Genomic DNA, 107,004 nt, shown 5'->3' on the forward strand with positions numbered 1-107,004 from the left:
GTACTTTGAATTCGGATTATGAAAAAGGCACTACTATTTGTTCTTGCATTAATATCTACTTATTATTATTTACTTATTTATAAATTTATTCACTAATTAATTTATTTATTTATTTGTTCATTCATTTTTTTTTCGGGGGGGGGGGTGCTTCTATGCGTGCTTGGCAGGCAAACTGGTTTTTGTACATCACTGCCTCCCAACCATGCCAACTGATCGATCCTAGATCCGCCCCAGTGGTCAATCCTGTCCGCCCACACTGGCCAATCATAGATCCACCCTCACTGATCGATCCTAGATCCGTCCCCACTGGTCAATCTTATCCGCCCACACTGGCCAATCATAGATCCATCCTCACTGATCGATCCTAGATCCGTCCCCACTGGTCAATCTTATCCGCCCACACTGGCCAATCATAGATCCATCTTCACTGATCGATCCTAGATCCGTCCCCACTGGTCAATCTTATCCGCCCACACTGGCCAATCATAGATCCATCCTCACTGATCGATCCTAGATCCGTCCCCACTGGTCAATCTTATCCGCCCACACTGGCCAATCATAGATCCATCCTCACTGATCGATCCTAGATCCGTCCCCACTGGTCAATCTTATCCGCCCACACTGGCCAATCATAGATCCACCCTCACTGATCGATCCTAGATCCGTCCCCACTGGTCAATCATATCCGTCCATACTAGCCAATCATAGATCCACCCTCACTGATCAATCCTAGTCCCACCCTCACTGGCCAATGTTAGATCCACCCCACTTCTCAATCCTTGTCACGCCCCCACTGGCCAATCCTAGTCCCACCCCACTGGTCAAGCGTTCATGTAGATCCATCCCGCTGGTCAATCCTAGTCCCACCTCCACTAGCCAATCCTAGATCCACCACCACTGGTCAATACTAGTTCTGCCCCCACTGGTCAATCCTAATCCTGCCCCACTTGCCATTCCTACATCCACTCTTATTGGTCAATCCTAGTCCCGCCCCCACTGGCCTATCCTAAATCCGCTCCACTGGTCAATCCTAGCCTCGCCCCACAGGCAAATTCTAGATCCACCCTTACTGGTCAATCCATGTCCCACTAGTTATGCCCTCACTGGTCAATCCTAGTCCCGCACCCACTGACCTATCCTAGATCCACCCACTGGCCAATCCTAGTCCCGCCCCCACTGGTCAAGCCTAGATCCACCCCACTGGTCAATCCTAGATCCACGCCACTGGTCAATCCTTATCCCGCCCCCACTGGTCAATCCTAGATCAATCCCTGTCGCCAAACATACAATATGGTAAAAAAAATCTCCTAGAGTTAACTTCAGTCTCGAGATCTGCGCCATACTCTGTTAAGAGGCGTTAACCCTGGCATGCAGTCAGCACGTCGAAATCATAATTGGCACACATTCCATGAGTGTAAATGTTTATATGTACATTATCTCATTGTCTTATTATATTTCATATATTGTATAACATGTAATAAAACTAATACAACAATAATTTGGCCCTGGTGTCAGTCAATAGTAATGTGTATCATTTAGTATACATTCTTACACTTCTGAAATTGAAATCATCCTTGTCAATGGTTTTCAATTACTTTCCCTAAAATCAGTTCGCAAGTCATAATAGCTGAATTTCAAAGAAAGTATATTATCTCGGAATTCCAATGGCTCATTTCCATTCAAAATCTATTTGAAAATATTTGTTTGTTATTGTCAGTCATCACATAATGGGACGACAAACCAAGGATGAAGAGTTTTGAACAGAAGAGTTACTCATGTTTAATGTAATTTTTCTCTTCAGTGTTTCATCCTTGATTTGTCGCCCCACGATCTGATTGTCATCACTTTGACTTTCTCATAATCGAATGAGTGAATAGCTCTTTGGCATGGTTGGTTGGAAAGACGTGTTCCTTAAAACAGGTTCATTAATGAGTAATAGAGGCCATATCTCAAAGTCTATTGTGTACATAATACCGCAGGATGGTCTTAGGGAAACATAGCTGATTTTCGAATGAAATGTTGATTGTGATTTAAGGCCTAATTATCTTCAACGGAAAATGAAAAAGTAAATTTGTGTCAAATTATACTGCAACGTTCCACACATTCGAATGTCACCATCACACCATGCATGGTAAATACAAAAAATCTTAAAATATCTGACCTTTTTTCATAAGCAGCTGCTGCAAGAAATATTTCAAACAAGCTGACTGACAGTTTCCGCCATGTGAACAACCCCAAACTTTTGACTTTTGCTAGTGCTGCTGAAATCGAGATAATGCATTCACGTTCCATTTTAAATATTGAAATTACTTGAAAATGGATTTTATCTGATCCTTGCTACACCTCTCCGATTTATTAAGGAAATTGCACTTATTATACATCTTAACCAGAAATAAATCGTTCCTTCGTCACTCCAGCAGAAACGGGGCAGAATTTCATTTACGGGATCTACTTATTTCAAGGAAGTAACGTAATTTGCCTTTAATTTCATTAAAATTGTTAAGGTTGTGTTCCATAATAAAAATCTTCACTACGATCTGTACTGACGTAAAAAAAACTTTCAATCATGAAAACTATTAGTCCGTAAAATTAATACGTAATAAAATTTCGATTATACCGGGAATATTGTCACTATAAAGCATGACAAGCCAGTAACTGAACCAAAATGGCATATCTGAAAGACCTAATATTATTAAGTTATCTTTAGTAGTTGTTTGAATCAAAGAAGAATAATAGGTATTTTGTAGAAAGTATAGGGTACGGGAGTTGATAAATATATCAGTTTATAAAATTAGAACTTTGGAAGTCATATAACATTATAATAATAATGATAAGTAGTAATTTTGCATTGTCTTTTATTTTGCGGTGATAAAAGCTCTAAAGATCCGAGGATTCCAGGGCTGCAATTTCTTTCCCTTTTTGTTTCAAACTTTGTGCTTAAAGATTTTGCTTAATATATCATTTCAGTCTTGTTTTCTGCAATCAAATTGCCAGTGCATAAATGCATTATATATTTTTTCTTGTCATAATGTTTATCTGTAATTAATTTTATTTAATATAAGTCCTGTACTTTGCATGGACCTATCCATGGAGGATTATCTATTGTTACTGGGGGTGCTGTGACAATGCTCAGCACCCCAGTAACAATAGAATAATCATCCGTGGATAGGTCCATGGTACTTTGTCCTAAAAAAAAACAAGTAACCTGGACTTATTTTCTTTGTACTTTTCTTCGTTTTCATATTTGATAAAGATGATATACAAAAGAAAATGGTGGCAGCAGTTTTTATCTTTGAACATGCACTTGAATCCTCTTCGCATATGTCAAACACACTCTTGCATGCAACATACTGGTACAACCCTATGAGTGGATCTTACACAGTGAGCACTATGGATAGCTGTTACGGAAACGAAGGCAAGGGAAGGGGGCCTCTCGCTTACCCCTAACCAAAACTTTTCTAGAGACCTGGATGATATTTTTAGCTACTTTCTGTGCCATGCCTCCTCCACATTTGCTACTGAATCGCTTTCGTTGAATTCAAGTCTTGGAAAGAGGGGTATGGAGAGGGTACACGATTGTAACCGCCGTGTAATCGTCGTATATCCGGTAAAAGGTCCTTACTGCCCTTGATAATGCTTGACCTTTAAGAACTTTTTGCAGGTGGCACACAAATTGCGAATCTATTCTAAACCAAAATATCTACATTGTCTTACCTCTACAAAATGAGTAATGAAACATTACTCATTTGTAGACATCAGCCATAAGTATATTCAAACAAATTGTAGATGTTTTTTTTATTCGATAGATGCCCAGTATTCTCATTTATCATCAAGACAAGTTTGATTTTGGTTCAGAACTGATTCTCGACAAAAAAGGGTAGAGGAAGATGATTTCTTACTCATAGTTTGGCATGCAGTAGTGGAGGTGCCGTGGCCGAGTGATCTAATGCGTTGACTGAGGATCGGGGGTTCGATTCCCGGCACGGCACTTATGCCCCTCAGCAAGGCATTTTTTCCACTTGTTTAAAAAAAAGTAGTAGAACTTTTGCATCGTAACATTTATTTTTCATGTTTATATGGCATAATCCGCTCTTCTTTAATTTGGCCCGAGTTGTCTGCCACACTCTGGACAACAAAAAAAGTTTATGTTGGAGTATAAACATGATTAACTTTGGTGTAACAAAATATATCTTCATATTGTTATATTAAGATTTTTGAACGATGCAATGCTTTAATTGAACCTTATTGATTGACATAATGATTATTCTAGCCAGATGCGTTGACTTGCTTACTATCCTCTTCGAGCTGTGGATCTTCTAACATCGGGTGTCGTGAGCTTAAGGAATGATGGGTTGTTGTTACTTTTAGTTACTTGACACTTATCTCGATGTGACAGCTTGCGTATGACGCTAGGAGGGACCCAGACTATGAAATCCTCCGTGGTTAAACTTTCACTGTTTAATCGATTCCGCGGTCACATTGAGAAGAACAATTTTTCCGTATATGTATCTGATTTAATCGACTTTGATTTGATCTGTTTTCTTGTGCATTTATAAAGTTTGTATAATGCATTTTTTCATAACATAACAAACATAATATTTTGATAACTGATTATGGCATGAATCTTAGATATAAGTATACTAAAATGTCATTCCAAATCAATCTTATCTACTACAATTTTTTTTATAACATTCACAATTTGCACGAGGATTGTCATCATGATTGATTTTAGTCACGGTTTTTTTCTTGTTCTCTTGTAGATTCTAAGCACCAAATTTAACCATGGATACATCAACACAGATGGATGAACAACCTTATATATTTTTAGTAAAAAAATATTAATAATGTGAGATACACGTAATTGTCTGGTTACAATATCATGATCATTGGTGGCCTACTGGGACTTGCAATTAAGACAAAACCACGTTTCATTTTGCATTATGATTCGAAAGGGTAAACACAAGAATCTTCAGAAGTCACTCTCTTTTCGAGAAGAATATGACATTACGAATATTTCATAATATGCTTTCTCGTCATCATTAAGCACTTAAAGAGTGTGCATTCGTTATATTCACCTCAAAGAACAATATTATTAATGAATGACTATGGTTATTCCTTTTCTAAGCTTATAAATATAATACCGCATGCATCCGAATAATAATTATGTGCGTCTTTCATCTGTATCAACTGGATGTGTATATCACTATGTGGGTCTACTCTAATCACTTTCATGCTACCTTTTTATTCATTTTTTTTTGGGGGGAGGGGTTCTATTCAGCAATCTGTTCTCATTATTTAATAAGATTTTTTTCTTAGTATGTATCAATTAAACGTATTTAACCAAGACAGAAAATAAATATGGTACATCTGGTGGTTGTCTATCTTCTGTGTAATCTGTTAATCGATTTTGATATATTAAACCTACCCTTGCCCGAGCAATCTGAGAAATGATTTGTTTTGCAATACACATGCATTCTTCTCTATGGAGTCGAGGCTTACATTCCGTTCCGATGGTTTGAAATCCCGCACATTATTTTTTACGGTTCAAATTTTTATTATCTATGTTATTAACTTTGTAAACTGTTGAATTTATTGCATCTGGTATATCTTAAATTTGTATTTGTATTTGCCATTGCTCTTGGATTAATAAATGACATTAATGTTGTTTTTTCTTCATTTTTCTGAAATGTCTTTTGTCTAGCATACAAGTCTCTATACGTTATGTATTTATTACACATATATGTTCAATATCCTATAATTTGTTGACTGATTCATAGTTTGAACCCTCATCGAAAATATTCGGCGAAAAAACAACCCTCTTACGGTAAGACAAATTATGATTGAGGGATGAATCATCAGTAATTTTTTTTAATTCTGGACTTTCTTTTGTGTTCCTTGTCTCCACCCTATCTCCACCCCTTTTTCGAAGGAAGTGTACATGGAAGGGGAAATGGGAGGGGTGGGTATTTAGGGGTATAGGCGGGTCATATGAAGTTCAAATCGCAGAGCAGCCAGCAGCCATAAACGCGATGGTAATGGATATGAAGTATGATTAGAAATTAATTAGGGCGCACAATCGAAAAAGGCCTTCAATTATATTTATTTTATTACCAAGACATCACATGTATAATGCTAATTGGACCGCCAAGGATTCATTAATCATCGGGACTATTGCTACAATGGCATATATTAATCAAATACGTGTAACAAAACGTACAATTACACTGTTCTATCAATCGCTAAGTTTTTTATTTGTCATGGTCTCTTGACGAATACAAACGTCAGATTCCCCACACTTGAATTTTATGACTTTAAATTTGACATTGAAAATAATAAATAAGATTTAGAAAAAACAGTCTACAGGTAGGCCCATATAGTGAAAAGCAGAGACCAGGAGCACTTAAGTTTGGCACCGAACCTTATATGGCTCTCACTCAAATAGTTGCAAAATATTCCCTTGCTTTGTACTATTGTGTGTAAAGATACAATATTAACAAATATTATTCAACACTTTGTTCGATACAAATTTGTATATCTCTTTGTGTATTTGTTTCTAGTAAGTGCAGGCATGTACCAGTGCCATGTTGCAACGCAAACAAAGACATTTTGAACCGTCAAAGCAGGTTGGTTGCATCGTGGATGTATTCAGGAATTCGACAAAGTTGGAAAGTTTCCACAATCTAAATCTTCATAACCTCCCACAAATACTGCTCTATGACTAGTACTTTTGCCAAAGTCTGACAATGTATTCTACATTCTATATAGCTTTTATGACAGGAGTGACGCCATGGGGAAAAGACAGGGACAACCTCCCTTTATAGTCTGTCAAGTAAGAAAAGGAAAGGAGAACTATATAGGAAGAAGAAGAAAAATAAGAAAAAAAGAGTAGTGAAAAGAGATAATTTGGTAATGTAAACCCTTAGAAGTATACGTCGCTTTTTGATCCTTTCTTTAAGGTTCCAACTTGCCATCCGTTTGTCATGTGCACTTATTTCGAAGTAAATAGATTTTGAAAATAAATAAATTGAACATATTTTCAAGAAAAAGCAATATGAAAGCAAGATCGAATATGAGGTAATGCTATTCATGCTAAAGGAAAAAAAATAAATCAAGCTTGATCATTACCCAGTTCATAAAATCAATTAGCCGATGATTAGCGTAATTTATTTGGCATACACACTATTGTTTACTATCTCCTATTCTATTGATACTCCTAATGGTCAATACTATAGAATTGTGATATTTGCGTAGGCGTATGCTAAAGTCTGAATGAAATTGATATATGGTATTCTTAGACAGAGAAAACTATCAGGATTGTATTTTATCATTCATTTATTAATTACGCTATTCAGCTATCTATGTATTCATATGTTTATAAATTTTCTCTTTTATTAATTGATTCACATTCGTCTAATTAAAATATCAAAATATATACTCTGACACAGAAATGACTACCATGGCTTCCTTTGTTGCTATATCGTTACTACCAATAGGCATACATATTTTGTGTTTTTCTTCTTCATCATCTTTATTATTATTCTCAATATTGCTGTTCTTCTTAATACTCAGCATAATCAACTCAATAATTACAACATTTGAAATCATTTCTAAAGTACGTGTGAAGTACATATGCCTATTTATAAGTCTTCACTTCGGGCCTTTCGGGATGAAGTCCCCTACGGTTAAAGGGGAAATTCACCCTGACAAAAAAGTTTATGTAAAAATAGCAGAATACATAATGGAAAATATTGGCGAAAGTTTGAGGGAAATCCATCGATGAATACAAATATTATTAGAATTAAATTATCTGATTTGTGACGTCATAAGCGAGCAGCTTTCCTACATATCGTACGGTAAAAAAAATCAATGAAATGTCATTTTCTCAGAAAATTGAAAATGTTTTTTTTTATTGTACCTTCAGTATATCAATACACAAATTTATTTCACACCCGCTCCTAAAAAGAAAATTAAACATACGTCATCGCGAACCATTGAAAATAAAATTTATTAACAAATAATTATAAATATATGTATTCTATATTGCATAACATGGGCAGCTGCTCGTTTGTGACGTCACAAATGAAACACTTGAAATTATAATATAACTTTCTTATTTTTTAATGGATTTCCCTCAAAGCTTTGCCAATATTTTTTTCCTGCTATTTTTACAACAAAGTTTTCGTCAGGGTGAATTTTCCTTTTAAGAAAAACAATGATTGTGACAAAGTGCACATGAAAGGAGTAGGTGGCAGGGGCGTCGATCCATTTTTTCAGATTGGGGGGGGGCGAAATCATTAACGTTCCAAAGGCGCTCGATCGTACAAAACACCCACCCACACACACACATACATATATATATATATATTATATATACACACACACACACACACATATATATGTATATATATATGTATATATCTATATATATGTATGACTCATGAGACACAGACACGTATCTCACTACACAGATAGTACGAGTGCCGAGAGTGAGCTCAAATTTCTTTATATTCTGAGCTGAAAACTTGATATTCTAAGCATTTTTGGTACCAATGATTAAGATTTGTATCTAAAAGAGAATAGATGCGAGCGCGAAGCGCGAGCTGAAAATTTTGATATTTCGATCTGAAAAAATGACAGTTTACTGGACGTTTTTGATAAAGAACAAGCTATATATCCAAGAAAAAGATGATTGCAAATTGAAGCAGTTCTTTTGAGGCTTAGAACTGAAAATGGGACATTTACATTCACCAATTTAATCATGAAAAGTATGGGTTTTTGCTACAGAAATGATGCGAGCGCGAAGCGCGAGCTGAAAATTTTTATATTCCAATCTGAAAAGCGGACATTTTGAGCACGATTTTAAATAAAGAACGAGTTGTGTATCTCAATCTCGCTTGCTGAACATTACAATCTTGTTTTTTTTTAATGCATATCCGGAATTATTGGTGGGGCGATCGCCCCCCCTACCCCCCCCCCCAGGATCGACGCCTCTGCTAGGTGGTAACATTATACAGGCAAGTGGTCGTGTATATTAAAGGCCAAGTGCACCTCAGATAAAAAGTTGATTTGAATAGAGAAAAATCAAACTAGCATAACGCAGAAAATTTCATCAAAATCGGATGTAAAATAAGAATTGTTATTTTATTATTTATTTTTCACAAAACAGTGATATGCTCAATTCAATGATAAGCAAATGAGACAGTCGATGATGTCCCTCACTCACTATTCTTGTTTTTTTATTGTCTGAATTATACCATATTTCATTTTTAACAGATTTGGCAGTAAGCATGGTATGGACCAACTTGTTTGAACCATATAGTATTAAACAATGCTAATTCCACATATTCAGGGAGGGGTTAATCATTGTTTCACTTAATAGGCAATGAGAATATTAGAATATTTCATTTAATGAAATACAAAATAAATAGTGAGTGGATGACGTCATCAGTCTCCTCAGTTGCATACCGATCAGGATGTGCATATAACTGTTTTGTGAAATTAAGCGAAACATTAAAATGTCATAATTTTCCTATTCTACATCCGATTTTGAAGGAATTTTCAGGGTTATGTTCGTTGGATTTTTCTCTTTTTATTCAAATTAAACTTGTTGGGGTGGACTTAATTTAATATTGCATTTATGTAACGTATTCATGGCGTTGGTAATGTCCGATTGTCCGTCAGCATTGTGTATGGTCTAAAATTCAGTCTCCTGACGTAAATTTGACGAAAGTAAACTTTACTTGCGCACCACCAAGCACCCACACACCCTCCTATAGTATATGAATATGCAAATCCGGTATCAGAATAAAGTATGGATCTGACGAAATATATGATTTCACCTTTTCAGGGGGTATTTGTGGATAATCCACAAAGTTGCGCAACCACACTCGTTCTAATTGAGTAATCTCTCGATCTAGTGTCTCTCACCCACACATGCTTAACATACACACACTCATACACCAGCCCCTCACGCACAAACGACCTATGATCGGTTTCCATCGAACGGAACAGTATTGATACCTCCTGAATATGAAAGGTATATGCACCAAATGGGCACCCACACTCACCCCACTACACACGCACACCCTCAAACACAAACGCATCCACCCTCATCAACCAACACAGATATCACACACCCACACTCTTCCGGGAACCTTTTGACATTAAAATTCGCTCTCAATAAACTGTCAAGTGTCTAATAATTTAGTAATTCGTACATGTAACAAAATCTTATGCACAAACGTTTGCCACGCCGCTCCACACCCACAAATTCCCCCCTCCCATGATTGAATCTCATAAATCTTCTCTTATAGCCTGGCTGATCAGTTGGCCTTGGGGGAGGTGGGCTACTTACCCAATCACATACTTCAGGATTGGTTGAGCTATAGCAGTCAACCCTCTGTAATAATGTATCTATCATTAGCTGGGTCTGCTCTAAGTCCAAGCTAGGACCTCTCTTTGAATCCTGTTGTCTTTGTAGGAGACGGGTCACGCGATCAAAAGGTCCATTGCGCCCATGAATCTGAGCGTCAGAGGTCTGTATCATGGCTGACAGAACAACGATCAAGGATAATATCCAAAGACTTGGTCCCGACCAGATGACCAGACTCCTAAACGACCCCATTGGCTTTGACTAAGGTCGGTCGAACTACCAATGTCGACGTCACCTGAACACGGCTACGAATGATTCAGAAATCTTGTTATCCACAAAATATGATAGCCACTTTATATCAAGTACTTGTTAAGATGATGTAGTCAACGCAGACCTGTAGTTTTCAGTAGGTATATAGGCCTACAGGGGCCTGACGAAGGATCGCCGTTTAGTCAAATGTGCGTCAACTGTCAAAAATCAAAACGGAATGATCTTAAGAGGGTTTTCCGTATTTCAAACTTTAATGAACTACAAGTAGTTTAATCAGCAACTTGTTACAATAATCGGATGTAATTCCAGTGACTCGGGGCAAAGAACCGTCGCAACAAAGAATGGTTATTTCACTGCAGGAAAGGAAGTCATCATCTAAACGTTAACTGATCCCACAAACTAGACTGTCATATGGCTGTGCTGGTTCGTCTGGATAAAACGCTCTATCGTTCCTCAGTCCAAGAGTCTTCATCTGTCGTAGACCAAGTCACTTCAACCAAATGCGTCATTTCCCACCCTGTGCAGTGGGAGACGTAGTGAACCACGTGGATTTGAATATACGAGTCTTCCTGGTCTCTACACGTACGCAGCTGCAACTAACATATTGTACGCGCGTCAGTTCGAGCGATGGCTCTAGTGTCGATATGATACATATATCTCCATAGGCGGTGGAAGCGGGGGGGGGGGGGACGTGTCCCCCCCTAAATTTTAGGTGGGGGGACGACCCCCCCCCCTAAATTTTTTGTTGATAACCTTTTTTTTTTTTTTTTGCTTGTCAATTTTTTTTTCCTGCGCCCCCCTAAGATTTTTGGTTGATAACCTTTTCTTTTTTTTTTGCTTGTCAAAAAAATTTTGTGGTCCCCCCCTAAAATTTTTGGCTTCCGCCGCCAATGTATATCTCCATGTTCCAGGATGGAAGACATAGACAGGAGGAGCACCACAGCAGGGGCGGATCCAGAATTTCATGGGGAAAGGGGGGGGGGCAATTTTAAATAATGAGAGTGGATTTTTTGTTTTGCTTCTGTATCTCTATCCCGCAATTTCCTTTCTCAAGTATCTGTCTTTTCCTCTCTTAAGTTCCTTCCTTTTCCCTCTCCATATCCCTTCTTAGCCTACACTTTATCTCCTTCCGCACTTCCTTTCTCTCTCCCTTCCTCTTCTCCTTTTTGTGTGGGTGCGGGGGAAACCGGGGGAAGGTTATTTAAAAATAACCATAAATACATAACCATTATGATTTAGTAAGTTTTCAGCCAATTTTGACAGGATATTTCCTTGTACATTTACTATTTTCACAAACAGCAAACTTGATCTCATGTGCTTCATAAATGACAAAGGAAATGAAAAGTGAAGAAGCTTCAGCTGTTCAGGGAGAGGATATGTACTTTAATTCATAAAAGCATCCATCTTTTCAAGTTGCATATTGGTTAAATAAAAAAAGGTGATACATGAGAGATAGGAATATAAGATCAAAGATGGCAAATAATAATTGTCCATCATGGACTATAACTTTTGCAAAATCTGCATTGAGGAATAGAAAAAGAATGAAAAACGATCAATTACTGGCAAGTTGCTGGCTAATTGTCTGAAATGGGGCATTTGGATCGGTTGTATGAATACTTTGTTATAGAATCAGAGCTATAGCATTGGCTATCAATAACAGATTGAACAAAACATATGCCACATGCAGCCAAAAAAAACCAGAACTTACTATGAATGGAGATAGGTGGAGATTGAATCCAATCTAATTCTAAGTCCTAAAACGTACCTTTCATACTTAAAGCTCTGCAAAAAAAGGAGCCAATTAGGGTATAATATATCTTAGAGTTGGCTTTCATCTTTCTTGTCATCCAATTATTATAAGTTATCTTACATTGAGATTCATTACACTCCTTTCAACAGATTTTATGGTTGGGTGAAGTGAATGAATTGGGGGAAGGGAAACAGGGGGTTGATAATGATTACATGACACTTTCTTTTTTTAAAAACCTTTTCATGATCATGCACAGCAATTTTTCTGAGAGGATGTGGTTGGGAGTAGGTATATTTAAGGAAGGAAAAATACAGTGTTCACAAGTTCTCACTTTACTTGGGAGCTTAGTGTACAATTGCAATACACAGCAATAGAAAAATATCTTTATAGTATCCCAAGGTTGCCTCCTTGCCCCCATCCCTTCTGTGTTCAGCCATAAATTTGCTGAAAATACCTTTACTGATACCTCCTGCAGTTTATTCATCAATACAACATACTAATGAAATGAATTATGATCTATGCAATAAATCAGCATTTTAGTTGCAGTATAAAATGCATTCATCATGGGGGAAAGTTTTCTGTATTGAAAAAAAATCCACAGCATTTTATATAAACACCAAGTGTGATTACTGTTATATACAAGAATAATACAAATTTACATTTCATATTGGGGGTGAGTTACATTCACATTTGCTTAAGTACAAACAAACTTTCCTTGGGAATCATGACGTAGGTTTTATCATAGTATTGATGTACAAGGATAAGAAAAATCAAAGAATTTCTTCACTGTCCAAAAACAATGAAAATTCAGACTGAACCAAATATTGTTACAAAATCTATATAAAATGGTTACAGTCATATCATAGTTTTCAATTCAAGGTTTACATTAACAACTTTACGGTTCTATTGTAAATTGCTGAGAGAGATGAATCTTAATTTTTATATCTTAAAGAAAACTTTGCTAAAATGAAGGTTGAGAAAACAGTAAAGCATTGCGGTTGCAGAACACCTACTATTCAATGTGTTTCATTTAAAAGAATTAAAAAGAGTGGATGGGTACCATCCAGTACAAGAGGTAACATTAGATAATTCATATTTGTAAAAGTATAAAAGAGCATATGAAGCTGTCTAATTTAAAATATGAACCATGAACTACTAAAATAATATACATGGTTTTATAATTATCAGTGATACGTTTGCAAAATGTGGGAATCCGGAAAACCATTCATGCCCCCTTGATAAAAAGATGCCTAGATAATAATTGAACAAACGATGTGCCGAGAGATGACTTGACAGCATCTGGCAAACTCCTCAGCTATCCGAATGAACGATTCTATGTATTTGCAGGCTTGTTAGTCTGCAAAGTGAAAGAAAAAAGGCTGAATAGACTAGAGTAATATTACACTTTTACACACACAAACATTAGTCATCACATTAGTCACCTCATTATCCATATCATCATTATCTAGTTATTTGTATGTGCTTTGTATTTTGTATGCCCTTGCATAAGAATGCTCATGAGAGTGGGTCTTCATTTTTGTCTTCTCAACTCTTCTTTTTGATTTCCTACTTGAGTTGGTGATGGATGGCTGCACTCTTAACGGTCAATTATTGATTTCTCATAATATGTCCAAACATACTTACTACTGCATTGTCGTCTCTCACATGAGACGCCTCTGTCATTTCGCGGATATGCCATGTCATAGGAATCGCTGGTTCCTTTGCCATACTCTATGCACAAAAAGTAATAAGGAGCACAACCGATCCCTGCATAAAAAGAGGAAAAAAATGCCAAAGGTTTTTAGATATATATACACAAGGTGGTGGTCGCCTGATTTCGTGATCAATAAAAGATGCAATATGATCTTTCAACCCCTACATGACCTGCAAACTTATCATCCTCAAGAACACACATGTGGTATTACCCAAAGCTCATTTGTACTGAGTATGAACACAATTGATGCAGATATAAAGAAACGAGGGCAAGTTGAACAAGATCTTGAAAAAAGGATGGACATGACCTCATATCATTTGGTTTTTTAACCCCTCGATGACTTTTGACCCCATCATCCTCATGAACACACATGCTGTATTACCCTCGGACCATTTGTACCAAGTGTGAACACAATTGATGCAGAAATAAAGAAGTGAGACAGTTTGAATAAAAACCTGACCTTTTGACCCCTAGATGGCTTTTGATCCCACATTCCTCAACAGCACACATGGGGTATCACCCAAGGATCATTTTAAAAAAGTGTGATCAAAATTGATAAAGATATAAAGAAATGAGAGCAAGTTGAACAAAAACTTCAAAAAAGGATGAACATGAACTCATATCATTTGATCTTATGATTCCTAGATGGTATTTGACCCCCTTATTCCCATGGGGTCACATGTGCTACTACCCAAGGATCATATTTACCAAGTATGAACACAATTGATGCAAAGATAAAGCAATGAGAGGAAGTTGAATAAAAACTTTAACATTTTTTATCAGACCAAAGGACTATGGACTAACAGGAATAGTGATTACAAGGTCTCTACCGAACTTCATTCAGGTGAGACAATAAGGTAAATTCACACCTTGGACACCTTGGGTCAAGACACCTTATGTCGTCCCCAAAATTGTCAATGCAAGTACAGACTAGATTGTACTTCATAGACAAAAAAAATATACAGTTTCAACCTCTATAGCTCTTGCTCGTATCATGGTACATCTCTATATTTTCATTTTTGACAATCTCCAAGAACATGTTTTTTTCAAATTCAAAGCTTGTAACAGCATATAACAGGAAGGGGACCTCAGGCATCTATCTCCCATAAACAACAGCATTTGTGAAAATATATGGTGAGAGAATGCTGCGAAAATTGAGAGATTATTAGTTGTGAAACTAGATTAAATCTAAGTTCCCCTTATTAGGGAACCTTGATTTAAAGGGCCCCTCAGTGAAAACCAAATTAAGGTTGATTCCAATTGATGCACAGCTATACAGTGCCGTCATCAGCTTTTTTTAAGAGGGGGGGGGGTGCTTTATAAGGAAAAAGAAAAAATACCCGATCTACCAGGGGCCGATCCAGCATTAGGTGGTAGTCCTAACAAGACTGAAGTTTTAAAAGTACATCTTAATTATATTCTTACAACCAAGATCAGTTAAAACCTATAAATTATGTGTGCCAAATGCGAGCTCAAAGTTATGGATATATTAAAACCTAGAAATCAAACATTCTAAGCAATTTTTTCTAATCATGAACAAGATGCAGTTTTAAGTTAACCAAATTTGTTGATATATGGACCAGAAAAGGGACCATTTTAGAACTATTTGCAGTGACTGATTAAGATACGTATATTAAATCAATCAAATAATGCGAGCATGAAGCGCGAGCTAAAATTTGCTGATAATCAGACCTGAAAGCTTGAAACTCTTAGGCACTTTATGTAAATGTGAACAAGATAGGTATTTTTTTTTCATTGATGCAAGTGCAAAGCGCGAGCTGACAATTTTTGCTATTCCAACCTAAAAATTGGACACTTTAAGCACTTTTGTGATAAATAATACAGTAAACAAGCTCAAAGCATGAGCTGAATTCTTTTTGTCAATTTATACTCAAAACTGGTCATTCGCACTTTTTGTAATCTTGAACATGATGGACATGTTATTAAATAATTCATGCAAGCACTAAGCCCAAGCTGAAAAACCTTGATATTCAGACCTGAAAAACTGACAAGTTTAAGCATCATCATGTTTTTAAAGAACAAGATATGTATCTCAGTAATGAGCGCGATGCACGAGCTGAAATTTTGGGAGATTCAGACCTTCAAAAGGGACACTTTTTTCATCCTGAAATGAATGGGTATCTTCCTAAATTAATAATGCGAGCGTGATGAGCGAGCTGAAAATTTTTAATATTACCCATGTGAAAAATGGACAGTCTAAGTATGTTTTCAAATACAGAGTAGTATCTCATTTAACAATTAATGCAAGTCGGAAGACGAGCTGAAATTTTGTCATTTACTGACCCAAAGCGAACACGATAAGCACTGTTTCATGTGTAGGAACACGATGAAGAGGATAAATCAATATAAATGATACGAGCGCGAAGCGCAAGCTGAAAACTTTTTGGGAGTTATACGCCAAAATGTGACATTCTAAGAAACTTTTTAAATCATATTTGTATCGCTTTTGCAAAGCGATGAAAACATTTTATATAGATCTACTCACCTAAAAGGGGACATCTCGCTAATCAAATAATACAAGCGCGTAGCACGAGCAGTAAACTTAAGCACTTTTTAAATCAGGATGCCTTACTTGTTGAAACAAAGTTATCAAACTTAATTGATTCACGAGCAGTATAATTTGTGCATGTTGACTTGCAAATAATATCCTACAAGCCCCTTGCTTTAATATCTTCTTAAAGGGGAATCCAGCCTTGGCTATAAAATGTTATGTTGGGAAGGAGAAAAATAAATTAAACAGAATGGTGAAAGTTTGAAAGAAATCGGACAAGCAATAAGAAAGTTATAGCTGCATGCTTTAAAATTGAGATCACTAATAGTATGTAGATTTCAAATTGGCAACTGGGTAAGTAAATTATGACAAGGGGCAAGGACAACTTTCCCATAGGCCATGTACTTTATTATCAGGGATTTGTGGTTTTTAAGTACCCATTCCCCTGGGGCAGTAATCTAAATATAACCAAGGTAGTATATTGTTTAATGTCCTCATGAAAGAAAATTATAATTTGAAATAAAACTTTTTGGAAAAATGACATTTTAGCCATAATATGTATTGGAGTACATGGAAGAGTAGTCCTTGCCTTACATCACTATGACATCCCATATGCGGCCAATTTGAAGTCTCCATGAGTATAGTGATTACCAATATTTACAACTTTTTTAAATGCATAACTTTCTTGTTGTTTGTCTACATAATGGTTAGTTTCGGTCATTATCGCTCATTTGGTTTACGTAGCAGACGATGCTAGCCTGCTAGTATATAGCATACTTACTCAGACCCTATTGCAAATCAAAATCAATTCCGGGCTCGATATTTGCTTCCTCAAACTGTAGCTATATTATAAATATTAGTAGGCAAAGCTTTATAGTACAAGAACATTGTTACTTTCAACATTGAATGCGTTAATTAATTTTCTTTGGACTGTATTAATTGTTTCAAATAAAAAGGGTCTAGGAACAGAAACTACCATACGTTAGTCACGTGACGTTGTACACAGAAATATGCCATGTTCTGCCTGCTCGATCTCAAAGTTTGGGAGAAAAATGAGATGTAACCATTGCACCAGTCATAAAGTATTATACATCAAACTGTAGGTAATCTATTTAGCATTGAGATGACAATCAATCTCGACCTTTCTGACCCTTCTAAGGGATATTCCAGGGGGAAATCAAAGGTGCTGGTGTCTCGAAAATATGGGTGGTTTTCGACCGTTTGTCATAACAAGATTTGTGAACATGGACACTTTCAAATCAACAGCGAGACGTAAATAGTGACTTAATTGTAATAATATTTACATTAAATTAATGGAATTTGATAAAATTTTCACACTATTATCAATCTGGTGTGAGATTATTAATAGTTATAAAGATATATTCTGATTTCTGCAATATTACGTTCATGAAAACAGCTGTTCCCTGTGTTGAAGCTGTGTGTGTGGACTTTCGGACACTCAAATGCACGCGACTAACCATTATGATATTGTTCAAACTTTCACCTATCAACTTGTCTGATTTTTCTTTTTCTTATAAAAACAAGTTTTTATTTGGGTTGCATTCCCCTTTAAGCAGATTATCATCTCCCTCAAGGCAATGCGATCACAAAGTGGGAGCTTAATTTTTATTAATATAATGACCTGATTTTTCTCAGATTATTCCCCTCCCCTTGTTTCATTCACTTTTTCTTCCTCTTCCTATTTTTCTTCCTGTTTTCTTTCCTCCCTTTTATATTATTTTTTATCTTTCCCCTTTTTTTCTTATTTTTGAACTGCCAATAGGAGGACATGTTTTAGTTAATGCATTGTTGAGTTAATGTAGGCTAGTGCTAGAGGTGCGCTATTACGGCGCTAGGTATGAGCTTTGACGCACTGTGACTATAACTGCTCATATAATCTAAGGTAGATATGAATAATAAAACTAATTCTAATGACAGGTCGCCCCTGTAAAAACAACTACCACTACTCCCCCTCCCCTCCCCACAACTTGGCAATGATCCCCAAGCCCCCAACCCCTCCCCCCCCAAAAAAAAGGGGGGGTAGGACGGGGGAGTGCTTTTGCACCCACCGCACCCCCTCCCCCCGGTGACGGCCATGGCTACAGTACTGAATACGACTCATATGTTGTCATGTTAAGTATCCAAATATAGTTCACAGATTTCGAAATAATCCTCCATTAATCAGTCAGCATCACTACCAGTTTCCAATAGACAATGGTATAAAATTTTGTATGTAACAATTGTTTGAAATTTATCTTTCAAATGTACCTTCTCTTATCACAAGAACAAATTCAAATCAAAGTTAAGGTTTATTCAAACCAATCAATCAAACTGTATGTTACAATATTTTAGACATCTTTTATCGATATATTACATTAGAAGACAACATCTTTTATCGATAGTCTTTGCTAGCTTTCCCTGATTCCTTCAAAATAAAATTGTATCAAAATTCTTTAGAGAAAATGTTTATAAAAACTACCAATTCTCTGCAAAAGAAATTATGTTAGAATGACAATAACAAAAGAAAATTGAAAGAGAATGCAACAAAATATATCATACTAGACATATCCATTCTGAATGAAATTCCGCTGATAGTGGTAGACCTTCCAGGTGCAATGCGGGTCTTTGCCTGTTTGGGTGTTAGAACGTTGCCTGTATATCCAAACTTATCATGAGTAGAATCAGAATCTTCACGGCTGCCAAAGACTGCCATGTGCCACAAACCAGGACCAGAAGGCACTCCAGAATTCGCTGTGAATCCCATGGTGGCGTCCATGGTCACTTTCACCTCTCCAGTCGTCTGTGGGTAGTTCATGCTAGTTCCCAATGATTCCCATTCCACTCGAGGGCGTTCAGCAGCCTGTCCAGCACCTTGTCCACGGCCTGCGCAAAATTTAAGAAAAAGAGTTTTATCGCAAACAAATAGAACATTCATGCTTCATAGCTGAAGACAAATGCATTCTGGGTACGCAATGTATTTCAATGCATTATTACAATAATAATAGTTTATGTGGAGCTTCATACTTAATGTTTCTAAGCATGTAACATTGTAATTAGCATGAAATGAAAGCTCAAACTGGGATTTGAACCAACAGAAGCTGTTGTAGAGATGGACACCTGATTGTAGATGGACTTAAAAATGGACCTGCAAAATAATCTTACTTGGAACTTGAAGAATCATATACAAATACTTTCAGTTTGTTTTCTCATACCATAAATAATGCCCCAAACATTCTGTTTTCACGGAAGGGTGAAATATAAGCCCTTTATGCAGGCTGCTGAAAATTATACCCTTTTCCTTGACCACTGTTTTTTTTTACTTGCTTTTGTGTACGAGCATGGTGTCCCTCTTGCAATGACAGTACCCTCATCCCAAGATTTGAGCCAAGATTAGGATTATAAAGCCAAACTCATCAGTCAAAAAAGAGTTTGAACGATGAAAATGACAAATTTTATCATCAATATAATAGGTGCTTTTTAAATGATTCAAAAGGATAGAAACAAGTGAATTCCAGGACATTTACTAGACTAAAATTGACATAACCTGAATCTATTCAAGTAAGCAAAACAGTGAAAAAAAATCATTACATAAGGATATTAAATGACAATCTCTGGATTTTCAGAATTTGACAACAGACAGTCTCTGTCAAAATCTGCCATTCAGATCAGGCTATTGACTTACCAGTATCTCTAGATGGGGTACTACCTTGGTCTCCCATGCATGTCAAAGCTGTACATGATGTGAGAGATTTACTATTTGGTCTACCCTTCAAGGTGAAGCCAGGTCCTGTTTTAGAGAGCTTCACACACAAGTATTTTACGTTTTGACAGCCATCATTCAGATCAAGAGTGTAGGGAATCCTGTTGAATCTCACCGGGGTTCGCCTGTCAAAATTCTGTTGCCTTTCCGCTCCAAGATTTAGATTAGCGGGAGAAATTTTTGCCTTCTTTCCATTTTTCTTGGAACTGCCCCAAGCTTGAACAGCCCATCCTGGTTGTCCGGTGACTTCGGTAGAGGTTCCCCTGTCATTAACCACATTCAAGTTGAGGAGCATGTCATTGTTTCTACCGGACTGCACAGCCGAGTTCACCTCCCGAGTTATTCCTATATTATTGACCACGAACATCTTCTCGGACGAGGCTGTTTGATTTGAAGGAAGTGGGGAAGGGTGAAGGGAAGGAAGGGGTGTGGGATGGACAATACCACGAGAGGGTGTTGAGGTTGAGAGCAAATCAGCAGTCATGTTAACACCTAATTGATAGAAACATAAATTAATTTAGGATTTTGATTAATGAAATAAACCCTGGTAAAATTCCAGCAGCACCAGGGTATATTTTTATAGAAGGGGCATGACGACCATAGGGCATGGCCCTAGGAATCGGGGGTGCTGTGTGCATTATTCTCCATAGGCAACACCCCAAGGTATTCTGGAAGATGTGTAAAAATGTAACGAAAATGACCTTAAGTTTTGTTCTGAAACCTTTTTTTCTTTTCAAATTTCTCGGAACCAATTTGATCGCAGTTTTGTAGTGAAACCCTTTTTTTGTGGGGGGGGGGGGGGGCTTTTCAAATTTACATCAGCAACTCCAGTAAAAAAAAATTGTTCCCAGGACTCTGTCATATGGTGAGAATTTTTAGTTTTTTTGGTTTTTAGATAAAAAATTAGAATATTGTACAGTTATTCTAACTTTATTCTTTTCTTTTCTCCTTTCAAGTTTTGTTTTTCTTTTCTGTTTTTTATCAATCGCCCTAGTGTCACCCCTGACTGAAGTTAGGATTCATAAAGGTTCCACTAATGGAATTCTATATGCAAGCAATATAGTTAGTGTCCCATAATGTTCATCTCACCGAATACACCACAATCCAGGGGCCAAAAGGGGACAGAATGAGTCATTTTAAAGTGGGTGCAATAGTATATAAATAACAATTATTATCAATAATAATATAACTAGTAGTATTACCAAAGGTGATTATAGCCCCACCCTATCACAACAGTCATGTGGTAGGAAATGGCAATATATCACTCTTCCATATTACAATGGCAATAAAGTTTCTGGCACTATTGAATAATGAACCCTGCGTAGGTCTTCACTCAAAAACCAATGTTGTCTCATGAGAATTTGAACAAAAAGAAATGACAAATTAGTTTGCTCTGGAAGATATTTTACATTGTCGTTCGATCCTTCCATTCATTTGATTTTTATTGGTCGACTCTACTTGATTTGAATATAGGTAAATTATTGTGTGATCCAAAGTTGGCCGGGGCAAAGAAGCCCTGAGATTAAATCAGTGCACTACTAGACTTCTTCGATTTCTGTTCGATTCATTTTGTGTCTTCTTCTAGTTTCACTTATGTCCCCTTTGGTTTGATGATTGATTGATTTGAGCTACAACTTAGGACTTACGTTATGTCCTACTCCGAACTTATAATTTTCTCAACCTTACACATGTAAATATGTCAAATAGTTTTTGTTGTTTTTTTAATTCAAACTTATGTGCCCATAGTACTCTAATTGTACTAGTTGTCAGTATTGAATGTAGTCCTTAGACAATACATGTTAGCATGTATCCATTTATTCTGAAGAGTTATACAGTAATATATAAAGGGTGCCACAACCCATTAGCAGCTATTTTATGGTCCCCTTGTACCAAAGATATTATTTTCTTGTTAGTATATATCAAACATATACTGGTGTGTTAGCTTGGTTGGTAGAACATCTGTCTCACAACCGGGAGGTCGGGAGTTCAAACCTCGGCCGCGTCAGACAAAAAGACGTAAAAACATGGGAGTTGCTGCTTCCCTGTTTGGTGTTCAACATTAAAGGGATAGAGCCGTGTCGATCTGGCGCTGCACAGTGGCTGCCGGGCCCACGATCAATTGGGCAAAATGAATTTTCGGAATATTTTCATTCTCAGATTATATGGATTTCCATTTTTTTCATCAATAACATTATCTTTGTATATTGGTTTCAACTTAAATATCATCTAATTTGATCATAATTGCATGAGTCCACATCAATACACATGCATGAATAAAGTTTGAAATGCAGTGTCAAGTTTCTTTTTCACCTACTTAATGTCACAATATAAAGCAAGGAAATCATATAGAATACAATGTTTTGATAAAAAGATTATTTGAAGAATATTTGTCCTGCTTGTTGAGAGTTTCAACAGATCTGACTCCTTATCCACATTTCATGCTTGTACATATGAATCTCTAGGTTCAAACTAAAAAATCTCTACTGCATTGAACCAAGTAGTTCATTTCATAATGGGACTTTCTTGATCAGTTTTGACAAGACATATTATCTTCTTAAAGCTTGAAAATAAGCTCCATGAAATGAGTTTGTATTCGCTGGCTTATTAAGTTTTTTTTTTTTAATTGGGCGGTCACATAGTATCATCAAATGATAATTGTCTTACCTTCACATTGGAGTTTGAGGCAGCCCATAAGGAAATCAGGGTCGTTGTCTCTCACTTGCAGTTCAAAATCTGGGTGTGGATTGTCCTTATGCAGCTTGACACATAAGAACTTCACTTGCTTACATGTCACATCAGGTCTCATATCAATTGTATGTTCAAGGTTCTGAAATGAAATGTGAGTTCACATCATGAGAAATGATTTCATTATATTTCTTTCCTTCTCCATTCACCATGTGTATAATAGCAAACCAAACTGAACCCAAAATCTTAACTGGCCTACTTTTTGTATTTGGAATCATGAATTCCTATAACAAGTGATCATATTCGTTTGAAGTTTAAATATAGATCCATGTACATGTATAACATGGATCAGTCTTGTTGAATGGGAAGATGGAAAATTTTGTATATCTGATGTGATTTATTTGGAGATTAAACATTTTTTCTGTAAGATAACAATATGCATAATAGAGGTACCAAATAAATGAAGCCAAGAATGACTTACATATGTATACGCACATGAAAAATTATATCTTTTAACTGGGGGTATTTTTCCTACATACTTAATGCAGAACTATGCTTTGTATTTAATGAGGTAGCAAATAATGGACAAAGGCTTTTTGCAACTTATGAGGGTTATTTTGGACAGTTCATTCATTGTTCTCCCTAGGAGATGTCCAAGGAGGTTATCATAACTTCAGATGTTACGATCTATGCTTTTGTCTTTATCATATGCTACCTACAAAACAGAAATATATGCAGACACGATATATATATCGTGTTGCATGAGTCTCTAATGAATAAAATACAAAATCATGAGAATCTTTATTTGGCGGGATTCATGTCTGTGTGGGTACAGATAGTAAGGCACACCAGTAGCCCAAGTGTGGTGACACTGATGAGCTGGCCTAGCCTAACTCGTGCTATAAAATCAAGAGCAATATCCAGAGCCGCTGCCAACCTGAACAGGAACATTTCAGTATTTTTAAAACTGAAAATCAGTATTTTGGTGGAGAAAATCACTGTTTTCAAAGAAATACCATAGGACAAGACATAAAGCTGAAACTTTAGATATCAGAATTCTGCATGGAACTATCAGTATTCTTCTCATTTTACAGTACTAAATACGGAAAATCTATTCTACTTGGCAGCTCTGAGTATCGGATACTTGGAGCCGTTTCAAAGAGAACATGATTCTGGTGACTTCTCATTTGATAAGTCACTCCCACAGAAACATTGACTTTGAAACCTGCCCTGAATGCAGCTATAACCATCCAACCCCTTGCACTTTCAATAGCACACAGACAAGAATGGACCAAGTACCACTCTTGTACACCAATCTATTACAAAATGTTTGGAAGTACCGTAAACGAAAATTCGCCAATCCTTGAACTGTCGGTACCCTTGGTAACCACAGTATCCCGTACAAAGTCGCTACTCAGGATCTGAGTGGAGTGAGATAGTTTCCTTCCATTTGCTCTATTGGTATTTGAAGCCCAGGCCTCCATTCTCCAGAGATCAGTACCCTGTAACAATGGGTGAAAATCATAAAAATGTTAAAATTGCATTGTCAAAATAGATTGGTAAACTAGATGGATTCTCAACTGCACACTCAAAATCTAAGCCTCCGCCACTGCCAGATTTTAACTATATTGCTTAATTCATTCTGATATTGTGAAACCATCAAATTAATCTGATCATGTTGTTAACCTCATAGTCATTAAAGAGAATCACTTCTTATAGATTCCATATAATTCTTATTCATTGAAAATCATAAGAAGACTTTTATGGATTCAACATAATCTCTCATCTTCAACTGTATTATGATATACATAAACTAAGGAAATCATTGTCACCATTTTTGCATATGTGATTTTAAACTTAAGCTTGGCAGGTCTACAGCATTCTATTTCTGACATTAGTATCAGGGTATAATTCACTTTTGGATGATAAAACTTATTTGTACTTAACATTCAGTATGTAGGGTAAGGAACGTTAAGAAACAGCAAAGAAATAAACCAGTTAATTTCCTTTACTAGTTTGCTAATCTCCAAGAATAGGAAGCCCACAACATCTTTGATATGTTAGTATTGTCAATATGCTTGCATACATAAACACAATTTGAAATCATGCAGTCTTTCAGACTGTTCTTGAGTTATCAAAAAATGCATATGTTTGAATATGAATGACCTTTGTGACCTAGCTTCGACCTTTGATCTCTGTTCCCCCAAATCTATATCAGATCATTGTCACTCCAGTAAGCAAACATCTTCCATTTTTAAAGTTGTTAACTCAAATACTCAATGAGCTATCTCAAGTACAAGGCATTTTGAGATATATAATGCCCTTTTTTAACTTGAACCCCTGACCTGCGAAATGTATCAGATCACCCCCACACCAATATGCATACATGACTCAAGTTTAAAGTAAATATGTAAATATGGTTCTTGAGTTATCATGAGAAGGCATTTAAGGTATGTAATGACCTCTATGACCTTCTGCCTTTGACCTCCTACCCCCAGACCTAATCCAGTCAATTGCACTCCCATATACATGATCCAAATGTGAAGTCAATCCATCAAAGGGTTCTTAAGTTATCATGGAAAGAAATGGGATGGACAGAAGGACAACCCACCAACATAATGCCTCCGGCAATACCAGGGGGGGGGGTCGACATGATAAATCCCTGAAAAACGATTTGTTACTTAATTTAATATGTCAAAACTCAGAAGTAAACTTGGCCTTCTAAGAGTTTGTTATTTTTCTCAGATCTATTTCTTATATCACATTACCCATATCCATGTGGTCCACTAACTGTTTAATATTGCCAATTAGAAACTTGGTATTCTGTCTTCTTCAAATTTTATGTAATTAACTAAAGGATCTAATCATCAATCTATGCATTCATTATGTTGGCAACTTCATCTAATGACCATTTGATTTATCATTAATTCTGTTGATTAATTTCAATTTAACTTTGAGATGATTCTAAAATGATTGTAAAAGAGGAGTTAAGCTCATGCCAATTGTCAATTCTCTGTTTGTCTGCATCACTCTTTTCCTTTAAAGAGAAAAATCAACTTACCGTAATGCTCATAGTCCTCGGCCGATCGAATCTGACCTCGACATTAAATCGTACATCATTATCATCTTGTGCTACTACCTGAGGGTTAGATGAGGTTGGGGTGACCTTCATCACATAAACTGATTTTGCTGATAAAGCAAACAAAATGTAATAATTTGTAGTTACATTCTGCAATGATTTATAAACACAATGATTTAAACACATACATAAAATCCACCTCAAAAGATATCATAAATTTATAATGAAATATCGAACAAATTTTGTAATAAGTAATAGCATTTAGAAAGTTCACTTAATTTCCTATAACAGTTTCATATGAGCACATTGCAAATGCACATTGCAAATGAGGGAATCGATGACATCACAGACTCACCATCTCTTTTGTATCTTATTATATGAACTCAATTTTGTCCTTCATGATTATTATTCTAAACATGTTTACTCTTTGAACATGTGGACATACTATAGTTGTAGCAAATGGTTTCTATCAAAGGTTTTTTTTTATTTGTGCCTGAAAAAATATTCTTATTGGTTATTCCAGTCCATGTTGATTTCTCTGTTTTCTGTTTCAATTCTATTTGTAATTCTCACTGGTACCTTCTTTTTTCTTTTACATTTCTTAAGAGTTTGATTTACACGTTATTTTTCTTTACCTTTCTGTAAATTTGTAAATATTTAATGAAATGAATGAAAATGAATACAGAAATCAATGGTCAATTATCTATGCGTGACAAGATGTTCTAGAGTGTCATTTAAGGATACATCAGTTTCAATGCTGGGTGTTAAGAATAGGTATCTGGAGAAGTCCCATCAACATAATAAACTTACTTATTCTACAAGTCTGCCGTTTACATGATATCCTTGTCTGTCCATTACCATGCGGGCCTGATATGCTGAAGGACGGGTTGGGACTCCTGGCCTGGCCAAACTCAAAACATAAGTACAGCTTTCCTTCACATCCAGCATCAGAGATATTCACACTACAGAGTAAAGGCAATCATACAATTTTAGCATAAAATGCATGAGAAAAATGATGTAAATATCTCAAATTTTTGCATTTTTCTTTATATGTTGTTCTAAATCTAATACTCATTCATGTAAGATGTCAATGCAACCCTCACTTTCTACCAGAATTAAGTTTTGTCTCAGATAAATTGCACTCGTCTGAATTTCTTGAATGGCTGCCATTCATAGAAAACATGAAACAACTTGAACAGAAGTAGCAAAAATGGCAAACGACATCTGAGATGTAAAAGCAGAGCTGCCAAGTTGTATTTTGCATTTTCAGTATTCTTATCCCCCAAAATCAGTATTTTGACAAAAAAATCTGTATTTTTACCGTGTGAGATAAATATTTTGTATTTTTCCCAAAAAAAGTGTATTTCATAATAAAATGCTTGGCGCACTCGCCCATCACGGCGCTCAAGCTGCATGCAAGCTAAAACGTGCACTGCTCTTGCAGATGAAAAAAACAAAACATTGAAACTTGTTTATATCTCACCCTGGTTTTTACAAAATGATTGAAAAAAAACAAGTTACCTGAAATTACATTGATCTAATAACCATATTTGTGTACGTTTTATGAAATAGAGACATATAGAGATGATTTTTTTTTTTTTTTTTTTTTTAATACAAAAAACGTATTTTTAAAAGAAAAAACGTACTGCCGGATTTTGGTTGCAAAAATGTACTAAATACGGAAAAATCGTACTACTTGGCAGCTCTGTAAAAGGGACTTCATTTGTACAGTACATCATACTTTTTTTATTTCCATATTAACCTGTTTATTCTATGAACTGATGTGCATAAACAGTTATATTTGCATTTATGTGCTATTCTTGTTTCTATTTGAATATGTCACCATGTTTGATATTTGTCTATGTTGCAAAGGGCCCCCTTCTATTAAATATTTGTAATAAATAATCATATAGAAAAATAAATGGGTGCACAGGGCCTGAATTCTCAATAAGCCCACAATGGGCATAAAAGAGTAGACACTATCCACGAGAATCATCCTGAAAAAAAGCAACATAAACAGAAATTGCATAAATAATTGTGATTTTCATACAAGCACTATTCGTTCTTTATTGGGATTTTGGTTCAGGTTTGAGATGTGGGGTTATAGGGATTGCAGTTTGAATTTGGACTTTTTTATCAAGGTAGTGCATAAGATTTCCTTTCATGGGTCTTGTTACATTATGTCCCACAGTCAGAGCAAATTATATACCTTTTTGCATATTAGACTATATGATTTAAGGTGTTTTTCAATTTTTTTTGCATTCCGGACCTACCCCTGAAAAAATGCCCCTTTCCCATGTTTTATTTTCTTGCAACTGTCCAAGTAATGTCCCTGAATTTTAATAAATCAAAACTTATGAAAAAAATTATTTTATCGAATTATTATTCTTTTGGTGATAGATCCTAGTTCAAGGAAGCGTAAAGAGAAACCTGGTCTTATAATATGGAAAATATTCTAAGAAGCAAAGAAGCAGCATCGTGTAGTGGTTCTGATCCTCACATTTTAATCAAAGGGTCGTGGGATTTTGGTTATACGTCTACATTTTCGAATAAAGTAAAGCAGACCTAGCTAGATGAATTACAGTGCTAATTCTTACCGAGGATTGCTTATTTGGAATGTATTTCCCCTTCTCTGTTGAATGGTCCTTGATCTGTCTGCACTACTGAGGATCTGCTCGGTTTCATCTTGTCGATCTGTCTGGCCCTCAGAATCAGGACTTGCGAAAACTCCCATCCTCCACAGATTTGAACCTTCGAATGTAGGCCCTGGTTCAAAGTTCATGTTGACGGTAGCTTCCGCAGAGTCAAAAAAATTACTTCCACGACTCCTCACTGGTGCCCATGACAGGCCAGTGATATCAACTGATGTAGATCCATGGCTTCCACTACTACCACCAGTATGGCTACCACCGCTACCACTGCTACCACCACTACTACCACTTGTAGCAGAACCCCCTGGATCTACCCTAGGTCCTGTATTTGATTGAATGTGTAGGACAAGTCATTAACTATATACCGATTGTTATTTGTTTAAAATTTCTGGCCTTTTTCAAAATAATCCTCATTTACAAGAAAGTCATAGTCAATGAATAACTTACTTTTTAATAGATCCAACTTCTGAAGGTTTCCATGGCAAAGAAGAAGATGTGTGCAGGTTTCACCGTACACCTTTTCAGGACCAACAATAGCCCACAAAAGATACATGGTGTACCATGAAACCCACTTCACATTTTGATAGATCCGTTTATTCTGAAATAACTTGGCAAATGTTATAACCTGCAAAAAATCACTTTCACAGAGAAGTTACAAGTAAATAGGCTTCTTTTGGTAATCCTATTCAGCTATCTTTTGTGGACAGAATTTTTTTGTCAGTCCCATTGGTCAGGTATATTTTGTGAACACAAAGATTCTTGTCAGTCGCAATGCATTACACTTTGTTCAATCCACAAATTATACATTATTAACCCCTCCTGCGATAACAGTTTAGATACTGTTATTCAAATAGATGCAAAATGATGACCTATTTTTTCATATAAAAAAGTGTTTGGTATCGCAAAATTGTAAAATAGCCTTAAAAACATACACTCATCAGAGGAAAATCACATGAATGACTAGTACGCTAGAGCGAAACAATATATAATAGAATTCTTTTGCTCTAACATTCTAGTCATTCATGCGATATTACTCAGATGAGTGCATGTCCAAAACCTTCAGTATGTTCGTTTTTAAGGCTACTATACAAAGTTATTTTGCTGTCAAATATAAATTAAAAAGATGATTATATGTGGTCCATATATTTTCTGATTCTCAACAAGAAGATTCTAAGAAAATGTGGGGGGTGGGGGAATTTGAGTACAATACTGTCTCACCATAATGGCCAGTTTCTATCGAAGGAGTATAACAAGCCCCCTAAAATATCTTTTTAAATCCAGGGAGGGACTCACTTAATCCTTCCTTCTTAAAAAAAAATTAAATGTACAGATTATCCAGGGAACGGTTGAACTTACCATCACATTGCTGTTCCATACAGCCTGGATCTGGCCGACTCATGGAAAAATCCATGCTGGGAGTCTCTGATTTATCAAACTCTATACACAAATAGCGGTAACCTCTCGTGCATCCATCAGGGAAATTGAAAGAACCGGAGAGCTCAATGATGTTTTGATTGCTTCCTCTTGGAGGCTGGAGGGTTCGGCCACGCCCAGAGTAATCGAGGATGTCTCGGACTTCACCATTCCTGTGGATGCATCATGAGAGTCAGAACTTTCAGATCATTTCCAACAAAGATGCCCCTTTTCAAGTTTGTTGAACTTTCTTATCAAACACTTATAACAAAACACAACATTTTATATTCACTTACTACATGTTAATGAATACTCTGGTGCCATCTAAATTATGAATGGAACAGTGTTGCTGATCAACAGTTTTCATTAACAATGAAAGCTTCTTAATGAGTGACAGTCAAGCTGCCTGAAATGTAGCAACTTCTTATAATATTTACCCTTTACACACTTCTTCTTCACCATGGAAACCTTCAACAGTTACATTTACCCATTGATGTTGATACTCTTCAACCCATTCACTGCTCCTTCATCGCATCTCTTCTGGTTTACAATCATCTTTAGGACTTCAGCTATCTCACCATGATAGAATGGTCCTCTCTTTCTTATCTATCTTTTTCTCACCTTTCATTTTCATCTCTCTTTAACATAATTTGCACCACCGATGAAACCTTCAAAGATCATTCAGAACTCAGAAGATAAAACAGAATTTCATGTTCATATATTAAGTTTAAATAGCTTTCCACTATTGATATTACACCATGAGCCATTCAGATTGTCACGTTGCAACTTCTGCTCATATGTCTATACCATTTTTAGGTATCAGATTTATATTTTTTCAATCTGGAAATGTTTCCCAAAATGATTAAAAAATAAAAAGTCAATGCTAGTGCTATTGATGTTTTCAAGTCAACATTCAGTCACAAAAAAAACAAGCAATAACTGAAAACTCAAGAAATTCATCATATCACAAATATGTTTTCTGGGTACCGGTATAGTTGTACAACGCAGAACAACTAAGTTGCAATAAACCATTACCTTCGTCCAGATCCGTCAGGACGCTCACTACCAAAGACTCCAACCCTCCACAGATTATTGCCATGGATTAAGTCTGTATCAGGATGAGGGGTTACGTCTACTGTGGCAGTGACCCGGTTACGATTCCTTCTGAAACCAGGGGCGATTTGAGACCACCTAGCAACAGTTCCAGATTCCTCTTCATGTCCTATGGGCATATAGGGGCACAAGGGAAATCATAATGATAGCAATAATCATGATAGTAATGATGGAATGATGGTGACCTTCCTTATCCTATAGCTTGTACATGTTCTTGATTATACAAAATTATACATACCATGAGGAATATTTTGTATCCTCTCCCATTATTAACTCCCCCCCCCCCCTCCTGAACATAGATGAAGATTTGGTCAATTGTTGATGAAAACCTATTGTTCTCCCTGGGTTTCTCACTATTGTTGACTCCCCCTTTGCAAAGTTATTAGATAGATAATAATAAAATAATAATAATGAAGATGGTGATGGATATGAAGATGATAATGATGATAATGATAATACAAATAATAAAAACAATAAAAAGATGAATAGTAATAATGATATCAGTAATAGAAATCATCCAAGTTTTAAATCTGGTCTACACCCAAAATATGGGTGAATTCATTATCTTGCCCTTAATTTTCACCATCTATATCCTTATTGGCTTACCCCCCCCCCCCTCTCTTTCAATTCTACTCTCCTCCACCTGTTTCAGTGTTCTCCTTGGTTGCACTCTTTCCCTGACCATCCACCTGAAAATCAAAATTTCTTCTAAAAAAAAGATGAATATAGCTAATGAACATATGTAATAGAAAAAATAATAATAACCGCAATACTACTAATAATAAATAAGGATAATGATAAGAAGACTACTAAACCACCACTACTACTACATGACTACTACTACTACTACTACTACTATACTACTACTACTACATGACTACTACTACTACTACTACTGCTGCTACTACTACTACTACTACCACTACTACTACTGCTGCTACTACTACTACTACTACTACTACTACTACTACTACTACTACTACTACTACTACTACTACTACTACTACTACTACTACTACTACTACTACTACTACTACTACTACTACTACTACTACTACTACTACTACTACTACTACTACTACTACTACTATTACTACTACCACTTCTATTAATATTACTATTAATACGACTAGTAGTAGTCTTAGTACTATTACTTCTACTGCTACCTTCATAATAATATTAATACAAATAATGATCTAAAGTTCATTTTTCAATTGCTTGCCAGTACCCAAATCATGAGGTATATGTATTGATATGACAAAAGTGTAAATTCAATAAGTGGCATCTAGATATTGTCAGGGTTGATTGACCACTCCGAAGTGACATCTTGGAGTGGTATTCTGGAGAGCATTTCATGAAATAAAAAGGGAGTGATTTTCATTATTGTTTATAAACTCCTGCAAATCCTTGGCTGAGGGGAAATAAGTCATCAGTGAAAGTGAAAATCACTGACAAAACTTTCTCATGAAATACTCTTTCCCCTGACAAGTTCTTTAAGCAGCGCGTGGCTGCATGCATGAGAACGGCACCGAAAGAAACACACATTGAGTGTAACATCGACACAGAGATGAATGGATTCCCTATGTGAATCGCAAGGAAGCTTTGACCATCCACCAAATGTGAGAGAAAGAAAACGTCTCATAGAACTACACCAATGGGTGATGCATTTATTTTATTTCATTTTATTTGTCTTCTTTACCCAGGGTAGCCTGTTCAGTGGTTTAGACAATTAATGTTGTCAACCAGGGCCCTGCACAATACATATATACATAAAACAATGTGTTGTCAGACTGTAGAGCAATATGCTGTTTTTTAGCCATTTTCTCTCCCTTGTTTTATAGCCCTATTAAAAAACGGCTAGAAAACAGTGAATTTCATGTAAACCATGGTTTGAAACTGTGGTTTATGCATGCTTCATGCAGCACTAACTAACCCACTTTTTTCATAATGAGTGCACTGTTTGGGCTGGTAAACTTACAGAACAGCTGGTTCATAATGTTGTGCAATATTTAATTGTTTGTTATTGGATGCTTTCTTAATACGCACTGAATAGAAATTGCATGAAACAATATTGTTTCAAACCATAGATTCAAAACCACCTTTGTGAGGCCTGAGAATGAGTTGCGCTTTGATACATCACTTTCAATTAACTAAGATGGCTAATGATTTGAAAATTTGCAATTAAATCACATGACTTAAGATTAATTTCATACCTAGCCTAATCCTAAAGCTAGATCTAGAGGAGACCCCAGTTGAGATCTAATGTGAAAGTTCTCCACAGAGTACTTTCTCTTTACTAAACAGTCAATTTTAATCAAATTGTAGACTCCATAGAAGAAGAAGAAAAAAAGAATGCCTCAACAGAATTTCAAATTTCATCCAATTGGCCTATAGTATACAAATATAGGGACAAAGTTCGGAGAAATTATAGTGCGGAAAATTTCCACCAAATTTTGAAAAATGCCACTATTATCACAGGCACAATTTTACTGATTTAACATGGAAAATTACATATTTTGCCAAAACAACTCATCCAACAGTGTAAAAACAAATTTGAAAAAATGGCAGTGCTTGCTGTTATCAGTTTACTAAGTGTCATTATATCATGATTATTTCTTTGTTCAAATGCATATACAATTTCTGACGTTTGTGTATGATTTGTCATAGATACAGGCAGGAAGGTATGGTAGGCATTTGTACACAGGAATTCATTTTGCTCATGGGCAACATATTTTGATAAGAGGACAATTTTGAATGTGAGGACCATACAATGTAATGTAAAAAAATGCACTAAACTCAAAGTTTGGTTGTTTAACTTTTCTTTTAATTACTGTATACAAAGTAATCAACATACATGACAAATTTCCAAAAAAGCAAAATACAACTATTAAGAAAACATAGTAGCAATACAAAACATATCTAATTTAATATAAATAAAACAGATCGGAAAAAATAATTATTTCTTCTTTCTGTCTTATAGAGGTCAAATCATCAGGAACCACAAACAATCAGTTTAAAGACTGCTTCAAAATTTTAACTACAATCAAGATGGTAGTTTAGAATGGTAAAAATAGTTTTAATGTTGATCTGGCCAAATCATTGGAACCATTTTTCTGGCAGCAATTGGAGGTCTTTTGAAGTTTGTTGCTGTACATTTCCTTAAAATGTAACAAGAAAGTTTGAATATTGTTTGAATGACTTCAAAAATTCAGATTCCAAATATTAAGAATGCAGTCACAGCTTATGGGCCTATATTTTTAATCTAGAATGAAACCTTAATTCTTCAATTTTCATTAACAAGCTTCAAGAAAGTAATCAACTTCAAATACAACTCAAAATTTGTGAATATTGTGAAAAATGAAATTAGATTGCATAACTACTATCTTACCTGGGTCTGTAGTGTCACAGTTCATACTCGGCATTTCTTGGCACATGCTGCCTGATTCCATGTTAAATGGCATAGAAGGTCTATCCCCTTTATCAAATTCAAGGCACAGGTACTCATAGCCACGAACACAGCCCAATCTTCTACTCAAGGGAGTACCAATATCCCCAGATAGAGTCATTGGACGACTAGGTACCATAGATGTCCTCATGGCTCGGTCATCAAGGATGTTTCGTATTTGGCCTTTTCTATAATGCAAATCAAACAAAATCCATCGATAGATAAGAATAAAAAGTGAAACGCATTTCACAGTCTCGCCTGCAATACGAGATTCAATACTGCAGCAGTGCTGACTTTGAAAACAACAAGGTGAATTTTTTTCAAGATGGGAGAAGCACTCATGAATTTTATAATAAAATATTAAGTTCATTGACTTTTAACATTGACTGAGAAACTTGTTATTCTTTTTATATTATAAGTTATATAAACTGAAAATTTCATGTAATTTGATGAAGAACTATTATAATAATGAAAAAAATATTAATATATTAAAGTTAATTGATTTGAAAGACCATAATGCAGTAATCTGAAAATATTTCTGATATCTCTTTTCATAATATTCAAGTTTAACATTACACAGATTTCATGTTCAACATTATCTTGAAAATTAGAAAATACTTTTCTAAAAATGATTGACCCAAAATGACCTTTGACTTTCACCTAGTGACCTTAAGGTCTTTCCGCAGTTATGTTTGTGCGCATCATGATCTGCGCATATTTTACACTCTGCGCGCTGACGTCACGATGGATGAACAGGGGATTAATCAGCTGTAGGAATTAGCTAATTTTCTCCTTATCTGCACTAACTGCAGATCTGATGTGTTATCTTATGAAGCTAATAAACTGGAATTATTCCATGGACCATTTAAAAAAAATTCCTCTACAATTTCAAAATACTCTCTTACTCTGTAGTGCTGCGAAGTATGACGACTATGACCCCCAGTTTGAATGAATGGTAGAGTGGTTTGGAATTTTTCCTCACATACATACAAAGCTTTTGGCGCTTTTTGGGATGTTTTAAAAAGCACATTTGCTCTAATAAAAGTGCTGATAGTTTGAAAACAAGCGCATGAACCCATATTTTTTAAGGTTTGCCGCTCTTAGGTATACCTTCCTCTACAACTTTGCAAAGTTTGGTGAAAATGACATGGGTTTTGAATAAAGTGCATAATTTTTTGTACTTCTCAAGTTTGTTATTGTAATTTCACATTTTTGAGGTTGAGTTTTTGTTATCTTTCACGCAGTTTCTAAGAACTGAGAGTGCCCTTAAACTTAAAAAAAAAGAGCAAACACTTAATAGCAATATAAATAGATTATCCATCTTAAGGATATAATTATTAATTATACTGCAACATTTGACAAAATTTTCATGGATTTTGACTGAGTAATAGCTTTAAACTCATCGTTGTGATCTTGAGAGGTCTAAAAATGCCAAATTCTTTTGAATGCTCAATTCTTAAGAACATCCATTTGGGTGAATTTTTAAGCTCTACACCCAGAAGGAAAAACCAGTTCCACCGGACCAGTTAGACCAGTAGAATTTTAACTGGTAACTCTGGAAATTGGAACATCGGTTTACTGGTCTAACTGGTCATACTGGTCCAGTTAAAATTTTACTGGTCCAGTTAAAAGTTAAACTGGTCTTGAATTGCTGGAATTTTATACTGGTCTTGTGTTTCTGGTGGTTGATACTGGTCTCACTGGTCTTCATACTGGTATCCAATTCAAGCTGGTCTTTACTGGTATTTTTTACTGGTCCTCGAAATGGTCGAACTGGTCCTCGTACTGGTGTTACTGGATCAATTAATTACATGCATTTGGTTTGTTATATACCATAGTCAGTGAAATGTGATGGAAAAGATGGTTAGTAAATTAATCTTTCTGCTGTTATTTTAAATGTGATGTATGAAATTACAAATTTTCAATGTGAATTAGTTCACACACTTATTTGGAAAGTTTTCAAACAACAATGAGTGCCATTGCAAGGATATTCCATTCTAAATCCTGATTTTTCTTTTTAAAATAGGGAATATGCAAATGAGGTAAACCACGTGATCAGCATCATCAGAATTACTGGTATTACTGGTCTTGACCAGTTCAATTTCAAACAATGAAGTACTTTAGACCAGTTGACAATATCAGAGGAATATATCTTGCTTTGCTTTTAATCATAATCAAAGGAAATAATTATTTTAATGATAATGTTAATACTTGACAATTATGATAATATTAATAATACTAATTACAATATCAATAACAATGATAACAGTTATAAGAATGATAACAACAATGATCATAATCATAATAATAATAATTATTATAATTATAAGAAGAATGATGATAACAATGATAACGATAATAACTTTCTCTGAATTGCAAGATTCATTTTCAATAATTCGTCAAATGATCTGACTTGAAATAAAGTCATTATTTATTGGACCAGAAACACCAGTTTGATGAAAAACAATTTAACTGGTATTACTAATTGCTTCAACTGGAATGCAATTGTTGGAACTGGTCTCCAGTTGATTTTTACTGGTCCAGTTAAAAATCAACTGGCCCAGTAAAAATATACTGGAAACCAGTAAAATTCTACTGGAAACCAGTAAAAAAATTTACTGGTCTTACTGGTTTTTCCTTCTGGGCAGCATAAAATCAAGCACATGGACCCATGTTAATTTTTCCATATTTGGAATATTCAGGTGCTTAAGTATCTATGCGCAAAGTATGATGAAAATGACATGGATTTTCAATGTTTGGGAGCTAGACTTCGGAACCAACTTGCAATAATTTGGACACTAATAATTTGAAAACGAGCAAATGGGCCCCATATTTTTTATCTTTTAACGTCTTCAGAATATATTCCTCTACAAATCTAGTGAGTATGATGGAAATGACATGGATTTTGAATTTGGGGGCAGAATTAAGGAACCATTCGTATTTTAGACATTTTGGACGGTACAAAACTTTTGCACGTTTTAGGCGCATTTTGGGCTGTTCCAAGCCAACTCGCAATACTACAGACACTGATAGTTTAAAAACGAGCACATGGACCCCATATGTGTTCAGAATATTCCTCTACAAATCCGGAGAGTATGAGGAAAATTACATGGATTTTAAAATTTTTGGGAGCAGAACAACGGAACCATTTGTATTTTAGACATTTTGGACGGTATTATCAGACTTTTGCCCATTTTCGGCCCATTTTTTTTGTGAAAATGACATGGACTTCATTTTATGTACATGTGGAACGCCTATCTATTTTTTTCAATTAACCATTATTATGTAAGTTTGATGCAATAAAATATCATCTCGAAACTTTAAATCATATTTCTTGATACTACAACATGGTCAAAGTTCATTGACCCTAGATGTTCTTTGCCCTTGGTCATGTGTTCAAGAACTCATGCAAGTTTATCTGTGATACTTTATTACCCTTATGTTTAAGTCTAATGAAATTGGTCCTTACACATTGGTTAAGATTTCAAAGTTGATTGCACATAATCAAATTTGACCCTAAATGACACTTGACCTTGATTATGTGATCTGAAACAATGGAAAATGAATAATGATACTTGTTTTCCGTCACATCCAAAATCAATGAAATAGATCCATATTCTCATATAAGCTATGGTGACATTTCAAAAACTTTTAAAGCAGGCAAGAAATAGGCAGTTTCTTTATCTTATTCAATGGGCCTATTAAAGGAAATGGTTTACCTATAATAGTATGAAATCTGGAGAAAACTTATTAAATTATAAGAAAATATAGGCTTCCATTTCAGTGAAAGATTTGTGAGCAAGCAAAACCATACTCAGAAAATTCCAAAAAGGGGTATTATCAGGGGATATGGGGTAACACTCTTTACTTTTAATGATTGCCCCATGCCAATCAAATTAGGCTAGAGTGAGTAAATCTTTCATCCAGTGTGAACACTTTTGGCGGAGGAATATTCAGACTGATAAATGAAAATCACTATCAAGTAGAAAGGGAAGCCTAGCCCATAGAAAGGAATGTAAGCAACTATAAAATAAAAAAATACATTTAAGACCCTATTTTCAAACTTCAAATGGGATTTTCACATCTGCATGTGTATGGTAATATTATATAACGTAAACTGTCATCATGAACTGACCTGCTTCCTGTGCCTTCTCTATTTGAACTTCCAAAAGCTCCCACCCTCCACAGGTCACTTCCAGTGATCCTTGAAGTAGTGTCATGAGGATGTATCTCCAGCGAAGCACCTATTGTGTCACTTCCAAGCCCCTGTAAATTGGCGCCCATCCGCTGCCATCTGGCTGTATCACCAGCATTCCCAGTGTTACCAGAATTACCAGTGTTACTGGTATGGCCAGTATTACCGGTGTTACCAGTATGACCGGTGTTACCGGTATTAGGCCTCCTTGAAGTATCTGGGGAATTATTAAGAATCAAAGGGAACATCATATATATCTCACCTGATTTTATAATTTACTACTTGAATTTATCTACGTATTATGCTGGTTTGTTTGGAACAACTTAGCCAACCAATAAACTTTACATAAGTTATAAGGTATATGGCTCAGAAACATGGAATGTGGAGACAATAGAAGGTAACTTAAGGAGAACAGAAAGGCCGGGCCATGATACCAAAATATGTGTAGTGTCAAAATATTTGATAGAGAACACAAGTGAGATCATAATGCAAGAAACTGTTGTGGAAGAAAGTGGATTCGGGTGGATGTTCAGAGATGATGATGAATCTGTGACAAGAACATGGCCTCTGGAACTGAATCGCAAAAAAAAACGTTAAAATTAAGACAAGACCAAATATTACATCTGCACCTTATACATGCAAACACTGAAAAATTAAGAAAAAATATATGTTTCCTTTAAGCATTTTCAATCCATTCTTTTTGACAGCAGGAAGATGAATAATAATGACAAGGCATAAGCGATGTTGTGTCTCGATAGCCCACTTGTGAAAATAACCAGAAATATCGCAATTTGCGACAGCATGTAACGTACCGATTTGTATCAAAAGTTCATTGTGAAATTACTGGGATTATGGGATAGAATAAAGAGAGTCTGGCACATAAAATTTAACTTTGACCTGAAAATGACCTTTTGACCTTACCATGTGACCTCAGACTACAGCATACATGCAGGTCTCCTAAGTACCTCTACTGCAACCCAAGTTTGGGTGAAAAGTGATTTATGGTGGGAGAGTAATATGTCATAAAAGAGTCTTGCACATAAACTTTGTTGACCTGAAAATGACCTTTGACCTTACCATGTGACCTGCATGTGAATGCACCATAACATGCAGGTCCCTACATCTTCAATCCAGGTTTGGTTGAAAAGTGATTTATTGTTGCAAAGTTATGAGACGGATGGACGGTGGACGGATGACATTTGGATCCCTTATTCTCGCCTTCACCTTTGGTGGGCGAGAAAAATTCTGGGTGTTACGTACACATTACATCATGCATTAACTAGTGTGTTACTGATTATACAAAGATTTCCTCCACTCTCCTGTCAGAAACAAGAACTAAATCTTACCTCCAACAGGTTGGCATTCCATTTGTCGGCACATGACATTGGAATTCATGGAAAATGTCATGGTTGGATTATCTCCACGCGCAAATTCTAAGCAGAGGTACTCATAGCCTGGTCTGCAACCCACATGTTCAGCCAAAGGCAGCCCAACATCTCCACTCAATGTCATCTCCTGACTTGCTCGCATGGAAATACGCTGTGATTCTGAATCCAGGATATTTGGTATTTCGCTTCTCCTAAAAATATTTATTGAAGAGAAATAAAAAGGAAATACAAGATTTGCTGCAGATTTTTCCTTTGATCCTTCAGCCTGCCAGTAAAAATATACCGAGTCTTCAAATAAGGGGCAAAATTATTTACTTACTACATATCAGCACCAAATGACTTTGCAGAAAAATGATTGATTTAAACTGTAAGCATACAAAAAACATTCCTTTCAGGCAATATGCATTATTATATATATATATATATATATATATATATATTATATATATGTATATATATATATAAATATATATTAACAGAATGCCTAGCTATTACCCTTTAATATAAAGAAGGGGCAAAAACAGTGTGGAAAATGTTGTTAAAAATTCCTTTACATTAAATTCTTCATCAGTCAATTTGTACTTATGGAATGAAAGAATCATATAAATACTACCTTTTGTGAATGAAATGGTATTTGGAGAAAATCCCCCCAAAATGCTATTGTAAAATTCAAGATAAGCTGCCCTACGTCCAACCTCAGGATGCTTGGTCCCCAAGAGTTAATATGTATTTTCAATGTTTTATAATGCAAAAAAATGAATTATTCATGATGTTAAAAAACTTTATAGTGACAAAAGTCAAAATTTGTTCACAGTAGTTTGGGAAACAATAAATAATTATGAAGCGCAGTGATTTAAGCTTGCCTTGAACCGCTGCCGTCAGGAGATGCACTTCCAAAAGCAGACACCTTCCACAGTCGATTCCCAGTAATTGTTTTTGTCGAATCACCAGGGGTTACCATCAAATTAACCCTTATGGGAACAGCCCTTTCACCTGGTGCACTTTCTACACCGTAGCTAGCGCGTAAACTTCTGTAGTTGGCGACATTAACCGAAACAGCTGTAGTACCATAGAAAAGAAAAGAAAAGCATTCATTAATTCCTGTTGAGATAAACAAAACCTTAACAACCGATGTAGCGCCTACCAGAAAGACCTCATTTTTGTTTGGCTTACATTATTACGGACTTTGTCTCTGGAATGTTGATGTACAGTACTATGCTTCATATTACATACTTTATCTGATTTGGGGGAATCATTATGATGATCATAAATATGTGAATGCAGTAATCATATTGAAAGTGTCTACACAAAACATGAAGCAGTCGGTGGTATAGTTGAATTAATTCCTTTCATGCAGAAATTAAGATATACTGTACTGTATGTTGATACTGAAGAGTAAACTTGGCTAATACTGTTCACATTTTCATAAAATGTGTAGATTTCAGTGAAAACACTCCATCTGCATCGCATTTGCATCCTGCATATTACTGCTTATATGCAACACATTATTTTAGAGCTTAGACTGGTGTTAAAAGTGTGAGAAAATGTCAGTAAGTAAATATCACATCATTGGTACAAAATGACTGTGGTTAAAGCACAAGGGGTTTAAACATGCCAATGGGAAAATGACAAATGTGGAAATCTGACAGATGAAGATGTCACAAGTAATAAAAAAAAAACAGTGAAAAAATGGGGGGGGGGGGAGAAGCTGGGAAAGAAAAAGAAACCATGACAATATAAGTTTCATTAAAAATAGTTCAAAATATCACACCATGCAGATTGTTGTGATTAGTCAACTTTGTAGAGATAATACGGCAAACCATATAACCTTCAATAATAATATTCTGCGAACACAAGGTTTACTAGTTAATGTGTAAGGTGGACTGTAACTATATGTTCAATATGAAAACTCCAAGCAAGTCAGCTAAAACTTCACACCTCAAAATGACTACATAAAAAAAAAGACTTAAACACATGTGTATTATACAGCATATTCTCCCAAATAATTTGATATCATTTTTAATGAATGTTTACGCTATGATAATCAAGAGGTATTCTTTGTTGCGATATAAATAAAATTTGATTTGTGTCAGAGTAAGATGTGACTGCAATGAATAAATACAGATGTACATTATTATCCTACACATGTTGCAGTAAATGCATTAGGAACCTTGTTGAATAAAAATCTTTAGTATCAAATCAACGTTAATGTGAATTTAATTGAAAAGGTATTCTGCAATAAATACTGCAACTCATATAGCATTATGGACATCTAGATTATTCATTGCAGTAACACCTTACTTTTTCACAAATCAATTTAACATAAAAACATACATCCCGATAAAAATATACCACATAGAAATGGTATCAAATCATTTCGCAGAAGATACTTTTGTTGGACATATACATGATAACAATTCTGTGTTAATAAAATGTTTCTTTTTTCATTACATTCATGATTTTCATGGTGCAAAGTTTTTTCTGACTTGCTCCGTATAGGAGATTGTGTGACAGAACACATTGTCCTAAAATTTGCCACTGTTGTTATTCTGTGGAGACAGGGTATAAGCAGGGTTCATTAATGCTCATAGGACAAAATGTGTCACCTTATTTTTAGCGTTTCAACTTTGTAGAAACATGATATGGTAATTTTTCCCTCAAATTTGATCCTGCTAATTCTGTGAATGCAAGGCTTAATAAATAATTTGATTAATAAGCCACGTTGTAAATTATGCATATGTTCAGTATGTGAACTATGAAGAGATGATATGGTCAACCATATGAACTGAAACTAGACAATGGTAATTATATGAATATGGGATAAACGTATAGCTCAATATCTGAGACATAGTGTTAATATACACATCACAAAATCAATTTCTACACTACGGTAATACTGTGAATACAATGGGAGCTTACACAAACTTCAATAAATCCAACGATGGTAAATATGTGTCACTATGTACTTTGTATGTAGACTACCCCAGCAACAAGGTGATTTGAATTGACAGAGAAAGGTAAAAAAGGATAATGCTTAAAATTTCAAACAGATCTGATGTAAAATAAGAAATCATTAAATTCTAGTTTTGCTTATATTTATTAAATAAAACATTGTATAGCATGAGATGAATGATTAGGCGATAAGGAGCGCAACAGGTGGTGTTAAAGCGCCATGTGCCCCCCCCCCCCATTTTTTGAGGTCATTCTTCTTCCTTTTTAAAAATTGCTTGTCCAACATTTTTTTACAGGCAAGCGGCTCCAAGAGGACTTTTTAAAGTTTTTTCTTCTTGCTTAATTTTTCAGAGATGACCTCCTTTCCACACAACTTGAGATACCATCCAGACCTGCTTTTCTACTCACTATTAGATTACCATATTTTTTACAAGTTTCTCATTCATAAAGATTTCTCACTTATTCAAGTCATCTCGTTGTTTGGGTGGAGTTCATCTTAAACTTAGTGCAAATCATATTCAAAACTCTACCTGTACCAACAAATAATTTCCACACATGAAACACGGTGAACACACAGCAATAAAGTGATGCTTCAATGAGGACTCATTCTCTAAATAATTAATTCATTAACAACATCTAGGAAATCTACAATTATTTTTGGAAGGGTGGGGTTATAAGATACCAATGGTCTTTACTTATCTTGATTTACAATTGTATTCAGTCTTTTTTAAGACTTACATATTATACAAGAAGCCAATATTACTGCCCACTTTCAGCAGCTGAAGCTTAATTCTAAGGGTTGTTGCAACTTATTATCAATCAACCAAAAGAAATCATTTGCAAACTTGCAAATGATTTATGATCAATTCTTACTTTTCCAAAGTAAGAGTTGTTTGTTGCAAGAAGCAGACCTGCAATTTATAACTTATGATTGATATCAAAGACCTTGAATGAAACCTGCCATCATTGATAAAAAAGTTCACAACTGTGCAGGTGACACAACAAATTGTACGATCATTACAGATTGCAGTGCTTTTTATTTATTCTATTATAAGTTTACCACTCACTATTTCATGCATTCGAGTGCATTCCATTATATCTGAACACTTGCAGAAAACTATAGAAAAAATTAGTTTGTAGTGTACCAACCGCTGGATCTACCCTGAAGACATGTAGCTCTTTGGCAGGAAACAACTGCACCTCCACCAGGTAAAGGAAAATTGAAATTTGGATCAGGAGAATCCCCCTTGGCAAATTCAACACAGAGAAACCCTATGTCATTACATCCAACTCTCCACAATTCAAATTGCATCGGGATTTCAAATTCAAGTGGCGCTACAGCATGCATTGGAGCATTGGCATCACGAAGAGGCAAGACCTGCCGACGGTACCCAACTTTCGGTCCCTTCCCTGTTTGCAACGAGTTGCCAAAGATACCCAATCTCCAAAGGTTGACACCATGGATGAAATCAGTTGTTGGGGAAGGGGTAATCCATGCCCTGAGATTTATATCACTCGACATAGCATCTCGATATGTTACTGGCTGCATGTTCCATCGAAAGTTTGTAAGCCTTGCCGTCTTGAGGTGACTGTTCTGATTGCTGACAGGGCGAGGTCCTCTATCGGGACCCTGGTTAGAGGTGGAAGTGGGATTCGGATTCGGATGTGGTCTTGGTCTTGGAGCTCTAGTTGGTCTTGGATCTGAATCTGATATGAATAAAAAATAGCATCTTTTGATTACAGGGAGGCTAGCTACATGACTTCGCAAGCAGCCATGTTTGAGGACATGACAATGTGAACCTATGCATTAGACCATAAAAACAATAATCGATCATGGTTTAATGCCCAGTTTTTTTATCGTTTTTCCTCCAAAATGGCTGTTTGTACTATATATATTCACCATTTATCATACTATACATCACATCTCCAGGAAGCATCTGCTTTCAAGTATAACAATCTGTCCATTATTGTATTTAACTAAATCAAGAAATAAATTTGTAAACCAGTCTTTTGAACTGAAAACAACAATTGGGGACAGACAGATAATGGACCATCAGGTATATAAAACTATGTTCAACCGCCCCCTCCAGAATTTGTCTGAATGGGCAATAAAAAAACAAAAGTAGGTCTGTTAATACCTGCATGCATGTTCAAATAAATCGACACTTTGTCAAGTTACAATTCAATTATGAAAAGTTGGCAATGAAAAGCAGTAAACAGTCTATATTATCTCATAATGTTCAATCTTTCATCTACTGGTATCTAAATCTTTGATACAAACTACAGGAATCATCTATTTTTGTAAAGAACAATCTTCTGATTCTATATCATTTCAAGATAGAAATAAATCAAATGTTTCTTTTACTCACTTTTACAGCGATATAGATGACAATTAATAAAGTGGTTATTGGTCATCGGTAGATTAAAGTTTGGGCGTGGTCTATCTCCTTTTGTGAACTCAATACAAATGTACCGTGTATCCCCACATCCAATTCCTTCCATGTTAAAGTCTGTGTTTAAATCAAATCTCAAGGGTAAAGAAACAGTTAGTTCTCTGCTTGTCTCATATTCATTGAGGATCTGCCGGACGTATTGGTGTCTAACACCACGACCATCCCGTTGGCCACTCGAGAACAACCCGACCCTCCACAACCCTGACCCATGGATGTAGTCAGTCCCAGCCTCAGGCATTACAATGAGCTGAATACGGACACTTTGGGCTGCTCTCCGAGATCCTAAATCCAAAATTGGAGTCAGCATCCACTGCATACTAGAGAAACGAGCCGATGGGAGACCTTCAATATTGCCACTCGTGTCTGTATTGGAACGAGGAGAAATGGAGCAAATGGGGCCGGTCGGCTCAACAAAGTAATGCAGACCATAGTCGATAGAGAAAGCACTATAGCTATAAAGTTTCGTGCAACTCACCAAAGTTCATGCTTCAGGTAAAGTAGTGTATCCGAAGTCCTTTGTACAATTCGATGATTAAAATCGTGCTCCACTTCAAAAGTTTCAACATACGAGTGCTTCATGCGTAATCTAATGCTACATCCTGTGTGTATTCAGCAAATGTTGATGCTAACAACAATAAGCATAACAGTGGAATTTAATATTTTCATTAATACAAAACTTGTTGCAAAAATAATTAGTAAAATGATAAATCTACAGGACTGTTTTTTTCAGGAGGCCAACAAGCTCAAGAAATTGATACACTACAAAACCACAAATTTCATGAATTGCCAAACAGCTGCAAATCTTACAACACACAAAAATATTGACACATTTGGTAAATAATTCTTATACCCCAACAGCAAAGCTTAGCTATTTAGAACAGGCTATATGGTCAATTCCATGTGATATTTACCTCTACATGTGCTAAGGTTGTAAAAGGTCAGTTTCAAACATTTATAAAGTTAGTTAGAATTTCACTTTTTAAACAAGCACAGAGAATAAATTCTATCTTGTATTATTTTCCTATCAAATAAAGAAAAATAGTCATTCATTTTCTGTGACATTCCAATATTTTCCATAAAATAATTCAATTGTATTGCCATCTGATTAAATAATCCTAAGATGCCTTTACAGAACCAAGTCTGACATGATAAATTTTCATATTTAAAGCTACAAAAAGTGAAATTCAAGCCATTATTTTCAAACTTATCAACAGGTTTTTACATGGACAAATTTACGTACAAGATACATCTTGGCCTTAGAGCATTGAGAAGCACAGTTTAGCACACAATGTGTACAATATTATCCCTGCTCTTAAAAGTCTAGTCATTTTAACTTTTCACTTGGAAAAAATTGCAACAGAAATGCATTGTGGTGAAAAAAAAAATTGTTGCAATTTGCTTCAAGTTGGCCAAATTTTGGGCTAAAATGACTGCCAGCGTAAGGCTAAAAATGCTGGGGAATGGTTTATTTCCTGATCATGAATTTAACAACTCACGAAAATGTGGGGGCCCCATCATTCGCAAAAAATATGTACATGAAAAATAACCTCTTACACATACATATGTCTCTCACAGAGACGAACACAACTAGTTATTGGAATTATTGCATGCTTTAATTCAGGGAATCATCAGGGACGTTGGTCATAAAAAAACACTTTAATATTCAGTGATACACTAGAGTTTGTCTCGGGCATGCATCAATGCAGGCCAACAACTCTCTCATACACTTAACATGCAATACTACAGACAAGAACGTGTAAAAAAGGGTTACTAATCTAAGCATCTAAGCTAGATTTACAACATGCCTAGTTATTCAAGGAAGCATTTTGACATGCTGATATGCAAACGGTAAAATATAAAGACAATAAAAGGCATTTCTTCTCCCTAATTATCATTCATACAAATAGGAAAATGACAATAAATTTACAAAGATCGTTAATTATTGATGATTAACTTCCATGCCAAAATGGGAATGATTGTCAGCCCAAGGGGACTAGCTGACATCATGTTTAAAGAAAACTTTATCACTTTTCAGAAGTCATTTCAGGGCAATTGTAAAACAGAATGTTGTTGTTAATTCATTTTGTGTGTGGGGTGTGGGGTTTTTTTTTGCGTTCATTCAGCACAAAGAATATTTGCAAAGACAATCTTAACAAATGTTCTTTTTAGGATAATATCTTAAAGCAGAGTTTGTTTGGCTTCTAGAGCTAAGATTATTCTGCCTAAATCACTCCTAATGCTTCATGTTTCTATAGCATTATAAGCATATTTAGATTTTTTCCATCCTAACTTTATGTAAATCAATTCAGTTTATTGAAGAAAAGGTCTGAAATGTTTAATCAACATTTTGGAAACATAAGAGTTAATAACCATGCATACCATGTTTTTGGTGAAAACATTTTGAGAATGAATTCATAAATGTTGTAAGCATTGTTTTAATTGCATTGAAAATAACATGTAAAATTGATACTGACTATGCTCTGAATGTATTATGTCAAAACTTATCACAACAGATCTAGCCAGAAAAATATACCCTTTTACTGCTTAGTATATTACATTCATATAATCATTCCCCCTCAATTTTTTTTTTCTTCATATTTTCTAAATAATTGCAGTTTGTAGTTGCATTGTGTATTTCATACTACTAGTAATACATTAATTCAAACTTCACACTATTTTGTCAAAAGCACTTATTTCCACCATGAATGGATTTATCTTCATGAGTATAATGGAAATATCATTGAGCAATCTGATATCAAGACATTATTATTACATTTGAAAAAAGGCCTAATAACTTGATATTGATTTTGATATCATTTTTTAAAATGTACTATCTAGGATCAAAATTAAATAAAAGAAAATTACTGGTACAGTTTGTGAAAAACAATGAACCGAATACATTTAATCAGAATGATATTCAGTCCTTAATGAGTGATGTAAAAGAATTGTTACCATGGCAATTGAACAGATTGCACTGTCTAATGCGCTCATCTGTGGCTAGGAGACTGAACGGTGGCTGTGCACTTGGGTTCTTTCTCACCTCAACACAAAGATATGGGCGTTGCCTAGAGTCACTGCATAGATAGCGATTAAGTGATTCAAAAGGCGTTGATCCAACCAGTTCAAGCTCTCTATCCCGACTGTAAATACAATGAGAATTGATAAGATATATACATGTATTTCATATTTTCAATAAAGTGCCTACAAGATAAAGACAGACTCTTCACTATTAAAGCATTCAAAATATTGCTTAAAAGGGAAGTTCACCCTGACAATAATTTGGTGGTAATAAAAGCAGAAGAATGAGAAAAGTATCGGTGAAGCTTTGATGAAAATCCATCAAAGATTAAGAGAATTATACATTCATAAAATCTATATTCTATATATTTACATTTATTTTCAATTTGTGATAGTACATGCAAGCAGCTACCCAATATAAATTCCATAAATTGATTTTTTTTCATGAAACATATTATAGAATGGGGTATAAAATAATCATCAAAAAGCATTTCAATACCAACTACAATATGAGTTTCAATAAACTGTTCAGGGCATTTTCACCACAGATGGACACAGAGGCAAAAAAATTGATATTCATGTCAAATGCTTTATGTTTTTTAATAAAACAAGACCTGAAGTTTCTGAGACAACATTTTTTCCGACTCTGGCAGCCATTTTTTTATTTCAAAATGGCTGCCAAAGTATGGATACAAATTAGTGTTGAAAATAGTATATTGATACATATTTTGTTTTGACAGATTTTTAAAGAACAGGTTTGATCATGATGTTTTCGCCTTTGATTTAGCTTGCTATTATAACACTTTTTAAAATCCCACAGAAAGAAACACCAGTAATTCATTCATCTGATAAAAAAACATTGATGAAGTATGTGATATGGTATGTAATGTCAGTTACCGAAAACATGAACTTTTTTTTCTCATTTCCTGGAAAAGAGGATATATTATATGAAACTTGGTAGATTTCCTCTCTAGGTAACACCCCTCCCTTCTACACCAAAATTAAAGATTACCAATTAACAATGAAGCAATAGGGTACCATTAAATATATGTAATGTCAGTTACCAAGTGGAAAATGTAATGTCAGTTACCGAGATGTAATGTCAGTTACCATGATAAAACGTTGGTTACCAATATTGAAATGCAAATATGTGGTCAATTTTATGGTGAAGAAATATTGTATACTGTACTTGTTATCTAACCCTAAGAAGACTGGGGGGGGGGGGCTGATTCAGCCCCCCTCCCCTCGACATTTTTCGCGATAAATCCACTGCTCGAATGTTTTTGACCGCGTCGCTAGCTGACTTTTTACCTTCAAGTCTCGAGCAACTTTTGAGACCAAAATTGTGACCCCCGGGTACACGGTTCCGAAATTACGCAACATTTTGTAAGTGCATGCAGACCCAAAATTACTAAAAAACATGAATTTGTGTACAAATCCAATGCAAATAGTGTTTTCAGCCAAAATTCATAAAATGTATCATTATTTTTCCTTTTACTTTTAAAATCAATTAATTTTATCTTGTATAGGGCCAAAATAAAGTCCCTGACAATATCCATTGAAAAAACAATAAAAAACAAAGTCCAAAAAACAAAGAAATACATAAGAAATTTAAAAATCAATAGAATACATAAGAAAATAAATGTGATGTTGAAATTTTTGAAAAATAAATTTGATCAGATGCCTATCTAGAGTATGTGAAACAAAAATTAGCATTTTAGGGTCATTATTTTATTAATTAGATCAAACTTATGATTTTATGCATAAATTAGCATAATTAATCAGCAATGAGATTTTCTGCACAATTTGATTTTATAGTTTTGTAGATAATGCCATGGGTAAAGCGCGTGCCAATTTTCGTTGCGATCGCGCGATCGACGGCCGAGATCATAAAGGGGGGCTGAATCAGTTGCACTCCCATCGTGCAAAAAAAAATACTATGAAATTGTTTTGTACATGCACTTTACCAAGTACCTAATTGTTTGTATCAGACAATTTTTTGTTTGGTTTTCGGGGGGGGGGGGGGGGTAGGTGGTACTTTTCCCAACCTATTGCCTAAATCTGCAACATTTTTTAAGCTTAACATTGTGATGAAGGGGATTTCCAGGGTCCCTTTTTTAGTTTCTAGGATTCTTTTGAGCATTGCCTCGCTAAAAGTAAATTCCTGGATTTTATACCTGTTAGTAGTGTGGATGTGTGATACAATTTTGTTTTTGGTTTATAAGTATAGATGAAAAGTGAAATTTGACAGTTCTGATCAATGTTGCATGGATCTACTAAAACTGTGGTGTTTTTTCTAATTTACAAATAGTTCAGTTTCAGTTTAGAAGCTGGAGTTTATTTTTTGTTGACAGCTTATAAAAGAAATTAGCAAAGAAAATGATTAAACAAATTATGAAGAGAATTGAAATCCGACAGATATGAACAAGCATTGCTTGCACTGACCAGAATAGAAATCACTAAAACTACATGGCTGCATGAGATTCGGGGGAGGGGTACATGTAGCCTAGGGGTGGAGACCCTTATTAATTTTGCCTTTTTTGAGGGGAGGGGGAGGTTGGAGAAGGAAAAGGTTTAAAAAGTCAATATAAAACTGATGAATATATTATGGGTGTATAGTCAGAAAAATCCATGTAGTACAGTCAATGCAATATTAAATTACTATAGGAAAACATGTAGCTGCTATGACCCACCCCCCCCCCCCCCCCCGGGTAAGTAAAACATACATTTCTTATCTTTTGATTATTAAAAATGTGAAGTATTATGAAACTCTTATGATTTTAAAAAGCCTTACATATAAGTACCAAGAAAATTATGCCTCTGAAAATCATATAGCACTGGGTAATGTTAATGTGTATTGTCAGTTACCGACAAGTAATGATAAAAATGTTCAAATCAAAGAAAGGAATTAAGAAAAAGAAAAAGTTTTTTCATTGAAATGTTCCTAAAAACTCGGGTATACTTCCACATCAAGCTCACTTTCATGTGAAGCCCTGCACAGAAGATACAATGCAATGATTCCACACATTTGACTTCCATGTGTTATCTCAATGGCAAATTAAGTGTAATGTCAGTTACCGTAATGTCAGTTACCAGCATGGTTGTGGAAAAATTATCATAGTCCCCAAAAGACAAAAACGAATTGTTTAATATTTTGACATATCTTAACCTAGTAACGGAGGTATATTTACATATTCAAATTATTTCTCTATCTACTCAGGGACATGAGATATTTCAATTTTAATGAACACCCTGAAATTGCATGTCCTTTTGCGTAATGTCAGTTACCGACACATTTTTGCTTGCTGATGCGTAAAAAAATGTGGTTACATAGGAAAACTTAGTATCAGAGTATACAGCAAGGTTCACTTTATTAACTCTATCAAAAGCAAGCTCCCATCATTTGTTGTTTTAGAGATACACACAATGGAAGGTGTGAAAACATTGTGCCGTGTAATGTCAGTTACTGTGAAAATGCCCTTCAGCGGAAAACGTACACTAAACAAGTAGATTTGTTCTGGGTGTGTCTCGCTTGCATTACACAATTCAATATAGCAGCAGTTCTGACTATGAAGAAAAGGCAATAGCCATACTGTGTCTCGCCCACCAGTGACTACATAAGACAAAGGTTTCCCCCAAAGTTCAATACACAAGGTAAACTTCAAACGACCTTGACATATACCTATTATCTCTAATGTCAGCATAATACACAAGCCATCCAAGTTCATCTGCAACCCAAGTTCAGATGAAATGTGAGAGTTGCAAAATTATCTGTCAAATGAGAGCCTTACAAGTATTCTTTAAAATTTGACCTGAAACGACCTTTGACTTCACCATGTGACCTCCAAAGGCACCATAACTAACACGAATACATCCCAAGAACAAGCACCAAAGATTGTTTGCAATTGCAACATGTGCAGAGTTATGTCATATATGTCTCTTCTAACATAAGAGATCAGTCTTAATTGCAGGTAACTTTAACACATGAACTCAGATAATAATAACATTATCATGTTAAGCAGGGCCCACTGATATATAGAACAGTTTTCAGAACTGAATTGGCTTCCCTGGGTAAAATATGACCTTATTATTATCATTAGATGACCTTTGACCGCTGAGCCGCCATTCTTTCTCTCATGAGCTGCTGAAGAGGCCTGAACATGTTGCTTTGGCAGATGAGGGGGGGGGGGGGCTAGCCCAGAAGATGCATCCAATTTTCTCATAAAGATCTGATAAGGTAAGATCTTTCTGATTTAAATCAATAATTACATGTGTCTACCCACTATGCTATACCAGCAAGGAATAAATCCTAAAGAGGCATGTCAGAAAATTAAAGGAAGGAAGGCGCTAATAAGAAACAGAAACAGGGGCCCCACCCTTCCATGCAGAGGAGGCAAACCTTGCCTGAGGAGATGACTTTTAGGTAGATGGATATATAGGAGTTGGCAGAATGACAAAGAGTGGCCCATAAAATGTTATCTAGCGAGATGCCCTGAAACAGAGCCCATGATGTATTAACCCAGTACCATTAGACTTTAAGTTTATCACCCAAAATGAGCATGTTTGAGCCCGTAGCATGGATCATTTTGACAATCCACCAGGAGATAGAGTCGCGCAAATCGCATTGAAAGTTCGCATGTGATGAAAGGAGCTGCTCAGACTTGCTGTGGTTTTCAGTTTAATCCAAATAACACATGAGCTAGGGCACACATAGTGCACCAGACTTTTCTCCTTGATTGAGGAAAAGTTGGATAAGGGACCCAAAATTTTGACTGAGCCCAAAGATGCTTTCATTCTTCGTAATATAGAGATATGTGGAGATATAGCAGACACTGCACCTCTCCCATCTGATGTGCTTGGGCGTGGTGCACAGGGTGTAAAGGAAAATCTGCCTCTGGCACAAAGCAACAACGAAAAGGTAAACTGTCTTGACAGTCACATGATGGAATGTCGAATGGAATGTCAGCTCCCACATGGAGACTTAAATGCTTTCGGGAGGAGCGACCACTCGAAGGGGAGGCAACTCCCCCAGGAGAGAAAGTCCTAGAGGAAATTGTCCTGCCCCTGGATGTAAGTGGGACAATGTCACCGGAGCAGCACCACCTCCATAGCTCAGCGGAATGTAAGTTCAGGTCGTATGGGCATGGAATTGGCACACGAGGGTGCATGAATAATGTGTATACTTTATTTGCATGGGTAACAAGATAAATCAGGGAACTAGCATAACAGTAATAGGTAATCTAATTATTGACATAAATGATCACTGCATGTTCATACCAAATCACAGTCAAGTTCAGTGTTGGAAAAGCTGCGCTTATGGTCTTGCTTTAATTACTATGCAGGCGAGACAAGAACTGACATTAATGACAACACTGACATTACTAAAGAACTGTATCTTCAGTTTTGAATGAATTACACAAAGGATCATTGGAAATTACTCACTAGCTTGTCGTACCCATAACACGTCCATCAAGTATGTTTTCAACATATCCATATTTCGTCGGGTTTCTATTCTCAGGTGGATCCGAGGCGTATACACCCATTTCCCAAAGATTTCTTCCAGAGATTGTTTCGTGACCGGTATCTGGGATCAGTCTCATCCTCACTTTTAATGCAGAGCTGTCATCCAAATACTCCCAGGTCACCGATGTTGCCTGAAATATGGCCGACCTTTGAGATTGTGCAGCTATATTTTTGATGAATTAGAGGGGGGGGGGGGCAGTGGGATAGTAGGTTGTGGAAGAACAGAAATCATTTCAGTTAACAAGGTACCGTAAGTCTATTTTGTATTTTTCCCTGTGAGGAATTAAATCAGTAAGTTAGCCACGGGAAATAAAAAATTACAGCTTTCTAAACTCCAACATTCACTTCAAGATCAACTACTTCATTTACACCATAATACCAACATACACACCTAGCAAACACACATTACCCACTCACACATGTGCATTCACCTCTCCCATCTCATCAAACAAACTGAACACAACTTGAAAACAGACAAGAGGGGTAGGTTGACAAGGAAAGACTTTATTTTAACATAGGTTTGCTGGAGATATGCGTACTGACATTTACACAAAAGACAATTTAAAACAGAACAAGGATTACATTGACAGTACAACAAGCATGAGGTAGGGGAAGGAATGAGCTTAATTGTGGTAAATCTCACTTACCAACCTAGAAGCAATCGCAGATTTGCCAAACTGTAAGAAAATCTTTTACGTTAGTATGATATGTGCATCGGGATTAGAAGAAAATGCATCAAAATATTAATGTATGACATGAAAATGAAAAAATGAATAACTCACTTGTTAGTAAATCATTGTAGATCGTATAAAATATCATGATATTTATCTAATCTTTTTAATGAATATGCATTATTTTTTTATGAAAGTCACTTGTTGAATGGTGTGAGCCTTATTGTGTACAATAGTTTGTCTTAGATGGGTGACTAAATGCACTGACCTTGGCAAGTAATTCTCTTGCAGGAAACAGCTTCATCATTACGTAATGGTAAGTCAAAGTCTGGGTCTGCAGCATCTCCCTTCGCAAAAGAAATGCAGGTGAAACTGAAGTTGGACCCTGCACATCCCATACCAGTTATGTCAACAGAAGTGAGAACATTAACAAAGTTCAATGGAATCTGAAAAAAAGAAGCATTATTTATAGATTATTTCTGATTAACCAAGAATCTAGGTCTGATTAACGTACATGCAATTCTATCTTAATAGTAAAACTGAAAGTGCATTCTGAAGATGGTTACAGGGTTTTTAGAAATTCCTGTAAATGGAGGCAGGTCGGCGCATACATCATTGACGGCATTATCTTTTCATCATGTGGTCAGATCCTCAAAAGAAAACTATCATAGCTAATCAGCTATGCAAATCTATGAATAAAAACAATTAATCACCATTGGTAATAATGTATACAAACTATCATTATGAGGCAGTTTGGATATAGCCATCATTCCAAAACAAAGCTATTTAGACAGTGTATTTAGAGTGTATACATTTAGGTCGCTGAGGCAGTGATAGTCATACTTTGAAACCAAAAAGTTATTTTTACTTTAAATTCTCTAACAGAAACCACTTAATTAAGCATAGTAGAGTAAGGGTAAGTGGATACCCCGGGAGTGATGGGATGTGAAGAATCTGCTTGGCTTAGGATCTGTTCTTGGTACTGGCCCCTCTTGCCACCCACTCCATTAGCGTCACCGCTTGTAAAGAATCCAAGTTTCCACAAGTCAGTACCATTGAGAGGTGAAGATCTTTCTGAAGTAGCGATCGAAACGCTGATGCTGACATTGCTTGGGCTACCAATGCGATGCGTCATAAGGCCTAAATTCCAGTCAAGACTAACAAGGCGCACAACAGGTTTGGGGGGACCTGCAATGATGAATTACATTGATATCACTCTTATAGCCATAATAATGCATTCAGCATGGGGTCATATGGGTATGTGCTTAATCACAATGATACCATATAACCGTCTTTGAACAATTGAAAGAAAACAGGTAAGGCACAGGAGTACAATAAGCTGTATAAAAAAGATAAACCCTATTGTATCATACTTTGTGAAAAGCAAACATTACCAGATGAACTTGACTTTTATTAAATTTAATTTGATTAAACCTGACCAGCCTTCTGTCCCATCAACGAGTATTTCCATTTATTATTATCAAACTTGGAGTGGAGTGTAACAGAAAGGCTTGTTAATTCAAAACCAGTTAAACTATACCTGATTTTTTTAGAGAAAAAAAAAGTAGGCATTCTAAATATGTAAACTTTATTTTGTTTAAAACTTGAATTTGGACTATATTCAGTGGTAGAGAAACATTTTATTTGGGGACAGAATGGGAGCTGCATCACATGTGAGATTTACCGAACAGAGTCTAGGAAACCAAAATATATACTATTAAACTATAAATATGTTTTGGAGATCAATAGTTTTGCTTACTCCGCTTGCTCGCGAAATAAAGTTAGAAAATGAAATTAAGAATGGCAATCCAACAATTATAGGTAAAATCTACCTCCAAAACAACCCCTAAATGAACAATAACTAAAATACAAGAAGAATTTAGCTTATGATGATAATTTAAGGATATTTAAAGGAATTTCAATATACATCCAGTTTAAGTTTGAATTCCAGACATTTCAACGTTAATTTCTTCATAATTTATTTGAAATATGGAACAACTCATCGTGCTAAATTCTCTTACACTTGCTTTGGTTAGTTTAGATGGCAGACATTAAATAATTTGAGACAGCCTTTCTGTGACCCAAAGTACGAAAGGAGGTACATTACCTCGCAAAAATACATATGAAAAGTTGTATACAACATGACCAGGGGCCCGTTTCATAAAGCTGTCCGTAAGTTACGAATGACTTTACGAACGACTGGTGACCATTTCTTGTTCTAAATGATATCCCTATGTAACTGATTTAGTGCCTAAGAACAGGTTCCAGTCGTGCGTAACTTTATGAACAGCTTTATGAAACACCACCCTGATACATTACCTCGCCAAGTCGATATCTAAAAAATTGTAAGTCAACTTTGGCGAGATATGTTATTTCACAGAGTTGACATATGAGAAGTTGTACATGTATGTCAACATCGGTCTTATCTGTTTATTCTCTTTGCATTTTCAAACAGGGTTTATATCAAGGTGGCTCACCAGGACATGATACAGATTTGCAGAAGATAAGAGGCTTCTGCTGGTCATTGTGAAAGACAAAGTCTGGCTGTGGTTCATCACCTTTGGCAATCTCTAGACAGATGTACTTGTACCTGGAGCAACCCAATTCAATGATTTTGAATTGAGCAGGAAGAGCAGGAAAGTTAATTTTTTGGCCTGGTGAAATAGGTAAAGATGCCAGAGCAGGGTCAAGGAGCTGTCGGGCATAGTTAAACCTCTCAGCAGAACTTCCGTTGGCCAAAGGACTACCAAATAATCCTATTCGCCAAAGCCCATTCCCTTGAATTAACTCGCTGTCAGGAGTGATTTGGACCAGCACGTCTAATACGATATCACTGGGTGCACTCCGACGGAAGGTTGCCACTGTTATACCCCAAGTAACTGGTCCAACTGCCATACGATTTAAGCTGGCTGGTGGAAAACGAAATAAAAAGTTTTTAATATGTCAAATCATGGAACTGACATTTATGAATCAAATCATAATAGCTCTGGGATGTCATTAATAAATACTGTTGTATCTTTGTGGTGAAATAAATTAATCATTAAAATAATCATAATAGATGTGACAGTACCATCTACCTGCAGTAGTGACTTAAAAGTACAACACAGATCATTTTCTGTCAATTGATCTGAGAACAATAAAAAGATTAAACAACCCAATTAAATATCCCTTCTGCATTCTGGTCTTGGGTCTAAGATTATGATGGGCAAACCTGGTTATTGGTGTATATACTGTGCTGTAAGAAAGTTCAAGTCTTGTTTTTTGGGAGACATTTTTTTATACAAGACAGTCGCTTAGAAGACAGTAGCTCAGAGAACAACGCCAATCTACACAAATAGACCCTTTGCGCATGGAAAACATGAATTATTTAAAATTATTAAAATTATTTAAAATTTTCATAACATTACTTGGACAGCATTGCATAGAGATGGAAAGACAAAGTAGGTTGACTGGAGCAGTGGTCGCAAGGTCGCATTTTCATTGTTCTCCAAGTTACATTCTCTCCAGCTATCACTCATCAAATTAAAGCTCCCCAAATATCTTTAGTGTTAAACAAGAGCAATCAACAAGGATCGAAAACTTTAATTCATGGCAAAACATGTTAAACCATCTACCTAAAGGATCACATGGCGCGACTCGACAACTCGTGAAGATGTCCTTTCCACTATTGGTCTGGAATGGGAAGAATGGTTCGGCATCATTGTCACGAGTAAACTCCATGCACATAAAATCAAATTCATTACAGCCGATTGTTGCCACATCAAAATGGAACCGGGCTCTGATTGGAAGTGGGAGGCCAGAAACTAATACCTGACTTGCGGCAGTCTCATCAAGAATCTGCAAGAGAGAAAGGGAAACCTTTGACATTTCAGTGGCTTTAAGAGCTTCCGACATATTTCTTCATATTCAATTTTGAATTTTCTTTCTAATTTTCTTTATATCATTTCAGAAAATTTCATCTGTACTTCATCACAGACAAAGCAAATGATTTAAAATAGCAGCAGACATCAAGGTACTCAAATACCTTTAAAGTTGTACAACCTTTTCAGGAAGCTGTTCATTTACTGTAGAAAGCATTACTTGTATCTTTTAAGCTTGAAGCATCAGCAAATGTACTCATCTTGACACCAACAATGACCAATTACATTCAGAGGAGATCCATATAGGTTGGGGGATGTAAATGCTTTTCAAGAAGTAAAGTTATGACTAGATGGCCCTTGCCTTTATACACATGAGGGTTATCAATGCTTGTCTTGAAATCTGGTTCTTTCTACCTGTTGTCCAGCTTTCTGTACTTAAACAAAATGGGGTTTCTTGTTCTTCCAGTCAAACAGTTAAAATTCATCATCTCTTTGCCTCCGATATTCACAGGTGGAGTCTTTTTGATGAAATGAAATTGCTTCAAACTATACTGTGAGCTAAGCAGGCTAATTCCTTCCCAACTCTGTTATCATCTATAATAATTACCATAGGCTTTCATATAGCGATAAACTTTTCAACTGAAACATGAAAAACAAGATTGTATTTCTTCACAATGATGGGGAAAAGAATTGGGCTCTATGTTGCAATTCTTGATCAAAATTATCATAAATTCCTGCAGTACTTAATTGATAACTTCATTAAACATACACCTCGATCTGCTCCATTGCATCATTCAATTCATTGCAGGTGGAAAATTTTAAACATGAATGCAAAATTCACCCACCAAAAAGCCACTGCAAAATAGGCTGCAACATGCACATATAGACATTAATCATGACAGCAGAATATAACAGGAGGAAATGCAGTATCTTACCTGTGGTACGTAACCAAACTTCGGTCCAGTTCCATTGACATTCATGCTGCCGAATACTCCCATACGCCATAGATTTGTTCCAGCCACACTCTCACTGGACTCATTGGCAAAGAGGAAAGCTTCCATTTCCAGTTCAGTCAGTTCACCAGGTTCATTGTCTACCACACTGGCAGACCAAAACATACTCTCCATGATCACTCCTAAGATTAGAGAGAAATTCATATGGGAATTAAGACTTTGGTCTATTTTTTAATAGAAAACAGGTAGAAATCATTGTTAGGCAAAATGAATTGTCTTGTACCATGTAACACTTACATTAAGTAAGCAAATACCAAGCATGAACTGGCTAAGGATCAGACCACACAATCGTCCCTAAGAACAGCCTCAAGTAGCAGAACACTGGAGACCAGGTGGAACACCTCCCCTCATCCACCAATTGATGGTTAAAATCTCCAGATTAAACAATATTATGATGGCAAGCACATTTAGGTTCAGATAGGCCTATAACAAATCTTGTGAGTACACAACTGTACAAAAGGCGCACATAAAACAATTTGCTAGTATATATGTACTGAGATTATAAAAACAATTTAAAAACCATATTTCACAGAAAATATGATTTAGGAAATATGTACATTACATGGACGATGGCACAAATAACCCTAACACAATAAATGGCAAGAGATTTCATTTGCAACTGACCTATTCGACATTCACCGTAGTAAGCTATTGTTACATCCCGTGACAGACATCTGATCAAATTGTCAATCTCACATGAACTGGGATAGGTGATCCCGTCATTTCCACAAACAGGTTCATCTTCTGGACAAGGGAGGCGACATCTTCTATTCACCCCTATTTTATAAAGAAAAAAAAGGTTTGATTAGGGTACTGATGTACCTCATCTCACTGCCAATACATTACCAGCCATCCCCCTTTCCGCTAATGATTACAGATCGATGTATAGTAGTTTTAATAGCAAATTTTGTTAAAGCTGGTGCAGGCCTGTTATTTTGCTTAAATTGCGTTCTCATTTAGGGACAGGTTACAGGTATGGCCTGATAGTGATATAAACAAATAACAAAACCTCATAAAACCCAAATTATGTACATCTGTTTTTATTAAGTCATTCATCCTTAGGCATTCTACCATTACTGATAATGGCGATGGCTTACCTGGACCGGTTCGGCCGAAACAGGGTATCTCAGTACATAGTACTGCACTTCCAGTTAATGATACAATAGTGAGATTGTACCACGGACTTGGGCTATCTCCTTGTGTGAACTCCATGCACAGATGATGAAAGTCGACATCGCACCCTACCTGGAAAGATGATCATTCAATAATTATGACATATTCTGTATAATTTCACCCTCAGAAGCACTAAATCGCAAAAATTACCAATGCCAAAGCAGTTTTCACATCAAATAAATGCAGATATGTACGCTCTCTCCTCAGTCATTTTTACTTACCGGTAGGTCAAATTATAGGGCCTATAATGGAGACTTATCTGTATTCAAGTTAAAGAAAAATTTGTTATTTTGAAGATGTAGTCATGACCAATAATTGAAAGCACTCTCATTTAAATTTTAATAGTAACTAAAATTAAGTCACATGAATTCATTTCATAATTTAGATTTTATTTTCTTTTCTTTTCTTTTATTATCTAACTATTTTAAACCATTAATGGTTTTTATCACAAGGACTAAATTTTTCACAATGATAAACATAAATCAAATTCAATACTGTATCATTCTTCGTTTGGAATTCATGTATCCTATTATGTCTTGTATAACAATGTTTCTAATTATTTTTCACTGTATCTGAAGCAGTATAGCCCATTATATTCCATTATATTTAAAAACCAATTATATGAAGCACACATATATATCATGTGCATTTTTTACTTATATAGTAATCAACTATAAAAAATATAATAATTGAGAAATGTATTATTGAAAAGGTGCTCAATTGAACCCCTCCCCCAACCATGAGTTAGATAATGGGAAAAATTAAAAAATCATTTTTTAAAATTAACTTGTGTGTTCATTAAGAAATCCATGATTTAAATTAAAATATCATTATAAATAAACAAATACATTAATATATAAAATTACTTGAAAAAGCAACACACAAATTTGTCTCTAGTTCATGTTACATGAGCAAGACACTCATATTTGAGTTCAGATATTTGGAAGTGAGCAAGAGAAGGCTTAATAGAAAATATTAGAAAATAAGCAAGCCTCTTAATTCTTTGAAATGATTTGTAATATCACTAGGTAAGTCCCAAACAACAAATAATAAAATGAATTGATACTGATTCATTCAAAAAGCCTTTCAGTTGAGACTCACAGGGGGGAGGGGAGTTGGCAAGAGGGGACACTGAACTATAGCACACATAAATCAATTCATGAAATAGAACAAAATTCTAATAAGTAGCATGGCCCTTGCCTTTATGCAATTTGAAGATTGCAGTTTGATTCTCCTGCCAGTTATATGCTGTAATGGTAATATTGTCTCTTTTTCAGTGCCCCTATAATATTGATATTTAATAATCTATTACAGGCCTGCTTGTTAATAGGCCCCATTTCACACATTTATGTCTATTTTCTTTGTAGGAATAAGGAATAATTAATTGATAATTATCTACATCTTAGTTTTGAAATTTGTAATAAATCTTCAACCTGAAATGATCTTTGACCTTGATAATATAAGGCCTATATACTATGAAAGTGTGTTCTAAGGCCTTATCCCTAAAAGGGAAAAATTGATATAAGCCAAAACTGCCAAAATATAAATGATTTCTCTGACCTCAAATCACTGATTTCCACTTGATAACAAATGATTCAAAATTTGTTGCTGTTGTGATAATTGGTACAAGTTATTTGAATAATTTTTTTGAAATGGATGTAAGGCCTATAATGTATAAAATATCAATTCTTCAAAAAAATAATTGACCTGAAAATACAATGGCCTTTGTCCATGAGTGACCTGAAATCATATTCATTCTGCTGATAGTTTAAAGTATTGTTGAATAGCGACTTCAAAATCAAAATCTTGTACTTAATTGATACAACATGAGGATGAAGTTCATCATCAACCCCAAATAAAATTTCACTTAATTTTGTGACCTGTAATTCATAGCGATAATCATAACACCAACCATGCAAATTTATGAATAATTTAGCCTAACTCGATCTAAATTTTAGAGTATAATGACTGAAGTTGATGCTGACGCACATTTCAAAAAAAAGTTATTACTTTGGTTCATTACTTGTTGAGACCCGAGACAGAAAATAAGATTAGTTCAAATAGATGAAAACCTAATAAGAATCGCTTGAAAAACAAAGCATTTCAATATGAAAAACGATCAATTTGTACAGTAGCACTTTTTTCAGTCACTTATTGGTTCCTCCATTGAACGCATCTCGACTCAATCGTACGCGCTTAAAATCGCTGGCCTTTTCGTCGTTTCGTTGAAAGACACTAACCTCATTCAAATCATACACTGTTTGGAGATTTGTAAAATGATATGGTCTTCCAATACGGACTCCCATTGAAGCCTCCTCTTCGCTAAGAAGCTGATAAACATACGGTCCAGCCCGATCACCAAACCCATCTCGATATAGACTTCGAAACAGACCAATCTTCCAGAGACCTAGGAAACCGTAAATTAAATGTCAAGTCTACATGCGTTAGTAAATGCCCTCCAAAACTTAAAGGAGAATGAAACCCTTGAAACCAGCTGAATCCATATCAAAGAGAAAAATCAAAGAAACATATTGTTGAAAGTTTGAGGAAGATTGAATGAATAATAAGAAAGTTATGAGCATTCGAATATTGAGATCACTAGTGCCATGTAGATCCTCCCAACGGCAATGCGACCAAGATCTGTGATATCACACACGTACAACTCCCTCATTACTTTAGTACTTATTTCACTTATATTCTCACTTTTATAGAGTCTATCACAAGGTGAGGTGTTCTCTTTATGAGATGACAAGTACAGAGGTTTCACAACATTATATCATTGATGAATCGTTTGTCATATGATTAGAATGAGCAAAAAGAAATGTTTTGGGGTATATTTTCAGTGTCCAAATGGGAGAGTTGTACGTGTGTGACATCACAGATCTTGGTCGCATTGCCAATGGGAGGATCTCCATAGCATTAGTGATCTCGACATTCAAATGCTCATAACTCTTTTATTGCTAGTCCTATTTTTCTCAAACTTTTGTTGATCTTATTCTTTGATTTTTCTGCTTTCACAAAAGCTAACTTGCTCCAAGAGTTTCATACAGAAGTGCCATCCACTGTCTTGTTGAGATGGCGAGATACGTAGTCTGTCTCGACAAGTCAGCATATAACATTAAAACGTTATATCGATGTCACCGGGATGAAAAGCTATATGTCGACTTGGCGAGCCAAGTTGACTTGTGATAAGTATACATGGCGAGATACGTTATCTCGACAAGTCAGCATAATTGGCGAGATTTTATATCAAATTCAAAGACACTTCAAGGATTATCCACAGCGCGTACAGGGCGTACACGCACCATATCAATGGATGGTTGATGAATCAAGGCTGCGGCCGGCCACGTGCGCGTACGCTATGGATATAAAATCAAATCTCGACATACAACCGCGTGTCAAACTTATCTCGCAAGTTGATATACAAATTTTCAAAAGTTATATGAAGTACGTTTCTCGCCAAATTGAACGGTTTTATGTTGACTTTGCGGGATGAATTATCTCGCCATCCCGACAAGTTGATAGCACTTTAAGGCTTTCGTAAAAAACCTGTTACAGTCTGGTAGTATCACAAAGTTGTAAAACAGCAAACATGTGGGTGTGTTTGTGTGTGAGAGGGTGTGTGTAATGTGGGTGTGTATATTAAGGATCTTTATTTCATCGTAGGTCTACATGAAACTGCTATAGTCATAATTGGTACGTGTACGTAAAACCAATTTTAAAAAAGGAGGGAAAGGATGAGACGCGGGAGAAATAACCGTGTGGGTGTGCGTGTGTGAGAATAGGTTTTTGTACATGTGTAGGCCTATAGACATTTTTTCCTTTTGAGGTAAAAATATTTGGGAGGGGTTTAAGCCACCCCCCCCCCCCCAGACGAAGAGCCTGAACCAATTACACCTTGGGAACTCAATTATGTTTAATTCCAAAAGTGGAGAAAGCTAAGTAAATCGAAACCATCATCAAATATTAACGCATATTATGTTCATAGATCTTCAACAATAAAGTTTTGCTCTCGAAAATAAGTTTCTCCCGTTCGCTAGACTAACTCGAGTAGGCTATTAATAATTGCAAGCCTGGAGACGAGAAGAACACAGACCTGTTTAAGTCTTGTCCCCTTTACTGTGAAACAAAATTTGTAGGCCCTGGATGTTGTAGATGAAATAAATAATAAAATACATACTTAAACAGTTGGAAATTATATTTTGTTTCGCTCGGTCGCTACGCTCTGTCACATGATTCGATTATTTGACCTATTTTATAAACGGGGTCGGGGAGACAGTCTTACAGTACAATGTTACAGACATCAATCCCACCTGCAGAGTGAGTATGTCTCCAGGCGCGTAGCCAGGGGGGCGGTGGGGGCGGTCGCCCCCCCCCCAAAAAAAAAAAAAAAAAAAAACGTCCCCAAAAAGAAAAAAAGAAGGGAAAAAAGAGAGGAGAAATGGAAAGGAAAGGGAGGAAAGGGAGGAAAGGTAGCTTTGTGTTTTTTTTTCTTTTTATTCTTTGTTTTTTTTTTCTCAAAAGAGAAAGTCCTTCACTCTTGCTCTAAATGTATATATGAATTTTGCTTCCGCGCTGCGCGCGGTTAAATGACAATACTGAAGTTCTCCATTGTTTCCCAACACTGTTTTTCCACCTCAGCTATATGTGTTTCTTGCCAGTTAAAGTTCAAATGTATACATTAGGGCATGGAATTAGAGTAAGGTTAGGCCGAAGTATATAAAGTTATCTTTTTTTAATTGATCGCGGTTGTATGTCTCCCATCCCAATGCTGCCGACGGTAGGTTATTTTCAAGCCTCCAGAGCCCCCCCCCCCTAACAAAAAGGCCTTTTGCGGAACCGCGCATGGAGGGTGAATGCCGTGCCATTTCATAAAATTTACGATTTGGAGGGTCTATTTTTTGTTTGATCACTCAGTACAGTAAAAGTCTTTCTGAGTAGAATTGATTAACTCATTCCTCGTTTCTTAAAACCTTTAAGTTTGTCTTTATAGGAAAAGGAAAAGGTGTTATTTGATTTGTTGTTGTTTTGTTGAATTTTTTCTGCACTTCTGGTTTTGTCCCCATTTCCGAAGTTGTTTATATTTTCTTAGCTTAAAATTCAACTTTATGAATGATAATTTCATACATCGAGAGAGTGGGTGTCCACAGTGAGTTCAAATAGTGGACTATGCAAAAATGTTATTTTCATACTGTGGACACCTCGGCATTTTGTGTGTCCACTGTGTGTTCAAATAGTGGACTATGTAAATATGTGATTTTCATACTGTGGACACCTCGACAGAGCGGATGTTAAAAAGTGTGTTCAAATAGTGGACTATGCAAAGATGTGATTTTCATACTGTGGACACCTCGACATTTTGGGTTTCCACAGTGTGTTCAAATAGTGGACTATGTAAATATGTGATTTTCATACTGTGGACACCTCGACAGTGCGGATGTTAAAAAGTGTGTTCAAATAGTGGACTATGCAAAGATGTGATTTTCATACTGTGGACACCTCGACATTTTGGGTTTCCACAGTGTGTTCAAATAGTGGACTATATGTAAAGGTGTGCTTTTCATACTGTGGACACCTCGGCACTTTGGGTGTCCACGGTGTGTTCAAATAGTGGACTGTGTAAATATGTGCTTTTCATACTGTGGACACCTCGACAGTGTGGGTGTCCACAGTGTGTTCACATAGTGGACTATGCAAAAATGTGATTTTCATACTGTGGACACCTCGGCACTTTGGGTGTCCACTGTGTGTTCAAATAGTGGACTATGCAAAGATGTGCTTTTCATACTGTGGTCACCTCAACAGTGTGTTCAAATAGTGGACTATATGTAAAGATGTGCTTTTCATACTGTGGACACCTCGACAGTGTGGGTGTCCACAGTGTGTTCAAATAGTGGACTATGCAAAAATGTGATTTTCATACTGTGGACACCTCGGCACTTTGGGTGTCCACTGTGTGTTCAAATAGTTGACTATGCAAAGATGTGCTTTTTATACTGTGGTCACCTCGACGGTGTGGGTGTCCACAGTGTGTTCAAATAGTGGTCTATATGTAAAGATGTGCTTTTCATACTGTGGACACCTCGGCACTTTGGGTGTCCACGGTGTGTTCAAATAGTGGACTATGTAAAGATGTGCTTTTCATACTGAGGACACCTCGACAGTGTGGTTGTCCACAGTGTGTTCAAATAGTGGACTATGCAAAGATGTGATTTTCATACTGTGGACACCTCGACAGTTTGGGTATCCACACTGGTTCAAATAGTGGACTGTGCAAAGATGTGATTTTCATACTGTGGACACCTCGACAGTTTGGGTTTCCACAGTGTATTCAAATAGTGGACTATGCAAAGATGTGATTTTCATAATGTGGACATCTCGACAGTTTGGGTATCCACACTGGTTCAAATAGTGTACTGTGCAAAGATGTGATTTTCATACTGTGCACACCTCGACAGTTTGGGTTTCCACAGTGTGTTCAAATAGTGGACTATGCAAAGATGTGATTTTCATACTGTGGACACCGCGAAACTTTGGGTGTCCACAGTGTGTTCACATAGTGGACTGTGTAAAGATGTGATTTTCATACTGTGGGCACCTCTACAGTTTGGGTGTCCACAGTGTGTTCAAATTGTGGACTGTGCAAAGATGTGATTTTCATACTGTGCACACCTCGACAGTTTGGGTTTCCACAGTGTGTTCAAATAGTGGACTATGCAAAGATGTGATTTTCATACTGTGGACACCGCAAAACTTTGGGTGTCCACAGTGTGTTCACATAGTGGACTGTGCAAAGATGTGATTTTCATACTGTGCACACCTCGACAGTTTGGGTTTCCACAGTGTGTTCAAATAGTGGACTATGCAAAGATGTGATTTTCATACTGTGGACACCGCGAAACTTTGGGTGTCCACAGTGTGTTCACATAGTGGACTGTGTAAAGATGTGATTTTCATACTGTGGGCACCTCTACAGTTTGGGTGTCCACAGTGTGTTCAAATTGTGGACTATGTAAAGAAGTAATTTTCATACTGTGGACACCTCGACAGTGAGGGGTGTCCACAGTGTGTTCAAATAGTGGGCTTTGTAAAGATGTGATTTTCATACTGTGGATACCTCGACAGCGCGGATGTCCACAGAGTGTGTTTAAATAGTGGACTATGAAAAAATGTGGTTCACAATGTTAAAATGTTCTAATTAACAGTAAGGAGATCACACTGTGGACACTTCGTCAGTGTGGGTGCTCACAGTATGGTCACATTGTGGACGATATAAAAAAATGATTCACACTATTGAAATGTTCTGATTTAACAGTCTTAATGAAATTTCACACACTGTGGGACACTGTGTTCTTTCCAGAAAGGAATATCAGGCGTCCCGACAGCCAACTCACCTCGTCCTTTGATGTTATCGCCCGCCCTTGATGTTTGGAAGGTGACATTTATGGAGATATTGGGGTGGTAGTAGCCATGATGATGTTTGGCCGCGATGTCCCAGCCGATCTCCTCTAATATCACATTTCTATATCTCGAAGCGCGCCGAGATCGATGTTGATAATCACCTGTTATATTGATGTCATAAAATATGATAAGCAGATAAAAATGAAAGTTGAGGGTGAAGACATGTAAAGAAAATGATGTTATGTGATTGAAATCAAGACGGTATTACAACAATGAAGATGACCGAAGTGATTGCCATTGCGAGAAAGAACGATTTTATGAGGACGCACAAAACTGCATTACATTTCAATAAGCCATAAGGTCATTACAATAGATATTTGAGTAAATTTCCACAAAATTATTATGACCTGGGGGTCCCGTTGCATAAAACCAATGCCCAAGTAAGAGCCAATCACAATCAAGGATACAATGGAACAAGTTCATTACTATTGGTTGGAAATATTTCCACAAGTGTAACATTTCTGCAACGGGATCCATGTAGTCTGCTGTGCAAACCCTTCACTCGAGCTAAGGGTCTGAATATTTGCAACATGTAAATAATACCTTGTGTGTGTGCTAGTCTTTGTGTGGAGCCCACAAAAGTTGATCAGTTTCAATCAGGGTCTGTGCCTGCAAACTAGGACCCATGTATGTAAAACATTATGCCAACACAGATTGGTTTATATTGAATGGCAATAGTAAAAGAAGTAAAAAAGAAATAACAATCAAGTGTGTTTTAATTATAGCAAATCATTTTGGAAAGTCCAAACATACCATGCCCACTGTTGGCCAGAAAAGGTTTTGTTAAATCACGAATAAAAAAGAGAAAGAATTAACAGTACATAATTGGTGTCTTTCTTCATATCCTGAAACACCTTTATTGAGTATTCGATGGAAAGATATTAAAGATAATCGCATCTGAAAAGGAGACCATGATGTGTACACCGCTGGACCAATTGGTGTAAATGCAGCGGGTGAAGGCAACAATACCTTCTTGGAATTTATGAGAGGGGCCACAAAACAGCTAGTCGTATCAAGGAGGTACATCTTTGGACGTATGGTAGGTGGCTTTTTTCAACCTATGACTTGAACACCACTTGTAATGTTCACTACTTTTTACAAAAGATGAATTCAAACCATGCGGATACTCACTAGAAATGATTGTTTAGTATATGTGTAGTGGTTCACTCTTGTCTACCGTTGATAACCAATGTCTCCACGATCTTATCATAAGGGGACGGGCACATTTTCCATTACAATTTTGTCACCATTAAAAGCCTTTCCCCCAAAGAATTGAACACTTCACAACAAAGGGACATATTCAAACAATAGGAGATACTATGTATAACTGAGGCCAACAAAACATGCGGTTACCTCCCCCCCCCCCCCCCCCCAAAAAAAAAAAAAAAAAAAAAAACACGGAAGGATCTCCTTCTGTCTGACAATGTACTTCCGTCATTTTTCTGGAGTTATTTACACTGGAGGTGGATATTGGATATATATTTCATTTTGGAAAGTAAACTTTTCAAAGAATGTTCATCGGTTTTCAAAAAGAGAATTCAATTAACTAATTTAAAGACACTTGGAGCTTATACCCATTTAGACATGGACCCCCATTCCCATTATTTCGTATGATGTATGCCAATACTAGTCAACAACTGTGTAAAAAAAGTAAAAGGGAGGTAGGACAGAGCCAACGGGGTCGAATTCCCAGTACCTTGAATGATTGATTAAAAAAATAGCAAAGTTCTTTAAAAATCACCCTGCATAACAAATGTTGCTATGTCAGATTGTTCATGTCTATCTCTAATGTAAACAGAAAAGAGGATAGCCCACTATTGTGAGCATAACATACACACTTGATAATTCAAAAAGTAGGTCATACTTTCTTTTTTAAAGAAATGATTCATGAAGTAAAGTAATATACAAAGGCGATTTATAACGATTGCTCAATAAATAATGAAATAATTAGGAAAGATATGTTCGTATTTTACTATTGTTTTTGTTTAATTGTATACTCTCTATCTGAATGAAATCGTTGTCCAACAAAAATAAGGACATGCAAATGAAAACAGAAATTAATGCCTGAGGGATGAAGCAACGGAAAGTGATATGAAATGGAATTATAGGAATTCAAACTTGTAAAACAAAAAAGGTGAATTTAAAGGCCATTAATAACAAAGAGAAATTAAGCCTACTGGGTATAATCTCATATTCATTTCTCCTGCTTACGTTTTAGGGGAGTACCAACAAAATATAATTTTCAACGTTATTTTCACTTTCATAAATTGTACACTAATCGGTAAAGGTAACACACAGCGAATGATAAATCGATTCACATCCTTAATTAGTAATACTTACCCGATAAATAACTCAAATTGAAACCTATGTCCCTCCACAAGTTCTAGCCACCATACGCATATCTTTTGGGGGATGTATTAACGGTTCAACTCTTTTCGACTGAGTCAATACGGCATTCGGTCCATGACTGTCCATAGATATTGTTCATGTTTTCCTCATCAATGACATTGGATACACAGTAATCGATGATCAATTTTGTCAATTCGGTTGTATATAATACAAAGAACGGATTAAGAACAGTCCAAAGCAGGAATTGTTTTGGCTTTCAACCAACAGAAATTGACAAAATGGGCTATTACTTGAGAATAGTGGGCATGCTCCTCTTTTTTCGTTTAAGTGAAATTTTGCTGACGAAGACAAAAAAAGAAGAGCCTCGGATATGATGCGAGGGTGGGAACAGACAGATTCAAGAAACTTTTATTTATCTCCTAAGTAGCTACGGCTGCGAGTGACAAGACAGCAGTGACAATTTCTCATCCATCTCACCACAAGGATGAAAAGGATTAGATAGCAAGACACAGAAAAATGGAAAGGTAGAATGGAGATAGATAGGTAGGTAGCCGGTGTAGGTAGGTAGGTAGATAGATAGATAGATAAAGAAACGGGTAGATATAGAAATACTGACAGGTAGAAAGATAGAAAGAGAGGAAGAAAGATAGATAGATATAGAAATAGATATAGATAAATGAAAAAAAAAGGAATACAATGAAGCAAAGAAACAGCGAAAGGGAAAGAGAGCAAAGAAAGAAAAGCTGAAAAAAAAGTGACACAAAGGAATAAAGTTTTTTTTTTAAAGACAAAATGAATATAAAATAAAAACGAACAAAAAAAAGAAGAAAGGAAGAAATTAAATAGATTGGTAGAGAAAGGAAGGAGAGAAAAGAAACAGGAAACAAAGATAAAATGTGAAAGAAATGAGAGAGATATAAGACGGGTACAGTCGCTAATAGGGGAGAGGGGTTAGATTTAATTTATTTTGTGAACCGGAGAACAGAAAATGATAGATTACATTATTACATTAATGAAAAAAAGAAAGGATAACAATACAGGCCGGAAGATTTCGAGAAACATTGAGACTTCGAGACAGAAAATTCAATGTTTATCCGATGTTTATACATGTAGGTGGATAAAATTGAATTTCCATCACAGTCAATTTACATGACCTTATTCCTTGGCCCTAATATTGTGAGCATAAAAAAAACACCAGTTCGCCATATGCTGCCAAATCCCGGCAACTTTTCCATTATAGACTTTTGTATTTCGGGGGCGGGGGTAATATTCAGCTAACGGTTTTCAGAATGCAATGATTTTTTTCAACCACTATTTTGAACTATACAGAATGTCATACTAAGCTCATCTCCAATCGCAAGTGCAGTATAATGAAAATGAACATTAATAAGCTGTGTTCAGGACGTTTTTACCTCATGATGCTTTATTTTAAGTTTTCGACTTTGAATAATAGACTCACTGCATGAGAACTCGGGCATTACTGGTACCCTTAGAACGGGTAAATGACGTCAGTTTCCCTGCTTAGAATAATTTATCTTTATCTCAATGACTTAAAGAATAAATCTTACAAGTTCATATGAACAACATATTTTTATATCACTGGACAACGTTGAAGTATTAAGCTATATATTACTATACTAGTATACGCCCAACTGATATCTATATACCTACATACAAACTCATATTATATTGCATCGTTGTGAATATTGATCTCTGCCTTTGCTGACTTCGCCCCTATGGAACAAGTGCGACATATCAGCGCGAGGAGATAATCCCAAATAATTTCAACTAAATGTACTTCAAAGTTGAAATAATAACACCCTCTTCTTACAGTATGGAAATGGCAAGACAACGTTCAAAGTAAACACCCGGAGTTAACATTAATACCCCATTTCCAAATAAATCAATACTTTCAATTCTCTGCCCAAATTCTTCAAACTGACTTACCTCTGATCACCAATATATCACGCTAATAATACCATCTGTTCCGGAACTCATTTACCCTTCGTCATCAGCAAGTTTAATAGGATGTCTGTCGTCTCGTCTGGAGTTGCATGTTCGGTCTGCAAAGGTTTGGGCATCATATACCCATGTAGGGTCCATGATATACCAAACTCTGATTCGTGGAAACTTACGTTTTGCCAGAGAAAAACTCGCACATCGCTTGATCCGTGGTAGGCATGTCTGCCGCATGTATGCATATTGTGCTTTGGGCTGTACCCCTGCTCTTCTCTCCCGGGTTGCCAAGCTGTCATCCGTGGGGAACTCCAGCGCCATCTTGAGGGAGACGGTAGGTACCGTGGGTACCATGTGGTGCTGACGATGGCACCGGGTTGTTGTGATGGCGTAGGTAATCCCGAGAGGTCGAGGTCATGGGGAAACATTGACCCGTTGCGGAATCAGCGAAGAGATGTTTCTCCTGTACTCTTTCAGGTTACGCCCCTCTCTTTATCGCGAGACCACTCTCTTCTTGTGAACAGTTTTTCTCCCACCCGGATTATGCAAAGTTGTTGCACCTCTCCCCCTCGATCCGCCTTCGTTATCATTTTTTCTTTCCGCTTAATAATTTAGCTTTTTTAATTCAAATTCATTTTTATTGATCACATCTCTAAAAAAAAACACCCATACATTACATCGAGATGAAATCAATGAAAGGATTCCATACTAAATCAAAACAAACTTTTATATTGTGTAATCCTCATTCTTCTTCCTATTTACTTCATATCCTCTCCTTTTCATGACACCCTTTTTTAGATTGCGTGGCCTTTCCCTTTCTCGTGTTCTCCATGACTTTGCACACTTGAACATTGTATTGTAAAATGTATTCAATGAAATGTATACTTCATTTTCAACTTTGTAATTCACATGCAATTCAGTTTGTTAAGTACACTGTGCAATATGTGGAGAATTTTAATAAATACCATTTATCTATCTATCTATCTATCTCTCCCCATTTCCTGTTTCTATTAAATTAAATTCAATTCATTTCCTCTTTCAACCTTTTCCTACTTACAATGGTAGTTCAATATACATATTTACAACAATACCATGAAATCGAAAGGGAAGGAGACCAACTATAAAGCAGAACTTGTAGGGTGAAGGTCTCCTTTTATAAGTACATTTTATTGATTAAACTAAGATAAAATAAAGAAATAAACAAAAGAAAATTTGAAAAATAACAATACTTCAGTGTGTAGCCTTGCATCATTTGTCCGCAACCTATTGTTAAAGTCAAAGGGCACAATCCATGCTTTTTATTTATAATCATTTTCATTTTCTTTAAAAAGAGAATGAATAAAGGTCCACAAGTACAAGTTTGTAAACTGAGGCAATTGTGATGTTCGATAGAGGGCGACAAAGCATCTCTTTTGAATTATAGACTGGATTAGATCTCACCGACTTTTTTTCATATCCCGATTGATTGTGAACTGTCATACATGTAGTCCTATCATGGCACTGGGAAGCGGGGTGCCCCTGGAATTCTGGTAGGTGTGAAAAATTGGAAAATGTTTCCAAAATGACCTTCATTTTTAAGTGAAATCCTTTTTTTTTCTTCTTCTTTGCTGGTCAAATTTCTCGGGATCAAAATTACCTTGATATTTTTTTAGTAATACCTTTCTTTTTGCTTGTTGAATTTAAATCAGCACCCCCAGCTTTAAAAAAAATCGTTCCCAGGGCCCTGAGTCCTAAAATAATATATGGCTAATTTTTATAAAGCGCTTTTCCCAGAATGACTCAAAGCGCGTTACAGCATATTATTACCCCGGTCATTGGATTCATTTCAATCCCGCACGAAAAGTGCACAATTTCCACTCCGTGGGGAGCATTCCTTGCATTCATCACAGCCTCATTATGGCGCTAGCAAAATCAAACATACACTATCTTTCGCATCCTACCGGGTACCCATTTAGCACCTGGGTCGAGAGTGGCAAAGTGTGGATTAACGCCTTGCCAAAGGACGCTAGACCGCAGTGGGATTCGAACACACGACCCTCTGTTTACAAGGCGAGAGTCAGAACCACTACACCACGGCTCTTCCACACTATACCTTAGAAAAGGGGAAAACGAGGCAGCTGTTCATGATTTATAAAATATCATCTGTAATATGAAGGAAAATGTGTTTACATTTCAAAGCGTTATGAGAACAAATAAACATGGGTTTCAAGATCCTTTATTTGAATCCAAATCCTGCAAACAAATTCATTAACACAGAGGAAGAAACAACTAAACTCACGAAACACGATTTATCGTTTCGTAATCTTTCTAGAAAAATAAATGAATAAATGAATAAAAAAAACACTTTGGGACGACTTGATAGACCTTCTAATAAATAATACACTTTAGGTTTTCACATTCTTTAACCTCTTATTTCAAATTGAAGTGAAAGAAGCAATCGGATGGGTAAACAGTGAGTGAAGATTTGGTAAAATAATAAGCGAGAAAGAGAAAGGTATGGGCAGAGAAAGGGAGATCTTGGCCGAGGAGGGATAGTAGACCGATTAACATTTTAGACTGTTGCTTTGTTTACTTGTTTGATATCATTTGCTCCAGACTTTCTTTATCTATATCTAATTGGTAACATATCGACTAGGTGAAGTAATCTCAGTACCATATGTATCTTACAGAATACTTTTCTTTAACTTTTATAATGTTGGCTGGAATCGTGCATTTTGTTCACCTCTCAAAATCACGTTTTTACCGACACCTGTGATGATAATAGAGTAGGTTCAAAAGTCATGGCTAAGGAGGAATTACCTGGAGCGGGAAAACCTCCCACGTCTTGGAAGAAACGCCCCATTTGATAGGCATAGCCATGGATAGTAGCAACTGAGGGGTGTTTGTATCAGCGGCGGAATAAACCTCATGTGGCAACATGTCATTAAATCATGTGCATGGCGGTTGGTGCAGGAATAAATACTTACATAATTTGTCATGTTTCTTGGCTTCCGGGTCGATATCCTGCCATCCACCAGTTTCCCAATTGTTTCAGATTCTTTTATTCCACATTCCAGAAATATTGTACATTAAAGACATATAATACACATAACCATGAAACATACAAATCTTATCTGTAAAGTATATTTTTACTAGATCGTTATTTCTGCAATATCTATCTACTTGAAAAAATACCTCCTAACCGTGAGCGAAGCTTTGACATTTACGAGTGAAAAATCCTGTAAAGATAACAAAAATCATGATGTGAAATGAATTCATGTCAGAGCGTTAAGAGTTCAAAGTTTCACATAAAGGATGGGTTGATTAAATTCTCGAATCGATATTAAATGCTGATAATCAATAAATAAATCATAAATATTTAACAATTAAGGTGAGATGTAAAGAAGCATTAGTGATACATGTACTTTGGGCTGTGATTAATCAGTAGTTGGATGTGACCAATAAAGCAAAATAAACATCAAGCCAAAGGAAAGGAGAAGGTGAAACAAGAGGTAGGATTTGACAAAACAACTTCCTCTCTCACAACCATTACCACGCCGTTACCAGTACTACAACCACCAGAACCAACTCACCATGAGCACCACCACTGGTATTCTTTACACCAACCTGCACCACCACCACCACCACTACACTACAACCTGCAACCACCATCATGTACCCGATATAAGCTTAGATAATTATTGAGTCCGTTGATGCTTAGTTTCTGGAACCCTGTATCGAGGTCGGTATTCTATTTTAACTTCTTTTCGTAATTAATAACTATGAAACATTGAATCTCATTTGCATATATTGCATGTTGTCATATATCGCAAGCCCTATTGAAAATTTCCGTCAAAAATATTCATAACATTTTTTAAAGTTAGTAAATGGGTCTATATTGTCTCATCTAAATCCTTTACCACTTGCAACATTATTTTTCTTTAGCAACACTTCCTACTCACCCACCATTTACGGAACATACCATCACCTTCATCACCAATTAGGCCCAAAAGTTCATTCAATCTGGCTCAGTTTTTACCAGCAAGTAATATATCGTGAAGAAACCCTACGATGCTTTGGGAGCGCGGGGGGCGTAGATCCTTCATTTAGAAAATATACCCCTTACCATGCTTATACATTCAGTCCATCTTGTGATTTCATAGTACAATTTGCCAACCCCAGAATTGTAAAAAGAACATGAAAAAAAAATGTGATAAAGTACCATCAGTTGAACCCTTTGGCATCTGTTAGTATAATTCCGCCATTTTTCTGACCATTATTTTCATTAGGGGTGGATCTAAGATTTCGTGAATGAGGAAGGGAAATGGGGCACAAAGAGTCGGTCAATATATTTCTATGACATGCAGGAAGGGGGTTGTAATGAACATTTTTCAACATTTTTTAAACCAAAATGGGGCATGTGCCTTCTGAGCCCCGCCCTGCCCACCCCTACCTGCCCCTCCTAATAATTATCATCACTACCTTCGTCGTCGTCATGCATTGGTTCAAAGTTCATCACCAATTCACGCACACATATTTCTGTCCTCTCTGTTTACATACATTCCACTCTTTAAGTTCATGAATATTACGTTTAAATGAACTTGAACTGTTTATATAAGAACATAAATTTGCATATGCTTACAATTTTTTTTTCTTTTAGATGTCAAATAAATCGAGAATACATGGCATAAATGTTTGGTCAAGATCAGAAAGCAAATGACTCACGGCCAAAAGAGAGAGCGAAAGAAAATGTGACTTACCTCGCCTTTCTCTCGTTTGTTCAACACCATCATCTGTATGAAAATAAACAAATTGAAAAGGCTTTGAGTAAATATAAACATAATTAAAGATTTTAAGTATAAGAAAGGTTAATTCAGAATACGCTATTCTTAGTTCACTGGTTCTGCACCCAAAAAGAAATCATTTTTAATTAGGATTATTATTATTACTACAATCATGGATATTTTCTTCAAATGTGGATCAATTCAATCTATATAGACATTCATCACAGCAATAGCAGATACGGGATTACCTAAATGACGCATAGAAAAATGTGGGTATGAATACGAAAGCAGAAACCAGCATATGCCTGCATACTGACAAGATGCTTTTTTATATAATGAATTGATTATATCTACACTCTTAAAAATGTTGGGCAACATACTGTCCACACAACAATTGGTTAAAACTCTATCCAATTCTGGGTAGTTTTAAACCAATCATGTTTGCTTTGGGTGAAAACTACACAGTATTGGTTGAAAACTACCCAAAGTTGGATAATTTTTTTAAACCAATTGTTTTGTGGACAGTATGTTGCACAACATTTAAGAGTGTACCTATCATAATCTAAGGATTATACCCTCGGTAGACACCTGGGGTTTCTCTGTAGGTTTGAGTTACGTCAAAAGCTGTGACAAAATAGTAATGATATTCATTATTACTATAAGTGCCCATGTGACCCCCTCCCCTTCTTGATCAGCGCCTGGTTGTTACTGGCTGATCGGTGTCAATGGGGTGTTGTTAAATGTTCACTTATTCGTATGATATTTCATAACCTTTCCTTATGTGGTCTCTATCCATCCCCATCTGATTCCATGATGATTCCTCACCCCCCCTCCTCGTTTTCACTTATCTTTTCCCCTTTCATCAACTGACACACTAATTTGTTGTTTAAACAAACGTATTTTTGTGTTTTTGTGCATTATTCATCGAGTTATTTCATTAGTTACTCATTTATTTTTTTTCATTTATTTATTATTCCAATTATTTCCATATTCTGTTATTCCGTTTTTTATCAACAGTGCAAGTTATTTACTTAAGTCCAATTAAATTCTGTTTCAATCTTCCATTGTTTTATCCACCTTCTGTCTTTATTCATTTAATATCATCTAGCTATCCACTATTATGTTATTTTGAAAGACATGTACAACTTCAAATATACTTTTGCACGAAAGAGAAGTTTGAAGAATATTTCCCTAACAAATCCCAGATGTAAATACAGCCGCATGAACTTTTATCACAATCAAATTGATTATCACTGATTGATCAAATAAATATTCTAACTATATATTTCTATTATCATACGACCAAGGATTTTTAAATAGAATATCTTTGATATAACCCATATCAACTCAGAGGGGGTCGTATCACTACAAAATTGTGGTTTGTTATATACGCCCACACCGATATGGAAATATCATAAAAACTAATCATGTTAGTTTTAAATTTAATGGATTGTAATGTGCATGGAGGACGACGTTGGCCTGGTACAATGGCCGATATCCTTAAAGAATTAGGACTGTTTTTATCGTGCTGTGTTCCCTTGCGATCGCGGTTGGAAAAGCGGCTTGGGCAAGGCTATCCACTTTCATTTTCACGAGGTCTGGTAACTAGAACAAAGTATAGCTTGGCACAGAAGTACCAAGAACAATCATTGATGATCAAAAATGACACGGAACATGTTACAGCGGTCATCCTTTGCTGTCTTGGATAGGTATAGAGGTCCAAGGGGGCGTCTGGGCCTTTTCCAATCAATCGGCTATAGGTAATCGAAATACTGAGGAGAAATTGATATCTCTGTAAGAAAGGGTATATCTGACAAATATACGACTATAAAAACCAATCACTACCCATCCCCCTGCTCATAACCAACAAAAGGTAAACATACAGCACCACCCCCCCCCCCTCCGATCAAATGTTAGGTTTAGGTTTAGTCGATGATGAAATCACACCTCCCTCGCCCCCACTGGACAACGCCGACTTGAAAACTTAGCTCGTGACAGAAATCAAATTCAACTTCCGACCAATCAGAAGCGCACAGATCGGACTTTCGTTCTTCGCTTTCATACTAGTTCAAACTACAAACATATAACAAAATTGAAAGTAGTTCATAGATTTGTAAACCATTTCTGTTTTTTAACAAACTATGAAACTGCCTAGTTGATATAAACAGACCTAAATTCTAATTGAATTATATGCGAAAGAAAGGCGGTCTTTTAAACACAACCCTTGAACCACGGGCCTCGGTAGTTCTACTTCAACAATGACCTGCATTTTCATCACTTCAATATAACGAAATTGGGGGAAATATGTCGATTTCACTGACCTTTACGATGACAATATTATCTCACTGCTTGAAATCAGGGCAATACTATAAGAGGCTGTGAAACTGCCTTTGCAAACAATCGACCAATTTCAACAAACATAAAGCTTCCATATAAATTTATCCTAATCAAATCAGCGTACATCCACAAAAAATGAGATGTTTTTCTTATCAACTTCACGAGATGACCTGTCGCCACTTACTCCGAACCACAAGCTAGAATAGTTCAAACCGCGGATAAAGTCCCCAAATGGCGATTTATTTCAGGGTTTTTCTTTCTTCTTTTTATGGGTGAAAATGTGACCTCAATCAATATGGGTTTATTCTTTCTCATGATACACACCGATTTATATATGTAATGGATTCAGAAATTATAAAAGGTTGTGAATTTAATCGCCACTTTTTTGGGGTGTGATATTAATTTATTATTTTGAAAATTCAAACAACTTTTAGTGTCCCTTCATTTCTGAAAAAAATGATTTCTTTTTAACAATGACCTGCATTTTCATCACTTTATTAAAACGAAATTTAAGGTAAGGAAATCAGTTTCCATGCCCTATAAAGTGATTGATTATCACCATATGGCTGGGCAATACTATAATAGGCTGTGAAACTGCCTTTGTAAACAATCAACCGAATTCAAGAAACAAAGATTGCCATATAAAATTATTCTAATCAAATAAGCTTTAATCCGCAAAAAAGAGATTTTATAAATCAAGTTCACGGGATATATGACCTGTCTCCACTCACTCCGAACCACGAGCAGGAATTTCATAAATTATTAGAAAACAATGATCAAAGCAGTTGCTACCAGTGTAGAAGTCCCAACTCAAATCTACTTTTTGTTTTGTTTTTTCGGTTCTTGTCCATAACCATCGTATTCGTTATGCTAAAACCAAAAAAGTGGCATGACATCGCCACTGCGGTGAATGGCGACAAGAACTATGGGCATAATCAGTGAAATCTACTTAAGATTTGTTTTGGGAACATAGGCGGCGGAAGCGGGGGGACCTGTCCCCCCCCCCCCTCTAAATTGTAGGTGGGGGACGATCCCCCCCCCCCCCTCAATTTTTAGTTGATAATCTTTTTTTTTTTTTTTTTTTTTTTGCTTGTCAAAAATTTTGGTTGATAACCTTTTTTTTTTCTTTTTTTTGCTTGTCAAAAAATTTTGGTGGTCCCCCCTAAATTGTTTGGCTTCCGCCGCCATTGTTTGGGAACGATCGTCTAATTGGCTGATATTAGTTCGTTGCCTTTCTATTGCTATAAAGTACTAATAAATCAGATGCTATTACGATTACAGTGAGGTTAAACGTGGCCCTACCAGAGTGAAGGCATATACTTCCATGACCTTACCATTCAACATCAATTTTCCTTCCATAATATTTAGTCTGCTGTATAGGTTTCAAATCCTTGAATTACAACGAATTAATAGGTGCGCTCTTCCCGTTTGATTGAATAATAATTAGCGCCTTTCGATCGTAATTGCAACATTTGAATTGTCTCGAAATCCACGGTGATATACCTATATACGTCATAGCCTATAATATCCCACTGATGTCGGTCATATTCTTGAAGATTTCACAAATGTCAAAAGTGTATTGGATTCAATCATTCGACTCAATTCAATTATTGGCGCTGATGCACACTCTCATTTGCAAAAAAAATAAATTAGGCATTATAATACATACACGTCACGTGATGGCGTTCCTTGGAACGAAAGTCATCATCTGTAACAAAATCTATTCTAAGCCCAACGCCGCAAATGCCATTAATCTAATAAGGAATGTTTATCCAAAGGAATCGCAAGTTAATAGCAATCTTGAACTGATCAGTTTTACCTCCTCATTAACAACTTACTTCGTCATAATAATATTCTGCCTTGCATTTTTTCTCCATTCATTAACCCCTCCCGAAACACACACACCCTTCACGCACACACCCTTTATTTCTGCGAAATAGCTTTATAAAGAGCTGCCATTTTCTTCTTCTTCCCCTTCTTCTTCTTCTACTCCATCTTCTTCTTCATCATCATCTTCTTCTCCTTCTTCTTCTTCTTCTCCTCCTCCTTCTCCTTCCCATTCTTCTTCTTCCTCTTCTCCTCCTTATCCTTCCCATTCTTCTTCTTATCCTCCTCCTCCTTCTTCTTCTTCATCTTAATAGAACTATTTGTCTATCCGCCCCATCATCTGAGTATTATTTTTATCCTCCAGGTCGTAATGCAGTAATTGTCAAGGCATTCTAAGAATGGATCCGGAGGAGAGGGGTGTCCAGAGAACAGCGATACCAGGATACTTTTAAATGGTAGCCTGGACAACATACGATGGTTTAATGTAGGCTAAATCACATAACATATCAGACATGGTTTTGGGCCTATGTTTCGTCATAAATCGTTTCCAAATATAGCTGGCTAGGAATGTTTTTGTTTTATTCATAAAGGTAGCACACCATTGGGAAGCCTGGAGACGCGTTTACTGGCTTCACATGAACATTCGGGCTGTTACCGATATAAAACATGTGATTGTGAGTAAAAAAAAACTAGACACCTCACAAGTCACAAATTCTAAGTTTAAAGGAAAGATATGTCATGAACACATAATTATTATATATGACTTGAAAGAGTATTTTCTCCCAAATAATTTGATACAATATTTATGCTGTATGTCTTCGATAATCAGTAGACAGTAGGTATTCTTTGTAGTGATGTAAATTTTGACTTGCGCCAAAGTAAGGCATGACTTCAATGAATGAATCCAGATGATGTCAAAATCCTACATGAGTTGGTGAACATATTTGCTAATCCATTTTCAATGAAGTTAATTTGAGAATTGATACTAAAATGTGCTCATTAAACAATTATAATGTAAATTACTGAAAAGGTATTTTAAAAGGGATTTTAATACAACCCTTGTAGGATTATGAAATCATTTACATCTGGATTCATTCATTTGGCGCAAACCAAAATTTACATCACTGCAAAGAATACCTCATGGTTATCCAAGCGTAAACATATTCCACATAAATAAATCAAATTATTTGGAAAACGAACTCTTTCAGGTCATATATAATTAATTATTTTTGTTCATGACATATTTTTTCCTTAAATTGGCAATTGGTTAGGTGTCATTTCTTTTTTACTCACACGGTATATTAATTTTACTAGAGATCATCCGATTGGCCATTGGAAGTTCGGTTGGATTCATCGTCCAACATCCGCTATTCAAATTGCAGGGACCCGTTTCATAAAGGACTTCTACCTGTTGTAACTTTGCTATACTGGCAACTATCATAGTAATTGGGATCAGTAGCCAATCAAAATCACGGTTAACATATAATCCTCATGAAATGGGCCCCAGATATGTCAATACAAAACAGGGATATACAACATGACGGTTAATATCGTTCTTAAAATTCATGTAGGTCTATGTTATAAGATTATTGAAACAGTTTTCTTTATCTTATAGGGGTAAATACTTTTCACTCCCTTTACATTCATCCATTTAAAAAATTGAAACTTTCTCGCGAATCGCTGGGAATGCAGTATAATATGCTAACGATATATTTCTCATTCAATCGTACAAAAACCGATTGAACATTCAGTAAGATTTATGAAAAATCAAAGCTTCCGCGCTTTGCGCGGGATGTTATTTCTCCCATCCCTGCATCCTGTCCAATAGAGAGCGTGCTCTGTAAAAAATTGATATACATTTTTTGCGTGTTCCCTACCAGCCCCCCCCCCCCTGAAACGAATCCTGGCTTCATAGGCGCTAAGTTGGTGTTTAAATGATCAAGTTATAGAACGTTCTTTGATGATCAATTCAGCATACCAATTTTCCCTGTATAAATCATGGGTAAAAAAACAATAACAACAACATTAGAGCATTGTACAATTAAAATTTATATCCCAAAGCACCGTTCATCTTCTTCTTTTCTAAAGTATAGACTTCTTCTCCTCTTTCCCGTTCATGCTCCGCTTGCATTCTTTCCTCTTTTCACTCCTCCCCAAAGTTTCATTCCTTGCAATCATGTTGCAATTTACATCTTGAGTCTGGTCTGATAGAGTACAAACAAGAATCGAAAACAAAAGTGGGCCCCTGATGAATTTTCAAGAACACCTCCATGTTGGGGTTAAATACGTCCATGTGTTTCGAAATTGACACTGTGACATGGATTACGGATGGTTTCGTCTCTAGAGACACGAGGGAGTTTTCCATTTCCACGACGGGCGACAGATTCAAGACCATAGAAAATGTAGTGTAAAAATGACCTTCATGACAATGAACAACTAAGAAGTCTTTGTCTAAAATTGGTGTATCCAAACAGCAGTTTCATGCTGGACTCTGGACTGACGACATATTTGCAATTTTTCGTCACCTCCGAAACTTGGGAGGAAACTGCTCTTCCGGTTCACCAATTTTCGTCAGAGACCTCCCAGCTGTTCATTATCATTTGATGGGCATTTTTCAATATATTTACTGTGTTGTTGAATTCGTCGTACTTCGTGGAAGCTAAAACTCACTATTCTCTTTTATGGTTTCAAATCTGGTCTCCGACGCGCCAAAATAAATTGCTGGCTCAGTTAGCCCTTGACACAAGCTTGTTGCGCACGTACACCATCAGGCATTGAAACTAACCCAAGAGAACTCGGTCATGTAGGCTGTAGAAAGCGGATTACTTGGAAGAGTCATCTGGATATTGTTTTCAATGGTTTCAAAATCATTTCACATTAAATTCCCTTTGCGACATTGTCTCTACCTCCTCTGATTCCTCTGTTTTCAAAGTCAACATGGTCATCTGCAAACTGTAAATCAACAATTCTAATTCTATATTTCCTAGCTGATGTTGCTGTTCTTCTTCTTTTTCGTCTCCTCCTCCGCCTTCTTCTTCTAATGGCTTAACATATGATTTCTATCTACCAAGGGAGGGGACAAGAGGGTGTAAAATGTTCAAGAATAAATAACAACCGGGAAGATTTTTTTCTCGATTGAATCTTTCGAAAGAATTTTGTGAAAAGGCCAAAACGAAGTAGACTTTTAAAATGTTTTTAAAAAAATAGAAACGGGGATAATAACTCTTCATCTGGCGAGCTTTTCTCCTACATTTTCATTGTCTTGTTTCCCTATTTATTTTAGTACTACTCATAATCATTTTATTTCTCCTTTTTAATACTTCTTTGATCTTTTCATCTTTTCATTATTGTATTCATGTTTTCTATTATTATTGTTGCTGGTGCCCTTTTCTGTTTCGTCTACTCTTCTTCACTTTTACTGTCTTCATTTTCATATTCATTCTTTTCTTCCCCTCCTCCTGCTCATTGTTTTTCGTCTTCACTGATTGCATGTGTTCTGGTATTCATCGCCACGTAAGCAGATAATATAAATTTATTTGTCAGATATTTGTCAGATAAATTATTTTCTTTTTTTCATATTAGACCACAAATCAAGATTTTTTTATCAAATCTTCTTGAGCCTCTGCTCGATAATTTCTGTCTATCTTGCTAGAGGCTTCCTAAAATTTCCCGCCATTAGACAAACTGGATGTACTTGACCTATTCTCAGATAGAAGTATAGAGGTTGTCAAAGGTAATTAGATGTGACGAGTACACGTCTTGGAAACGATGCAGTCAAGTCGAGTGGTTTAGTTCCCTGAAAAGGGTATCAAAAACCCAACTCTCAATACTGGAAATATTTTACTATTACGCTAATGTAATTGGAGATATGATAGGAAAGTTCTGGTTTATCGTTGCTATGAAGTTGCACTATACTGAATAATAATTATTTTAGGTTTGGGTTACGTTATCTATCGTTAAAAAAATACGTAATGTGTCTTAATAATCGAGGAAACACCCACTTATCATCAGGGCGAATAGTACAGTAGGATATTACTCCGAAATTGCCAAAAGCTTGTGGTTGGGTGGAGAAATGATAGGTACAACACACGTAAAGATTGCTTCTTACATTCAGGTCATTTTGCTAAATCAATTGATTGTATAGAGCAATGTACTTTGAAGTATCCGTTCTAAGGCAAAATTTTATTCACATTATCTGTTTTTACTATCGCATGATCACCTTGTGTACATTCTGGGTAACTGAACCAAATTATTTGGAAATTTCTAATTGTTCACTCTGAATAATGTTATAGGAAATAATGTTTGTAATCTCTGTGACAATAATATACTATGAGTTAAACATGCATACATCAAATTACGCGTGTTATCATTTACTGTAATCTTATATCATTACATTTTACAGGGATATCGCAATACTAGTATACGAATTAGGCACACACAAAACACTTTTCCTTACATTTTACCATCCTTACGTGTATATGGGACGGCTTATTGATTGAAAAGAATGCTCGGACGGCAAATGGCGCTCTCTTAGACCTCGTATCTTAGACCTGTCGCGCTTTGTGTCTTGATATCGAAATGCATTTTTAAGAATTGGCTAAGCATTCCATGTTACAGTAATTCTTCCCCAGCCCTGGGTCTAGAGCGTCTATATGGACATTCACGTACCAGTCAGCAAAAGGATGCTAGAACCATTTGTCTTATCCGCATAAGATAAATGACCAACCGCAACCATTTTAAGGACAGCATTCATATAAGCAATCTGTTTTCTTTGACTTGTTTATGACAAGTCATCAGATTTGTGGAGATGGTTTGATATTGATCAAATTCCAGATTAAAATGTAAACGATCTGGAATGAAAACCATCAAAGTGTCATCGCTGATTCTCCGATAACCCAGGAACATCCGAATAACATCAATCCCAATGGGGAAAATCACAGAACGATGAAAGGTTACTGATGATCGTCGATCTGGTGTCAAGGAGCACTTGACTCAGAAAAAAAACAGAGTTGAAATTCCTGGATGTAGACCTTGGAGCCCTTACATGAATCGACTTGCTATTTATTTTTCACTGCTCTCAGCCAATCAGATGCACGGATTTCAGTAGCTTATAACTGTTGTCGGTGAAAATCACTGACAGCGTGCTTTGTGAAACGGCCCTGACCTGGAAAGGGTAGCTCTCTCGAACTTTGACCATGGTAATGAAGATCGGACTCGCAAAGCGTCATTTCTATGACCTTAGAACTCTTGGCAATGATCAGGCGATGAGTTCCTGAGTGCTTTCCAATTTGTTGTTGGATGCAGATTATTTCCAGAAACATGTTTGTCTGTCAAGGGTAATGACCGTCAAAGGCCAATCCGTGAAGAGACTTCAGGACGTGACATACATTTTGAATCATAAGACGCAGCAATTTTAGCTGACTTCATTATACTTTTTCTCTCATTTTTTAAATTTCTGGCGAGTCATTGGAATAATAATATAATAATACATCGGAAGGACATGTCTAAGCGCTTTACAGATATGTTATTACCCCGGTCATCGGATTCAATCAGTCATTCCCGCACATAATGTAAACAATTTGCAAGTAGATTTTGATTGTTTGTACAAAACATAGGTGTATTGAATTTTCTACTTCTAGTGTTGACTGTTGGAAGAATCGGAAACGGTGAACGGAAAAACCTTTCCTGGTAGGGTAAGCTCTCACGTCTGTAAAGTCCCATTTTGTTTTTATTCCAGGCAGAGTTTTGTGTACCACATCCGATCACCAAACAAGAACGTTATTTTCGAGGGAAACAAGCAAGTACCACAGTGTAATATACATTTTTATCAAGTCTAGAAATTGAATATTACCATTTAAACTGTTACACCAATGGGCATGATGGGCGAGCGAAATATAAAAAAAAACCAGTGCTATTTGTCCATGTACTCATCGTTTTAGCATGACTGGATTATTACTAATCATTTCGCGATGTATATCCAACATAAAGTAACATTTCCCATCCGTATATTAAAACTTTATCATGCAAAACAATAAGTAAAGAATGGAAATAAGATGTTTAGATCTGTTTACATATAAACGTTTTATAATTGTTTTTATGTGACAAAATCAAATACTTTATTTTGTTTGACATGTTGGCGCTACTTTTCACAAAGCTGTGGTTATCCTGAATGTGACATCCATATATAACGCAACAAAAATATCGTACAATATCCAAAGAAACCGCATATCTCAATAAACAAGGGGTAACACTGCCCCCCTCCCCTAAATACACACATGTCTCGAACCAGAACTCCGAATGCTCTGACGGAAATGCATTGGAAATTAAAATAATAATAATAATAATTGGTCAGGATGACCGAAATGATCTTGGAAGCAGGTTAACTAGGACATGACCTGATAAACGAATATCGAAGATTTTATCAATTAGTTACCATCCTAAAATAGGCCTTCAAACCTCTACTGCGATTTTCCCCGATGGTGCATTCTTTTATCACTTTTTACCCTTATTTGTTTAAAACAATTTTATTCTATATACCACTCGCCTATACGAAATGGCCTGCGTTTGTATGTACTTTGTCATATTATTTTGGGTACTGTATGAATCTGAAGACACCTTGTTGTGCCTAGCAACATTCCTCACACAGACACGCACACACACGCACCCCACACATTCCCCCCACACACACACACGCACCCCACACATCCCCCCCCCCACACACACACGCACCCTCACACATCACAATAGGGCCAATAACTATACGCTGATTCTTTTATGTAATCATTGTTCGAATAAACCATGCATTAAAATATATTCCTAGTATCAGTATCCATTGATGTAGCTGTATAACATTTAAATGATACCATCCATACCCAAACACGGTTTATTAAGGCCGGGGAAGGGCCTTAGCGACGATTTCCTATGAGAGAATTTGAATACCATTTAAAATTTTCTTCCGAAGAAAGGGATTTGGTAGTTTCGACGGCAGCACCGTCATAAATTTTTTTTTTCTTGGTTACAAGCAATATTTCCTCCCCCACCCATTCATGATAGATCATTGGCACCCTTTGAAACTCCATAATGCAGACTTCCTATGGTTACGTGACGTAAAAAAGGCTTGTTCGTCGACATAGTTTTTACGATAAATATCAGAACACCAAATTCACCAGGGACGTTTCAACGAGATAGTCTAACTCTTACACTAATTTATATCACTTATATATCCTAATATGCAAAATAATGAAAAACTCTATAATGTAAATAGGTATAGAAGGGAAAGAAAATAGACTTACGTTTGTTGACGTTCTGAATATTGTACCCAATCACCAGGGTTATACAGGCCAGAAGGCAGACCAGATGAAATATCAAACCGTCTCCCATCTTTCTTAGAGCACTCTTAGATCACCTACTCGCGAAGTGAGAGATGGCCAAACGTTGATGATGAGGGACGTGTAATGAAATGCCGTCGAATATCGGCCGCCGCGCCAGCAAAGAGAAATACTTATCTCAGCTTGACGCTCGGTTTCTGGTGGCGCCAACATGCGCGCGCAGGCGATCACAACACCGTCATAAAATAGGTAGCGAGGAAGAGGAGTTAGATAGAACTCATCGTTCTAAAACCGTCCATCGGTGTTAGTATAGGTATGCCGCAAGTTTAGGACTGGTATGCTGGACTGAGTATCCAGGGAAAGGTTAAAAGGACTTATTTAGTCTGAACGTATTATTGCAATGAGCCAAGACAATATTAACCTCGTTATAGGCATAGTATTATAATACTGTAAACACAAAATAGAGACATTTCACTTACCTTGTCCTGACCATACCGCCACAGGAAAGGGTCAGTCTGTCGTAACAATAGGGTATGTCAGTTAGATTTGACCTCGAATTTGAAATGATCACTTGGGGATTAAGCACAACGCAGAATAAAGGAGCCGAATCGGGACGTCGAGTCGAAGCTTCTTCATGTTCTTTCACACCTTGTTCCCACTGTCACGTTTTGCGCAACGATTCGAACGGCGTACTTAATCGTGGGGTACTCGTAGTGTGACCTTATCAGATCGTATATCAGATCATATAATACCCCCATCTCACTAGGAAGGCGATCGTGGCGACCATGGCGATCTGTGTAAATCCCGCAAATCGTAGCAGAATCTTCCTCGAATTCTATTTTTAGCCTGCGAGACGATTGCACTGCAACTTCTATGCGACCGACCTGCGCTGAAGGCGATGGTAATACGCTGAAAGTACGACGATGCCACTTTCTTGCGACGATTCGAGGCAGATGTGATGCGCTGCTTCTGCGATCAAAGCGATCGTACAACGAGGCTCATACGCTAATTAGGACCTCGGTACGGTGGTGCTACAAATGAAGCGATTATGTTACGTTCATGATGGGCTCTTGAAACGATTTCAAGCAATTGGCATACTAATCGCGGCACATGACACATTTTTCAGTCGATTGCCAACCTCCGACCAATATGGATGTCCAGAATTTGGTTGGACTTATACATCTTGGCATTCTAAAAGAACATCAGTTTAAAGTTGAATGCGAGGACAGGAGAAGGAGGAGGCCAAAAAGATACAGGGTCCGATCCTGGCTGTCATCTAAGTCATAATATACAATATTTTTAAAATTTCATTCAAAAGATGTCGATGAGCCTAATAGTTAATTATTAAGGGATGCATCCAGAATTTCATAAAAGAGCATAAAAATCTTTGATATTCTGTTTATTTTTTTCCACAAAGTTTGTCACTCAAAAATATTTGGTAAATTCCTTTCAAATTTGCTGACAAGAAGTAGTCTACTGATGTGAGAGCACTCATAAAAAGGGAGGGGGAGGGGGCACAATGCCAGAATCTCCCTAAAGATTGCATTTCCCAATCAATACATTAGTGAGCGAATCATTAACAAAATTTGATGTTGTCTACTGTCACTGTGGTTAGAATTCAATTTATTTTCAAAACATAATCAATTTATTTATTTCTGCAGAGGTAACCCATTTCGTCATCAAGACATGTGAGCGTCTTTTTTCTCTTTCCAGCTGGCTCAGCAGTAAGATTTTCATCCTCCTCCTGTACCCCCTCCTCTTCCTCCTCCTCCTCTACCACCACCATAACCCCTTGATCTTCCTCTTCGACCGCCGGCCTAAGAGGGGTAGCTTGGTCAGCTTTCCCTTTTCTGGTCCTTTTCTGGGAGGTATGTTTGAAAACGCCGTGGTATCGCCTCGTAATCTGGTGCAAATATGATAATCCGCCACCATCGGCACGGCGTTTTAAAGCAGCGCGGACGGTTGTTGCGCAATCGCTGCCCAGTCATCAGCGGCGCAGCAAAAGCGCAATGCGAACGCCTGTAGCGGGCTGAGAACGTGTGCCACATGCCACCCAAAGAAAGAAGCGTCGTGGTGGAAGCTGTGTGAAGCGTGTCGAACGCAAGGCAGTCGCCTTGTAAACGGAAGCAGCGTAGCAGAATTGTCTTGGGAATGGGACTGAAAACCAAGGGCGATCGGTGCCGCTTTTAATGCGCTTACACTACGCTTTATGCGTTGGGGCTCCGTTACAGCTACGAATATGTCGTTTGTAATACGCTCATGACTCGATTGTGATGCGCTTTAGCACCTCCGCGATCTCGCTACGTAAGTTTTGAACATGTTCAAAATTTTGTGGCGACCATAAAGATGGTGGCGATCCTTGCCGCTTTAGAAAAGATCGAGGTACGACGGAGAAGATTGAAAAGATCAAGGCACGATCAAGCTACGTTATACCACGCTTTGTCGATTTTTGACGATCGCAGTGGAATCGCCATCTAGTGAGATGGGGGTATAGTAGAGCGGATTAGCCGAACAATTGTGCAAATTTTGACTAAAGCATGAAACTTTCACAAGTATAAGTATATGCCCTAAGATTTATTTTAAAGATGGGAGGTAAATTTTAAAATGCCATTTTCGGCCGTTGCCATGGCAACGGATTAATTTCTCAAAAATGACATACATTCCCATGTAAATGCTAAATAAACATGATATAGATGACCAAAATGATAATTTTTAAGCTCCCAAATGAATATATATAAAATTTAGAAACATTCAAAATTAACAAGATAGTTCCAATTGGTCCGTTGCCATGGCAACGACTTGTTTTTCCCCAGAAAAATAAAAAAACTGATTAAAAAAACGTTGTAGAATAGGATTTATCTTTAATTTTCCCGAATTTTACAGTGTTGAACAATGATATTTTGGTTGCTCAATGTATAAACTACATCTCAAGCCGTTGCCATGGCAACCAAATAACATCAATTTACAAAAATTAAATGGTTAACAAGACAATGGACAGGTGGAAAATACAACTGGAAATGACTTAATCTGTATGCTTAAGTTTTGACCCCCTCATTTGAAAAAAAATACAGAAAGTGTTCTGCAGGAGTTCTTTATAAAGATAAAACATTATGTTGCCTTGGTAATGCTTGAATTAAATTTAAAAAACAAATGTTGCAAAGATCCCGTTGCCATGGCAACAGCATATTTCCCTCTAGAAAGGTAAAAATATTGATAAAAATGTAGAATACGATCATCATTCCATTTTCAATATTTTTAAGGAACTAATAAAAATATATGTTTGTGACTGCATTTATAAATATAACATCTTAAGCCATTGCCATGGCAACCAAATAACATCTAATTAAAAAAAATCAATGACAGGGATGACAGGGTTATGGATAGGTGAAAAATCCAATGAAAATAACTTTTATGCATAAGTTTTGACCTACTCAATTAATTTAGGGGAAACAGTATACAGTGAGTGTTCTTCATGAACTAATTAGAATGATAAACATTGATGTTACCTTAGTAACACTTGAATTCAACGATAAATATCAATGTTGCAAATGACCTGTTGCCATAGCAACGGCTCATTTACGCAAAAAAGTTCTAGTTTTGATTAGAAAAAGGACTTTGGACTCTGATTTTTCTTTCATTTCCCCTAATTTAATGGTAAGAATTTATATGTTTCCTGTTAACATTCAAATTATAGCTTAAGCCATTGTCATGGCAACCAAATAACATCTAATTTGAAAAAAATAACATGGTTGACATGATAATGGACAGGTGGAAAATGCAATCCATTAACTCAAGGTTTGACCCAGTCAATTAATTTTGAACAAAGATTACAGTGGTTCGCATTAGTTCATTAGAATGATAAAATTTGAGGTTGCCTTGGTAATGCTTGAATTTAATGATAAATATCACTGTTACATATAGCCCGTTGCCATGGCAATGACTCCTTTTTTTCCGAATAAAGTACCAAATTTGATCGAAAAACAGTTTAGAATCTGCATTTTGTCATAAATTTCCCCTAATTTTAGAGTGCAAAGCATTATGTTTGCTGTTGATATACAAATAACTTATGCCATTGCCATGGCAACCAAATTACATATAATTCCAGTGGCTTAATGTGGTTTATATGCAATGGTTTTAAGGGTGAAGTAGTATATTGTGACTAGTTACAAGGACAGCCAGTGGTCTGATGTGTCCAAGACCCTGAGACAGCTTCCAAAAATGGAGTTTGAAATGGCTGTTGATATATAAATGGACATAGCTTATTTCATATCCGTCTGGGATATATGATTTGGTGTCTAGACCATGGTTTCAATGGTCAAGTAATACACTATGACAAGTTACACGGACAGTCAGTTGTCCAGTATATTTAAAAAATCCAAGATGGCTTTGAGTCTAAAATTGTTGTTGCTGCATTAAAAAAACGTAGATTGTTTAATAGCCTGGAATAAGTTTATGCCATGGTGAAATGTGTCAAACTATACATTAGGACAAGTTACAAGAACACTCAGTGGTCAAGTATGTCAAAAATCCAAGGTGGCTTCAAAAAATGGATTATAGAATAGCCCTGTTACTAAAGAATTGACATATTTCGTGTAATATCTGCCAAGGGCATATTATTTTGATATCTAAACCATGGTTTTAAAAGTCAGTAAATACATCATGACATGGAACAAGTTACAAGGACAGTGAGTAATCCAATATGTCTAAACATCTAAGATGGCTTCAAACAATCGGGGTTTAATTGGAGTCTGTTGCTTAAAAATTGACATAGTTCATTGAAAGTCAACCAAGGAAAAATGATTTTGGTGTTCAAACTTTGGTTTAAAGTTTCGAAAAATACGTTTAGACTTGTTACAATGATATCCAGTTGTCCAAATTGCCTAAAAATCCAAGAGGGTGACCAAAATGGAATCTAAAATGACTTCTATCACTCAAAAATTATCAGAGTTCATACAACCTGTGAGAAACATCTTTGGTGTCTACACTGTGGTATGAAGGGTCCACTATTACATTAGGACAAGTAACAAGGATGGTTAATTTTCAATTTTGTCCAAAATCCAAGGTAGATTCTCACAAGTGGATATCATATCCACTTCAACGTAACAGTCGTCATTTTTTAACCCATTCATTGATGCCATCTTGGATTTTCAGGCAAAATGGACATCTATACATCATTGTAACCAGTCCCAACGTATCATTTGATCCTTGAAATTCTAATGTAGAGACCAAAATAACATCCCCAGGAGTATTTTTTGATGTACTATGTCCACTTTTAAGTAACATTAAAACCCCCATTTTTCAAACAATCTTTGAATTTTTGGACACAATATTGACACCTGACTGTCCATTCAACTTGACACAATGTACAGTATTAGTTGACCCCTGAAACACTAGTGTAGACACCAAAATCATACCCCCAATGTGCATTATTAATGAATTATATGTCCATTTCGAAGTAACAACAGTCAATTTAGACCCCATTTTGGAGGCCATCTTGGATTTTTTTTAACATACCAGTCCATTGGTTGTCCTTGTAACTTGTTCTAATGCATTAAACCATGGTTTTATGATGATGGTTTAGACATCAAAATCATATTCCCCAGACAGATATTGAACAAACTATGTCCTAATTTATTATTTCACTTTTGAAACTATGGTTTAGACACCAAAATCATATCTCACAGGTAAATATAAAAGGAGTTATTCCACTTTTAAGTATCAGCAGCCATTTTAGAATAGTTTTTGGAAGCCATATTGGATTTTCGAATACACCCGACTGTCATTGTAACTTGTACTAATATTGTTAGACTCTTGAAACCAATGATTTACTCTTGAAACCAATGATTTAGACACCAAAATATTATCCTCCAGGCCAATATGAAATGAGCTATGTCCGCTTTAGGTATAAGCAACCATTTTAGATTAAATTTTTTGAAGCCATCTTGGATTTTTGGACATTCCAGACCACTGGCTTTCCCTGTAACTTGGTCCAATGTACTACTTGATCCTTAAAACCAATGAATAGAAACCAAATTAAAGCCATTTTATCAAGTAATGGATGAATTGTGGATTTTTAGCCTATGGCACCCACTGAGGGCACCATCTTGGAATACCCTTGCTTAAATTATTTTTAACCTTTCAACCAGTAAAGGTATTTTTTTTTTATTTGACGAGTCTACTTTTCATGTAAAATAACCAGTGAATAGATTACACTTGGCGTTGAATAGATTCATATGTTACTTTAAAAATTATCACAGTATTACAAAATTTTCTTCTTCAAAATCAGCAGTGCAATTTTGAGGGGGCCAGATATGACATATCAAGCAAAATTTACTTTAAAATGTTCTCACCGAGCCAGCGACAGAGCAAAAATTTCCAAATTTTTCCTTTTTGGTATATTATTCGTAAAATAATCATATTTTATCCATCTCTCTTTCACTTTCTCTGTATTCTTTCTTGATAATGATTTTTTTTCTTTTTTGGGAGGGGGGGGAGACGGGTTGCAAATTCCCGGGAATTTTCTTGATGGAAACTTTCCATGGGAATAAACGTGACTTTTGTGGGAATTTTTTTTTAATTTTCGGCAATTTTCATGAATTTTTAAAGAAATTATGGGAATTTTCACAAAGTAACGATTTTCTGACATTTGTATGCAGGAATTAAAAGGTGTATCCTGGCAGATGATGCCTACTAGTGCTTTGCTATCATATTTCAAGCCAAGTATGCTAAAACAGTCGAACAAGGAAGGATTTCATGATTTCATGATCTCCATGTAAAAGTTGATTTACTGTATTTACCTTGATTAGGATATCAAGACCATGTCTACTCCTCAAATAGACTTAAGATTTTGATTTATCAACCCCTATAATCCCCTTAGATATTGATATGATGAACAGCTTTAAAACACAAATCACCCCAAAACGCTCTCTTCAAAATGGCCGCCTGCGAATACTTTAAACGTAATTGTCCAGCATCAAAATTAGAGTTTCAGGAATTTATTTGAGCCCAAAAAAGTCTGATGTGATTTTTGTAGGTCTTATTTCGATGCAATGTATAATGAAATAAGATGGTGCTTATCATGTAACATATTTATGTTCAGCAACCTCCTATAAGGGAAAAGGAAATAAATAAACATATTTTTATCAAAATTTGTACTTTTCTGGAGCCATTTGTAACATTGATATTCATCATTATGTTCAAGTATTACCAAAACAAAAGTAATTTTTGTCATCCTAATGAAATCATGCATAACACTTAATGTAACTTTTGTTCAAAATTAAAAGAGTAGGTCAAACCTTACGCATATTCAGTTAATTTTATTGTATTTTCCTTCGGTCCATTATCTTGTCAGCTATGTTTTTTTTTGTAAATGAAATGTTATGTTATTGCCATTTCAACGCCTTAAAATGTTATTTATACATTTAACAACAAACATGTACGTGTATGTTTGACACCCTAACCTTACTGGAAATGAATGAAAAATAAGATTCTACTAGGTATTTTTTTAATCAAAGATGGTATTTTCTGGGGGAAAAACGATCCGTTACACATTTGCAAAAAAATGATATTAAATTCAACCATTACCAAGGCAGCATCAGTTTTTATCATGCTATTGTACTCATGCAGAACACTTACTGTAATTTTTGTTCAAAACTTAAAGGAGAATGAAACCTTTGGAACAAGATAGCTTGTGTGAAAACAGAAATATCTAAGAAACAGATCAATGAAAGTTTGAGAAAAATCGGACAAATAATGAGAAAGTTATGAGCTTTTGAATATTGCGATCACTAATGCTATGGAGATCCTCACATTGGCAATGCGACAAAGATGTGTGATGTCACTCTTGAACAACTCTCCCCATTACTTTAGTATATATTTCACTTAAATTGCCTCTTTTATTACATCTATCAGTAGAACATGTATTCTTTCTATAGGAGGGCATGTAATACAGATTTTTAAAGAATACATCATGGATAAAGACTTTGTATCACCATACGAAAAAGCAAAAAGACACATTTTCAGGGTCCATCAAAGGGAAAGTTGTTCATGTGTGACATCACACATCCTTGTAGCGTTGCCAATGGGAGGATCTCCATAGCATTAGAGATTGCAATATTCAAATGCTCATAACTTTCTTATTATTTGTCTGATTTTTCTCAAACTTTCTTTGTTCTTATTCTTTGATTTTTCTGTTTCGACACAAGCCTACTTGTTCCAAAGGTTTCATTCCCCTTTAATGACTGGTCAAACATTATGGAGCTTTTAAAAGTAAACCTTTATTTTACATCCCACCTGACCATTATCATTTCAACAGTAATTTTTTTTTGTATTTATAAATTACATCTTGATTGGTTGCCAAGGCAATGGCTGAAGATGTTATCTACATATTAACCGCAAACATATATTTTCTAACACCCTTAACTTAAGGGAAATGAAAGAAAAATCAGATTTTATCATGTTTTTATTTATCAAAGCTGCTGATACTTTTCTGGGGGAAATGAGCTGTTGCCATGGCAACAGAACATTTGAATTATTAATATTTATCATTTAATTCAAGAATTACCAAGGCAACATCAATTTATTATTCGAATGAACTCATGCAGAATACTTAGTGAATTTTTTGTTTAAAATTAAATGACTTGCCAAACCTTTCGCATATTGAGTTATATTTGTATTTTCCACCTGTCCATGATCTTGTCATCCAAATTATTATTTTTTTGTGAATTAGATATTATTTGGTTGCCATGGCAATAGCATTAGATTTTTTAAAAACAATTTGCATCAAACATATCTATGTTTAACACACTAAGATTGGGGGAAATGCAAGAAAAACCAGATTCTATAGTCCTTTTTTAATAAAAACTGGTACTAAATGATCCGTTGCTATGGCAACAGGCAATTTGCAACATTGATATTTATCGTTGAATTCAAGTATTACCAAGGCAACATCAATCTGTATCATTCCAATTAGTTCATGCAGAACACTCACTGTATTATTTCCCCTAAATTAATTGAGTAGGTCAAACCTTATGCATATACATAAGTTAATTTTCATTGTACTTTTCACCTATCCATAACCTTGTCATCCCTGCTGTTGTTTTTTAAATTAGATGTTATCTGGTTGCCATGGCAATGGCTTAAGATGTTATATTTATAAATGTAGTCACAATCATATTTTGATTAGTTCCTTAAAAATATTGAAAATGGAATGATGATCATACATGTATTCTATATTTTTATCAATATTTTTACCTTTCTAGAGGGAAATAAACTGTTGCCATGGCAACGGGATCTTTGCAACATTCGTTTTTTTTATTTAATTCAAGCATTACCAAGGCAACATAATGTTTTATCTTTATAAAGAACTCCTGCAGAACACATTCTGTATTTTTTGTTCAAATGAGGGGGTCAAAACTTAAGCATACAGATTAAGTCATTTCCAGTTGTATTTTCCACCTGTCCATTGTCTAGTTTACCATGTTATTTTTGTAAATTAGATGTTATTTGGTTGCCATGGCAATGGCTTGAGATGTAGTTTATACATTGAGCAACCAAAATATCGTTGTTTTACACTGTAAAATTAGGGGAAATTAAAGATAAATCCTATTGTACAACGTTTTTTTAATCAGTTTTTTTATTTTTCTGGGGAAAAACAAGCCGTTGCCATGGCAACGGACTAATTGGAACTATCTTGTTAATTTTGAATGTTTCTAAATTTTATATATAATCAATTGGGAACTTGAAAATTATCATTTTGGTCATCTATGTCATGTTTATTTACCATTTACATGGGAATGTATGTCATTTTTGAGAAATTAATCCGTTGCCATGGCAACGGCCGAAAATGGCATTTTGAAATTTACCTCCCACCTTTAAAATAAATCTTACGGCATATACTAATACTTGTGAAAGTTTCATGCTTTAGTCAAAATTTGCACAATTGTTGTGATTTTTGGAGCTAATCCGCTCTACTAGTATAAGATCAGTCGTGGTAATCCTATTGATCGTCGAAAATTTTTGAATGGTTCAACAATTTTCGCGATCAGTTACGGAAGACCAATCTTGGCTTTCGCAAAGGATCGCACGACAGTTCTTCCAATGAACTTGAATAATCCTACTTCTTTCTCCAGTTTATATACTTTCCGAAGAAAGTATTTTTTCCTTCCTTTACTTTCTACGTTTGCGATACGATTGAAAAGTGACTTGTGTCTTTGTAGAACCCTTGTGTTTTCCTGTCAACTCATTCGCGATGGTCCCAGATGATGATGATGAGTTACAGACTGTACATATTGAATGTCTTCATTATTACAACATGTACAATGTGACTGGGTGGGGGTTAAAGAAAACATCCTACACCCTCGTCGCCATAATACGTCACAAACCCGTTCCACATTAATGTAGGACCCCATCGGATTTGTTTACCCGACATGCAGTTGAACAAAGACGAAACGTTTATTGATGTAGATTAAAGATTGATCCAACCCTATATATGTCAGACTCGATCGCAAAGCATTTTATTCGTTGCAAGCTATACTTCTGGGGCCCGTTTTATGAAGATAAACAATAAAACTTTGCCATTATTATATTTTTCATGGAAACCTTAACAAGTATAACTGACTGCAGTGCCCTGTGACCATGGTCGTTGCCATAATAGCAAAGTCTTCATAGTTGTAAGTCCTCATGAAACTGGCCCTTAGCATGCCCAGACCACATTAGGAGCAATTAAGCATTCCCCAAGGAAGGAAATGGATGGGACTTGGTCGAGTTATTGTACCATCGCGACGCGTGCTAACGTGTTTTTAAAAATATTGTGCTTACTCCAGGCCTCTGCATAAGTCTACTAATTGGTTCAGTAATGTTATGCCTTCGTATTTTTTTTCTTAGAAAAGAATATATGTACACAAAGTTAAAATTTAAATGTGAATCAGTCACAACTGGTAATAAGTAATGATTACAGTATTTTTGTCGTTGATGTGACCGGGTTATGATCAATGGAAATGATGCAGGTTTCTGACCACCAAGAAGGCTTCATTACGATCAACATCATTGCTTTGGATCGCATCCATTTTAACAAAACAATGATCAGTGACAGAGGGCATGGCAAGATGCTACATTCTTAAGGAAGCGTTGATCGTAAGGTCGGTTAATAGGAGTCAAACCAGGTTCAGGTTTATATAAATTCGTAGGATATATATATTAGTTTATTATTTACAAGAAAGTTACAAGTTGTTTGCATTTGTCAATTTTTTCAATATATATATATATATAATATATATATATATATATAAAATATATATATATATATATATATATATATATATATATATATATATATATATATATGTATATAACATGAAAAGACGTGTTTTTCACGACTGCTTCAGAAACGGATTTTTAATTCTCTTTTTTTTTGTCACATCATGGGCACTGACGAAGAGTGTGACTTTACCTTTCATTTTTTAGAGCTATGCTCCTATTAAAATCTACGATTTTATTTCTAGGACATTTACTAAACTTTTTGTGATTTTACATATATATATATATATATTCTCCAAACTGATAATTTTTAATAAGAATTTATGTTCAATCTGATTGAATTAATATCAAGATTTTTTTGCAGATTTATTTACCCTTTTACATGCCGTAATAATGTGCAATGATATATTTAGACTTTTCTGTAAAAAGGTAAAAATGTTTCTGGGAAGTACCCCAGTCTTGCCAGTATCCAATCCCCATCCTTATGTAAACAAAAACATCATGTGATTTTCTATCTGATTATTATCTTTTGATTTGATATGATTTTTTTTCTAGCTTTAAAATCAGGGTCACAAATTGAAGCGAAATACAAACAAAATAAACTTCTTTCACAGACAAAAGCAAGCTCATTTGGGGGAAAATTATACTTTGGGGATGTGTGAATCCGTGTAGAGTTTACAAATCGCATAACAGTTCCGAAGTCTTCTGCTTGTATCATTTTCCAGTAGAGTTTTGAAGACCTTGGGGAATCTAAATTAGGTTTGTTAGAGTATTAAGGACATAAAACCAATGCCTATAGGTTCTTTCCCCCAAATCTGTTTTGATTTCTCGAGCTGTTTGCAGCAATCTCCCAGACTTGGGATAATAAATTGAATTTGTTCTCTGATCACCTTGACATGTTTTTTTTTTAAATAAATATAAATAAATGCATCGATCAATCAGAAAGAAGGTATTTCTTGAATGTGTTTCCAATATTAGCCGAGGTACGACAATACACCAGACGGTGGACTGTACTGTTTCCAGAAGAAGAAGAAGAAGAGGTCATCTCGTTTCTGTGGCGGTGTGATTCAAATGGTTCTTCTAAATTAATTTCTAGGGAGATAACAATTTTCTGAGATGCCGATCGAAGAGAATGCTAGGCTATGATTCCATGATTTAAAAAATAAGAAAATACAGAACCATATTTTCTGACAGGGTTAGAGGAACTAGGAAGAATTATCAATTCCTTGATCAATAACTGACGCGCAGGCCTCAGCCAAACTATATTGTCTTATTTGAAATCTTTAAGAATAGTTAATAAGGTGATTGAGAAAACGTATTTTCAAATAGGCCCTATCACTGCAGTGGTGTTGATGAGGGAACTGATGTTTAGGAAGGTTGTTGTAATATTTGTGCGTTGTTTTTAAGATTTGTGAGAACGAGCCGAAATTTGAGAGATCGAGCCGAAATCAAAATTGTTAAGTAAATATTGATCATTAATTGTAATTAACGACTAAGAAGGACGAATGGGATAGATTTTATATTGCATTTGGTATTAAAATTTGAAAAAAAAACAATGGTACTATTATTTCCCCAACCCCACAAACTCTTGAGTAATTTTCTTTCATGATCAAGTCAATTTTGCAGAATGAACAGCGAGAATGTTTCGTCATATCTCGCGAAAGTATGACAGTATGTGTTGCGCGTTTTCTGGTCGCGCTTTCCATTCCGTAAGTGCACTTACCCTCTACCCCTCCCACTATAGTAAAACAAAAAAAAGATGGGAACGATGAGCCATGCCGAGGAAGAGAGCTTGACGTCGAAGTGAGAGATACCGTGGGTGACAGCATCAGACATATTGCCAGTAGCATACGCAGGGGGGGGAGGGTGGGGTACGGGTGTTCAACCCACCCCCTTCAATTGTTTTTATACTCAAAACCCTCCCCCAAAATTTTGTTGAAGACCTTTTTTTTTCGTTTTTGTTGTTGTCAACTTTTCATTCAGCTTGAACAGGCGCGGATTCGGGGGGGGGGAGCACAGGGGCACGTGCCCCCCCCTTGAGAAGCAAAATAAAAAATTGTAATGTAAAAATGCCATGAAAACAGAGGAGTGAAGACCTTTTTTTTTTGCTTGTCAATTTTTTTTTCCTTCGAAAAAATTGCCCCCCCCCTTCAAAATTCCTGCGTACGCTACTGCATAGTTCTACCAGTAAAGCAAAAGTGGTTAAATTATCTTCTCGAATGTTATTTCATTCACATGCATGTTTCTTTTAATACTTATATTTTGTTTCCTGTGTCCCCTGCACTCATATCCTCACTTGCCTCTGTAGGTTGACAAAATAATAGACGATGCAAACTAGAATGGGCATTCATAAAAGTAACTCGGCATTCCATTTTATACTGAAATTTCGGAGCTTTGATTAGCAACCGACATTTCTCTTCCAAACCCTGCTCCCCTTTCAGGCAATGAGTTCAACCTTTGTTTAGGAAGTATGCAAACAATTTGAATATGTTAGAAAAATATGAGAGATAAGTATCAATCAATATTAGGCATATAAAGTATAGTCTCTGCACTTGGGTAGGGATGGACAACAGCTTTCCTCGGCCATTCTACTTGGCTATACTTTGTTCTTCCAACCAAGTTCCTTCATTGCGAAATGCTACATCGAATTCGAAGGATGTGGGTATTAGCAACGAGTTCGTGGTTGAGGACATGTTCTTTCTCTCAAAATGTGATGGAAGACAGAAGATGGAAAATCTGCGAGATACTCAAGCTCCTTGCACCCATTTGAAAGGGAATGAATGTGTTTCACAATTATTCTTCCGGTGCCGCCCCCTTACATTGATCCACGCCACGCCACTTGAATGTTCTTTGTGTATGTTTGGTAACATCGCACAACATTCTCAAAATAAAAATAAAATGCGTGAATGGAAATCAGATTGGACGTCATAGGACGAAGCAGGAATGTTTTCGGGTAATTAAATTGATATTTTATTTGTGACACTGCGGTTCAACACTTGATAGCCTTACTGAAAATTGTCAATATTTGATGGCAGAATTATGTAAATAAGCAAAACAAATTAAACTCAAAATCAACTATCTCTATATGACCCAGCAGCATTTGCAAAGGAATCTTGAAAATGAGTCACTTACCTCTCTTTCTTCTCGAATGAGCATGTTCTTTAGGATCGATGTTAAGTAAACCGTCAGTCGGGATCACAAATAAACCAAAGAAAGATTTTATTATGAAAACGCGGTATAGAATCAACATCATATAAATGAATTCATATTGTAATATATTATTATATTTTTATACTTGTCTATCGAAAAATTGTTTTCTGTCGTTAATACACTCTAAGAGAAGAAAATACAGTAGAGATGTCCAATACTATAGTTTATATTCTAAAAATGGTTCTTAGAAAAAAAAAATTACAATGAGTGACCTGTGAGTGAAATAATGAAAATAATAGTGATCATCATGATGATGATGATGATTAGGATGATGATGATACATGTAATCATAATAATGCAACTACTGATACTAACATCAACAACGATAATTATGATAATACTGATAATAAGAATTATTATGATAATAAAAACATTAAAAAATAAAGATGATAACAGATCATAATGGTAATTAAATTCAATTTATTACCTTTTTCTTGAAGGGGAATCTTGTTTGGAATTACGAGAGCAAAACAGGCCAGCAAAACCAAATAAAATATTGGGCCACCAGCCATCTTGGATGTGTATTTTTAACGTGACAACTGAGGATATGAGCACCGACTAAATGGAAAGACAAAATAGTCTCACTCCTTATAATTCTGACTATCAGAATCTGATGAAAACGCATTTTCACCCCTCCCTGGCCCTACCTTTGTTTTTTCCTTTCTTTTTGTACCTCACTATCTAGTTGTTGATTTTGATAGTCTTTTAAAGGGTTTTCTTCTTTCCTTTCTCTCTTTCTCTCTCTTCCAACATTTTCCACTTACGACACAAAATGCAAAATGAAAACGTAAACAAAAACAACATACCTCTCACCATGCACTCACGTCGAGATTGCAAACTGTTTTATTGGCATGAATCGGCAACATAACAGCGTGATTTCAATGCCAAGGATAGTTGACTAAGCTCTTTCAAATATCATTCAAACAAATGTATTGTTTCCTTACAAAATGTCTTTGCTAGTGCTTAGAAGTGAACTCTAACAGAATCGAGGTTATTCTATAGGCCTTTAGAGTTGATAGAAAGACAGGCGTTATAATTGGTGATAGTGAGCACTATTTCAAAAAAAGAATCCAAATTTAGAGGGCTTACATTATTTTGAAAAATGCAACCTGATTTTACCAGAATATGAAATATTAAACCCTCATTACTGATACCTACATCTAGTTGTCATCACTGACACCACACACAAATTTTGATCTTGTACTACCGGAAGACAACGTGTACATATTTCATTGACCCAAGTTCAAGTTTTGATAAGTGTGGTGAATGGAAAATAACTGATCAGTCAGTCAGGAAAAGAGCAACCTTTTTTAAACTTGCACTCATTAACATAACCCACAAATGCGCTATTTAAACAGAGGCATTAGTGAAAGTTGGACTTCTTTGATTGAAGTATCACTTTAAAGAGCAGATGGTGAACTGTTAGATATGTAATGTTTCTTGATGAAATTCAGAAAACTCAGGCAAGTGACTTTTTGGTTTCCCCTTTTTCAAACTAATTTGCTCACTCAAGCTTGAATAAATAATCATTTAAAGGTCAAGTCCACCACAGAAAAATGTTGACTGGAATAAATAGAGAAAAATCAAACTAGCATAACGCTGAAAATTTCATCAAAATCGGATGTAAAATAAGAAAGTTATGACATTTTAAATTTTCGCTTATTTTTCACGAAACAGTGATATGCACAACTCGGTGACAAGTAAATGAGAGAGTCGATGATGTCCTTCACTCACTATTTCTTTTGTTTCTTATTGTTTGAATTATACAATATTTTATTTTTTACAGATTTGACAATAAGGACCAACTTGACTGAAACATAAAGTATTAAACACTGCTAATTCCACATGTTCAGGGAGGAATTAATTGTTGTTTCAATTGACAATGAGGAGAAAATTGGAATATTTCATATTTTATATAATAAAATACAAAAGAAATAGTGAGTGGATGACGTCATCAGTCTCCTGATTTGCATACCGACCAGGATGTGCATATAACTGTTTTGTGAAATTAAGTGAAACTTTAAAATGTCCTAACTTTCTTATTTTACGTCCGATTTTGATGAAATTTTCAATGTTATGCTTGTTGGATTTTTCTCTTTTTATTCTAATCAACTTTTTGTTGGGGTGGACCTTTAAGTTATACCTGATGAAAGAGGAGACTATAAGCTTTATAATGATAGGTCATTTACTTATTACATTTGTGATTACGTGATGATAAATCATCGATAATTTTCAGTTTCCTTTATTTTCGAGCGGAATGAGTACCTACTTTGATAAAAAGCCCAATCATGATTTTAACCGCTGTTTGGTTTATTTCAATGTCTCGACGTCAATTTGAAGTGACTACGATGGATCAAATTGCATGACATGGCGACTGTCCTTTCTAGAAAATTTCATTATCTTGTAGTTTTGATAATGACCATTTTGATTGAACAAAAATTGATATGTTACAACATTGACAATTTTTTATGTTAAGGGAGGAATCATTTTTGTGTCATTTTGTGTCAAAAATAAAATATGCTATATTTTATTCAATGGATTACAAAAGGAATGGTGAAAAATTGATATCATCGGCTCTCTTATTTGCGCATCTCCTTTGTTTTTCATGTATAAAAAACAAGCTTCAAATGTCATAAATTTCTTATTTTACATCTAAGTTTAATTTAAAAAAAAATCAGTATAATGTTTGATTTCTAAATCAATAGAGTAGACTCCTCCTTTGGATGATCTGACAAAATGTGTTATACTTACGAAACTGAATTCCAATTGAATACTTTTTTCATTCTTCTCTTATGTGTATCACAAGATCGGAATACTTAAAGGAGAATGAAACCCTTGAAACCAGCTGAATCCATATCAAAGAGAAAAATCAAAGAAACATATTGTTGAAAGTTTGAGGAAGATTGAATGAATAATAAGAAAGTTATGAGCATTTGAATATTGAGATCACTAATGCCATGTAGATCCTCCCATTGGCAATGCGACCAAGATCTGTGATGTCACACACGTACAACTCCCTCATTACTTTAGTACTTATTTCACTTATATTCTCACTTTTATGGAGTCTATCACAAGGTGAGGTGTTCTCTTTATGAGAGGACAAGTACAGAGGTTTCACAACATTACATCATTGATGAATCGTTTTTCATATGATTAGAATGAGCAAAAAGAGATGTTTTTGGGTATATTTTCAGTGTCCAAAAGGGGAGAGTTGTTCATCTGTGACATCATAGATCTTGGTCGCATTGCCAATGAGAGGATCTCCATAGCATTAGTGATCTCGACATTCAAATGCTCATAACTCTTCTATTGCTAGTCCTATTTTACTCAAACTTTTGTTGATCTTATTCTTTGATTTTTCTGCTTTCACAAAAGCTAACTTGCTCCAAGAGTTTCATTCTCCTTTAAAGAATTATCTGAAAAATTCGGAGAAAACGAGCTATTATTTGAAAATGTTACTAAAAACAATTTGTAAATGTAAATGATAATTAGTTGCCCTAAAAATGA

General features: G+C 35.9%; 1 protein-coding gene across 1 annotated transcript; it reads right to left on the bottom strand.

Annotated features, from left to right (window-relative positions):
* Window positions 1–12,007: 12,007 nt before the first annotated feature.
* Window positions 12,008–84,542, bottom strand: LOC129255826 (uncharacterized). Its single transcript, XM_064097959.1, has 30 exons — window positions 84,489–84,542; window positions 77,516–77,576; window positions 68,405–68,572; window positions 63,251–63,417; window positions 60,935–61,082; window positions 60,462–60,614; window positions 59,760–59,959; window positions 58,579–58,801; window positions 57,442–57,873; window positions 55,893–56,152; window positions 55,233–55,410; window positions 54,213–54,471; window positions 48,705–48,892; window positions 45,669–46,115; window positions 44,449–45,006; window positions 41,211–41,406; window positions 40,306–40,538; window positions 38,900–39,176; window positions 34,708–34,952; window positions 31,242–31,428; window positions 30,150–30,379; window positions 28,740–29,115; window positions 26,953–27,104; window positions 26,125–26,252; window positions 24,404–24,565; window positions 23,043–23,205; window positions 20,301–20,870; window positions 19,178–19,501; window positions 14,037–14,159; window positions 12,008–13,749 (listed from the first exon to the last, which is right to left on the bottom strand). Exons 1-30 carry the CDS (start codon window positions 84,540–84,542, stop codon window positions 13,745–13,747), a joined length of 6,867 nt encoding a protein of 2,288 aa, XP_063954029.1. The 3' UTR covers window positions 12,008–13,744.
* Window positions 84,543–107,004: the final 22,462 nt, after the last annotated feature.

The sequence above is a fragment of the Lytechinus pictus genome, chromosome 3, assembly GCF_037042905.1.
Source record: "Lytechinus pictus isolate F3 Inbred chromosome 3, Lp3.0, whole genome shotgun sequence".
NCBI lineage: Eukaryota > Metazoa > Echinodermata > Echinoidea > Temnopleuroida > Toxopneustidae > Lytechinus > Lytechinus pictus.

What these genes read in the sequence shown, in the direction of transcription:
- LOC129255826 (XM_064097959.1), bottom strand. Translation starts at nt 84,542, where the DNA reads ATGACTCTTCCAAGTAATCCGCTTTCTACAGCCTACATGACCGAGTTC. An exon ending in CTACGGTGAATGTCGAATAG is followed by an intron (nt 59,960 to 60,461) that starts GTCAGTTGCAAA and finishes CTCTAATCTTAG; the next exon opens with GAGTGATCATGGAGAGTATG. An exon ending in TCATCTATATCGCTGTAAAA is followed by an intron (nt 45,007 to 45,668) that starts GTGAGTAAAAGA and finishes TATTCATATCAG; the next exon opens with ATTCAGATCCAAGACCAACT.